At 38.4% G+C, this 144,179-nt stretch overlaps 3 protein-coding genes across 5 annotated transcripts in view; 1 reads left to right on the top strand and 2 right to left on the bottom strand.

Annotated features, from left to right (window-relative positions):
• Nucleotides 1–45,425, bottom strand: part of tab2 (TGF-beta activated kinase 1 (MAP3K7) binding protein 2) — a 46,649-nt gene extending 1,224 nt beyond the window's left edge. Inside the window, exons 1-8 of one of the 3 annotated variants that reach the window (XM_077553437.1) lie at nucleotides 45,323–45,414; nucleotides 45,084–45,196; nucleotides 12,892–13,082; nucleotides 10,129–11,836; nucleotides 6,962–7,122; nucleotides 6,240–6,333; nucleotides 2,134–2,229; nucleotides 1–162 (exon numbers count right to left, since the gene is read on the bottom strand). The exon at nucleotides 1–162 is cut by the window's left edge and continues 1,224 nt beyond it. In XM_077553437.1, coding sequence (XP_077409563.1) covers nucleotides 38–162; nucleotides 2,134–2,229; nucleotides 6,240–6,333; nucleotides 6,962–7,122; nucleotides 10,129–11,836; nucleotides 12,892–12,993 — 2,286 coding nt within the window. In that variant the 5' untranslated portion in view covers nucleotides 12,994–13,082; nucleotides 45,084–45,196; nucleotides 45,323–45,414 and the 3' untranslated portion in view covers nucleotides 1–37. Of the gene's footprint in view, nucleotides 163–2,133; nucleotides 2,230–6,239; nucleotides 6,334–6,961; nucleotides 7,123–10,128; nucleotides 11,837–12,891; nucleotides 13,083–45,083 lie in introns of all 3 variants that reach the window. The other 2 variants (XM_077553435.1, XM_077553438.1) reach the window with 2 other exon arrangements.
• A 29,705-nt stretch (nucleotides 45,426–75,130) lies between these two features.
• cdk19 (cyclin dependent kinase 19) lies at nucleotides 75,131–125,120 on the bottom strand. The gene is made up of 13 exons (XM_077553340.1): nucleotides 124,863–125,120; nucleotides 121,204–121,279; nucleotides 105,514–105,624; nucleotides 104,525–104,665; nucleotides 93,994–94,051; nucleotides 87,881–88,012; nucleotides 87,444–87,587; nucleotides 84,197–84,266; nucleotides 83,929–84,001; nucleotides 83,741–83,838; nucleotides 83,452–83,530; nucleotides 81,318–81,563; nucleotides 75,131–78,570 (listed from the first exon to the last, which is right to left on the bottom strand). Exons 1-13 carry the CDS (start codon nucleotides 124,988–124,990, stop codon nucleotides 78,445–78,447), a joined length of 1,482 nt encoding a protein of 493 aa, XP_077409466.1. The 5' UTR covers nucleotides 124,991–125,120; the 3' UTR covers nucleotides 75,131–78,444.
• A 1,672-nt stretch (nucleotides 125,121–126,792) lies between these two features.
• Nucleotides 126,793–142,207, top strand: amd1 (adenosylmethionine decarboxylase 1). Its single transcript, XM_077552560.1, has 9 exons — nucleotides 126,793–127,117; nucleotides 134,470–134,556; nucleotides 136,526–136,652; nucleotides 136,771–136,873; nucleotides 137,238–137,280; nucleotides 137,507–137,651; nucleotides 138,406–138,498; nucleotides 138,575–138,730; nucleotides 139,343–142,207. Exons 1-9 carry the CDS (start codon nucleotides 127,005–127,007, stop codon nucleotides 139,484–139,486), a joined length of 1,011 nt encoding a protein of 336 aa, XP_077408686.1. The 5' UTR covers nucleotides 126,793–127,004; the 3' UTR covers nucleotides 139,487–142,207.
• The last annotated feature ends 1,972 nt before the right edge of the window (nucleotides 142,208–144,179 follow it).

Raw genomic sequence — 144,179 nt, 5'->3', positions numbered from 1 at the left:
AAAAGCAGGCGTAGGGGCACGTGGCGGCCTCTCTGGCTCAGAAGTCCCGTAGGAGGTCGCACTCTTCACAGCGGTTAAGGGCCGGGTGGTTGAGGAAGGTGCAGCCGGTGCAACTCCACTGCGTGCCCTCGTCTTCCTCCTGCTCCGCCAGACTCTTGTTGCCTGCCATGGAGAGTAAAACAACGCTAAGTGCATCGACTCCAAACAGTGGCGTCAACATTTCACACTGGGCTGGGCAAAATTCAGAATTAAATTTTCAATTCAATGTATGAATTTGAATTTAAATGGACTCCACCCCACAGGATGTTGAATTGAATTTGGATTGCAGGAAGTAGAATTGGATTCAGTTTAATGAGGAGAAATTCACATATCAGTAAGAATGAGACTTAAACACATTAAGTTGAGTTGCATACACTTTTATTTTGCATTATGAATTTCTTTGACTTTAGGGAATTTCAATTCTATATACTGCTATTCAAAATTTAATTGCAATTCTGCTTCCTGTTTGCCACATCAATTCAAATTCACATTCAAATTCAAGAACTGATTTGGAATTTAGCAGTCATTCTCAAGACAATTCAGAATTTTGCCCAGCCCTGATTTCACAAGCCTGCATGCATGACTTGACATTCGACATCAGCGATTGCAAAGAGAAAAAAATTCCACCTTCAAATAAACAAACAAATGAATGAATGAATTAATTAATAAATAAATAAATATGCTTTAAATAAGAAAAATAGCAATATAGAATAATATACATATTCCTAAAATGGATGGATGGATAAAAACATAATAATGGCACGATTAAATATTTTTTCCAAAAAGTCACATTTTCACCTGCAATGCGGTTTGTGCTGCTCATGTGTGGGTCAGTGTGGGGGCAGTAAAAGACAGACATAAAGATATGCTCCACTGGAGACTTTGCTGCTCTCTCAGCTTCTCAGTGTGGCACTAATATCAGTCGTTCTTCACAGAAGATAAAGAATACATGACTATTATGTGGTCTGTCTACATGAGTTGCACTGTTTGTGTTCAGATATCATACGGTTGCTTAAAGCGTAACGTTGATACTAACTGTCTGCCCGTGTACCTATGGAGTTTCCCATTGTAATGTCTATTAACAATAAGGTAGCGGAGACTATATGGTCGTTTGGAATACACAATAAATGTGTCATTCTCTTTGTTTTATGTTGAGCTTGACAGTAAACTTCAGGTCATAATGAAAAAAAGAAACAAATTAAAAGCATTAAAAAAAACTAATTATAATGGTCAAACTGTCTTTTTTTTGTTGTGAAGTGAGGTGCCTTACTTGTGGCCAGGGAAATAAATAAACAAACAAACAAACAAATAAACAAACAAACAAACACACTTAAGAGTCGGGTCACTTGTATCTCAAGTCACCACTGCACCTTCTGCCATCTAGTTGTAAATGTTCTGCTGTCACCATACAACGTTGGATAGATAGATGAACAAAGATCAAGATAAATAAATAAATCATTTTCGGGCTAGTTAAGTGAAATTGGATAATTTTCCGATGATCTCAAAGCAGATTAATTTGCCATAGAACGTAGGTTGAGAATCGCTGGCACCGGAAAGCCCCACAGTTGAGGTTCAGGGTTCAAATCTCGGCGCTACTTGACTTCCTAATATGTAGATTTTGTGCGTTATTTTCATGTTAGCATTGGTGTTCTCCAAATACTCTAGTTTTCTCCCACATTCTAAACTCATGCACATTTGTTCAATTTAAGACTCTAAATTAGGTAAATATAAGACTTTATAGTGGAAGTATGAATAGTTGCTAGTCTATATGAGCCACATCTAAGGTGTGTGTCTTGTTTAACAGCTTGGAAAGGCTCCAGCTCACCTGTGACTCAAGAGAGGACAAGCTAAAGAGGATTTTATACACAAACTGGCCACACTAGGTATGCCTGCACATCCAATAGACTTGATAAAGTTATTGATATTCATTTTTTATTGACACTCTCAGAGAGATATTAATTTAACAAACGTTTACTATTGTCACAGTTTACAATGGTATACTATGATGTATCAAACCATTGCATTGATATATTCTACATATAAATAATAATTTAGAAATTAGGCAAGTAGACCATGCAATCCTTCTAAACTTACCAACTGATAAAGTACTTTTGGGTTTTGGTGGGACAGGACCAACAAATCCAATGTTGTCATAGAAATTATGGATTGCGCTTGGATTGAAGTGTGGTCCTGTAAATAGATAAAGAGAAAGCTTTTCAGTTTTAAACTGCATTTAAGAGTGGATTTGCATTTCTGGTTAAGCGGAGGCCATAAATGTAGTTTCACAATTGATTTTAAATTCCCTCAAATAATTAAATCTGCTCGAATGATGCTGGACTGCAAACTATAATGATTGTTTTAATAAAACAAGTCAATAAATAACTGACTCACCTCAAATAGAATACAGTATGAAGAGACAGACACACTAGCGATGTGTAATTGGCTTACTATAGTTTCAACTAAGCGGTACAAATCAATTGATGTGGGCATGGTTCAGAACATTGTACTCCAATTTGGTTAGCGTTTTCACGATCAAAAACCAAAAGCTTTGTTCACATTATATTTCAGGAATCATCGGGATGTTATGAACACTCACTGAAGCCCTGCAATGAATGTGTTGTGTCTTTTTCATTGTAATATTAAATGATTGTCACTAGATTTTTCATACTATGTTAAATACAAGTAAACACATATTAAAATAAATTTTTCGCCAGACCTGAATTTAGTGCAAAAAAATTTGACTTTGCGAATGTGCAATTTCCTGCACAAAGCAGACTAAACAAAGACAAACAAACAAACAAAGGAATACTAATAATATTTCTTGCAAACACAATACTGCCATTGCCATGACAACCACATATATATTTTCAGAAAGATTTTTTTATATATATAATTTTGGAAAGATTTCTTCAAGCCGTACGTGATCGTGGGGGTCATTGGTGCCAATGTTTGGCTTACTCCTGCATTGTAGTAAGCCCAAACAGACTGTAGAACATTGTTTATTAATTGTAGTTTGGCTAACATTACTAATAGTAATTTGCATAAAAATAATATTCTTGCATGGTATTTACAGATAGATTTGGACTTATTTCCTCTATTTCACACTTGGTCATGCACGTGACATACACAAACGTTCACATACACTGTTTGTTTTGGCTATTCACAAAAATATCGATTTTAGCTTAATAAAGTGTTAATTGATATAGTATTTCTTGTATTTTTCATTGTGTTGTCCTCTCAAGAATTTTGTACTTTGTACTCAAAATTCTGTTTTTGTGACAAAGCACATTTGCCTCAGAATCTTGGAGAAGGGATGAAGCTTAACTACTTATATATGCTGACAGAGCTGACCTAAGACACAATAAATATCCTATAATTTATAAGGTCTCAATTATTGCCAAGCCTGAAGCCTGGAATAACAACAGAATTGTTGTGTGAATGTCACACACGTGTCTCTAGAATGGATCGTTTAATTATGACCTCAGCTAATTAGCATTGTATAGATGGTATAGATGAGAGATTTGTTTGTAATTGTATTTCTATTTTATGTTCTACAGAAACCACACACACATACACACAAGAAAATTAAACAGTCCAAAATGAAAACCTGGTCTAATTATTGCTCACATGGACAAAACTATGTTCAAACCAGAAATACTGCAGCGGTTATGACTCCCTTAAATCAGTCATACCGGCAAATACTTTTCAACATCTCTGTCAAAAAAACAAAACAAAAAACAAGACTTTTTATCCACTTCAGCCGAACACAGCACTGTGAACTACATACACCATGATACTTTGTGCCACTGAGCCAATGGGAGCACAAGACAATAAATTGACAGGCCAAGCCTATTTCTTTTTCACTTGCTGTTATTACAGTAATTTCTGTACTACAAGGCGCAGCTGACTATAAGCCGCGCTAGCTAAATTTGGGGAATGCTCGAGTTTGTTACACATATAAGCCGCACCCGACTGTAAGCCGCAGATGTTTTAATGTTACCGCACCGGGTTCCCGCTACTTTCTTTTCCATAATGAGGGCGCAAATTGCCTCACTCTCGTTCTCTTTCTCGTACTGTATTTGGACTCACTTGGTTTGTTTTGCTCTGCCTGACGCTCTTGCACTTCCTTTATAGTGTGCCCCCTTGTGATCTGATGGATAAGTCGTGCCTTTGTATTAGCCGCAGGGTTGAATTGCAAGTGAAAAAAGTAGAGGCTTATAGTCCAGAAATTACTGTATGTACAAAAACAGAATACTGTGTTTTTTTCCAATACAAGCTTTTTTTTTATAATATTGTGAGCTTTTCAATATCGCCTAACCCCCCCCCCACACACACACACACACACACACACAATATTGTAATAATTATCGCATTGTGAGGTTCATATCGTGATAATATTGTATTGTTATGTATTAATATCGATACCTCCCTAATGTAAAGAGTAGGACTCGACAAAAAAGCAAAGCAATTGAACTCTTTTGACTGCCAAAAACGTTAAATAACGTTTAGTAAAATCCTATGGAGGAGTGCCAAAGACGTTAAAATGCGTTTTTTTTTCCAAAACAGAGGTGAAACTAACCATTTTATATTGTTGATTACTGAAAAACGGAATAAGGTAGAAACAAACTTTTTTTTCTGATGAAAGATGAGAGTCCAATCTTTCATTTGGTAGTATGTGTGTTTCCATAGTCCAAACACATAATTTTCTGTGGACCTTGAAAGATCAGTCAAAAATGCTTAAATCGGCTGGCACCCACGGCATCCCTTTTCTGAAAACGTCTGGCAGTCAAAGAGTTAATTACAGGCTTTCTAACTAATTAATTTAAAGTATAATAATAATAATTATTATTATTTTATTTTTTTATGCATCAGATTTATGACTTTGCTTTGCAAAATCCAGTTCTTTTATAAAAATAAAATAAAAAATAAGATGAGTTGAGTTAAGCCCGTAGTCAGTCAGAAACTCCACATACTTTTCAGAGGTTATTTTCACATCTTCAGCTCTCCAGCTCTCTCCCTGTGATTCCGGCTCAAAACATGCGCTACATACCTGCTGATGTAGCAGCCTTGGTGGCCATCCACCAACCATATACTAATCTATCCATTGTCACAATTCAAAATTGTACGGCACACATCAGTGCACAATCTCACGCTGCAAGGAATACCTCCGCATCATTGGCTGCTATAGGCATAAAAGGGGAAAAACTCATGGTATGGCCCCCGTCCTACCGTGATCTCAACCCTGTTCAGAAACTTTGGCACATCCTCAAGCAAATATCTAAGAGGGTGGGATGCAGATTACAGTATGCTGGTAACCTCTGCTAAAATCCGCTTCGTCCTTAGGTAAACAGATCATTCATTAAAATAAAATTATTAATGCATAATCACTTGGTTCAGTTTTTCGTGTTTTCTGAAAACACCGGAAAAAATGACAAATCTTCTAAAAGTAGTGCCCAGTAAGAAAATTGCATGGAAAAAAAACTGATTCTGAATTGCAATTGAATCTGACAATGAGGTGATGTGTACTGTGGACTCCAGCTATTCGGTTAGGAACCACGGGATAGGAACCAGGCCCGATGGCGAACAGGAAAATGTATGAATAACTGAGGCCCAGTATAATTACAGAGAGATTTTGTATAAGTAGGAATAAACTACCAAGAAGCACCCCTCACCCCAAAAAAATAAAAAATAAAAATAATAATACAAATAAAATATTAAATAAATGAATAAAGGTTGCCCCCCACACCCCCTATTGCTTTTGAAAACTCAAGCCAGGCAATTTTAAATTTTAATATGAATGGCATAAAAAAAAAATACACTAAATCTAACTGCCATATCACAACTTGGAAAATAGTTCACAGTGTTGTGGTATCATTATTGATCAAACTTACTGTATGTATCAACTTTCAAAAGCTCACATCTAACTGTTCATGCAAGTTGTTATCAAAGTGGCTGGCTTCTGTTTTTATTTCTGCCAGCAGCGGGGTGCTCGGAGGGCCAATAAATCCCATGTTACTAAACAGCTACAGGATGCAATTCAGGAAGAACCAGTAGTTAACATTACAATAGTAGCACCTTGTCGGCATTCGCAGGGAGGATATGACAAGCCCCGGGCTCGTGACCTCCAACAGTCTAGGCTTATTTTCAGCGCATCAGATACACTAAGCCTTACACATATGCATTATAAGTGATACACTTACCTCTTTTTTGAAAGAGATCAATTTCCTTGGTGAGGCAGTCAATGTCGATTTGTAGTAATCTGTTTTTGCAACGTAACTGCTTCATTTCCTCAATCTGAGAATGAGACCAGATCAACTAATTAGTCATGAGGCAACTGGACATGTACATTCAAATCAAAAGTTTAGAGAAGGCCATATTGAGGTAAAGTTTATAGCGCATTTTAGGTTAATCCTGAAAAGTTTTGTGTGTAGTGTATGTACAGCGATACCTTGACTTACAACTTTTATTAACTCTGTATCTCACTGAGCGGCGAATACTACGATGAGACAATTAAACATTTATTTGATTTCACCCTCAAAACCAGAGGTGGTAAATCCAGGGCCAGAAAGTAAAAACCCTGCCAGAGTTTGGCTTTAGCCACAGGTGTTTCACAGGCCGATTCAGTAGAAGCACCTGTAGCCGGAGCCAAACTGTGGCAGGGTTTTTAATTTCTGCTGGATTTGGCACCTCTGCTCATAACAGCCCTCTGATAGAAGCCGTAACTACTATCCCATCTGTTTCAATAAAGTCACCCGCATGTATTCCTGGAATAGAAGAAAGGGAGTGGCAAAGGTTGTCAGGGCACAATGGGCCTCATTCACCAACAGTGGGCGTCATCGAAGAACTGACATTCTTTTTCTCAGCCCATCACTGTATCTTTGCCCATTGGTCTTGGTCTGTAAAATCACGGAAATAAGCTTACTGATGGAATTTGGGAGGCAGAGTTTGATCTCTCCAGTCGTCTCCTTGTCAGGTCATTCTCCATCTCATTGACTTCCTCTTTTAGCTTTTCCAGCTTCTTTTTCTTTAGCTCCAGTTCATCCCACAGCCTCTTCATGCGGGCCTTCTGATGGACCAACAATGCTGAGAAAAAGAAGCACAGTACCTTTCATTGACAGATATGTTAACAGCCTGTGCCTCATTTAGTTATGTAACAGAGCCTGGAATGTCTGCAACCTCACGATGTGATAAGGTGTCAAGTGTTACCTTTGAAAGAGTGTGTGATTCAACTGAGCCTACAGACTAACAGAATCAAAGGGGCTTTTTGTGTGGGAAACCATCCGTTTTAATACAAATGACTTCCATGGAGTGACTACATTTGTGGCAACTCTTAACATGGCCATAGTCTGAATTAATATATTGTATACAATTCACAGCTATGTGAGGATTTGAATTTTTATGAGCAACATTTAAATAAGGTTAGAAAAAAACAAGACAGTGATTAGCTGCAATATTTTTGAAGAAAAAGCAAAGAGCATGGTGCTGATGGGGGTCAGCAAAAGAGGCCCATTGTGAAGACCCTCCCATTGGGAGTGACGGCAATGTAAGAATCACAGCTAGTGACTCACATGTAATTTAGTCAAAAGCCCAAATAAGGAAACACTTGTGTGCACCGACACATTTGACTCACTATAGGATCTGCTGTGCTCTGGCGGTCGCAGCAAGAGCAGAATCTACTGGACAAGTCACACTAGTCATCCCACAGGGGCTCCGAATAAGTCACCTTTGCTTTTATCAGACTACTTTCTAAACTGACTGTACATTCACAACAACAAATGATTCTAATAGAGCTTACTTTGTGATAAAATGAGCTTCTTGGCAGGGACAAATGGAAAAACAATTCAGAGTTGTCAGCGGTATTAAAAAAAAAGTATTATGGCTCCAACAACAAGACTTTGATCCTGAAAACTAATGTGCATGTTGTATAAAGGAAAGTTCACTCTTCAGTCACATGCATTTACTAAGTAAGCATTAAAATAAACCATAACAACATCAAATCTTTAAAAAGGGTATGTTTATATGACAATGACCAAGTTTTTTTTTCTCTTTGCATTAAAAAAAAGGTCTATGCACAGACAATAACATTGTAACATGATTTTCTTTTACAATGGCCTATAAAACAGGTTAAAAATGCTTAAGTATCAAACCGCTTGTACTCAGCACAGTACATTACCGCCATTGTTGTTATGTCATGCACATGCTTGGACATGAACACTTACCACACATGTTCACCGTTTGTAACGATGAGATGTAAGCAATAACAGTGTCATTTTCAAAAGCCTAACAAAAAAATTGGCTCTAAATGTGTAAATCATCTAGAGCTGATCAGTTCCTGAATCACCCGGGTTAAAGATGTATCCAAGGATCTTGTTGCTGCGTCTGCCAGGTGAACCAACTTAATGATTGGTTCTCGATCCCGTCAATCTATCTGCCTTAATGACGTCGTGCATGCTCGTTCCTAGCTGCGCATACGCACTTCGAGTGTTTGTAGCATGTAGCCACTAAGCTTCGGATTCAGCCAGTCATCGTTGTAGCTCCACCGATCTCACCTCATATTTTGAAAATGGACATCCGTCTATGAAGTGAGGCTGGCTGCACAGACTGATGAAGATGATGATAAAGATGAGCTTGCACGTTCCCGACATTTGATAGGCGTTTCCCCCGGACGAGCAGGAGAGCTGGTAGGATGGTTTTCCGCGTGCGCATTTAAAAAAAAGTGACAAACGGACGTTTGGCCTCTACTTTGAGAAGATCCTTGAATACACCTTTAATGATTTGAATCTTATAACAATCAAAAGCCCAAGGTCTCGATTACCCTCTTCTATGTGTCCACTGGCTGGCTGAACAAGATGCCATGTTATTCTTTAAACCAGTGGTTCTCAATCATTTTTCAATGATGTACCCCCTAACCAGTGCAAAGCATTTTTGGGTGAAAAAACGAAAAGACTTAAAATAGGGCATTGTAAAAATTTAACAATTAAAATTCAACTTTGGAACTTCATTTCATTAATTTCTTGAACTTTTGGGAAATAAAAAGATGTTACTAAAAAAAGAAAGAAATAATAAAATTAATTATAGATTTGTGCACAAAACATTTTTACCAACAGTTCTCCTTTGGGGTCACAGTTAAGATCTGTTCTCAAAAATAAATAACTACCTTAATTTTAAATAAAGTTTTGAAATGATTTACATCTTATGCTATGCGGCATATGACAGGTTGGGTCGACCATTCTGCTATGGGGAGAGTCCGTTTTTTTTAGGATAATGAAGTTGAATACAATTTATTTTATGAACTTACATTTTACTGATGTATTTGCATAATTTAGTAATTATTTCTAAAGCATTTTTGCATGGATGTGACGTTTTAATTATTCTTTTAAAATCTCCCGTACCTCCTGGAGTGCCTTTACGTACCCCCATTTGAGAAACACTGCTTCAAACTATAAACCATTTGAGACTGAATCAACAGCACCTTTCCACGGTTGCAGCGAAATTTTGCCTAAATTTCTTAACAGTCGAATATAAAAAAATGTTTAAAAAATCAACTGATTACTGTGCTTATACTTTGTTAAACAGCTGCAAAGATAGACCTTTGCCAATAATTTTGTTCCAAGCGTAAGGCCAATTTAATTTTACCTGCTAGTAAAGCTTTGATCAACATGTTCACAATGCCAAAAGACTGATGTTAACCCATTTTTTTGTATTAAACCAAGTTGCAAAATACATCAATTCCTTCATTGTGTACAACGCATGTGCCCATCACGGGGACAGTGAGTGTATCCCTAAAATTTGGCAAACATGGACAAGTCATCAGTCATTTTCTGGGCTGACATAAGACAGCCTGACAACTTACATTCACAGTCACATGAACAATACGGCAATTCAAAGTCTCCAATTTCCCTTGCACATAAAACAATCAAGCAGCGTTCATTGTAATGAAATGCTACAGTTAATGCTGGGTGACTTTTTTTTCTTTAATACAAGACAGCTGAGGCTAAACCTGCTTATTCATCAGTAAGCTGTCTATTCATGCAGTTGATTCCTGTCCTATCCCTTCTACTGTGTGAGTAAAGGCTCACAGTGGCTTACCTTGTGTGTATGCTGCATCATCAGAGCCCATGCTGAGTCTGCGAGGCTCACTTGGTCTCTCGTTGTGTGGTGAAAGGGGGTCTGAGAGATGGAGGGGGTCTGGCTCCGCAAAGTGAGGGTCTGGCGGTAGGCTGAGGAGGTTGCTGGGCTCAAAGGTCGGAGACACAACCCCAGGGGACACTGCTGGGGGCTTATTGGGGGACACAGTGATTTTAAAAGTATATTTTGTGTTGGGTTGAGTCACTACCACACGTGGCGAGGAAGCAGTGTTTCCCACTCCCACTGAGGACCGGGATTTAGGTGGATGGTGGTGGATATAGGCGGGGCCCATGCTCATCTGGCCCCCAATGTTCCTCGCACCTGGCGGCCCCTGCAGTGGAGGGTTAGCTGAGATGTAGACTGTGGGAGGGTTCCTACCCCCACTGTCATCACTGGAGGCATTTGCTGAAATGTAAAACTTGGGTTGCGAACGGGATCCAGCTGAGGCCATGATAGCCTCCTCAGAAGGCGTGGTAGCAGCAGTGGGCGGGCTAGCAGATATGTAAACAGTGGGCTGGCTACGGCTCAGACCTGAGCCTCCAATAGAGAGCGGGTTGCTAGGGACAGTAGAAACCCCAGTTGAGGAAGAGGAGGAGGAGGAAGGGCAGGAGGATGAGGTGGACGAGGAACGTGAGCCACCACCTGTTCGCAGCACAGCCGTTGTTGTGGTGGAGTTGCTCCTCTGAGGAGATTCAAGTTTGATCTCGATCTGATTCTTTCGCGGGCCGGTGGAGATGTTCTGGATGTTGTACTGGCTGATAGCAGACAGCGAGGTGGGCATGACCGAGGAAGAGGAGGACGACGAGGAAGACGAGCAAGAGGACGAGACGCCAGATGAGGACGGCTGATTTCCAGTGGGGAAAATGGAGGGTGCCTGGGAATTTGTGGGCGAGCTGATTGGCATGTAGACATGAGATGTCTGGTGGCCCTGGGTATGATGTTGTGAGGTATGTGAGGAAGAGGATTGTGGAGGGCCGGACCATGACCCTGACAAGGACGAAGGATGAGAGATCTGATAGATTTGCTGCTGAGGCTGAGAGGTGGGGCTATACTGGGCCCTGCCTCCCTGCTGCTGGTTCTGCCGCGTCGTACCACACTGACTTAAATAGGGCCGAATGTAGATAGAGTTACCCTGTGGACTGCTTAGACCTGACTGTGGCCCGCCATGTATGTGTAACGAAGTAGGAGTGTTGCGGCCTGTCTGAATATGTGGAGCTAGCGTCACGGTAATAGGGTTGAAACGTGGTGTTTGCTGGAGACCCATGGTCGTTCCTTTGACACCCAGAGGGTAGAGTCCAAGGTGCTGTGGAGGCTGCGGTTTGCGCGAGGGCTCCATCGCACTAAACACATTGAGACTGGGGGGCCCTTCAACTGGAGCGGACTGCGGCTCCTGCTGAAAGAAGTTACTGTTCGGGCCCTGGCCTGTCTGCAGGGGCCCTTCGCTCAGGCTATGGGCCAGAGTCCGGCTGCCATTCATTCTCAGGCCGTCTCGCACTGGGGCCACATGCACATTCTGAGACTGCAGGCCCAGGTTCAGCTGGGTCATGTGATTACGAAGCCTGGTCAAGTTGGGGTCGTCAGAAAAGGTGATGTTTCCTTCTTCACTATACAAGTAGCCTGGACTGACCTGGGACAAATATTCACAGCACGCGTCTAGATTGTTGTTATTCTGAAAGAGAGACGGACAGGGGAAAAAAACACAAAGGTTAGTTTATTTAATAAGTTATAATTATTAGATAATGTACCCATCCATCCACAATTAATAAGTAGTTATTAGATCCTGGTTGAAATCATTCACTTTTCTTTCAGTCTCGCTACGAAAAGGAGAGACAATCATTTCACATTGTTTTTCCTGTGACAATAAACTAGTCATGGTTGGGGGGGAACAAGCAAATGTCACTCGTGCTGAAAATCTCCAAAGAAATAGTGTCCATTTATACTTGCAGTAAGTTGCAAAAGCAATGTTGAAAACTTTTGACCCCAGGTATTTATTTCGACACCACAAATGTTTAAGCGATCAGCCAGAAAGCTGGAATATGGAAATTCCCTAATGATGGGTGACTTTGACAGATAAAATAAAATCTGAAGCACTGCAACACAGACCATGAAATAATTAAACAGTGCTTTTTTTTTTTTATTGAATTAATGACTTTATTTTCTACATTTAGGTATTCAATTACTATTACAAACAATTAAATACACCATTAAGTTTGGTACTTTTTGTACCAGATTTACTCCCAAATAGCAGGCGCTAAATTTCGTGTTGGCACAAACAGATTGTGGGGATGTTGCAGTGTAGGTTTGCACATAAAATGGGCGCAAATTTTAACGCCCACGCAAACCGATGCGGAAGCTGATCTACTAATCAGGCACACCCAGGATTTTCCAAACAGTCAAAATGGCAGGAAGTTCCAATTACGCCTTATGGATGTTTTGCTAACCTGGGAAGCTGTACCCAATTTCTTGAACGGAAGAAAGTTGCTCTTGTCACTCGGCCGTTGAAAGCGATTTCAGCCCAGCTCAAAACGAACCATGCAATCAAATTTGTTTATTAGGTGTGACATATTCTTCGTGAGTCTATAATCACATGAATCATCAAGCTTTTACTGCAACAATGACATAAGTCATTCACTACTGTCTCTCTTCGAGTAGCTTTGTTAAAATTTACTCTGTATCCTTCCATGAATATTTCTTGCTTGCATGAATGATTGAAAATCTGCTTACCTGCAGAACACACTGGGACACAACACCCTCTGGGACTTCAGGGAACTTCTGGCGCAGGTCATGCAAAACCTGAATGTCAATATGGTGGCTTCTCTGGGCCATTCGTATGTTGCCAGGTCAGGCTGCCTTGTTCTTGTCAGAGGACTTTGGCATTAGTTGTGGCAGCTAATAGCCTTCATCTTGAACAGCTTCTGGTGGGGGACAGGGAGGGAAAAAAGGTGAGCCAGTTTGATACAAACAAAGGAAATGTTAACATTTTCTTACGATCATGAGTTTCGCTAACATTTCAACATGAAAAGAAAGTGCTCAAGGGGCAGGGAAGGAGCAGGTCTGTGGTAAACTGCAAGTACACCCAAATTATGTCAACTAGACATTTGGGGTTATCTGCTTCATTATGCAATTGTCTCAGAGTATACGCTCCATTTATCTCTAAATCCCTCTGAACTTAATAAAAAAGAGACACAGAGGGAGGAGGTCAGCTTTGAGTTCACAATAACAATGGTCTATTAAACTGAAACTATAAACTCCACAGCATTGAATGACACTGTTTCTCTCTACATATACTGTACATATACACATACATTTATATATATATGGTATATAAATATATTTTTCATTTAATGTTATGAGGACATCTACGACATTTTTGAAGTCGTCCTTTGTGAAGTTACAGCCTGGTAGACGATGGATCGTGCAACATGACATCAATCTAAAGCATTCCAGCAATACAACCAAGGAATGGCTGAAGAACAACAAGATTCATGTTCTGGATGTGCCCAGTCAAAATCCTGACTTAAATTCTTTCAAAATACTGTGGCGGGACCTGAAGCGGGCAGTTTATGCTAGATGCTCATCCAACCTCTCTCAACTGGCTGCATTTTGCAAGGAAGAGTGACAAAAATCCCCCAAAGTAGATGTGAAAGACTGATAAATCACTAAAGAAAGTGTTTGGATGAAGTTCTCATTGCAAAAGGAGGTGCAATGTCCGATAAAGTGAGAAGTTCACATATTTTTGCACTCATGAAATCTGAGTTTTTCTAAATCAACAACTTTTGTTCAAGAATGAATGACAATATTATCATTCTTTTTGTTCAAGTCTATTATTTTCATTGTCAGCATTGTAGATTGGGGTATGACTAAACATTTAATAAGGTTATTTTAATATTTTATACAAAAAATCTGACCATGCTTGCAGGGTTCACAAACAGCACTTGAGCAGCACTGTGTGTGTGTGTGTGTGTGTGTGTGTGTGTGCGTGCGTGCGTGCGCGCATGTACATTAGGGCTGCAACTAACGATTATTTTAATAATTGATTTATCTGTGGCGGCACGGTGGCTGACTGATTAGCACGTCCGCCTCTCAGTGCTGAGGACGTGAGATCGAGTCCGGGCTTCGGCCTTCCTGGGTGGAGTTTGCATGTTCCCCCCGTGCTTGCGTGGGTTTTCTTCAGGTACTCCGGTTTCCTCCCACATTCCAAAGACATGTGTGGTAGGTTAGTTGAACACTCCAAATTATCCATAGATGTGATTGTGAGTGTGGATGGTTTTTTGTCTCTGTGTGCCCTGCGATTGGCTGGCAACCAGTTCAGGATGTACCCCGCCTACTGCCCGAAGCCAGCTGGGATAGGCTCCAGCACCCCCGCGACCCTTGTGAGGACAAGCGGTTAAGAAAATTGATGGATGCATTTATCTGTCAATTATTTTCAATTACTGAAAAACATGTTTTCACTGATTTGGTCCTTAACATGTCAGAAAATTGGCAAACATATTGATCATTGTTTTCCAAAATAGGAGCAAATGTTTTATTTTGGATCAACACAAAGAATCAGTCTGCTTTCATGGAGGACACCGAAACTCAGATATTAATTTAATATAGTATCTAAATGATTAACTGATTATCAAAAAATAATTATTGATCTAATCTAATCCAATTCTACACTTACCATATTTCTCTTTAAAATGATAACATGACTATACCTCAAAAATTTACAGCAATTTTAAAGTTGCCAGTTTGATATCACTAGTTTTGAAACAACCACGTTTAAAGTTTCAGTACGTAAATCTTTCAAAGGTCTGGAGCTACCAGTAACTTAGGAAAAATATATTGACCCTGGCCTAAACATTCAGAAACTTCTGAATGACCACTGGAAAGTAATATTCTAATAGCAGGTAAGTAAGTACATCATTTGAGATTTTAAACCATTAAAAGATTTGACCTCTAAACAGGTTTATTTACAGCAATGGGAATGTGGGTTTAAGAATTTTGTGTCAATTAAAAGGGTTAACTCAATCTAGAACAGTGGTGTTAAATTGCGGTCCTCGAGGGCCTGAGCCCTGCATGTTTTAGAGCTTTCCCACGTTCAACACAGTTGATTCATATTTTAGCTCATCAGCAAACTCCGCAGGAGCCTGATAATTATCCTGATTTTTGAATCAGGTGTATTGGAGTAAAGAAACCTCGAAAACATGCAGGACTCAGGCCCTCTTGACACATGTGATCTAGAGCAACAGTTGTGCAAGATGCGGTTGTTGGTGTCTGATGCTGATTACAGGTGAGTGGTGAGATTGTTCAAAAACATCTGCACCTTATTTGCTGTTCAAAGGTTAGGTTTTGGCAACACATTTGAATACGGGTGTGTTTTGGAAGAGGACTTGCTGTCTCTAGCGGTAAAGGTAGAACAATCCTTCAAGCATGCTACACTGGCAACGGCGATAAGGACAAAGCTTCTATTGCTGAAGCTGGTCTTCAGTGTGCCAATGCATTGACCCACAGCCCTACACTCATTTCTTGATGTAGCAGGCCTGCTATGCCCCATCAATGGGCTTATTCATTCCTCCAATGAATTCCTCCAATGAATGCACCTAAAATATCCAATTCAATTACAAGCTAAATAAAATGTGAACAAAGTAATCAACAGGAAGCTTTAGTATGATACAAAAGTCAGTCAAAAACATCACCCACCAAAACATAAACTGAACTAACACTATTCTATTGCCAATTGTCAGTGCTAATCTTATTCAACATTTATATACTCCCCAACAAGTCTTCTTTGGTAATTGTAGTAATAGCAGTACAGTAAAACATGAAACACATCATCTGATGCTACATCATAAACATACAGTATGTGATAAAAGTGACACTGCAAATGTATTGTTCCCTCAAAATAAAGCTATTGCATTGATTGTAGTACTTTTGAATCTTTTTTAAAATCAATTATCCTATTGATTATTCCAGAGGGGGCGGCATGGCTCAGTGGTAGAGTGGTCACCTCCCAACCGTGAGGTTGTGGGTTTGATCCTCAACCCTTGAGACCATGTCAAGGTGCCCTTGAGCAAGACACTGAATACCGATTTGCTCCCAATGGACCTGGCAACGTTCTACATGGCAGAAGCCGACCACTGGTGTATGAATGTGTGTGTGAAGATTTCGGGCACCATATGGTTGTAGATAAAGCGTTGTTTAAAACAAAAAGCAGTCCATCAAATAGTCAACTAATTGATTAATTAGTTAATTAAAAAGGCTTTTTGAAGAGCACCAGTTATGTGTTCATTCTTTCTACATTTAATATTATGAGGATGTCTTCTACATTTTTTGATCCGCTGCACACTCTCATCCTCCTCTTTTTTATAATCAGTTAATTACTTGCATAATTCAAAATGGAGAAAAAAATTACCCCAATATTTTGACATGAACAAATATTCTGAATGTCATACGCAAACATTTATTAAATGCTTTACATTAATGCATGTAGTTATGTTTATTGCTCAAACACAACCTGTGCTACCTTTAACGTAAACATCCACTGTCAAACTAAAGGATCATCTGTGGTAAAAATTAATCGTGTGATTACCGGTAATCTGTGTTAATACATGATTAATGTGATAATTTTTTGTGATTAATCAATGAGTTACCGCTTTAACTTTGACAGCACTACAAAGACAGATGATGCTTCAGCATTATTCCATGAATAAACAAAGCCTATGCTAAATGGTCAGCAATTGCAATTAATATTAGCGCGCTAGCGAGTACCACCTAAGATAAACAAACTCTAACTACCATTTAGTTCACACATACATGATTATGTCTACATTACACATGTAATATTGTCTTAAAAGTCACTTACAGACTATGCTTCAACATTATTCCATGAGTAAAACGGGTAGAGGCTGCTAGCTGTTAGCTACATGAGGTTAATAAGGATTCTAGCTGTTAGCTACATGAGGTCAAAAACTTGCTGTTCCTGTCTTCTTCTGGGCACGTTTAGTGCATGACTGCCTTCTACTAGTTAAGTGATACACACCTAAAACCCAGTGGCAGGTTATATTTTGGAATAATTACAGCCCAAATGCTTTTTGCGTTCAATACTGCATGCATCTGGAAAAAAAAAGTCCATGGATAAAACATGGACACCCCAAACATACAGTAGTTGCAGTGGAGCTTCGAGGCAGAAAATTTAAGTGAACTTATTTTTCAAAAGTTGACTTATTCGATTTGGCCGACTTTTTTCCCCAGCTCTACAGGCAACACATGTGAATACGGCCCGTAAGTGAAAACACCCAAAGGGTCAATATTTTGTTTGTCCACCATAATTTTCCAGCACTGCCCGACGCACTTGCTCATATTTTTAACACATACACAAAGACGGTCAACAAAACTACAAAATACTGCAAAAAATATTAAGCATACACGACCAGATACTGGTTGAGCTGTAGGCTAAGTGTATTTACAATCTTAATCTGGATAAGGTTTGAAGATTTCACTTGACAAACAGACTAGGGATGTCCCAATCTGATCACGTCATCGGAAATCGGGCCCGATAACCGGATAATTTGTCCATTTGCAAATTGCATAATTTAAGAAGCACTCAAGACTCAACTTCATTGCTCCCAAGAGATGTGTAATTTCATAAATGGTGGTCCCTGTCTGCAGACCAGACCGTCTCTAATGGAAAGAATGAAGAACTACAAGCTGTTATCTGTTCTACATAAATGTACAGGAACATGGAGAGAAATTTTACACAGTTTACTAGTCTTAGCAAAACTTTTTTTTATTAATTGATTGCCAAAATGTGTAATACGTTGATTCTAAGTGAATTCCCAATCATATTCAAGTCAAAAGACTAAATCAAATAGACCTCAAGATAAACAGTAAGTGCAAACCTGAAACAGCTGTGCTTTTCATCAAGACTTTCCTGAAACCTTGTCTTGAGGAAAGGCCAAACTGAAATCTTGGTACCACTTTGTGTACTTAAAATAGAAAAATAATTGATCATTTATTTAAAACTACACCATAATTAGGGAAGGGAAGCAGTGATGGATTTAGGACATGCACGGTGCTGCATACTGTACAAGACTGTTCTTTGATTCCACACATCTCCAGAACAGAAAACCACATTTTATGTGCACAACCTAAATTGTTCCAAATTGTGCCTCTCGGTGCACTGAAAACTAGGATCAACTTTGCAAGACAGCCTGCTCAGCTTTTAGTTGCCCGCTTTTGAAAACAGCAGTTGACATTCCCGTGTGTAAATGTGTGTGTGTCGAAAAGCATATAGTGGTGGTGGTGAGGCTGTGTGTGTACAGGAAATAAAAAATTCCGCAGCTTGCGGTTGATAGGAAGCAGGCAAGGGCACAAGTTTCCCAGGTTGACACATCCCACCCCCTGGGCGTTATTTGTCCATTTTCTGGCTTTTTTCTGTTTTTCATCAAAGAAAAAGCATTTGAAAAAAATACACTAGGGACCTGACATTTTACCAGGATTGTTTAAAAATGTAGAAGTTCAAATTAGAGCCATGCTGTAATTTATAATTATTATATTATATATTATTATAATTATTATACCAAACAGGAGGGAGAGATTCACACCGAAATTGTTGTAATAATGCCCGATTTTGGCTCATTGACTCCCATTATAAATCACAGTTTTTGATATGCTGTAAACCTGATGTGTTACAATGCATTTTCCGTGATTACTGATGCAATCGCTTCTTTGACGAGTCATAAACATGAAAATAGAGGAATTTGTGTGTTGAGAGTGTTAACACAAAAATCCACTAGGTGGCGCCAAAGGCTAATAAATGAATACAAAATGCATGCATAATTTTTTTTTATTGTTATGACTTATGGGCTTGTTTGAGCCTCTAACTATGTCATATGAAATATTCAAATTATTATTTTATTTTATATATATATATACAGCATAGTTAGTCTTGCTATTAGCAATAAGTTATCTCACTTCAAAGGAAATGCCTGATTTTGGCAAAATTACAAGAGTTTTGTGCTATTCGGAAAACTGCCATTGTGTGAAAACTGGGCATGCAGAAAAAATTCTATTGTTATGACTTATGGACTTATTCAAGCCTCTAAATATGTCATATGAAATATTCAAATTAGTCTTTTAATTTATATATATATACAGCATAGTTAGTCTTGCTATTAGCATAATACCGCTATTATTGTCCATAGGGGCCATTAAAAAATATATATATATAAAAACTATATATGTATAGATACTGTAGGTCTGATGCCACTGAACATTTTGAGCGGTTGAAAGTGAAAAAAATATTCCTAAATGACTAAGTTATCTCACTTCAAAGGAAATGCCTGATTTTGGCAAAATTACAAGAGTTTTGTGCTATCCAGAAAAATGCCATTGTGAAAAACTGGGCATGCATAAAAAAAATCTATTGTTAGGACTTATGACCTTGTTTGAGCCTCTAACTATGTCATATGAAATATTCAAATTAGTCTTTTATTTTATATATATATACAGCATAGTTAGTCTTGCTATTAGCATAATACTGCTATTATTGTCCATAGGGGGCATTAAAAAAATAAATAAGAATAAAAACTATATATGTATAGATAAGTCTGATGCCACTGAACATTTTGAGCGGTTGAAAGTGAAAAAATATTCATAAATGATTAAGTTACCTCACTTCAAAGGAAATGCCTGATTTTGGCAAAATTACAAGAGTTTTGTGCTATTCAGAAAAATGCCATTGTGAAAAACTGGGCATGCAGAAAAAAATTCTATTGTTATGACTTATGGACTTATTCAAGCCTCTAAATATGTCATTTGAAATATTCAAATTAGACCTTTATTTTACATACATATATACAGCACAGTTAATTTTGCTGTTAGCATAATACTGCTATTATTGTCCATAGAGGGCATTAAAAAAAACTTTGATGATTGTTTCGTTGCAAATATTCTCTCATTTTGGAGTTGATGCCTGCAACTCGTTCCAAAAAAGCTAAGACAGGGCAACAAAAGACTGTGAAAATGGAGAAATGCTCAAAAACACCTGTTAGGAACATTCCACAGGTGAATAGGTTAATTGGAAACAGGTGAGTGTCATGATTGGGGATAAAAGGCGCATCCCCTAGAAGGTACAGTTGTTCACAAGCAAGGAATGCGGTGATGTACACCACTTTGTAGACAACTGCGTGAGCAAATAGTCTAACAGTTTAAAGGATAACATTTCTCCACATAAAAATGCAGGGAATCTAGGGATTTCATTATGTCCAGCCCATACTATCATCAAAAGATTCACACAATCTGGAGAAATCTCTGCATGTACAGTTAGCAGAAAACCAACTTTGAATGTCCCATGACATTGCCCTCATTAAAAACTGGCATCAGTGTGTAAGGATATTGCCATGGAAGACTTCACAGTTAGTTGCTACAGCTACAAATAAAAGTTAAAAGTTCACATTTCAAAATATTTATGGAAATCATGGATGCCATGACCATCCGGGTTGTTATCAGGGCAAAGTTCAAAAGTTATCTGGGCATCGAGGGTGGTTTTCAGCCGATTTAACATACTCAACAAATCAATGGCTCATTCATCCAAGTCATATCTAAGATGCATGTTCATCACATGCACTAAGACAGAACTGATCAACTTTATTTAATACCAGTTACTTAAGAATTTGTAAACACAATTTATTAACAAATATACCATTGTGTAAATGTAATATTTAATAATTTTTCATCACTGAACTTCACCCACACAATACAAAATACATATTTTTATCTCCATTTTATCTACAGTACTTCAGAAGCACCTTTTTATGGAAGGAAGGCATTTTGCCAATTCATAACACCACCATCAAGCACAAAAAACACAGCATCAACAAAAGTGTACAAGTTTCATTATACGTAATGTTTGGTTTACAAAGCCAATATAAGGCAGGTAAGGCAAGGCAGCTTTATTTACTGGATAAAGCATATTTCATTCACAAAGCAACTCAATGTGTTTCACATAGGCAAAGACAACACCTATAAGTATTTACAAACACAACAGCTAATGACATTCAGAAGCAAAGCAGAGAAAATAAAAGCAGATGACCAAATTTACAAAAAGAACACACATTGACAACATTTTAACACACTAACAAAAGCCTTTGAACGTTGAAAAGTAAATAAATAAAAGTAGGCTTCTAAAATTGCTTAAAGTGACAGTGTGTATAATATAGTGTCACCTAGTGGTTAACTAATATAATGCAACAACCTAACTTCGCAAGCCTACCACCAATTACTACATTGGCAAAGTTCTTCTTTAGGTATCCGATCACGCACCAAGATGATGGTGATGGGGGGGGGGGGGGTTGCACAGTGTCCTTTATAGACCGTACTTCATCAAAATGAGGACCGAAGACTGAACTCAAAATAGAATTTTCAACACCAAAAACATTTGTTTTGTATAAAAAATGTGAAGAAAATCTAAATATAAGATTGTGCAAGCAAGCTGAATATCAAACTATGAAACGCAAAACAATGTGTGAAGCAATAACAGGGCAGGAGTGCACGCAGCAGTTTTTCATTTTTTTATTATTGCATTGTCCAAACAATCGGCAACTGACAAGCCCCAACAGCATGTTTAGAAGGAAGACAAATCTTTACAAACTATTGCTGCCTTTCAAACACTGTGAGAAACTATAAGGAGGTAGAATTTACTTACAAAATAACAAAATAAATACAAGTAAAAATAAATACAAAAATAAAAAACGAGATACAAAAATACCATAAATATAAAAATAAATATATAAATAGAATTAAATATCAATCAATGAATAAAAACACGCTGCTCTCATATTTATTTATTTCATGAAGCAGACGCTGGCAGCATGAAATATTGCGATATTACAGCGCACAATTCTCAAATAGATTCGATATGCAGCCGAATCGATTTTCAACTCTTTCACTGCCAGACGTTTTCAGAAACGGGTTGTCCCCAGTGCCAGCCGATTTAAGCATTTTGACTGATCTTTCAAGGTCCACAGAAAATGTTGTGTTTGGACTATGGAAACACACATACTACCAAATGAAAGATTGGACTCTCATCTTTCATCAGAAAAAGTTTTTCTTTTTGTAACGCTCTCCTGCGTGCAAGGAGACGCCAGGATTTGCACAACAGTTGAGTTTCACTTTCGCTTTGGTCCGTTTCGCGTGCAAACGTTACACTTTCTTGACGGCCTTTTTTTCCGAGGAATAAATAGCAAGTAGCAGACTGTACACACTCCTCCGATGAATATGCATTGGACTCGGGGCACTCTTCGTCGTCCGATTGAACGTCCGCCTGAACGTGCTCGGTTGTGCTCCGCGTTTATGACGTGGTCATAGCCGCCGCGTCAGCGCTTGCAACTTCGCCGTCAACCTCGGATTCACCATCATCATCATCGATGATGATCATAGTCGTCATCAATGTGCTCTTTTAGCGTTGGTCGATGCCTTTCGTCTTGTAAGTGTAGAGCTGCTTGCAAACGGGCGCCTTGTCCGTTTCCTCCTCAGCCATCTAGCTCCCCCCCCACGTCTCCTACTGCCGCGTCAATGCTTTCCATCCACGGAGTCACCACCACCATCATCATCGATGATGATCATCGTCGTCATCAATGTGCTCTTTAGCGTTTTTGGTCTTTGAAAAAAACGGCTCGGGCGTGAGCTGCTCGCAACCGGTCGCCATTTTTCCTTTGTCTTCCGTTCTCATCTCCTGCTCGACGCTCTAGCTCCGCCTCTACTGACGCCCACCCGATCTTGTCAAAAGAGAGTCATCGCTAGGGGCCAAAAATAGTCATTAGGCACAACAGACCTAATTGAAACTTTCACCACAGCTCCGGAAGGCTTGCCTGGACCCGTTTAAAATAAAAAAATTAAAAAAAATTGGATGACGTCATTTAACGTCATTGGCAGCCCTCCGTAGGTTTTTACTTGACGTCTTTTAACGTCAGTGGCAGTGAAAGAGTTAAGCATACATTTTTTATGGGAATATTCAACAAAACGTCTTACTTATTAGGGTTAGGATTCACACATTAAGCATGGAAGAATGTTATATTAATGGAACATTAAGCCTTAATATTTTATTTTAGTGCTGTTCAAACAGTTATAAGCCTGAATTTTCAGATAAATGAATACATTTTCATACAAATCTTACAGTGTACATGTAAAAGTTTACTGATTAGTATTTATAAAATTTTAGTTTAAAAAAAAATTCGCAATAATCAATTTATAGATTTGTATCGGGATTAATCGGTATTGAATCGAATCGCGACCTATGAATCGTGATACGAACTAGGCAATTCACACCCCTATTGTGAACACACCCCAAGTGCTTAGATGTGCAGTAGACTCACAGAAGTCTGGTTAGAACCGCGTTAAAAGTAGTGATGTACCAAATATTCGGCAACTGAAAAGCAAAAAAACGCTGCAAGCAAGAGTCTGTTTTAATTAAACAGAGAACGCGGGAGTTAGTGTCCGCCTCGCTTCTCGCTGACTTTTCATGCTCCCGGGGTCATTGCGCACACCGGAGGAGAGGGGCGTCGCTTGATGTACAAAGTGCAATCGCACCCCACCAGAAAATGCTCAACCCTCGTTTGGTGTTTAATGTGCCAACATGTCAGCGGTGTGGGCACATTTCAATTTATATTGTGTTTTGTTAAAATGCCAGTGCTAAATAAATATTTTATAATAATATTAAAATTTAAATTAATTATAATAAATACAACGATAGTAAAAATTGTCATAACTTTTTTTCCGGCGTTTTGGTTTTCGGCCAAGCATTTTTTATTTTCGGTTTCGGCCAAATTTTCATTTCGGTGCATCCCTAGTTAAAAGGAACTCCGACTGTAATGACAAGTTTGCTCTATATGATTTATTTGACTAACATAACTATTAGATTTGTTTTTCAAAAATCATTTCCAGTTTAATACATATTGTAGAAACTTTATTTGTACGTATGCCACCCAACATTGTTGTTTACGTCGCAACGCATTCTGCGTAGTAACACAGAATGGGTCTGAATGGCCACTCACTCTCTGCCAAGCAATGCAAAACGGGTATAAAGAAAGCGAGGTAAGCCTCGTAGCGTTTCTAAAGAAACAACATGCAATCGGGAATCACTCTCCCCCATGGCATGTTCTCGAGAGCTGCTTTTCATGATTACTATTTTCTTTTAATTTATTTTTTTGTATTTGTTTTTGAGCTTCAGCAAAGGTAGGAATAGGTCACCACATGCAGAGTAATGAATCAATTAAAAACCTTGATGCTGCAAGACAAAACATGTACTGTATGTAGTAGAGTATCTGTCTTGTCTTTTTTGCATCAACCATATAAAAACCGGCAGAGTTGCAGACAAAAACATCCATCCAACAAAAAACAACCTTCATCATATTCATAGTCTGGAGATTGGCTCAATGTGTAGGCTTGCACAAAATAATTCTGAGCCCTGGAGGCTCAAATGCACATTATTATTAATAATAATAATAATAATACATTTGATTTGTAATGCACTTTATATTTCAACAATCTCAAAGTGCTACAGAGTAAAAAAGTCTAATAAAAAGCTTTTGCAAAAACAAAAGTTTTAAGAGCCCGTTTAAAATTGTCAGTAGGCTGTGGAGCCCTCAGGCGGTCAGGAAGAGCATTCCACAGCCTCTGAGCCACTGAGAAGAAGGCCCGATCGCCCATAGTGCAGAGTTTGGTTTTGGGGGTTTGAAGGAGGTTTGGGGATGTAGAACGGAGGGTTCGTGAGAAGGTCTTTGGTGTGAGGAGTTCTTTGAGGTATTGTGGGGCATAACCGTGAATGCACTGATGGGTGAGGAGGGAAACCTTGTATTCTATTCTGAGGGACACCGGGAGTCAATGCAGTGATTTCAGGATGAGGGTGATGTGGTCAAATTTGCGCACCCCCATCAAGATCCTGGCAGCACAGTTCTGGATGTTTTGCTGTTTCTGCCCGCGGTTCAACATGGATGCTATTAGGCTACTACTCTCTCTCCCAGCTCATCACATTCTGTCAAGGCTTTCTGGATGACAGGGCAGCTTTGGAACACATTTGTTGCCCAGCAGAGTCAAAATGCTGCCCTGCCTTCCACAGGTGTCAATGCAATTATCTGGGCACTGGGCACGTGAATATACTGTACGTCCCTCTCAATTCGTATTTGATAATATTAGCGTTCTGTCAATAATTAATTCACTAATCAGAATTGTAAGTCAAGTGATCACATGGCTTAGCTTTAGAAGAGTTGTAAGCAGAGAGTCTTCCCATCCTACTATAAACCGCATCAAAGTTGTGTGTTACACCCTTTTGCGTACTGTAAGGTTTAGTTGCACTTTACTGCCATTGCAAATGTTTCATCAAGCTAAACAGCCTATTCCATTTGCCCATCCCATGCCCCAGCACTGTCACATGACCGGGGGCTCATTTTGTCAATACAATCAAACATACTGTAGGAGGTAAGGTTGAAAGCGGAAGTAGGGTTTTTAAAGGGTAGATATGGCAGCCATGGGAGATACTGGCTATAAACATGCCCTTTTAAAACGTTTTTCACAGTTTGTTCAGTAACAAACAGTACATGCAGGAAGACAGGAAGACAGAGATTCTCATTACACTAAGTCAAAATCAAACTAAAATAAAATATTAAAAAAAAAATCTAAATTGACATGTAGTTAAGTTTAACTATATGACTTCAAGTTGAGGGGTACAGGGATTCACGCTGGTGATTTTGTCCAGGTATATTTGAGGCTAGAATGGCAGTGTCATCTCTCAACACTCTCTGCTTGGCAGTTGAACACAATGAGATGGTTTGCACTGGGGCGCTTAGCAATGACATGCCAAGTATGCCCCAGTCAAATCTTCACCCTTTATTGCCTTATGAAAAGCACTTACAGTGTGTCAACATGCTCTTTGAAGAACACAGACTGCAGGACATTAGCAGAACTTCTTTCTTAATCAGTTCACTACAGCACTTGTGTAATCAAGTTGTTCCACACACGCACGCAAGAAGCTTCTATGACTGTTTTTTTTTTTATTAAACAACCAATCAATTTCAACAGAAAATGCAGCATCAGACTGTAAAATAGTACGTCGCTTTCAAAAATGATAGGTCTTGGTTAGTGCACTTTGGCCTTATCATAAATATTATTTTGTTTTTCTTGATATTACATTGTTGAACAGTGTGTTATTGATCGAAACGTAATTAAAAGCTTCGAAAATAAATGTTTCAATTAAGGTCAAAATTTAAATATAGGCTAATCTTCTATTTCGACTCAGCAGTCAACTCACCGCACGTCACTCACTGATAATAATTCTATAAACATAATAAGAATATGTATGGGAAGTTAATTACCACAGTGGCAGAATTGATGCATTGGTTCTATTGCAATGACCTCAATGTGCTTGGCTGAGAAGAAAACAAGCAGCCGGAAATGCTTCCTGCAGCTGCTAGGAGTATCATTCCCCACCTTGAAGCCAACCAAAAGACAAACAGCAGCCAAGTCATGTTACTCCTCTACTGCTGAAATGCCATTTTGCCTTTATCCAGATCCCAAGTCATTCAACTCACACTGTCGGGCTGTATATCAAGATTTGACAACACATTCTATGGGATTTGGCATGCATGAAAATTAGTTTTGGTTGTTGCTGTTCAAGTTAAATAATGTCAATGCTTTTCCGGCTTTTTATTTTATTTTATTTTTTTACATTTTGTTTCACAGGTTGAGGATTGGAAGACAAGTAGGTCAACATTTTCCGCCTTGTGAAATGATCAAAAACCAAACCATGGAATTACGTTTCTCTTTGATGTTGTTTACATCCATGCTCCTCTGGCAGTGCTATAAATGATTATTTGTGAATTATGTAAAAATACGACCGCAAAGCAGTAAGTAGCGTTGCTGTAGTTAGATAAACCTTAGTTCATTAATCAAACAATGGATGTCTAAAAGTCACTCTTTGCTACAGAAAAACTTAAAAACAGAAAAACTCACAAACAGACTCAGTTTGTGAGCTTGGCTCACATGTGAACAGCGTAACTTGCCGGTCATTACTACTGTAAAATCCTGTGTATAATATACACACTTTAGAACCTAAAAGGAAAACATGACCTGGCCAGTGTTTGTTTCCAGTTCAATTTGGGTGTGGGTTGTGGGGGGGAGGAGATTAAATATTCTGTGCACTCTGCAACAAAAATGCTGTTATTCAGAAGCACAAATATATTGTTCAATAATTATTTCCCATATTCTCCAAAATATCGTCTCCGCACATTTCCTTGAAATATTGGAATAGAATTTTAAAGCTATATCACCCACCCCTAGACCAAGGCACGAATGTCAGCGAATTACTACATTTGGAAAGATTTTATTCTGAAGTTGACCTACCCATGGCTGCGTGTTCCGTCATGGATTGCATGAACAATTGACCTTTTGCAAAAACTCCACCCCCCTAATGTGACGCTTCCGGTTTCCGACATCTTTCCGGACACTTACAATGGAAATAAACGGACCAGAGCATCAGTGAGTGTTTGTGGAGTGTTATCTTCCAGATTGAGGCAAAGGGGTCTACAATATGCAGTGGGAGGATATATTCATAATATTAAAACATGCAGAAAAGTGGACTTCACAACTATCGAGTCTAAGGCATAGAGGTCTTAAGCAAAGTGAGATAAACAACAACAGTCTGTAACAACTGTCTCTAACAAAACGGTTGTTTACTCTGAGGTAACACAAAATGCTACGTGAAAGATAAAAACAAAATAAGTTCAAAGTGCCTGCTACAATGCTATGTTCAGTTTGTAAATCGATGAAACAACTTCACAGAGCTTCTCATATAAGATCCAGCATAAACTACCTAGGACTTTGATGTCTAGTTTTATGGATGATTTGACAACAGAGCTAAAAGCTATCTTTTACCTTGTTTGGTTGCTAGTTAGCTATATGGTTTTAACCTAGCACATGTAGCTACTTTACTGGCTCTTACTTTGGCGCAAACATAGGTATGTTTATTTATCTTGGAGACATTTAGCTGGGGGTGAGGCCGTTCACATTGAATCCAGCTTTGTTTTTGGCTTTTGGTAATGGAAAGAATAGGAATCGACGTGACAAACTCTAGGGATACCTTGTGTCCGATTTACACAGTCCATGGGCAAATCGCTTCACCATTTTGCTTGTTGGATGGCCACAGCTTTTTTTGTAGTGTTTTATGGCAACTGATGGAGGTTTTCTGGATTGATTTTACAATGCATTTCAAAGGAGCAGACATGAGCTTGATGGACCTTGGCTGTTTGGGGTTGTGGTTTGGGCGCAGTTAGCGAAAGGTCAATTGTTACTACTTTCTCTCTACACATTAACAATTTTTGGAAACGAGATACTCCACCATCCATCTTCTGCCGCTTATCCGAGGTCGGGCCGTGAGGGGTTGCAGCCCAGACTTCCCTCTCCCCAGCCACTTCAACCAGCTCCTCCAGCGGGATTCCAAGGCATTCCCAAGCCAGCCGAGAGACATACTATCTCCAGCGTGCCCAGAACACCTCTCCAGGGAGGCGTCCAGGAGGCATCCGAACCAGATGCCCCAGCCACCTCAACCTCCTCTCAACGCGGAGGAGCAGCAGCTCTACTTCGAGTCCCTCCTGGATGGCCGAGCTTCTCACCCTATCTTTAAGGGAGAGCCCGGACACCCTGCGGAGGAAACTCATTTTGGTCGCTTGTGTCAACTTTGGCGAGTGTGCGGATTTTTGCCACGAATGTGCGGATTTCGCTGCACCGCACCGTGTCCTAGCACTCCAAACGCGTCCTCGGCGCCGCCCCAAGCACTTATGCGCCCGTCCGTGCAAAGTACATTGACTGCAATGTAGTGTCGTAATGTGCTGGCCGAAACGCCTCTCCCGCTTTTGGTGTGAATGCAGCATTAGTCTGAAACGGATTTACTGTATTCATATTAATATTTCCAATAAAAAATAATGTATCAGTTTTCATACATTCAGTCTTAAGCAGACTTTTTGATATGGTTTGGTTATGAAAATTGAGGTCCCATTCTATTGAGGTGTTGTTATACTGTACATAAAACTGTTTTTGTCAGCAATTTCAGCACATGGAACTGCATCACAGTCTCATACTACAGTGTCCTCTGTGACTTTACTGGCTGTCAAGAGCAAATGGTACATAAAAATCTGATTAAAAAAAAAAAGTAATTGCAACACATTGTAATTTTCAGCCTCTGCTGGGAAGTTGAGGTGGTCCCCTGCGGTGCATGCAGTATATCTGTCATACAAACAAATACACAGCTGGTATTTTTAAGGGCAGTCCTCAACTGTGCTGGAGCCAGTAAATGACAGGAGGGACACAACATTGATTGTGTCCCGACTGGCACCAACAGGTGTGCATAAGATGCCAGAGCTTCAGAACATGAACTGATCCATAGCACACATGCTACCAAAGCAGCACAAAGAGAGATGCACACAGCAAACTTTGAGATATCCCTACAACACCATTGCGCAGTGGCCAGCAACAAGTGGCGCATGGGCCATAACTGGCCCACTGACAATTATATCTGGCCCACCTGATGAAGTTGATGGGGGGAGGGGATGATAATTAGGGATGCCACAATAAATCACTGTATTAAAAGGGCCTCAATTATGAGCCGTTCTACTTAAAATGTAATTTTGTTCAACGCGTTGCGTCACAGTGCTGCTTTCCAGTTCCTTGTGGGTTACGCAGCTTATCGGGTGGCTGTATTTGTAGACAGGCACCCGTAGCTGAGTCACGCAATTAATCATGTGACCACGTCACAAGAAATACATTAATGATTGGCTGAATTCTCCACGTGACCTAAATGCAATCATATTGCAGTAGGGCGCATCCTGCCTCAGAGGCTTGGAGGAGGCTTCTGCAGTTGGATTTGACTAGCGTCGCCATCGTAAGCCACCGCTAACAAATCTTTACATCATAATCAAAACATCTGGTACATAAAATGGATGACTATGAATTACAACTTGCTGGAAATCGCTATGTTTGTTACTAAGGTGTTTTGATAATCATGGAAACTCAGCTTACATGAGGATATGTGATCATCCTGTACAGTTGGGAGGCATATTTACAAACTGTTAGAATTTCAACACCGTTAACTTAATAAATACCCTCAAATTAAAGTTGAAAGTCTGCCGTTAAAGCACATCTTGTTTGTTTCGTTTCAAATCCATTGTGGTAGTGTTTATAGTAAAAAAAAAAGAGAGAATTACTGTATGGATGTTTGTGTCCCATAATTGAAGCAATGAAGAAGCTACTTTAGCATGAGCTAAACTCATTCAGGTAAATTTATCATCAGGTTGATAATTATAATAATACAATATCCATATTGGATATGATTTTCGACACCTTAGTCTATATGCATCATATAAGACTTATTTAATAATTTTATTTAGGAGAGAAATTTATTTATTTATTGAAATTAGATCGGTCTTTTCTAATCTGTGGAGGCAAGGCACCTATTTCACAATTAGACAGAATACTTGCTACCCAGCTGAAGAGCATTTATTTCTTAGGCCTGCCACGATATACCTATCTATACCTATCTATATGATTATAAATAGAAAAACAATATAATAGTAAGGAATACATTAACAATAATAGTAATTACTGTGAACATATACTTTCACTTTTAACCTAACTATAGAGACATAATTGGTCCAAAAACACGCATTTTTAAGCTAATTTACAAGCATGCCAAGCCTCTAGGCGGCAAAATACTGCTTATCTCTTGACGTCACTTCCACAATATGTCACGGACTTCCCACAAGAATTTCTTCTTTTTTTATATTAAAAAAAAAATGTATGTTAACAGACAATCAGGAAGAGTGAGTGCATCATAAAGCTTGCTTGTCTTTTTTTTTTATAACAACTTTATTTATGCAACTTACAATCACAAAAAGCATTGTAATGGAAGATCACACGGGTCCGCTATTTTGACATGTTCTCCTTCCACTGCGTTCAAATCTCTCATGCACAAACGTTTGGCATCCCTCGTGTCTGGAGCACACGCACACCTGAGCTTTTTTTCTTCTTTCTGCTCACATACTATTTATTTATAAGTTCAAAAATACACCTGAAGGAACCAGGAATTGCAGAATAGACTTAACTTGACTTTCTAGTCACTAAAACCTTCCGCTATACATACAGTATAACACAAGTCAATGCAATAAGCATCTCACAAGACGTCTAATGAGTTTCCCCCTGTGAGGGGAGAGATAACTCGAGCAATCCTAACCAAAAATACGAAGAATATAAGAAGCAAATATTGCCTGGCTGGCAGCGGATAACGGACCCAGGAGCGGATATTGGACAGTCGTTCTTTTATACTCCCCCGCCACTAACTACCACAATGCCTTCTGGCATTGAAACAAACGACTTGGACAACTCTGCTCACTCGCCCAGTACTTTGATCTCATCCAACGTGGATGTTTGCATATGACACAGAGCAGGTGAGCAGTACACCCGCCTTAAACAATGGCGAGAGCTGCTTGACTTAAGTGTGTGAGTGGTGTGTGTGTAGAGCGATGACGTAAATATCCGTTTACGACTGTCACACGCAAACGCGGATCCGGAGAAATCCTCAAATCTCCACTTTGGCCGGAGTTTTTTGAAACCTTTATTTTTCATTTGAAGCATGTGTAGATGACAGGGCAAAATGCAGAAAAGTATCTCCCGTTTTCAAAAACCCTGGCTACGTGTAGATAAGGCCTTCATTGCCGACTCCTGCCATAGGGGAAGGTTCAGTTGGTGGTAGGTGGACTCATGCAGAGCAGCTGCAACCCATTAATTAAAACAACAGATTCTCCAATCCTGCTTTGTCATTACCTGGTCACCCAAACCAGTGGTATTTGCTCGTACAAAAAAGTATCAGAAGATAGGGAAATCACTTCTTAAACAGTTATGGTGGTTCTCTACTCGAGTGCTTATACCTCTGGATGCAAAATTGTGCAAAACATTGGCTGAATTAGAGCACTAGCACTGCAAACAACAAACAAAAGGAATTGCAGTAGGGTGGAATCTACTTTCTACCACATCCTGACAATATGTTTTCAGAGTGAGACAGCGAGGGAGCAATGTAAGAGCCTGAGGCCCACACTCTTACTGATAGAAGGCTAGATCAAAGCCTTTTCCCATGGTTAGCGAGCACAACAACCGGGGAGATGAAAGACTATGGGCAGACATGAAGGACAGAGCAGCCTCTCCGTGGCATTTACAAACAGCTCAGAATAAGTCAAGCATTCTGCGATGCATCGAGGAGGAAACATTTGTGAAGGGGTGGGAGACGACACGGTGCCAGAATTTAGCAACAGGATAAGCAGTGCAGCGATAAGCCTGCTGTTTGCTTTGTATCAGAAAAAACGCAAGTGGGATCATGCTTGTAAATACTGATTCTCAGTCCTTACTAATCTTCATATTGATGCAGATCTAATGAAAACCATTTGAGTATTGGCAAAATTGGCAATTCTTCTTAAATCATACATATTTTAAAGGAAAACCTTATTCCATCAACTTCTTCTCAATTTCCACACAGAAGCTAGCGCAGATATAATCAAGCACTTGAGTATTATCAGTAGGGCAGCTGGGCTTAGGAAAAAAAGTCGACCAAGTCGGTTGGGTCAACCACAACAAAAATTGGTCGATGCAAAAATGCATGCGTCAAAGCTATTTTAATAATTTATTGGCGACGGCCTGTCGATTAATCGATGGAATAATTAATTGATAGGCAACTCGATTTTTAAAAAAAGTCATTAGTGACAGCACTAATTATCGGAAATGTTATAAAATCCAATTCCCATCTACATGTCAAGTTCCTGATTTATTTATTTATTTATTATACATCAGTAATAAAAACAAAACAAAACAACGTATTATATTACATTATATTTGTATGCATAACCTTAACTACTACAACTAAAAGCAGCTGGTTAAAATGGAATCTACAGATAAGTGCTAAAAACATCAAGTATTGAACAAGGTTGGACAGTATTTCTCGAGAACAGTAACAGCACAAAGCGCACCCTTACTGTACTTATCTTGCCTCTGTTTGGTCACATTATGAGTAAACTGACCTGTAGGCATATTGCTTTATAGGCGCTTCTATGTCCCAATCTTAAAATAAAGGTGAAGTTGTACATTAACAGTTTACACTGGGACTTCTATCACTTTTGAATTATAGTGCTTATTCAGTGCTAAGCACATGACTCAAAAGACAAAAAAATGACAAAGTTATGAATGTATAAGTGAGACTAAAAATCACTGAACAAGTCTAATCAGCATGGTCTGTTAGGGTCGAAGTTTATTTGGCACCATTTTGTCCTAAGTTTAAACGTTATTTTTCCTAAGGTATGCCATAAAGCATTTGACAAAAGTGTATGTTAAATTGTCAATGCATCCTCATTGCCTATAATATTAGAAGACTATTGCGTTTAACAGACACGCTGTAGACAAACTGGGACGCCAGTCTCCTCTCAACCTCCCCCAAACTATTATGCTGGTTCAGGATGTAGCGTAAGCTCTGGAAACACTCAGGGAGCTATCAGTGCAGCAACTAGTCTTTAGAGTAAAGGGGTGGCGGGGTCAACTAAACTAAACTAAACAACTAACAACTAAACTAGGTCAACTTTCTTGTAATACCATTTTCATCACATCTCAAGTGTATCTTGTAAGGTCTTATCAATTTTCCCATCCAATAAAAGACAGTCACCTGTCTTGGAGAGAGTAGCTCATCCATTATGAAAAACAAAACAAGTTAAGTATGCACATAAACCATTGCACCAACGAAGTACAGTAGTTGCAAACCTAACTGATGCAAGGTATAATTACAGATTTATACGAAAAGCCACAAAGGGAGTAACTAACTGTTTACGTTCATAGTACTTAGGTTACTTTCTTCTAAGTACCTTTTGTTTACAACACAATGCAACAGTATCGTACAACACAGAGGAAGCTGAATGTGAAAATGCAAACTCTGGTGTTTGTAAGAAAGTTCTTATCAGAGGAAGTGTTTGTCAGTGTCTCTCTCTGCACCTTCAAGGAGCATACCAGCTAAAGATAAGAGCTTCACCATATTCCTGTTTGCTGTCACTCAAATTGTTACAGAAGTAAGTAGAGGATGTATGATAAGCAACAATAGGATAAGCAGTGGATTTTTGGATGAAAGAAGGCTGATGGCCTATTGTAGTTTTTAAAATGTTATTATTTGTTTTTGACATTAAAGCAGTATTTCTCAACGTGGGTCAAGGACAAAAAAAGTTGAGCCAATGGGAAATTTGAGCAAACAGCCATCAAGTGACGTGGAAGAAGATGACACTGGGTGGCTTGACATTTCATTTGAATATATAATAAAAACAAATACATTTAAAAAAGAAAAGAAAAGAAAAAACACTTAAGCAACTAAGCAACTAATCTTACACTCGTCTGATCATTACAAACATTAAATGGCATTTTGTGAGATTCATGCAACTCGTACTGGTTTTAAGTGGATGGCTAAAACTTATCGTAGTTCAGTACAACACTCAGAATCCAGGGCAGATAGAATTTGCTCTTTCTGTTGTCAAATAAAACTTGAAAAATGTAGGGCGGGAATCAATGCTCCAATCCTAACACTGCCACTAACAAAGCCACAATGGCAAAAACACTGCTGTCTCTCAAAACACGCCTGTTTAACACACCATGTACTCTGGTTCCAATTAGATAAAGTGCTACATCCAAAGGAAGCCAAAAGAGACGTTTTTTGTGGTGATGGCTTTGCATACATCCCGACATCTTGTATCCCATATTTAAAAGAGGGTTTTCAGTCAATACGGGACATATGGGAGAGCACTGTAAATGCAAACTGAAGCACGTGAAGTGATGGAATTGTAAGAGGCAAACAACTATTACAAAATTAATCACACCGACAATTTTGGGGATAAAAGTCATACTTTGTTTGCTATAACTCGCCCAGAGTGTGTGGCAATTAAATGTACAGACAAAGACTGTGTCTTTTACATACAGTATGTGCCCATCCCACAAAATGCTGCTTTTAAAATGTATTACATGTATATTTAGCTGGCATAACAAGACTAATATAATTAATAATTTCATTGATATGTAGACAAATAAATGGCTCTAGTCTGGATTCAAAACAACAACAATAACAACAACCTCTATGGTGATCTAAAGTAAGGGATGCTCGCAAATTTAAACTGTAGATTAGTGCATTTACTGTTTCTGTTTGTTTCTTCTCAAAACTTTGGTTTAGCCCATCAGCCAAAGAGATTACATTCATATCATAGCAGGTTTACTGGAAAATGTATGCGGGCCCTGTATTCCACACACAAATTATAACCCATACAGGGCTTTAGGGGGTATTTTCATACGGAATTAAAGAAGAAACAGGTTTGATGAATGAAGTTGTTCTTTTAAGATACAGATAGAAAAGTAAAATCGTACCAAATAGAATTTCTCACAGTCAAGTTAAATGCGCTAAGTAATGCTAACTCAGAATTTGAGCTATTTTATCATGTATACAGACAACCGAAACAGTGATCCATGGATCCAGATAGAGGAGATTGCAGTACATAAAGCCACCACTACATCAATATATGACTTTGAGCAAATGCCGTTTACAGCAGTACATCGTAACATCTATTGGTCAAAAACTTACAGAACTGTATTATGACCATTTGTCATAGCAGTACGGCTGGGCAATAAATCAAATTAATTTGATACATCGTCATTTTAAAAATTGAATTGTTGAAAATTTGCTAAATCGTGAAATCTAATTTTGTCTTTTGGATTATTTCAAGTTGTTCTTATGTTCTGTTACATCAAAATATTTTAGTGAGTTATAATTTTGCACAAGTGGCAGAATGCTGGATGGGTAGTTTACAAGACATGTTTACAATAACTACCAACTCCTTAATTGTGGCATTTAAGCACAAACTATGAATGCTAAAATTGTTAAAAACTGATTTAGAATCAGTATACATTATTGTTGTCTGAACATTTTGCACAGGAATTATTTTTGAATAAATTAAACCATTAAATGTTTTCTGGATGCATTCAATTAAAATCGTTTTCACCCTAAATGACTGTAAAAATCGAGATTTTATTTTTTGGCCATATCGCCCAGCCCTACATAGCAGTATGCAGATAGCCTGTTGCCAGGTAAAGGCATCTATGGCAATGGTAGCTGAAATACTGCATAAGTATTTTTTATTCGCCTCCTGTGCATGCACAGTACAGTACAGGCCAAAAGGTTGGACACACCTTCTCATGCAATGCATTTTCTTTATTTTCATGACTATTTACATTGTAGATTGTCACTGAAGGCATCAAAAGGTGAAATAATTGAAAATATGTTTTATATTGTAATTTTTTTTAAATAGTCACTCGTTGCGCTGATGATTTTTTTTGCACACTCTTGGCCTCCCCTCGATGAGCTTCAAGAGTAGTCACCTGAAATGGATTTCCACCAGTTTTGAAGGAATTCCCAGAGGTGAGAATGCAAAGGAATAATCAGAGCAAAGGGTGGCTATTTTGAAGAACCTAGAATCTAAAACATGTTTTCAGTTATTTTACCTTTTTTTTGTTAATAAGTACATAACTCTGCATGTGTTTATTCTTAGTTTTAATGCCTTCAGTGAAAATCTACAATGTAAATAGTAGGGGTGAGCCAAAAAATCGATTCTAATAAGAATCGCAATTCTCATTTAGTACGATTCAGAATTTATTTTAAATGTCCCAAAATCGATTTTATTTAAATTATTTTATACTGTCTTGCCTTTGTCTGTGTGTGCCTTTATTTGGAGCGCTGTTCACGTAGTACCCGGTTTGGCCACTGAAGGGCAGTGTGGTTCCACGCAGTCTAATACATTGTTACGTTGTAGCCACATTAGAGAGTAGAAGGAAAAAGTCACGATCAAGTTAATCCAATAAAAGTTGTTGTTTTATCAATGCTCGTTGTAGTGGACTCAACTGTGCATGTAAATGTGTGTTCTCAGGAAATAAAATAGGTAAGTCAGTGGTAGTGGTACTTCTCTTTTTCCTCCGGATGCAAACTGAGACGTGCACGTGAAGTAGTTCACTCAAACCACAGCAGGAACCTATTCTGCAATTTTGACACAGTACAGTACACATTGAACACAGCGCACACTATCAAATGTCACTGGCTACAAGAGCAATTTAAGTAATTATTTTGCATTGACACTTGGGATGGCTCGATACTACTTTTTACTATCTGATAACAATACCAATAATGAAGCCTCGAGGATTGGTCGATACCGATCCTATACAGATCTGATTTGTTTTGTCATCCAAAAAGTTCATAATTAAATGTGGATCTAATCTGCTTAATACTGACATCTAAAAACGTTTCTTTTTTTTAATGTTCACAGTACAACTATTCTGGTCCCCTAAAGATAGAAAGAAAACACTGAAGTCGTGTGCCAATGCTGCTATGGCTGTATTAAAACAGCATACATGACTACAGTGAGCCGAGATATATTAGGCATGTCCAAACTACAGCCATCCATTTTTTGTGTAGCCCGGGGCATAGAAAATGACAAACATTGGACACAGCACATGTAAAACACTACAATACAAAAAAATTTGGCCTTTAAAATTATATTTTCTTATAAATTTATGGAAAAAAAGAGATATTAAAATAATCGATTCATGGTTTTATGAATCCATTTCAGGCTCAAAAATGAAAATCGATTCAATATTGATTATTAGATTTTTTTTAAACCCAGCCCTAGTCACTATTCACTACTTTCGTATTTACAGAGTTATAGCAAAGTAGCGTTCACTCATAGACGCTTAAATTTCCCCGGATGTTGTAAACATTAAATCCAATGACACATTACGTACCTTTTGTATTTTGCCCACTGTCAAAACCAAGGCTGGCACACGCACAGTGTGCATGTGTTACAGTGAGTGTCAATATGCAACTGGAGACAATACCAGAAGTCCGTACATCTCTTCAACGCCACTTATACGTTCCGGTGTTGGTACTGCGCGACCCCAAAGAATAAGTCCCGTGATTATCCAACGTATCGATTTAAACTTCACACAGGTATGTCCCGACGCTAACACACAAGCTAAACTAAAAGCTTACTGCAAGCATCTCATTCTCTGTTTGTGGCACACCGGTGATGTACACAAATACGACAAGAAGCAGGTAAGAGAATTGAGAACTACTCTAAATTACGTCATTAAACTCACGTGTTCATTTGTAATCTAAAAATAACCTTAAGAAACATGAACACTAGCGATTAAGTGTTAGCTATTGTTTTGAATATCGAAATGAACATCAAATCAAATCAAGAATCGTATCGCTCCTAAACTGAATCAAATCGTATTGAACCATTCTGCTCCAAAATATATTTTTCAATCAAATCACAGCCTGTGTATGTTCGAGATACGATACAATACGATATACTTTTATTTTCCCCGTGGGGAACTTTTTCCTGGACTCCGTCCAGCTGCAGTTTACAGTAAGAGAAAACAACAGAATAGAAAGAGATGAAATTAAAATTAAATAAATAAGAAGTGCAGCAATAAGTAGAAGACTTCACAGAAGTCTTCACAGGAGTATACATGTGTAGAGAAGTACATTGCACACACCCATATACACACACACATATACACACTTCTATATATATATATATACACACACATGGGTATGTACACAACATTGCACCATATATATATATCTTATTGCACTGAGTTAATGTCGGTTGTTAAGCAGTTTGATGGATGTCGGCAGGAATGAGTTCTTGTAGCGGTTCAGCCTGGTTCTGGGGGCCCTGAATCTCCTGCCGGAAGGCAGTAGCTGGAACTCATGATGCAGAATGTGAGTCGGGTCATTAACAATTTTCTGTGCCAGTCCGGTGACGGTCGCTCATAAAGCATCTGTAGGGAAGGATGATTCCTGACCCCCATGATCTTCATGGCAGTCCGCACCAGACCGGCAATCTGTGACTTTGACTGCACAGTCAGGTTGCCGTACCAGGCCGCAATGCCGTATCTGATGATACTTTCCAATGCAGCCCGGTAGAACAACAGCATGATCCTCTGCTCCACTCCATAGACCCTAAGTCTGCGTAGGAAGTAAAGACGCTGTTGGAGTTTGGAGCAGAGACTTCCAACATGTACCCTCCATCTGAGTGTGTTGTCGATGTGGACCCCCAGATACCTGTATGAACCCACCTGGCTGATGTGGTTGCTTTTAATGACGACTGGCCTGTGGTCACCAACAGTTTTTGGATCAAATATCACCTCCTCTGTCTTCCCCACATTGAGCACAAGATGATTCTGGTCACACCACTGGACAAATTTCTCTATTTCTGAGAAATAGTCCAGTGGGCTACCGCCGGCCTGCAGCAAGCTGACGATAGCTGTGTCATCAGAGAACTTATGAGATATGTATCATATCGGCCTCATGCCAAAGTTTACCATCCGTAGTTTATGGTTTTGTTAATATTGTTACACATTGTCTGGACAATGCATCAAGCTAGAGTACTGATTAGCAATGAACACTCTCAGGGGACGTCGCAAGCACATTAACCTCCTTCACACAATTAAAATAAGACAAGCAGCTTGAGCATGATATGCTAACCACATGCACGTTAAACCAGATCTGTTCATTTATTCACCAGTTTCATGCTGTTTACAAACTGTAGCTGCATCATGACGGTAACACAGTCGATTGATTTGATCTGCAGTCTTTACTTTAGTTATTGTGTTCACACCTGACCAAGCACACCAAGGTATAAGCACCCTTAGATATGGTGTGACTAATCTGCACGTTTGATTTGATTAATTGTGATAGCTATCAGTCCTGATGCACATCAAACAAGCAAGTTATTCAGCCAATGACAGATTAAAAAAATTAATAAAAGTCCAGACTGCAAATATTCAGGGATCACTGTATTTGCGCACATTTCCTGGTAACTCAACAATCTCCCAGACAGCAAGTTAGTGATAAGCTCTTATACAAGTTTCTGGTGTGTGTAGAGAGCTTTTGACAGAATACCACTCATTCAGCTTGGTTAAGTGTCAGCCATGTTTGTATATACAACAACAAGTGTGCTTCATTTTTCAACAAGCGTCCTAGCATTTTCACTACAGGGTTTCAGCAGTACTAGTGACGCTGACAAACTTGACACATATTAGCATTAGCCTGACAACATCCGTTCAAATTAATTACCAGCATAGCCTTATGCAAAACTGCTTAATCCTTAATTAAAAACCTGATTTAGCACGTAATTAACAGGCTCTGAGCTGCGTTGCTGAGTCTCTAAACGAGTGACAAACTCACAAGGCCTCCTAGCAAACAATTGCCCAGCTCGAGGCACACATGGTTTCAGTTAAGGCTCTGCACCTATAAACGGTTGGCCATGGAAGTGTATTGGTCAGGAAGTGCAATGTTGACTGCAAGTCACTGCATGCACAAGCAGCTAATGAATGATTATATGTAGTTACAGCTATGACAACAGAGTGGAAGCTGTAGTTGTTTGAAAGGTGACAGAGGAGCACTGTGAGCTCTTTGGAGTTTTTTTTTTTTTGCATTAAGCTTCACTGAACCAAAGCAGCTAAGCAGGGAAGACAAGCAAATCTTGAAGAGGTTGGATAGCAAACAAGAAGCTGAGCTTGTAAAAGAGTCAGGTAGGCTTGTATGTAGAAATGAAACTATGAAAATGTCACCAAAAGTCATGGTTATCAATATATTTATAACTGTTATAGTTTTCAGTTGTTATCAACAACCTACCACCCAACTACAAATATTTGACAAGGGAACCTGTAAATTGAAAACCTTTAAGATTGTGAAGTTTTAACCAAAATATTCAGGTAAAATATGCCTCTATTGTGGAACAAAACTTTTAAGTTTGTACCACCATCAAGCATGATGTCATGCGCATGGTTGGGGAATCCAGGTCCAGAAAGTAAAAAACCCTGCCACAGATTGCCTTTAGCCAGCTGTGCTTTTACTCAGCTGGCAGGTAAACAAGCTCGCCTCCACCTATTGAGTAGAAGCACCTGTGGCTAAACTGTTTCAGGGTTTTTACCTTCTGGACCTGGATTCCCCAACCCTGGTCATGCGCAAGACTTTGACGCACCTAACAAGATTTCAATTCAGCATGCTTGCATTTCTCTCCCTGACATATTAATGATTGATTGCACTTGCACCTTGGAGAATTGTAACCACACATATTTTATATAATACTACAAATCATATTAGAGGTGCAACAATTAATTGACAATTAATTTTCAAATTGATCAAAAAATATTTTTGATCAACAATGCATTGTCCTGATGTTCTGTAGTCCTCCATGAAAGCATTCTAATCTTTGTTTTGAATCAAAATAAAACATTTGATTATACTTAAGCAAACTGTTTTCTGATATGTTACAGTCCCAAATCAGTAACTGAATCATAATTTATGTTTGTCCATTTTTTGCAATGTCAATGTCATGTTTTTGAAAAAAGGGATGGATTTTTTTTGTTTTGTTATCTGATTCATCAATTGGTGGACAAAATATTCGACAGAGAGTAATTTGTGGCATCCAGGGAAGATGTATTTTTGGGATTTAGGCAGAGCTGCCAACAACTGGATTGTCCATATTTTCTTACGCAAATTTCTGAACGCGACTTTGTTACGCCCTGTGTACTGCACGGCGAACTGATTTGCCTAAGCGAGCTGAAAGTATCACTGCGCATGCGTTCAGCATCAGTTTGTCGAGGCCATCGCGACATAACCGCTTGTCCTCACATGGGTCGCGGGGGTGCTGGAGCCTATCCCAGCTGGCTTTGGGCAGTAGGCGGGGTACACCCTGAACTGGTTGCCAGCCAATCTCAGGGCACACAGAGACAAACAATCATCCGCACTCTCAATCACACCTATGGACAATTTGGAGTGATCAATTAACCTGCCATGCATGTCTTTGGAATGTGGGAGGAAACCGGAGTACCCGGAGAAAACCCGCGCAAGCACGGGGAGAACATGCAAACTCCACCCAGGAAGGCCGAAGCCTGGACTCAATCTCATGTCCTCTGCACTGGGAGGTGGATGTGCAAGCATCTTATTTCAGCAGTACACCGGTACATGTACGTTCTGGATACTTAAAAAAATAAAACAAAATGAAAAATCATGGGTCATATTGGCCAAAAAGTTCCGAACAGTTTGCAATTTTTTTCAATCTCACTACAAAATATACTGCAGTGATGTGTTCCCGCGATAATGTTCTTGACAAAGGTTAAAAATATGGAAACTCAAGATAAATTGTTCTGGAAGTGAATTTTGATAGGCTGACAGGCTCTGTATTAGGCCCATCTAGTTTATGGGCCAAGTAAATTATAACTACGCAACTTCCAATTGTGTCGAGTAAACTACTGATGCAAACAAATGTTCTGACGTGATCACATAGTGGGGGAGGGGGGACTCGTGTCCAAGCTGAAGTGTGTCACTTGGCACCATTTTAGCCACATCCAACAATAAACAATAAATCTGGTGAAAATGGTGAAGAACTATTTCGCCACAACTCCTCCACAACTGAGTGCTAGTTCTCAGTCTTTGCACATGTTTTCAGTAATTATCTTCAAACATGCATCCATTTTCTATACCGCTTATCCTGACTTTGGGGAAGAGACAGGGTACACTGTGTACTGGATGCCAGTCATTTGCAGATTTTTATAAATAATACATTTAGAAGCACATCTCTGACTTCATTTTACAGAGCCTTTAAAGTAGCTACGTGTGTAATTTAAACTGTTGCTCCTTAAGGACTGCATTATAGACATGTAATTACAATTCACTTTCCCAAATGTTCTCATTGTGGGACTAATAAAGACTTATTGTAATTCATTTTCATGAGAAAAAAATGTTTAGAAAGCAGAGCAAAATGGAAATTCGACCAGCATCCCAAAACGGACTGTTCAACAACTTAAAACTGAAGAAACCGATTTCCACTTTGCTGAGTGCACACCCTCTACTATTAATTGACAGAGTCACGCATTATCATCAGCGTATCAAAATCTATCTGTCATCATCAATAGACAGTTGAGTGCACTTGAAAAGGTAACACATGCCAGAAAGACAACAAGTGTCAATTGAGAATAGTGCTGGGGGAAGAAATCATTGCTAGGTAGAACACAATATATGGTGTTTCAATACATTAGTGTGTATTCTACATTTTGCAAATGACCCTTGTGTGAGCACTGAATACCCGTTTTGATAGGATAATCTATTCTAAAATATGTTTGTGACAGACAGACCTAAGACCTACAGAGATGCCAACCCCTAAAAGTTTGTCTCAGCCAAAACAATTAACAAGATTAATAGTTGTTTTTATTATATTTGCTTTCGTTAAATAGTTTGTAGAAGTGACGCAATTAATCGGTCATCAAATAAATCAACAACTATTTTGATAATCTATTAATCCTTTAGAGCCATTGTTTAATTTGCAATTGTCCAAATTCCCTGATTTCACTTCACACAAAAAAATCTCTGATTTCTGTAGGCATACTGTTTTTGTCTTTTGTGTTTAATCAAATTGAAACATTTGTAAAAAAAAAAAAAAAAAAAAAAAACACTTTCATTTTGGATCACAATGATCAACATTTACCCCTATTTTCTGACATACATTACAAAGCAAACCATAATCAACAGAAGAATCGTTTCTAAAAATATTTGATAATGACAGTTCCAATTTTGAGCGACAGCTTATTTGTTTTTATTTTAGTTTGCCAATATGATGTATTGGCACTATATTGCTAAATATACAATAATGTACTGTGACTGTTTTATTTACAGAATGACACATTACGAAAAATATCGGATTGATGGTGAATTGTTATAGCCCTATAATGTTTGGCTATATTTGCTCTGCAAGTAGTATAGAAAATGGATGAACGGATTGTTACATGTTACAGAGTTTTTCTAGACTAACTATTTACGACTAAAATGGTAAGAATAAACTTCTTCATAATGCTCTGGTAAAACTTTCTACTCTGTCAAGGTCAGCTTAGTACAAATTGTTCTTGTTTTGGTACTTAATGTGAGATGTTTTGTTGCTGCTCAGTACAGGGACGGTTGTATTTTAGCAACTGGCCCAGGGCCACAAAATCGTGCAAAATTCTTGACTTTTTGTTTCACCGTGTGGCTGTTTTAGTTACACTAATTGATTGGGTTTGATCCGGTTAGATGAATTAAATGAAAAAAGATTCCAGAAGGGAAGGGAAGGCAAGAGACTTATCCTAAAACATAGCATTTAAATCTCATTGCATTGTCTTTCATAATGACGCAGTGGTGAGATTTCACACCTGACATATCATGCAGTAGTGGTCAAGCAACAGGTGAAACACCACGCAACACAACCATAGCGTGCATTTAATACAGCAATGAGTAGAGTAGTAATGAATTACATAGGACTAGCTTGATTTAAAGGCTTGTTAAACAGTGGGTAATGGGGCGTCATCAAATAATTGTTTAACCTTTCCATCCATTTAGACAGTTCGACTGAGCTCAATGGAAAAAATAGCCCAACGTGTCGCATCATTCAGCTCAACGACCTGAAATATTAGTATTAATATATAAAAATATGCAGGACATTCATGACTTTTGAGTTAGATACTCTATCCTGCCTGAGACTGAGAGCCTCCCACTTCAAAAAGTTAGTTGGCTAACGTAGCTAGCCGACTGCTGTAACGTTATACAGAAACTTTTTCCACACCTCTCTCAAGTTTTATCGTTTTTTTTTTTCTTCAAGAAAGTTAGAAAGTTAGTAGCGCTTATCGCTGAAAAGTGGTGAAAGTACTTTTAAACTTGACATAAAGGAATATGATTATTGTTGTTAATAGTACAGGGGTGTGTGCTAACAGGTAAAAAGTTCTTGTGGCCAACTTACTTGACGTTCTCCGTCTCCGCCGCCGCTCCTCGGGCCGCCTTCGACACCCCTGAACGCCGCCGGACCTCCAGAGGGCCGCGGCGCTGGCACAGGAGAAGCCGAGAAAGGTCCAGCTAGTATCGGGCAGACGAAAAAGCGAAGTTGCTCCGAGGCCCCGGGCCTTAATGTGTCCTCGAAATAACGCTCGGGGGAGGGATAGCAAGCCCCAGCCCTCCGCTTTTAGACAGACTCGGGAATACCTTTTTGACAGCTCTTCTTCTTCAGCCCCCCTCCCCTCGACAGCCCTTCACTTTTCTCTTTTTCCTCACTTCCAGTAGATACGAATCAAAATACTGTCACACAATATGGCGGCTGCATAAGCAAGGTACTATCGCGAGAGGGAGACTTTTTTCCCCCTCAACTTTCCAAAAGTTGTGCTCACGGTGGGAGGAGACGACGAGTCTGTGATTGACTTGAACTTTTCACGTATATATATATATATATATATATATATATATATATATATATATATATATATATATTTATAAAAAAAAAAATTCAAAACCGAAGCAATCTATAGCAAACTTTAACTGTTGTGTATTTGGGGCAATATATATAATATATATATATATATATATATATATATATATATATATATATATATATATATATGTTTTTCGTAATAAGGTTGTTGTAAACTACAAACTGTGTCTAACGTACAGACAGATAAGATAAAGCCTTTTAATGGTCTGATTTCTATGTATCTATGTAAATCTGTTTGTTTTTTTAATCTAATTATCAACATCAGACCAATACCATTCACACTTGAGTACTCACCCCATACTGGTACGTTTGATACATAACATTTTAATTACAACAATGACAAATTTTTCCTATTTCCTACGCAGACTTAGGGTCTATGGAGTGGAGCAGAGGATCATGCTGTTGTTCTACCGGGCTGCATTGGAAAGTATCATCAGATACGGCATTGCGGCCTGGTACGGCAACCTGACTGCAGTCAAAGTCACAGATTGCCGGTCTGGTGCGGACTGCCATGAAGATCATGGGGGTCAGGAATCATCCTTCCCTACAGATGCTTTATGAGCGGTCCGTCACCGGACTGGCCCAGAAAATTGTTAATGACCCGACTCACATGCTGCATCATGAGTTCCAGCTACTGCCTTCCGGCAGGAGATTCAGGGCCCCCAGAACCAGGCTGAACCGCTACAAAAACTCACTCCTGCCGACATCCATCAAACTGCATTTTTTTCTTTTTCTTAGAGCTCAGTATTGTTCATTCGATTTGACATCATCATTGCTCTCCTTTTTTTAAAAAAAAAAAACAAATAAAAAAAAATGTTTTTTTCTCTCTTTTTTTTTAAAATATATATACACATATATACACACACACATATATATATATATATATATATATATATATATATATAATTTTTTTTGTATGTGGGTGAGTATGTGTATGTGCGTGTGTGTGTGTGCGTGCGTGCGTGCGAGCGTGTGTGTATTCATCAGTTCACCTAAAGCCCATTAAAAAAAATCCCAAACTAATAATATAATATAATAATAAATTGCCAAATGCAGAAACATCAATGTGAGTTATCACGATGTAGAGCTCAGTATTGTTCATTCGATTTGACATCATCATTGCTCTCCTTTTTTTTTTTTTTTTTTTTTTTTTTTTAAAAACAACAAATCAATTAAAAAAAATTTAATAAATGTTTTTTTTTTTTTTTTAAATACATATACATATATATATATACATATACACACATATATATATATATATATATATATATATATATATATATATATACTTTTTTTTTGTATGTGGGTGAGTATGTGTATGTGCGTGTGTGTGTGTGTGTGTGTGCGTGCGTGCGTGCGAGCGTGTGTGTATTCATCAGTTCACCTAAAGCCCATTAAAAAAAATCCCATACTAATAATATAATATAATAATAAATTGCCAAATGCAGAAACATCAATGTAAGTTATCACGATGTAGTGGCTCTCGCTAACAGACAGAATTAAGTAACCGGAATTAGGTTAAAAAATTCTATATACGTAGACCATGTTTCTATAAATTTTGATATTTGGTTTTTATTTGAGGCAGATATTTTTTCCATTAAAATGTGATTTATGAGGAGGTTAGACCATTGGTCGATATTCAGAGTTTGTTTATTTTTCCAGTTAACAAGAATTGTTTTTTTAGCGATAGTAAGGGCTACAAGTGTAGATTGAAATTGTTTATGTGGTAAGTCAGTTGTTGTTAGGTCACCTAGCAAACACAAGTTTGGAGATAAAGGTATCCTACAGTCCAAAATAGCGGAAAGTTTTTCTAAGACTTTAGTCCAGAAATACATAACCGGAGTACATAACCATAAAGCATGAACATAAGTGTCTGTAGTGTTTTGTAAACATTGGAGACAAGTGTCTGAGTCTGAGAGTCCCATTTTCTTCATCATATATTGAGTAATGTATGTTCTATGAATAATTTTATATTGGATAAGTTGTAAATTTGTGTGTTTTGTCATTTTAAATGCGTTTTCACAAACTTGAATCCAAAAGTCAGATTCCGGTGCTATAGACAAGTCTGTCTCCCATTTCGAGATGGGTAAAGACATTTTATCAGTATATGAAAGTAACTTATATATTTTTGAAAGTTTTTTTGTTGTTGTCGGAGAAAGCTTGTTAATATCTTTAGCTAAAACAGGTGGTTGGAGCGTACCCCGAAGTGTTGGAATTTTTTTCTTTATCATATTTTTAACTTGTAGATAATGTAAAAAAATTCCGTTTTTTATATTGTATTTTTGGAGCAAGGATGTATATGATATAAACATATTATCTGAGAAGAGATGGTGGAGATGTGTAATTCCTTTCTGCTCCCACTCACCTAAATAAAACGATTGGTTGTTAAGTTGAAAGTCGGGGTTATGCCATAGGGGAGAAAGCCCACAGGGCTCCACTTGGGCTTTTGTCAATTCTAGTGCCTTCCACCAGGCAGTCACGGTGGCGGAAATGATTGGGTTTTTAAAACAATTATGTCGCTTAATCGATGTTGTAATAAAGAGTAAATCTCGAAGTCTGAGGTTATTACAATCCTTCTGTTCTAGTTCCAGCCAACAGTTAGTGTCTCTGTTGTGTTGTGCCCATAGAACGATATATTGTAGCTGGTTAGCTATATAGTAGTACATAAAATTTGGTGCCTCTAGACCACCTTTGGATTTACTTTTCTGAAGAGTAGATAGACTAATCTTTGCTTTTTTTTATTCCAGTAAAATTTTGTAACGGCTGAGTCCAACAACTGGAACCATTTAGCCGTAGGTTTAAATGGAATCATTGAGAAAAAATAGTTTATTTTGGGTAAAACTTTCATTTTAATGGTGGCTATTCGTCCTATTAGAGAAATAGGAAGATTATTCCAGCGCTCCAAGTCACTATAAATGTTGTCCAGAAGTGGAGAAAAGTTTAAATGAATTAAATCAGTTAATTTAGGTGAGATTTTTATGCCTAAGTATTTTAAATTACCTATAGGAAATGAGTAGTGTGGGTCTTGGCTTGCAGGGTTCCATGAATTTTCTGTAATAGGTAGAAGTGTTGATTTTGTCCAGTTAATAGAATAATCTGATAACTGTGAGAATTTAGTTATTAAGTTAAATACTTCCCCTAGCGAAGTAGCCGGCTTTTCTAAATAAAGTAAGATGTCATCGGCATATAGATTAATTTTATGTTCTGTTACCCAAGAGTGAATTCCTTGAATCCGTCTTTCCTGGCGTATGGCTAATGCAAGTGGCTCAATAAATATTGCAAATAATAAAGGGGATAGTGGGCATCCCTGTCTTGTGCCTCTCTGTAAAGTAAAGCTCTGAGATATAATCCCATTAGTAGTAACTGTAGCTTTAGGAGAATCATATAATACTGATACCCAGTGGATAAATGATTTCCCAAAGCCAAATTTATTTAAAACAGCAAAGAGGAAGGACCAGTTAACGTTGTCGAAAGCTTTTTCTGCATCCAATGATATAATAACTGCCTTTTTATCATGCCGCTGTGACATGCTAATAAGGTTAAAGAGTCTCCTAATATTATTAGCAGAGTGAAGACCTTTAATAAAGCCTGTTTGGTCGCTATGAATGATTGTCGAGATTACTGTTTCTAGTCTAGATGTGAAAGCCTTAGTGCTAATTTTAATATCAGTGTTAATTAGTGAAATCGGACGGTAACTTGATGGAAGGGTGGGGTCTTTTTCTGGCTTTAATAAAAGTTTAATTGCTGCTGTATTCATGTGTGGGCGTATGTAACCCTTAGTTTTAATTTCTGTTACTACTCTTAAGAATAGTGGAGCAAGCATTAACCAGAAGTGCTTAAAAAATATAGCCGGATAACCATCCGGGCCAGGTGCTTTGCCATTAGGCATACTATCTAGAGCACTGTACAACTCGTTTATAGTAAGTGGCGCATCTAACATGTCTTTATATTCAGTAGTTAACTGAGGTATATTTAAGCTACTGAGGAATGCCTCAATATGCTCAGGGTTAGGCTTGTTAGTTTCTAAGTATAGGTTACGATAATAGTTATAAAAAATTTGATTAATTTCTTCTGGTGATTGTGTGCATTCACCAGTTGTCCCTTTAATAGCCGTTATAAGAGACTTTTCCCGATTACGTTGAAGTTGGTTTGCAAGAAATTTACCTGATTTGTTATTATATTCAAAGTTGTTGTATCTCAATTGTTGCATTATAAACTCTGTCTTTTTAGTTAGCATATCGTCTAACTGTATTTTTGTATTTTGTAAGTCAGTCCATATTTGGTTATTTGGGTTTATTGCGTACTCATCCGTCAGTTGTTTAATTTTATCTTCCAAGTCTTTTTCTGATTTTTGATCCTGTTTCTTTTTATAAGATGAATATGATATAATTTTACCTCTAATTACTGCTTTCCCAGTTTCCCAGAGAAGAGATGGCGATAGGTCTGGAGAGCCATTTATTTCCAAAAAGTCTGCCCACTCTTTTCTTATAATTTTGTCAAACTCTGCGTCGTTTAGCAGTGAGATGTTAAACCGCCATGTCGGTGGTGGTTTAAAGGTATAATCAACTTGTAGGGAAAGGGAGACTGGTGCATGGTCGCTAATAATAATAGGATGTATTTTTGTAACAATTTTATCAGCAATAGAGTTATTTGTAAGAAAATAATCAATTCTTGAAAAAGACCGGTGCACAGCGGAAAAGAAGGTAAATTCCTTCTTATTTGGGTTTTTAAGTCTCCGGCTGTCGACGAGGCCAAAGTCATCCATATATTCCATTATTATTTTAGTAGATTGTAATCGCCTACATGTTGTATTATTAGAACGGTCAATTAATGGATTTAAGACTGTGTTAAAGTCTCCTCCAATAATAATAGTAGAGTTCGCTGCTAAATCAAACAGCTGAGAGAAAAATTCATGGAAAAAGGCCGGATCATCATTATTAGGGGCATATAAATTACCAAGTGTATATATTTTATTAAATATAGTCACTTGAATAATAATGTATCGGCCCTCTGGGTCTGTTATTGTATTATTTAAAGTAAAGAGTAAATTCTTATGTATGAGTATACAGACTCCTCTTTGTCTACTGTTATAAGGGGCAGAGTACGCTTGGCTAAAATTAAGTAATTTTTCTTCAGATTTTTGTAGGTGGGTTTCTTGTAGGAGGCAAATATCTGCTTTTAATTTTAAGAGATGGTCTAAAGTTTTTATTCTTTTTGCTTCTGAGCGAGCGCCACAAACATTCCAGGAAACCAGAACTAATTTATGCATACAAACAATATACTCAGTCCTGTGTATATATATGCATTGGCCATTTGTCAATATTAGCATGTTATAGGATAGAATCAAAGTGGTTAGGTGGTTTATGTAATTTGTGTAAAATATGAGGTGACGAGTAAGTACTGTAAATATAACAGTGAAAAAACGGGTAGGGAGGTAAAAGTAAAGGAAGTTAACGGGGGATTAAACATAAAAATACACCAGTAACTGGTAACCTAAGCGAGATTTTTTGTTTAAATATACTTTAGATATAGTTATGTATTTAATAATATATTTATAATATCGCCTAAACATAATGAGTATTCATATTTTAGGTTTTATAACCACATATACAGTATATGTATACATCTAATAATCAAACAAAGTTTAGTTCCACCAATGCCATTTAGAACAGCCAGGGAAACTGCTTAACAACCGACATTAACTCAGTGCAATAAGATATATGGTGCAATGTTGTGTACATACTCATGTGTGTGTATATATATAGATATATATAGGAGTGTGTGTGTGTGTGTGTGTGTGTGTGTGTGTGTGTGTGTGTGTGTGTGTGTGTGTGTGTGTGTGTGTGTGTGTGTGTGTGTGTGTGTGTATGGATGTGTGCAATGTACTTCTCTACACATGTATACTTCTGTGAAGACTTATTGCTGCACTTCTTATTTATTTAATTTTAATTTTATCTCTTTCTATTTTGTTGTTTTCTCTTTACTGTAAACTGCAGCTGGACGGAGTCCAGGAAAAAGTTCCCCACGGGGAAAATAAAAGTATATCGTATCGTATCGTATCGTATCGTATCGTATCGTATCGTATCGTATCGTATCGTATCGTATCGTATCGGAAATACTCCGCTACATGGGGAATGTCACATGAACACCAAACCTGGAAAACCTGCTTGGCGTCTTAAAGTTTAAAAAATAATAATAATAATAAGTCTCTATGCACCCCCACTAGTCTAAACATGGGATTCTATTGTTTTACTGTACTATAAGTTTTACACTGTACAATTGTTTAGAAAAAAAAAAAACATGATACAGAATTTGTATTGGTATTTTTGGGAGGGCTTGGAACATCCTCTAGTCAATTACTTGCATAAATTAAAATGGAAATAAAATGACCCCAATATTTTAACATGAACAAATATGCTAAATGTGATACGCAAACATTTATTAAATGCTTTATTTTAATGCATGTAATTATGTTTATTGCTAAAACACAACCTGTACTAACTTAAATGCAGCCAACTGCTGTCACGCTAAATGATCATCTATGTTCAAAATTAATAGTGCGATTAATCTGCGTTAATTCCTGATTAATGTGATAATTCTTTGTGATTAATTAATCAGTTAACGCTTTAACTTTGACAGCACTAGTTACAAGTGTGGTCACAGAACAAATTGCTTGTAAGTCAAGGTAGTACCATACATATACTGTATTCTAGCGCACGCACAACAAACAGTCAAGTCGAAACATGTCTGGGAGCAGAGGAGCAGCATACTGTATTAGTTTGGAAACCAACATAACAAGCCATCGGAGTGAATAACTGACTTGTGTTGTAAATTTACCAATCTTATAAGTAACATTTTTAACTTGAACAGCATGCAAATCAGCTTGCAATTGTGATTGGTTAGCTAAGATCCAATCATGAACCAGAAGTGTTGACATCATCCAAATTATGCGTTTTTATTGGTTGAAACACGCAAATATGTGATGACCACTGCAATCATATTTGGGTCCGAAGGGGATAAGCAGCAAAATCCACCCATTTTTATCCGTCTCAGGAGGCGGCCAAAGGGCACAAACAACAGGTGAGCCGTGATTGGTCGCTACCTTAGCCTTTACGTACTGTGATGACATTTTCAGTTGACAGCAAGTGGCAGCACAAGGTGAAATGAGAGCCCTGAGATGGATTTTTTTATTTATTTTTATTTTTTTTTTATTTTTTTATTTTTTTACAGAAGAGCTCAGTATTGTTCATTCGATTTGACATCATCATTGCTCTCCTTTTTTTTTTTTTTTTTTTTTTTTTTTAAAAACAACAAATCAATTAAAAAAAATTTAATAAATGTTTTTTTTTTTTTTTTAAATACATATACATATATATATATACATATACACACATATATATATACTTTTTTTTTGTATGTGGGTGAGTATGTGTATGTGCGTGTGTGTGTGTGTGTGTGTGCGTGCGTGCGTGCGAGCGTGTGTGTATTCATCAGTTCACCTAAAGCCCATTAAAAAAAATCCCATACTAATAATATAATATAATAATAAATTGCCAAATGCAGAAACATCAATGTAAGTTATCACGATGTAGTGGCTCTCGCTAACAGACAGAATTAAGTAACCGGAATTAGGTTAAAAAATTCTATATACGTAGACCATGTTTCTATAAATTTTGATATTTGGTTTTTATTTGAGGCAGATATTTTTTCCATTAAAATGTGATTTATGAGGAGGTTAGACCATTGGTCGATATTCAGAGTTTGTTTATTTTTCCAGTTAACAAGAATTGTTTTTTTAGCGATAGTAAGGGCTACAAGTGTAGATTGAAATTGTTTATGTGGTAAATCAGTTGTTGTTAGGTCACCTAGCAAACACAAGTTTGGAGATAAAGGTATCCTACAGTCCAAAATAGCGGAAAGTTTTTCTAAGACTTTAGTCCAGAAATACATAACCGGAGTACATAACCATAAAGCATGAACATAAGTGTCTGTAGTGTTTTGTAAGCATTGGAGACAAATGTCGGAGTCTGAGAGTCCCATTTTCTTCATCATATATTGAGTAATGTATGTTCTGTGAATAACTTTATATTGGATAAGTTGTAAATTTGTGTGTTTTGTCATTTTAAATGCGTTTTCACAAACTTGAATCCAAAAGTCAGGTTCCGGTGCTATAGACAAGTCTGTCTCCCATTTCGAGATGGGTAAAGACATTTTATCAGTATATGAAAGTAACTTATATATTTTTGAAAGTTTTTTTGTTGTTGTCGGAGAAAGCTTGTTAATATCTTTAGCTAAAACAGGCGGTTGGAGCGTACCCCGAAGTGTTGGAATTTTTTTCTTTATCATATTTTTAACTTGTAGATAATGTAAAAAATTTCCGTTTTTTATATTGTATTTTTGGAGCAAGGATGTATATGATATAAACATATTATCTGAGAAGAGATGGTGGAGATGTGTAATTCCTTTCTGCTCCCACACAGCTAAATGAAACGGTTGGTTGTTAAGTTGAAAGTCGGGGTTATGCCATAGGGGAGAAAGTCCACAGGGCTCCACTTGGGCTTTTGTCAATTCTAGTGCCTTCCACCAGGCTGGATGGATGGATTTTTTTAAATGGTGGATTGATTTTTCTGCTTCATTTATATCGCATAAACACAATATTAATGCGAAACACCTTGTTCAGGCTTGTGGAGAGCGTAGAGCATATTATTGTAGAGGGAAAAAAAGACTTGATGTCTCATTTAAATATATGTTTAGCATTTAATTATACAAACATGATACTGTACACGTAAACACAAAAGCCTAGACATCGGCTATTGTCATATTTTGGTGGCTGTGTGGTGACATCTTGTGTTAGAAAAAGACATTGTAGATGCTGAAAGAGGAACTCAACCCAAAAATATTCTTTACATTTTGCTGTACATGTTCTATGCTCTTTCACCAGTCTATAAAAAAAATTCTGATTAATATTGTGGAATATAGCAGCAAAATCCACTCGTTTTTGTCCATTTCTAGGGGCGGGCATTTTGCCACTTGCTGTCGAGTACAAATGACATCACAGTTTCTCAGGGCTCAGGACCAATCATGGTCAATTGGTCATTACCTGAGCCCTGAGCAATTACAGTAACTGACTGTAATGTAATGTTCACTCAACAGCAAGAGGCAAAATGGCCTCCCCCTGACAAAAAAAGGTGGATTTTCTGCTTAATTCATATTCCACAAATGCAATATTAACCATTATGCCTTTTCAAACTATAGTGGGTGTACATAGCATTTTTTTTGGGGGGGGGGGGGGGGGGTATTTGGTGAACCTTGCCATTCACCTCAACGAGGAGAAAGTTCTTTTGCACAATTTGCCAAATTGGGATGTACTGGATTGTAAATAAAAACCTTACTTTCTACACCACAGCGAAGTGTCAACTACTAATGAGGAAGACTTACTTATTGTCAGATTTTTTAATGGTATCTGCAGCCTTCACGAGTGACCAATACCTTAAAATAAGGCCAGTATTAACCTGATACGATACCCAGTATGGATACTCAGCCATCCCTAAATGCGATAAAGGTTGTTAAAACTGTCAATGTCTCGAAACAGTTATTTAAATAGATATTTTCAAAATTTTAATCTGCCTATGTAGTTGGAATTGTTTTTCTAAATTCTTCTTTTATTTTATTCAATTTTTCTCCATGGCAATTTTAATGACCGTCAGTTCCCGTCAATTCATGGTTTTTACTATTCGCAGTGAGACCCAGTCCATATCAGTACTGTTGATTATCCAGTTTTCTTTCATTATACTTAAATACAACACTTTTTAAAAAATTTTTTTTATTTTTTTTACTGTTGCCATTGCCTTTCTTCACATATTGATTGAAATAAATCATTACGTTTCTACGGCCTTATGAGCATGTGGTGTCCATTTAAACATAAATTTAATTTAATAACACAACATTCCTTATTCCGAGGTGGCAAATCCAGGTCCAGAAAGTAAAAATGCTGCCACAGTTTTTTGATCTTAGCTTGCTCCCATGATGCTTGTTTATCTTTTAGGGCACTAGATAGATAGATAGATAGCATCAGGGGCCAAACTGTGGCAGGGTTTTTACTTTCTGGACGCGGATTTGGCACCTCGGATAAAGGGCTACTTCTGCTGCTGGTCAGTGTCTGTGTTGTCACCCATCCCTCTCCCTCCTCCCACACGTGCAAGTCGACAAAGTTTGTGTTGCGATGTGCAGGGTTTTTCCCCCGGTCCATATTGTGCTCCCCGTTAAAGGACCACCGATTAGGCCTTGTTTTCCCCTTCCCCAACTCCTCCATCGTCATTTTTGCTTTTGCCCATCGAAGAAACTTGGGAACGAACCGTCTTGTTACCTTGTTAGTTTTTCTCGCATTTTCTTGTCCAGTTTATGCCCGTGGAGACAAATTCCTTGTGTGTTTACATAGTTGGTCAATAATCCTAAATCTGATTCTAAATCTAGCTATTCATACTGTTGTACACTGGAAACGAATGACTCCATTTACAGTATATTTCTTTGAACTAATCGGGTCACTTGTCAAACAACAAACTTTTTAACCAGCATGGACACCACCATAGCTACATAATGTGTCCCTTCTCCTCCAATAATTGGTGTTGACCACGTCTCCCGCTCAGCGCCTTCATCCTCACATGGTGAGCGAGACAAGCGCCGCTTGTGATGGCACATTTGTTCCTCAGCGTGGAAACATATGGTGTCTCGAGTGTCGCCACAGTGCTGTGACTCACACACACTCGCACAAATCGCTGCTATCTCGCACACACCGTGACCCTTTGACTCAGTGGTTTGAAGCCTCCAGAGCCAAAATCCCCTTCAGTGTGAACAGCAAGCCGACAGACAGCACAATGTAGACTCTTATCCACAATGACTATTCATTGCTTACACAATGCCTTGATACACTTAGCGCTGGAGCTGCTACCAGCGGGTGTTTGGGGCCCTCAGTGTACTACTATAAATATTTCAGGCTCATGAGTCAGCTTACTTGTATGATGAACATTTTGTATAATTTCCAGTGACTGTAATATTACAGTGTTGATTCAGTTGTGGCAGTTTTTCTTTCTTTCTAATTGTATATTTAATATAGAGTAGAGAGTCAATGGCAAAATTAATCTGTATGCTATTTTATTTATACAACGTAATCTGCTTTGGGATACTTGCTGAACACCAATTTATTCCACTCAGAAATAATTTCTACGATGAGCTATAATAAATAGACTGGCGATGAGACCAGGATGTTTTTTTTTCATGACTATATCGCATCATTATGTAACCTTTATTGATTGTACATGAATATTTTTCACCCAAAACTTTCTCCAACCATTGGAGCATCAGACTGGTCCCAGTGAAGTGCAGTTTTTTAAGTCATTTCCTTAGTAAGTGTCTGACTTCCTGTTCTTGGGACAGAGACATATCAGTCTTAATCTTGTCTTGCCAGCAAAACCGCCAAGTTGAAATGGCAGCCATTTTTCTTCATTGGCCTGTGTGGCAAGGGTCAGCAACCTTTGCTGTCAAAAGAGCCATTTTAGGCCAAATAAATGTAAAAAAAAAAATCTGTCTGGAGCCACAAAATATTGTGATGAAGGTGTGTGTTAGTGTTAGTCAACTGTATTGAGAGCCAAGTTGCTAATTAGAGCTGCACCATACCTTTCGTTTTCTGATTTTTTTGTTGTTGTAATTTTTCATACTTTATTTTCATGAATTTTTGGACTTTTCTGACTTTCCGTAAAATTTCTGACATTTTTGGCAATTTTATGGACATATAGTCATTTTCTTCCTCTCTTCTTCCTTTTTTTGGAAATTTTATGGATTTTTTTTCTTCCTTTTTCCTATCAATTTTCTGATATTTTGGGCAATTTTGTGGCCGTTTCATTGTAGTTTTTGAGATTTTGTCTTTTGTTTTTAGACATTTTATAATTACGTTTCATATCATTTTCTTTTCTGCCTTTCTGTTATGATTTGCATATATCCTGCTTAGGTTTGTTGTTTTGGCTTTGTGTCCTGTCTTGCTTGTTAGGTTTTGTTTGCACCTGTACTCGTCATCCTGTTCACTTGTGTCATCCAATCATCTCCCCCAGCCACTTGTGTCTTGTCCAGGTGTCTCTCATTGTCTCGTCAGTTGGCTTGTATTTAGTTTCCTGGTTTCGTTCAGTCTTTGTTGGATCATTGTCACTGTCACCACTCTTGTGTTTTGTTGTTACTTAGATTTTTGGTTATTTCGGAACTTTGTTGGTTTTGTTTATTTAGAGTTTTACCCAGTACCCCTTAGTGTTTTTGTTAAATAAATTGTGTCCCTGCATTTGGGTCCTCCTCTCCTCCACCCCACCATGACACTTTTTAAAAATACATTTTCTGACTCCTTGGGCAATTCCAAAGACATTTTATGGTAATTTTCTACCTTTCTTTTTTTATGGTTACTTTTTGGACATTTTTAGGTAACTTTTAAAACCTTTTCATTTACTTAAAAATTTAGACTCTAACTTTTTTTGAATATTTAATTATTAGTTTTTTTTACAAACCCAATTCCCAAAAAGTTGAGACACTATACAAATTGTGAATAAAAACTGAATGCAATTATGTGGAAGTGTCAAATTTTAATATTTTATTCAGAATAAAACATAGAGAACAGGTCAAAAGTTTAAACTGAGAAAATTTATCATTTGAAGGGAAAACTATGTTGATTTTAAATTCCATGGTGTCAACAAATCTAAAAAAAAGTTGGGACAAGGCCATTTTCACCCCTGTGAGGCATCCCCTCTTCTTCTTACAACAGTCTGCAAATGTCTGGGGATCGAGGAGACAAGTTTCTCAAGTTTAGAAATAGGAATGCTGTCCCAAAAAAAAGACTTGGAAGATAAAATTAAACAACTGACGGATGAGTACGCAATAAACCCAAATAACCAAATATGGACTGACTTACAAAATACAAAAATACAGTTAGATGATATGCTATCTAAAAAGACAGTTTATAATACAACAATTGAGATACAACAACTTTGAATATGATAACAAATCAGGTAAATTTCTTGCAAACCAACTTCAACGCAATCGGGAAAAATCTCTTATAACGGCTATTAAAGGGACAACTGGTGAATGCACACAATCACCAGAAAAAAATAATCACAGTGCAGTACTACATGTCCCCAGCAGATAGCGCATCCCTGGACGGTTGAGATTAGTATTTGGGTTTTGGTCATTTCTTAATTTTCATTGTTCAATAAAGTGTTCAAGTGTTTTTTTCAATTTATTTATAACTATCATTGCAACCTATACTCAGAAACTAACAAGCCTAACCCTGAGCATATTGAGGCATTCCTCAGTAGCTTAAATATACCTCAGTTAACTACTGAATATAAAGATATGTTAGATGCGCCACTTACTATAAACGAGCTGTACAGTGCTCTAGATAGTACTGTATGCCTAATGGCAGAGCACCTGGCCCGGATGGTTATCCGGCTATATTTTTTAAGCACTTCTTGTTAATGCTTGCTCCACTATTCTTAAGAGTAGTAACAGAAATTAAAACTAAGGGTTACATACGCCCACACATGAATACAGCAGCAAATAACTTTTATTAAAGCCAGAAAAAGACCCCACCCTTCCATCAAATTACCGTCCGATTTCACTAATTAACACTGATATTAAAATTATCACTAAGGCTTTCGCATCTAGACTAGAAACAGTAATCTCGACAGTCATTCATAGCGACCAAACAGGCTTTATTAAAGGTCTTCACTCTGCTAATAATATTAGGAGACTCTTTAACCTTATTAGCATGTCACAGCGGCATGATAAAAAGGCAGTTATTATATCATTGGATGCAGAAAAAGCTTTCGACAAAGTTAACTGGTCCTTCCTCTTTGCTGTTTTAAATAAATTTGGCTTTGGGAAGTCATTTATTTACTGGGTGTCAGTATTATATGATTCTCCTAAAACTACAGTTACTACTAATGGGATTATATCTCAGAGTTTTACTCTACAGAGGCAAATGACAGGGATGCCCACTGTCCCCTTTATTATTTGCAATATTTATTGAGCCGCTTGCATTAGCTATACGCCAGGAAAGAAGGATTCAAGGAATTCACTCTGGGGTAACAGAACACAAAATTAATCTATATGCCAATGATATTTTGCTTTATTTAGAAAAGCCTGCTATTTCGCTAGGGGGAGTATTTAACTTAATAACTAAATTCTCACATTGATCAGATTATTCTATTAACTGGACAAAATCAACACTTCTACCTATTACAGAAAATTCATGGAACCCTGCAAGCCAAGACCCACACTACTCATTTCCTATAGGTAATTTAAAATATTTAGGCATAAAAATCTCACCCAAATTAACTGATTTAATTCATTTAAACTTTACTCCATTTTTGGATAGCATTTATAGTGACTTGGAGCACTGGAATAATCTTCCTATTTCTCTAATAGGACGAATAGCCACCATTAAAATGAAAGTTTTACCCAAAATAAAGAATTTTTTCTCAATGATTCCATTTAAACCTACGGCTAACTGGTTCCAGTTGTTGGACTCAGCCGTTACAAAAATTCACTGGAATAAAAAAAAAGCAAAGATTAGATTAGAATTTTTTTACATTATCTGCAAGTTAAAAAAGTATGATAAAGAAACAAATTCCAACACTTTGGGGTACGCTCCAACCGCCTGTTTTAGCTAAAGATATTACCAAGCTTTCTCCGACAACAACAAAAAAACTCTCAAAAATATATAAGTTACTTTCGTATACTGATAAAATGTCTTACCCATCTCGAAATGGGAGACAGACTTGTCTATAGCTCCGGAATCTTACTTTTGGATTCAAGTTTGTGAAAACGTATTTAAAATGACAAAACACAAATTTACAACTTATCCAATATAAAATTATTCATAGAACATACATTACTCAATATATGATGAAGAAAATCGGACTCTCAGACACCGACATTTGTCTCCAGTGTTTGCAAAACAGACGCTTATTTTCATGCTTTATGGTTAAGCACTCTGGTTATGTATTTCTGGACAAAAGTCTGAGAAGAACTTTCCGCTATCTTGGATTGTAGGATGCCTTCATCTCCAAACTTGTGTTTGCTAGGTGACCTGACAACAACTGACTTACCACGTAAACAATTTAAATCTACACTTGTAGCCCTTACTATCGCAAAAAAGACCAATTCTTGTTAACTGGAAAAATAAACAAACTCTGAATATCGACCAATGGTCTAACCTCCTCATAAATCACATTTTAATGGAAAAAATATCTGCCTCAAATAAAAACCAAATATCTAAATTTATAGAAACATGGTCTACGTATATAGAATATTTTAAACTAAATCTGGTTACTTAATTCTGCCTGTTAGCGAAAGCCACCATATTACGCTAACTTACATTGCTGTTTCTGTATTTGGCAATTTGTAACTAATGGTTGTGTTTTTATAGTCAGGAACCCAGTTGCTGCCAGCAGGATCGAGCAGACTACATCAAACAACACCTTACAGCCACCAACTCCTCAAGATTCACCTCCAATGGGCACTAAGGGATAATATTCGGAATCACTGCATGCCAGTCGGTTAAGTCTATAGGTGCTGTCCCCCCTGGCTAGGCGTGGGCGGCTCTGCCCCTCTGTGGGCTGCTGGGTGGCGGCTGCGTCTTGGCCGTTCCCTGGGTCTCTTGGGGGGAGCTGTGTTGCGGTGCTCTCCCTGGTGTCCTGGGTGGCGCGGTTCGGGGACTGTGGGCCTCCGGGGTGCCCCATGGCTCCCTCTCCCTTCCCCCTTCCTCACCCTTGCTGCCTCTCCCTCTTCGCCTCTCCCCGCCCGTCCTCCGCCTCCCTGTCCCTTCTCCCTCGTCACCCTTCCTCCTCCTCTCCCCCTCTCTCTGCGGCCCTGTCGCCGCCCCTTGCCCTTCTTGTCGTCTCCTTTTTAAAAAAAAATAAAAATTCTGGAGAGCTCAGTTCATTCGGTAATTTTACCGATTTGACATGTCATCATCATTGCTCTCCTTTTTTATTTTTTATTTTTTTATTTTGTATGTGGGTGAGTATATGTATGTGCATGTGCGTGTGTGCATGTGTGCGTGCGTGTGAGTGTGTACTCATTAGTTCACCTAAAACCTATTTAAAAAATCCCATACCGTTCACCAAAACCGAACACTTCAGAATCCAGCCAGAGTCGTGACGCTGTCAGGAGACCCGAGGAAGGACCAAAGAAAAGAAAGGAAAGTGAAATGCAGCACCAACCAGAGACCACCCGGGACCCAACGGGCCACCACCCACCGGGCCACCAACCAGAGTCCTTCACCAACCCCAGAAACATCTAAATTCCAACAAATCAGGGAGACCTCAAGAGACCAAAGGAGAGACTGAGGGAAGGAAGGAAGGATAGTTGAAGCAGAGTGAGATCCACAGACATCAGCCTCCACTGATTCAACGACCAGAGGAAGAAGCAGATTGTGTTTGAATTTCGATAGATGCTGGTGTGGTGGATCTGGCATGCATGAAAACCTCCACCAAAGAGGGGAGCCATCGACCCTGGCCAGGACAGAGCAAGCACAATCCCCCAGGGACCCCTGCTCCCAATTTTAATGCACCACATACACACACTTGTATATACACTGGGTGGGGTCACATTCACGGTGTAGGGGTAGAGTTGGCCAGTCGGCGAGCTGGCGAACTCAGTAACAGGGTTAGCTTTCACTAAGAACGCTGGCGTGACGACCGGGGCCTTTCCCCGCTGGGCCTGGGGTTCGGGGGTGCCGTCCGTTCCCCGGTGCCCCCATCTCCCCTACTGCCCCTGGTGTTCCGTCCCTCCACGCGACTGGAGGTGGGGTGGGCGCGGGTGCCCTCGCCGCTCCGCTGTCCGGCCCTTCTCCGGCACCGATGCCTGGGTACGGGGGGTCCCCGGGATTTGGGGGTTGGGGTCTGCGGGTCTGGCGGCTGGTGGGGGTGTGGTCGGGGAGAGGAGGCTTGTTTCTTTTTTGGGGGGGTGGGGTACGGATGGCTGGGTGGGGGGGGGTTGTCTGGGGGTTTGGGGGCCTTGGGGCGGCTGGGGCTGGGTTGTGGTGGCGGGCGGGGGGGGGGGGTCTGTGGGCCGGTGGGGTGCCTGGCGGGCCTGCCGTGCCCCGTCCTGCTGCGTTGGGTTGGGGGCGCGGGCCGTGTTGGAGTGGGGGGCGCTCCTGGCTCCTGGGTTTGCTCTCCGGCCGGTGGCCCCTGCGGGGCCCGGGGGTTGTCCCTTGGTGCTGCCGTGGCCTGGGGGGCCCTGGGGGGTTGTGCTTGCTCTGTCCTGGCTGGGGTCGACGGCTCCCCTCTTTGGTGGAGGTTTTCATGCATGCCAGATCCACCACACCAGCATCTATCGAAATTCAAACACAATCTGCTTCTTCCTCTGGTCATTGATTCGGTGGAGGCTGATGTCTGTGGCTCTCACTCTGCTTCATCTATCCTTCCTTCCTTTCCTCAGTCTCTCCTTTGGTCTCTCGAGGTCTCCCTAATTTGTTGGAATTTAGATGTTTCTGGGGTTGGTGAAAGACTCTGGTTGGTAACCTGGTGGGTAGTAGGTAATGTCTGGTCGGTGCTGGATTTCACTTTCCTTTCTTTTCTTTGATCCTTCCTCGGGTCTCCTGACAATCTCACGACTCTAGCTGGATTCTGAAGTATTCGGTTTAGGTGAACGGTATGGGATTTTTAATAGGTTTTAGGTGAACTAATGAGTACACACTCACACACACGCACACATGCACACATGCACGCACACACACACACACACACACACACGCACGTGCACATACTCACCCACATACAAAATAAATAAATGAAAAAAGAGAGAGCAATGATGATGACATGTCAAATCGGGAAAATTACCAAATGAACAATACTGAGCTCTCTCAAGACAAAAGGAAAAATAATAATAATAAAAAGGAATGCTGTCCAATTCTTGTCTAACACACGTCTCTCTAACTGTTCAACTGTCTTGGGCTTTCTTTGTTGCACCTTCCCCTCCCCTTTATAATGCACCAAATGTGCTCTATAAGTGAAAGAAGTGGACTGCAGGATGGCCATTTCAATACCCGGCCGGATCCTTTTCCTACGCAGCCATGATGTTGTAATTGGTGCTGCATGTGGTCTGGCATTATCGTGTTGAGAAATGCAAGATCTTCTCTGAAAGTGATGATGCCTGGATGGGAGCATATGTTGTTTGATTATGATTTTTCAGTCTTGACCCTTACACACAGAGCTTCAACCAAAGAATCTCTGAATCTTTGGATGATGTTATGCACTGTAGATGATGATTACTGATGATCAGCCTTTTGGAAAATTTTGGCTGGTAAACACCTTTCTGATATTTCTCCGCTATCTTTCTGCGCAACATTGGAGGAATTGGTGATTCTCTACCCATCTTCGCTTCTGAGAGACACTGCCACTCCGAGAAGCTCTTTTTATACTTCAAATTTGTCAATGGACCTCATTTGCTGTTTTTTTTGCAATTGACTTTTCCAGCCTCTTAATTTCTACCTGTCCAAACTTTTGTTTGGATTTGTTGGCACCATGAAATTTACTATCAACATGATTTTCCCTTAAAATGATACATTTTCTCAGTTTAAACTTTTGACCTGTCATCTATGTTCTATTCTGAACAAATTATCGAAATTTGGCACTTCCACATAATTGCATTCGGTTTTTCTTCACAATTTGCATAGTGTGTCAACTTTTTGGGAATTGGGTTTGTATTTAATCAGTTCATTTAAACAATATTTCAAATAATATATATATTTATGTATGTATTTATTTTTTAGACCCACAGAGAGCCACTGGAGAGAGACTCAAGAGCCACTTGTGGCTCCAGAGCCGCAGGTGCAGACCACTGGCCTATAGGGTGCTTATGGTTGAAATGAGCTCCATGACACACGTGGTTGTGCAAATGTGTAATATAACTAGGAAAAAGAACCTGAGCATAATTTAAGGTGATTGAAGGTGTAAAATCAGCTAGATAGTTATTGTTTGATTTCAAATGTAGATCAGTCATGTAAAAGCCCCAATGAGAAATCCTTTCTACATTGACAACTTGAACCTGTAAAAAAATTAGAATCACTCATCCAATATATAATAATTAATAAATTAATGCGACTCATAGATGAACCTTTGTAGTGCTAAGTGAGTTGTTATAAGTACAATAACATTTTGGAGCATTTTAAGTATGAATACTAATAAATTTGAATATACTTTATTTGCAACTGTTCCCAATAACTTGTACTAACTGTGAGTTTGGAATCTTGCTTAATGACACGTCAACATCGTCACAAGGGCTAAGGATTTAACCTACAACCTTTGAGTTGAGAGATTCTACCACCTGAGCCACCCTGTGCTAAATGCTAATGTGCTGATGTAATAAGGAAAATTGAATAAGCTTGTTTTACACTGTACTTGCTTATATTATTTTATTTCAAATTCTCCATTCTCAGACCCCTATCCGACCACATATACACACAAGCTGCATGTCAACACATAAAGAGAACAAATGTGAGTTTAGTCCCCCTAAAACGAGGAAAAGTGCACAAACCAACAGCAGCTTGAGAAAAATCAGATATCAAAACCTGCTTGGTCACACTCCTCAGATCGACTTTTTGGATTAACACAGCTGGCCACCCACATTCTTGGCATGGAAAGAGGCCCATTTCTCACGGTCTGAGAGCAGCTTGTCATGGGTCAGCCGTTTACATTGAGCTCTGCAGAGGGCATTAAGTCATTATTCGCCTTTTAAACAAACTCTTCTGCCTCTCCACTGACCACTTGGAGTAGAGTTGTGAAGCGTTAACAAGCAAAACTGAGTGTCGTTAAGCATAGGAGAAACCCAAAACCCACTTGAACATTTATGCGACATCCTCAAACAGAAAGTGGAGGAGCATAAAGTCTCGAATATCTGCCAGCTTCGAGATGTTGTCATGGAGGAGTGTAAGAGGATTCCAGGGGCAACCTGTGAAGCTTCATGCCCAAGAGTAAGGAGTCAGACTATTAACAACTCATTTAAAACCCAAATACGTATAAATAAGTTTTTTTTAATATTTTGTCCTTCACGTCCCAAAACGTATTTATACTTTTTTTTTTTACGCTAGAGCATACAGAAGGTTTTGATACAGCTTCTGGCAAGAAGAGATTGCTTAAAGCAATGGTAGTTATTACAAAAAACGGCCAGCAGTTGGCAGCAGAGTATAAGAGAGCAGCCAGGGCCATGTTGCAATAAGCTCTTTTTGACAGGTTTGTGAAAAATGATGAAACCTAGCTATATTCTAAAGCTAATTGTTGCAAAACGGAAACAGATACAAATATACTTTTTTTCTGATGAAAGAAGAGACTCTAATCTTTTTTTGGGTAGGTTTCATGTTTTCATAGCAATATAACACAATATTCTGTGGGCCTTGCAAAATCAGTCAAATCCCAGTAAAAGAGCCGAGACCGAAGGGGGTTGCTTCAGTGAAAATGGCTGCGTTTTAATGGTTGTATTTTGAGTAACTTTTGCAATATGTATGATTTAAAGTGGAAGTCAACCATAAACATTTCTTGACAATAATACGTTATATGTGCCCTCACTAGTCTAAACATGACATTCTTATTAATATTACATTTGTGGAATTTGAGTTATGAAACAAAATCCAGCCATTTTTATCCATCTCAGGGGGCGGCCATTTTGCCACTTGCTGCCTTCTGAAGATGACATCAATGTTGCTCAGGGCTCAGGCAACAACCAATCAGAGCTCACCTGTTTGTTTGTTTTTTAGCTGTGCTGTCATTGGTCTGTCATCAACTGTGATGTCATCTTCAGTCGACAGCAAGTGGCAAAATGGCCGCCCTCTGAGATGGATGAAAACTGCTGGACTTTGCTGCATAGAACATATTATTGTCAATAAAAATTGGGGGATTGACTTCCCCTTTAAAAGTGTATTCAGTCCTCAAAACAAGTTTTTTGTTAACGTAAAAGTGCAGTAACACTGTCCCAAGGCTCTAAATTGGTGTTGAACAGATGACAACATAAACAAAGTAAATAAAGTATCTTTTAGAGTAGCGAGTTTATGAGGCAGCTGGAACATCAAGGCTTGTGGAGTGCAGTAGTGAATAAATGGCTGGAAGCTTACTCAGGATGGAGTGGTGTGATGGCATCACTCCAGACAGCCATTTTAGGCTTAAGGTCAAAGCGACTGGGTGGATGAGCCCAGCCCTTTCCCATCACAACTGAGGCACATGATAACGTTCGATCTCTCAGCTGACCACAACTGAAGAGGAAAACAGTAAGGAGTTTTTCTCTCCAAAACTTGCAAAGGTTACGAAAGGGAACTTTTTGAACACCAGATAACACCCGATGACTTTTGAAGGGGATTCCCTCACATTTCTTTTGGACTGCTGTGGTTTTGTATTGTCCAACCTTATGAGAAAAGAAATTCAACAAATGCGTGCTTTTATTATGAAAATTTTTGCATCTTTTGTTAACAGTTGAGAGTAGTCAGTAAAATGTCATAACAATGTAACTCTAAGATGTTGTTGTTGTTTCCGGAGGCTGTGTAAAAGGCGGGTTACAAATAGTTTCAAGTTTCTGATATTTTCTGGCATCTTCCCTGCTAAATTAACCAAACACGGCAGGACAGGATTTCAAACTCGTCTCTTTTTATTCAACTCTCTTCTCGAAGGAGGCTCGCTCGGTTACACCTCTAGCCTCTCTTTTGTACACGAAACACGTCAGCACGTAAAACTAAAACATTGTACCAAAAGTAATAATTCACAAAACAAATATTAGCCAATTGCAAGTAAATAAAAATACACATTGGCAAACAACGTGTTACAACAAGGTCGAAGATGTTCTGACATAGGAGAGCAGATACTTTTAAATGAAAGTGCAGATTGGTCTCAGACTCCTCCAGTTGCTAGCAGTTGTTTAACTTGAAGCCACTGGGGTCAATTAAAAGTAACTGTGGTAATTACCGAAACCGAGGGCAAAAGCATGAAGGCAAGAGGTACTGATTGGATAGGAGGGTTCCCCCATCTCGGAATGTAATGTATAGTGTTACAGTCCCGTCATCTTACTTAACTGTACGTCTTAATGGATTTGTGAGTTTGTTCCTGATTTATGTTGTGTTTAAAAAAACGGTTGCAGCTAGAGCTTGGACTTGCACCCATTTGCTCTTTGTTCATCATTTAAGCCAGCGGTGTCCAAACTTTTTCTTCCGAGAGGCGCATACAAAAAAAAAAGATATATCAAAGGATGCAAAAGCAACTTTTATTTTATTTATTTATTACTTTGATTTTCAAGCACACCAAACTCAGTTTTTTAAACTGCTACGTGAACAGCTATCTCTAAGGCAATTAATTTAGTATTTATTTATTTTTAAGATTTTGAAGTAACCACCAGAAAATATCAGCCCCAGCAGTCGAATCCCATCTCTACACTCGGAATCAGAAGAGGAACATAACACTGTCATAAGATGACCATTTTTAACTTAATTTGCATAGTTTCATATTTACAAGAGCTAATGCTAAAGCCTTGGGCTAATGCTACATTAGCCTAGCATAAGGATATATTCACTTTTTTCCCCCTTTTTTCTTTTTACATATTGGCATTGAAAAAATATTATGTTTCAATTTAATTATAACTGTTTTAATTTAGTTATAACCATTTAGAATTGAACAAAGTTGCTTTGATTTACTCAGTATAGTTTTGATGTGACAATTCAAATGTTTAAAGGGTGTTGATTCTCCTGCAGGACAGAAGGGGGAGCGTTGTTGACCAAATGTATTGAGACATTGTGACGAATGGGGGCGTAGTCATGTGACTCTGGGAGGTAACGTTTTGGAGGACAAAGGGATATTAGCCACAAGCGGGGGATGGGAACTTTACAGTTGAGAATTCAAGATGGCGCGGGTGGCTGCTATCGTCTCCTGTCGGCGATGTGTGAATAAATGTAGAGAAAATTCCTGAATTCACTGATCTCATGTATGTTTTATTAATCAACGGCATGAACACGCAAATGGTAAGAATCCTTCATTCCAACAGCATCAAGACTGTATGTGGCCAATCCTCTAAAGCTGTCGCCTCAACCTACGGAAAGCTTTTGTAATAACTGAAAGAGGAATAAAATTATTTTGTCCTCTTTGCGTGTTCCAAAAATGAAGATAGATTTAATGTAAGAAAAATACACCTTTGCAAAAATGATTTTTAATCAGTCAGAGATCTCTGGACAGATAACAGCGGCCAACAGATTCATCACTTAAACAGGTGGGATTCAGAGCGTCAAATGTAGCTCTTCCGCGTGCACAACGGTTTCTTATAGTTAAAAAGACCTCCTCTCTTTCATTTGTAGACAAAACATACTCTCTGGTACTTTTCCGTGAGCGATGGCGAAAACAGAGTCAGGTGTGGGTGTTCAAAACAGATTCTGTTCTCAAGGACCAAATGTGTTTTCGCACAAAACGCTGAGAAGGAACTTTTTTAGACTAAATAGTATGTCCCAGCTTAAGGTCAAATTATACCGAAATCAACACCATCTGCTCTGCACAGGACACAAAACATTTCGACAAGGTTAATACTGAAGAATTAAAATGTTAATAACGTGTAACAATGGTTAATATATGAAATGAAGTATTAAAAATGTTACAATATCTATCATAACTTACTTTAAATCTTTTTTTCCCAAAATAACTTTACAATAAGCTTTTTATTGGACTATTTATGAGTGAAGTGCCTTCTAATTAGTAGATTAACACCTTAGCTGTTCACAATGGGTACTCCTGCAAGCCTCTGGCCAATAGTTTTCAGATGAGATTTGGGTTAGAATTTCCCACGCCCTGTCTGCGAATGTGACGTAATGTGTGTGGTGTGTACTTGAAGAACGGTATGTGCAGTTTAATTTTTCATCAGCAGGTGGCAGTAGCGATTCTAAATGAAATATTCTACGTTTAGTAGCTTTAACCTCCTGGATTGTTGTTTTTTTAAAGCGTTTGATAAAGTTTCAAATCCATCTGTGCTCTGTCATACCGGCTAGCTAGCACTAAGCTTAAATCTTACTTGAGTGTCTCTCTTTTTTTTGTCTGTAGTTCAACAATAAACGCCATTCAATACTATTTACTGCCTCATTTTTTTTAAAGCATGTTTCAACACACACAAAAATAAATAGGTTGAGGCAAAACTGTGGAGGTAAATATGGTTCAAAAGTAACTTGTAAAAATTTTTTGTACCTGTAGAAAAAAGTATAAATTTGTATCTGTAAAAGTCGTTGTGTACCTGTAAAAAAAATGTGTACCTGTAAAAAAAAATTGTATCTGTAAAAAAAAAAATTGTGCCTGTAAAAGTCATGATTTGTACCTGTACAAAAAATTGTTTGTACCTGTAGAAAAAAGTGTAAATTTGGATCTGTAAAAGTTTTGATTTGTACCTGTAGAAATGACAATTTGTAGCCAAAGAAGTCGCCACTAGGAGTCACGAGTGTTTTTTCTGCTGCTGTCCAGTCACGTGACTTTTGCACCAAATCTCTCGCTACAGATGGTGCAAAACTGATTCGTACTTGTAGAGCACCGTGTTTTGTACTCGTAAAAGAAGAGGGCGGACTCTGGAGGATTTGGACGGGCTAAAGCTCAACCTCATTGGTTGAGCGAACAACAGTGGGTTGAACTCAAATGACGCCACGTTTTTATCATTAATATGCACAAGTCCGAAAGTCCGAGCAGAGTAGCCACACCAGTTTATGCGTCATTTTGGAAGAAGAGGACGTCCCAGGCGTGAAAATTTCAACATGGTTCAATATACAAACTCCGTGTGGAACAGCTTAAACGTTGGTTGATATTGAAGAGCACTCAAAGTGGGCAGAAAGAAAGAAGTTTTAGTATGAAGGTAAGATTTATTGGACGATCATAGCTCGTAATCCGGTGCTAGCTAGCTCATCTCATGTTGTTAATTGTCACGAAAACTGAACACATTGAAGTCACGATTTTTATTTCAAGATTTGAAGCCTACCAGTGTAAACATACGATCAAGAGCTTGTACCTGTAAAAAAAAATAAAAATAAAAATCTAAAAATACCTCATAAACTGCTGCTTAGTGCTTAGATGTGAAAATTACTATAGAGCTACAGAACCCTATTGAATGTTTTACAAGATAACCTAAACCTATAACCAAAAGTGGACAGTACTCAGCTACTTGTATTTGATTAACATTATATTCAAGTATCTGCACTCTTACTATCATAATAAAATTAAAACACGTTTTCACTGCGGGTGAATCTTTAAGCCGCTTCAGGTATTTTAACCTCAACCCTTTATCCTCTGTATTTAATAATTTTATTTTAAATGTTACAATATCTTGATAAATGTCAGTATTTTTGCCATGTATGCTTTGCAAACAGTAAAAAAAAAAAAGGCTCTTACACTCTTAGTTTACTCATCACTCACAGTACTCAAATATTTGTGCAAGTTTTTTTTCTGCACTTTTAATTTCTACTTGAGGTAGATTTTCCAATGTAACATTACTCTTATTTAAATATTGGCTCTTCTGCTTTTGAAATGCTCGTCTATCTGTATTACTAAGATGTGAGCAGTATCACTGTCACCTAGCTACTTTAACAAAAGTAACTAGGTCAAATGTTAGTTTATTTGTTTTTAATTAAATGATAATCTCATAAATTTCAAAATCTTGCTCAAAAGGTGGAGGCAACTGCTGGAGACACTGCAGAAGCATCAGTGAAAAGGATGACCCACTCCATCAGCAAGCAGCCAAGAGACAGGAGATGACACCTGGGCGGTATTCCATCAAACTGGATTAAGGAAAAGAAAAGGAAAAGTTTTATTTCGCAGATCTTCTGCTGATGTGAATGTAGCAGGCGGAGGTCCCCTCTGAACATGTAGGTCAATTCAAAGTGCTTTACATTAAATCAATAATTAATAACACTATTAATGTGAAATACACATCTAACATGAAACAATTATAACTTATACATTTAGTCTGTCGTATACATTTAGTCTGTCGCCTATTTTATTTATTTATTTTGGCAATGATATTTCCCTCGTCTTATTGATAGCAGCAGTATTGCCTTTTTTGGTGAGTCTTGAATTCCTCATACAGCTTCGTCAATAAGTTTTGTTCTGTTTGTGAGAAGAATACTGCTCTCGTTTTGCTGTCTTTTGACATAATTGATCGCAATTTCGCCTATCGACTCATCAGGGCTTCTTGTCTACCCCGGGAGCGTGTACAAAGCCAGGCTATGCAAGCCTGGCTTACGTTAGCCTTGATTAGATGCGGCTGCAATGGGTTAGTGGAACTACTTGGCGCTTTTTTCGGAGATGGTGTTCACTTCCAGCCTCGCTTTTTTGCATGAGCTTTCTTTAGCTGCGTTGATGGCCGTCTAGAGATGGATCAAGAAGTAGCTTTGATTAACTGCATGCTGGCATCTGTGCAAACAGAATGGTTGGGTCAGCATATTCATACAATAAAAAAATAATCATAGCTTCCTAGCTGGGTCATTATCAAAACACAGCGAACTGACATTATACGTAATCGGTTAAACGTTTAGCTTTATCTTGTTAGCCAGAAAAAAACAAAGATTTTGTCACATCTTAATATCAGAAATAGTGGTAATACTGATAGACACAGACATTGTTCATAAACATTTGCATTATTTTTATTTGGCTTCAGTGTTAAAGGCAAATGTGTATGTTTCCAAGTGTTAAGAATGATCATTTGAATTTCACTGCAAAACTTGTTTTAACAACACATGGGATACAGTATGTACAGTATAAGCTTTTGAAATAAAAACAGCAAATATGTCATCATGAGCTCACATCATATGAAAGGGTGTCTAGTTTAATACATCTCAGTTCAAGTATACAGGTAGTTTTTGAAGACATTAAAGAAGTGCAGGGACAACCTATTGATCGTATGTTTACACTGTCTCAGCTATGACAATACAAATGGCCCAGGTAAAAGGAAATACATTCAGGACAGAAAGTCACAGTCCAAAGGTAGGCTTCAAATCTTGAAATAAAAATCGTGACTTCAATGTGTTCAGTTTTCGTAACAATTAACAACATGAGATGAGCTAGCTAGCACCGGATTATGAGCTATGATCGTACAATAAATCTTACCTTCATACTAAAACTTTTTTCTTTCTGCCCACTTTGAGTGCTCTGCATGTCAACCAACGTTTAAGCTGTTCCACACGGTGTTTGTATATTGAACCATGTTGAAATTTTCACGCCTGGGACGTCCTCTTCTTCCAAAATGACGCGTAAACTGGAGTGGCTACTCTGTTTATTTGGAATTTCGGACTTGTGCATATTAATGATAAAAATGTGGCGTCATTTGAGTTCAACCCACTGTTGTTCGCTCAACCAATGAGGTTGAGCTTTAGCCCGCCCAAATCCTCCAGAGCCCGCCCTCTTCTTCTACGAGTACAAAACACGGTGCTCTACAAGTACGAATCAGTTTTGCACCATCTGTAGCGAGAGATTTGGTGCAAAAGTCACGTGACTGGACAGCAGCAGTAAAACCACTTGTGACTCCTAGTGGCGACTTCTTTGACTACAAGTTGTCATTTCTACAGCTACAAATCACGACTTTTACAGATACAAATTTACACTTTTTTGTACAGGTACAATTTTTTTTTTACAGGTACAATTTTTTTTTTACAGATAGATTTTTTTTTACAGGTACAAATCTCGAATTTTACAGATTCAAATTTATACTTATTTCTACAGGTATTTTTTTTTTAATGCAACAAAAAAAAACTTTTTTTTACAGATACAAGTTACTTTTGCACCATATTTACCTCCATTCAAAACTCTTAACAATAACTTTAATATTGTAGTTGTAGTTCACAGTGGTGTCGAACTGCAATGCATCATAATGAGAGCTGTGTCTGATATTTCTTGCTTTTGTCACTGTTCCAAACTAGGCCATGGCTAAACTAATACTTTAGTTTTACAGATTTTCACCCCAGTTAAAATTCTAATGCAACTATCAGTTGTTTTTTTCATACTGATACCTTGAAGACGAGTGTGCCTAAGAGTGCAACAGAATACATACAGTAAATGGTGCTCTACAATGAACAATAGTCCTTGTAAATTCTTACCACAACCAATATTTGTCAGGCATATTGTTGCAAAAAGTCCAGGTATTCTAAAAGTTGGAAAATTTCCATGGAAATGTATAAAAATAAAATAAAAACCCTGAGATGCACAAACATGGTAAAACTGCATTTTAGTCTAACTTAAGAGGTTTCTGCTAGACAGTGACACTAGCTGAACTTCCCATTCTTGTCCACATATCCACAGGACTACCATCTGAACTCATTATTGATGGTACAAGTGTATGTTGTCACTCATGCTAGTGACATGTACGGTAAGGTTAACTGTGGGGTTGTTGTTAATTTGTTCCTCAATAGCTGCTCTCTCCAAGTCATAAATTTCCTTCAAGTGGGCGCAGTCCAATTCCGGGCTGAGTGACTACTGTGCTAGAACCCCTGAAGCTGATGCCAAGTCCCAACTTGCCTGCACTAGGTTCGCTTGTCAAACCGGCAGGCTCATCGAGACAATGTGGCGTTCGCTTGACTCATCCAACAACATGTCCTGAGAGTGACATACTTTGAGTGTTCATCATCCCAGGAAGACGTTCACTCAGATGAATCTTGTTGTGTAACATCGGACTCCAGCCTTGTGCTAGTCTAGTGAGAGGTACGATCTAAATCTGCATAGAGGTGGGCTTGACTGGGTTTTGGTATTTTCACAGACGCATGCGGCTTTGCACAGTTAAAAATGGGTTTGCACTACCGTGGACATGCCCAACTTTATTCGCCGCCAGTCAAAACAGCTAATTCCCTTTAAAATTGGACTGTGAGAGGCGGTGTTCTTAACATGGCAGATGAAGAAACTGATTTGCTGTCGTCCATGCAGGAGGTCGAAGTGTAGCCGACAGTACAGTACACTGTACAAAAAACACAATTTAGTTAAAAAGGGAACTACCCAACATGTTTGATTATTTAAACCAAAAAGTTGGGTCAAATGAATAACCTACAAAAACAACCCACCTTTTTGGTTTTTTTTGTACAAAAGCCATTTTAGGGGCGGTTGTTTTGAGAGTAATTTGAACGGTTCCTTTTTGACCAAATTTGGCTTATTTTTTGACCCAACTGTTTTTCTAAGTGTATGCTTATAAAGAAATACAAAACAAAGTGAATTACACTTTAAAACACTCACATAGGTTAGCTTTTAAGTGTGCTGGCTTAATGCTAACGCTAAATATCAAATGGCGCTATAACATAATTCAGCGACAGATTGAACACAAACTACAGTTTATCGTATACTGCCCCCAGGTGGCTAAAGTGGGCACACCATAAGGAGCAGATAGGTTCCATTCAGTAGATGCAGAGGGCACATACTGTTGAATTATCCATACGTTAAAACATACAAAAAAACGTACTTGTGACCTATACACAGTTAAGTCATACTTTAGTTGTGGTTGATGTGAAATGCAAGGGATGCAGATGAGAGAATTTTTATTATTATTATTTTTAATCACGATAGAGGATATAAAATAAATATACATGACTTTCTTTTTCATTTAACAGTCATTTGTACAGTGGAGTTTGGACAAATTCACAAAAAGCAGCTCAATAAACGTGTTCTTCTATTAAGTATTCTGTTCCTTTGTGGTGAGCTATTGCTGCTTTATATATAATTGCTATTGGAAAGACAATACATAGCAGAGCTAGCATATGAATATTTAAAACCTGTGTGGGAGAACGTAGAAGGGTGGATAGACACTCCACCCTGCAAACAATTCTGCTGACTCAATTCACTGAGCGTTTACATCTTAGCATGCATGATGGGAAAGTGGGATACTGGCCAGACAACGCCTTTAAATGTCCAACGGCCATAGAACACATCGCAGAGGCAGCACTGCAAATGGAGTGTCCGTCTGTCTGTCTGTACACCGTGGACAACAACAACTTCTCATAATTTCCATTGAAAAAAAGGACAGGCACATGCAAATACTATCAAAAAGGAGGAAAAGGGAGATTTTTATACAAGCGCATACTCCTCGTGTGTATGTGTCCATATATACAGTACATCATTTAGTGTCGAAAGCAAGACATTTGAAAAACACTTGAATTTATCACTAAACATGTGAGAAATACCAGGGCATCAAAAGACGACATTTGCATCAAGAACTGCAGTCCTTTCTAAATATGACCCAGCTAGAATCCACTGCTACATGAGAACAAGAGGGAAATGCATGGCAGGAAGCAAGAAAATACAAAAGGACATTTAAAAGAAAGAAAAAAAAAGATGGGTGACTAACAAAAGGCACCATACACACCTCCCCTGTAAAAAAAAAAAAAAATACATTGTGGAATTCAAGGTGTTAGATCTCGATTCTACTGTATACTGAGGTGGTGTTAACACATTCAGTAACAAATGTAGTAACAAATGTGGCTAATCTGACAGGTCCTTTTCTACAGCTACTGTATTAAGGCAGAGGAAAGTTTACAAAAAAAAGTCTACTATTCATAGACACAATAAATATGATTGTATACGATATCCATATATATCCATATACATACATACATATATATATATTCTTTACAATATTTCATTTAGAGTGCATTTCAAAACAACAACAAAAAAGAGCAGACACGTGTGTACTGTTTTGTACAAATGTAGGACTTACACACAGTTATGAAAACACACACACACACAACCGTGAAAACAAAGCCTCAGCATTAATGAAAAGCTTGAGTCTGGCAATAAGATTTGCATAGGAGTTGTTTGACATACTGTACGTTCTCAGAGGAGGAATCAACATAAAGTGTCTTATCTCTTTATGTTGACCCAAGATGGAAAGCCTTTAAAGGTCTTTTGGTTTCAGTCCTCTCGAATATTAAACGACCAAGCTGTTAGTTTTCTCTATAAAAGTGCAATTAAAAAGATCCAATGTTTGCAGATAAAGATCCGGTACAAAATTGTAATATCAATACATTTTTACACAGATTTAGGGATGCAACTATTAATTTGGAGTTTCTATTGAAACTGTGGTTAAAACATTGGTTTTACACGTCATGCACCTTGAATGTAGAAGCAGTCTAATTCTCTTTTTAGTCACTTGGTGTCAGTGTTTCCTCATATTTTTTTATTACTTGAGGTTCGTTGACTTCACCTGGTCCCCTCAAAATGGTATTACGTCAATGAATTGGGTGCCCTCTTCAACACAACACGCACGAGCAGGAGTACTAGATTCAAACATTAAATTAAGTTTTAAGCGCATATTTAAAACATACATTTAGGGAGTAAAGAAGCTATTCTTGAATGAATATGACACAACCAACTAATCAAGCAGGAGCAGTTCTAAATAATTTATAGTTTTGGAATTTTCAATAAGCATTGTGGAATGTCCCATTTCTGTCAGTTATTTTTTTATGTGCTGACTGTAACAGTGAGGAACTTCAACTTGAAATGCTGCCTGGATGTAACGGCACTAAAACCATGTGATTTCAACCAGCCAATCAGATTCCATTTGCAATGCCAACCTCAAGACCAGCACAAAACAAAGCTTTTTTCGATTACTTCACCTGGAATAACGAACGTTAAATAAATAAATCGCCACATAAACAAAGTTGAGTATTATAATATATTTTTTTAATTATTGGGTTGTATTGTATATAAAATAACTTTATTTTATCTGATGAATAGTTAGCAGACTACTTCCTGGTACCAAGTGCAATATGGGATGCTAGCAACAAAAAAAAACATCTCCCACCAAACAGGACAGCATCATTGTCTGTCACTTATTCTGTTGTGTTAAAGAACACACCCATTTCTTTTTTTAAACGCGATACAGTCCTGGCCAAACCTGTGCGGCGTGCTTGGCCTGAGGGGTAGGGAGTGTTGTTTGGGCCCCCAAGCATTTGTTTCTCTTTTGCAGATCGCTTCGACAGTCAGTGCATTTCTAGTGAGTCAAGGTCAAACATGCATAAAACTCCCACCCTTCCACACACACAGCAATAATAACAATACAAAACAATTTGACATCAGTCAGTGACAGTCTTATGAAGCACACAAGGTTGGGTTGGAGGGGGAGGAGCTTCCCATTAGCTGCCCTGTATGTTTATGCGCACGTTCAAGTTCATGGCGGGATGCAAAAGTGTCCACTGGCAGCCCCAAAACAAGAACATACTCCCAAACTCCTCCAGTTTGTGGCCAAGCGGTTACTGAACGGAGTGGATCAGAATGTACATAAAAAGACTTTGCTTCTGTACATTTGAGCTCCGAATACAGGAACCTGTACAAGAACACGATTATGCGCGTTCAATATTTCCCTGCATTTCTTTCTGTTTGTATAATGTCTTTTTCTTTTCTTTGTACTTAAAAGGACAGGGTAAGATAGTTCGCATTTGATTTTCCAAGGATTTAGATTACACTAAAGGGCTTTCTGTCCTGCATCTTGTCCGCCTCCATATGTGATATTTACACTGACATCAAGCTTGAAAACTAACAAGTCAAATAGAAAAAGGTGCGATATAAGGTCAATATAGGAGCTGCAATCCGACCTTGTAAAGAACGTTGTGTTCATAAGTGCCATACGTTTGGAGTATGTGTGTCGCCTTCACATATATATTACACCAAAATGTGTCACCAGCCCAGAGAGGCAGTATTTGCTTCTTCTTTTTTTTGTTCCTATGGATTTGCCTTTATGTCACTAAACGTCAAAACGCTGGTTGCATCCGATGGTGACATCTGTGGAGGTTAGAGGAGGAGGAGGTCAAACCCTCTGCTGGTCCAGGAATGACTTGGCCTCAGTAACGATGGGTCTGGTGGGAATACTGGGAGCTCTGTTGGGATGACGACGTGTATCCCATGGTGCTCTGCGGCTGATTGGGGCCTTGGATGTTGCTTTGGTAACCAAGACGGGAGGTGGCGTGCTGATGGAGATCAGTGTGAAGAGGAAAACAGCACATGTTCCATGAATTTAATTATGAAACAGTACACCAAAAGAGAAAAAGTTCATCGTTTGCGGCACCACTTTATCACAGCAATTTATTTTAATGGGTTTTATTTTTTAATTTGATTTTTTACAGTAAATCATTCAGTATACGACGGGGTATTAGGGCCTCGTATAGATATATATTTTTTAGAGGGTGGGTGCAATATTCTGAGAAAAAAATTGTAAATTTGCAACTTTATAAAGCGGCAAATTTGAGACTTCATAAAGTGACAAATTTGCAAGAAAAAAAAAAATATATATACTGCAATCACCTGAAGGAGACAGAGAATGTCCCCCAACTATAATATTGCGAATAAATCTGAAATGTATCCCCTAAACAAGAGCCAAGAGCAACCCTGTGTCTATTATGTCAGAATTGAAGCAGAATGTTGAATGGTGCCCTTCGGGGATGGAATCAATGATGGGTAAAAAGTAGGACGACAACAGTGACAGCTATGTCCCACAGTGGCACGCTGTTGGCTATGTCAATCAATAATAACATCTGCTGGTAGCTGATGCTGTAGCATGTGCCAAATGCAGCATTGGATGTATGGAATTGTGCTGCTCATGTTTGACTGAAACAGAAATGTAAGGCAGCTCATATATGACTCTACATACACGTGCACAACCCACAAGCCATTTTGGTGCTGAGATAAGACAGCAAACAAAACTCAACAGGCATCACATGATGTATTTTCAGCTGTGTCTGCAGGACAACTACTGTTGTCTACTTTATAACACATGTGTATGTATTCCTTACAACGCAGATGAGGAGTTCAAATCCATATTTAAGTAAAAAAACGGAATCTCATCTTCTCATCCCTTTCAAAAGAATAGAAATGCCATTAATCAGTTCCAGCCCCTGTACAAAAACTAACATAATTATATGTAATATAATAATTAGCATAATTAAACATTTTGTGCATCATGATTTAATGTTTTCGTTGTGCTGCTCCTTGTGGCCTTAGCCACCAGGAGGCAGTATAATATAGTTGTATTCAATAGTACTTCTTCTACTATTACTGTAAGATTCAGTGACAGTCGTTCACTGATCTGAATATATGACTGGATAGCCGATAGCCCATACACACCCGTGTAAGTCACAGGGCGGCCATCTTGCTCCTCCCATCTCGCGAGTAGACTACTGTATAAACTATACGGTATACATACAGATTAGACATATAAAGCTCGTAGGCAGTTAGTATAGGGCTGCGGGGCGGGGTTGGGGGTTTGTGGCCGTGCGGTCACAATTGCTTAACAAAAAAAATAAATAAAAAATTAACAAGTGGACAGTGTGTGCTGCTTTGAAGACCCCCTTTTTCTTTTATCACTTAGTTCCTCAGACCCCAATATTAGGTTTATCATTTAGCAGAGGCATCTTTTGTTGAATTACAGTTATAATTCTTTAATATATATAAGTTTCCGCCTGTAAACATCTAAGAATGTCATTTATACATTAAGGGAAGTTTTGAAATCTCTGAAGTAATCTTGTTTATGTTTAACAAATTTAAAACATAAATCATGCTGTTTCTACTAAGTACTGTTTTAAATGTTCTCCAATTTTGATACTGTAAATGTATAGGATCGTATGCCGAGAAACGTTTCTTGGGAGGAGCAATATGGCAGCCTCGCGGCTTCAACAGTCTTGGCCTATCGGCTATCCAGTCATATATTCAGATCAGTGCAGTCACTTCTCATCCAGGATAAATAATATATGGCTCTGAATATTGTTATATTATCTGAATATTTGTTGCTTTAACAGTTGTAAAACCGCAATTATCAATGCTAATCGTTAGCATGTTGTGGCATTTACCATTACATGTTAGCATTAAGCTAGTGAGCCGTTCTTATGGCGCTGTTGTTTGGTTGTTTTAAATACATAATACAATATAAATGCATGCAAGCTGCCAATATTAAAAGTGCCACAATATCGTCATTGTCATGTCACGACATTAAAAGAAGCACGTGTTAAAAAAAGGCAAGATTGTATTCCATTTGTGCAGTTTTAGCACCCTCTGGGGGTGAGTTTAATAGTGCCGTTTAGGGCTGTGCAATTAATCGAAATTCAAATACAATTTCAATTATTACACTACACACATAAAAAATCTGCATAATCGTAAAAACATATATATTAATACTAATTTTGAGTTGTTTAAATTTATACATTTGTACATTTTAATTTTATTTTAAAATAACAAATTAAATACATTTTTCATCCTAAAATAACTTATAATAACAACATAATTACAGTGTTTCAAAGAATTTTATTTGTCTTAAAATGTTTTACGTTTAAACATTTTCTTGTTTTGTACCCAAAAAAGAAATGATATAATCGTGATTAATATCTTCTTCATAATTGAGCATCCCTAGTGCACTGTGGTAGTTATTGCATAACATGACAATGACATGTGACAAGTCTATTTATTTGTCACTGCTGTTATGTACATAAACACAATATTTTTCTTTTTTCTTTTCCAATATGAGTCTTTTTTTTCCCACAATATCTTGATTTTTTTTATAGTGTATCATGTGCTCAACCTCCCCACAATATTGTGATATTTGTCGTATCGTGATGTTTGGATATGGTTACATCTCTAAACGCTACACATCATTTGTTTGCCTTATTTTTTCCAAAATTAGGAACTTCCTTTACAACAATAATACATGTCAATATTGTGGACTAACCTGGTACTCTGACTGGAGCACCCCGGTGCCTGAAGAGGTACCAGAGGGTCCAATCCGTTTTTTTTTATTGGGGGGCCCTTGGTCCTGCCCATGCTGTAAACCCCCGCCAGTGTTGGCTCCCGTGGCTCCGGAGGTGCCATTGGTTTGGGTTGAGTTCTGCTGAGATTGGGCTTGTTGGGCTGCTGTTTGTTGCTGGTTCTGAGTCTGAGTCTGGCCTGTTGTCTGCTGGTGCTGTTGAGTCTGGTTCTGCAAGCACACAGGGCAGCAGATAAGCAGTGAGCTGCCGTGTGAAATGCTTTTGGAAACTTATCTGCTATATTCTATATGACTGTGATTGAGTATTTCAACGAGGAGAACAGGAGAATTTTGAACATTAAAAGCAACCAGTAAAAAAAAAACAAAGATGACTATTTTTAACATGATTTTAGTTCCCGTGAAACCTACTACACACAAACCACAATTAAAAATGTCAAATTTGTGACCAAGGCCAGAGTCATGGACACACGTGTATCAGCTGTTGTTTTCCAACTTAACGGAGGAGCTGTGGGTTCCCACAGGCTGCACAGACCAAACAATGCCTCTTTCTTTATCAGGGGTCAACCACAGGCACGTGTGCCACTGCTGGCCAAGCAGTGGCTCAATATATGGCATGCATGCTATAAATCTGTTTTGTATTATTGATTTTGTATAGCGTTTGTACAAGTTGATGTTGACTAGTTTTTGGTGATAGATGCCCCAAAGTTCAAAGGATTTTGGGAGTTTGGACCGGGTAAAAAAATAAATGAATAAATAACCTGAAAAACAACGACAATAAAAAGACAATCTAATTTTGAGACTTATAGACTTCTCCCAGCTGACGTATACTGTAACATACTGATTCATTTTCGGTTTTCAGATTTGTATGCTAGCTGTGTAGCTGTCAAATTGTTTTCTTTATAGATATATATTAATGTATCTGTTAATTTCCTATTCATTCCTATTCTCTACCGTAATGCTGTTGCAAACAGACTTGTGTTAGTTAAACTATACCACCAGAGCACTTATTCTGGTGCTTCACTACTATAGATTCCACATTAGCGTAGCGGTTAGCATTAGCTACTTCTTGTCTTCCTTTAGTCACAACTTAAGTTACAATACTTTTCACAAGTGTATCTTATTTGTCGCCAATAGATGATTAGTGACTTAGAGGAGTGTGTTCGCACCATGGAAGGACAAGGCCATGCTAGCAGGCTATGCTAGCAGTGCGTAGCTGGTGCGGCTCAAGTTAGCAAGCATTGCTCTGGTAGTTCCTGAAAGCAGGGAGGATCGTGACTGTTGGACAAGGATATAGACGCATGTATGGCTGGCAGCTTCTCCAGCTTTGTGGTCAGATACGCTTACAGCCATTTTCACATTGAGGCAGCTACGATGACATCATCAGCAAATGTTAAGCAATTGGTTTGGTGCAATCCCGGGGCCTCTTCGGAAAGTCAAATCTCCTAACGTTATGCTACTTTTCCTCAACCTTTGTTGGATTGCATCAATTTCAATGAGAAATGAAAAGGTGCTACCTTTCAAACATAAGAAAGGACAGCACACCTTCCCTTTTGATTTGAACGTATATTTCTTGGTTTCATTGACTACCCACTTGTGAAAAAAGTTTAATCATTTTTATTAAATGAGTTTTGGGATAAGATAGGAAGGGAAATTTCCTTGGCAAAAACAAGAATCCGAAGAGGCCTACCCTAGATCAAATGCATACAGTGTACCGCATACAACTGCTGGCAAATCACAAGGCACAGATAGAAAAACAAGCATTCAAACTCACATTCACATCCTAAATGTGAGGCAGACATGCTGACCATTATATCATTGTGCCGCCTAAAACGTAAGATGTGACCCAATGTGAATAATCCTTGTAGGCCGTTGTAAATAAGGTTGTTGTACAATGCACAATGAAGTTTTTGTAACACCCCCGGCAGAAACAAGCGTTATGCATTTCATGGCATTGTGAAACAAGGATGGCCTATAACACAGAGATCCCACATTAGACCTGTATCAACCTGCTGCTTTTATATAGTTATTTGCTTCACTACAGGGAATTTATTGTTGTAAAATTTTAAAGTTTTGATTGATGAAACAGACATTGAATGACCTTTTCAGCTTTCTCCTCTGGTTCGTCTTCGTTGAGAAACTCTCTCTTTGGGTATGGGATCTGGCACCCAGCAAACACACTGTAGGTAGAAGATAGAGATAGAGGTCAGTTTTACTTTTGCATAATCAAATACTGTACAGCCAGCTGGATGAAACAGTAAACAGGATGAAAAACAGTAAAGGAATGTAAATGTCATTCCACTTCGTGGACTACATCACAGTGTGGCAGCTTTGTTATTCTCTACATCAAAAAAAAAAAAGTTCTCGTGAAAATTTTTGCTGTGGCTCACTCAGTGGTTGGTAACGGGTCCTCCAGGAAGTAGGCGTCCTGTAGTGCTTGTTCTGATGTGATTCTTTTGGTGGGATCCATGGTGAGTAGTTTCTGGAGCTGAAAGCAGAGGAAGCGCAGGCATGCATGTATTTCTTATATTATTTTATTATTTTATTTATTGATTATATTAATAATAAATGCACTTACCAATATAAAAACTTTGCTATCTGGTTTGACCTTATGTTTCTCCATGTATTTGATCAAGCTGCTGTTTGCATATCTGTTTTAAAAAAAGAAACAGGGAAAAAACTAATCTAAATACAATTTAAAACTGAGTATTTAATTCAATGTGGTTGTTGAAATTGATTTTGCTTCAATTAACTCATTTTAATGGATTGGACAAGCCCCAGATTCAATTTGACCATGTGGTGACCAGGACTTATTAAATAGTCAGAGCCTTGCAGAATTCACTCACGTTGTTCTTCTGAAGTCTTTCTGAAGTGTTGGATATTCAGGCATTTTTCGGATGTCTTCCCAGTCTTTGTCTGCACGATACAAAATCAAAAGGTAAACCAGGCAGCATTAACGACATTGGCCTTATTAAATGTGTTGTGCATTGTTGTGTATAGACATACGACACATTGATTGTTATAATATAGGGCCCGACCAATTAATCGTCCGCCGATTATAATTGGCCCATTATTGGCCTTCAGACAACGGCCAATTGGGTCAAATGGCCGATTATTTTCCCCTTAAAACGTTATAGAAGAAAACCGAAGTTTCCGACGTTGTGAAAGTACCCTGAATGCACCATTTTGCTTGCGTAGCATTAGCAACTAGTAAGTGTGTAGCGTATGTTCTTCTGGTTATTTGCTAAGCGTCCCATAACCCGTGGGCAGTATTTTATTTTTAAATGGCTTGGTCAGAACCAACAAAAAGCCAAAAAATGGTCACAATAACACCTAGGGGTTAAGCTGTTTAATGACACGACGTTAAGAATTACATCCACTGTATATTTAAATACAAAACATGCTTTGTTTTCAAAGCATCGCTAGCCTAGCGCTAATGCTAAAGGCGAAGGGAGGATCCCATTAAAATGCTAACAGGAAGTTAGCATCGGCTTTGGGAGTGTTTTTCCTTCAAATAACAAATATCCACACACAAATCTTGTGGGAACACATACCCATGGGTGATGTGAGGTCACACTACGCGAAGGCACAAATTCTTCCCTGTGTGAAAAATGAGTTATTTTAATAGAATTCAATCACAACTTTCTTCTGTACTCACTTTAAGTGTGTATGCCATGGATGCACGGCACCACACTGCCCCCAAGAGGCTAAAACACACAGGAACAGTCAGAATTTGTTCTTACTGTTTTTTCAGTTGCTATTATTTTAGTTTATTCTATTCTTATTTCACTTTCTTATTGTTTTAATTTGTCACTGTCCTTCCAACTTGTATTTAAATCGGCCTCAAAAAATGCATATTGGTCGGACCCTATTATAAAACATAAATGACTATAGAGTATTGTTTATGCTCTGTCTGGATGTGTTAAAAAAAAAAAGTAAATTTAAATGTTTATAATTACCGCAACATCAATGCAAATTTTGCTAACATGATGTTAGCAGTGGCTAGTGAAAAACAATGTGATTCTTGTTGTTTTACAGTATGTTTCTTTTATTTTCTTTTTTATGTGAACTCAACTTAGAGTGGTAATAAACATAGTAGGCATTGGTTTGCATTGGTTTGTAGGTTTGTAGTTTTGCAAGAAATGGCTTGTATCTAAAAAAAATTCTAAGTTGAGGTACCACTGTTCTTCAAAAAGTATGTTTGAGTAAGTTTAAATCTGTTTAAAATATGACGGCGGGGTAAAATTAGGGATGTTCGATACCACTTTTGATAGATAAAATTTCATTTAACACAATGGCGAAAAATTGTCAACAAAGATCTAGTGATGGTTTACTGATGTGTCAAACTGCCACAGTATAGCGCCAACTACTGCAGAGGAGGACTTAATCATAGTCAGATTTTTTTGCCTTAAGTATTAGTGGCTGGTATCGGCAGCCTCCACAAGTACCCAATACTTTAAAATAAGGCTGGTAAAACTTTAAAAACGGTTAAAATAAATAAATAATTATAATAAAGTTTTTTTTTTAATAAGGTCTCTATATCACAGCATGCATGCAATACATGTTATAAACATTTTTGTAGTGGCGTATACTATAGTCAAATTTTTGCTAGTGTATGAACAATGGAAATGAGATATTTATTGATGATGATTTAGTTTTTTTTCTTTTTCTTTTTTTTTCTTTTTTCTGGGAGATCTCAGTATTGATCATTTGACATGTCATCATCATTGTTCTCCCTTTTTTTTTTTTTTTTTTGTATGTGTGTTTGTGCGTGTGTGTATGCGTGCGTGTGTGTGTGCGTGCGTGCGTGTGTGAGAAAGAAAAAAAAAATAAGAATTCCCATACCGTTCACCTAAACCGAACACTTCAAAATCCAGCCAGAGTCGTGGGGCCGCCAGGAGACCCGAAGGGGGACCAAAGAAAAGAAAGAAAAGCGAAGCCCAGCACCGACCAGACACCACCCACCGGGCCACTAACCTTCCCCAACCCCAGAGACATCTAAACTCCAACAAATCAGGGAAACCTCAAGGGCCCAAAGGAGAAACTGAGGAAAGGTAGAAAGGACAGATGAAGCAGAGTGAGATCCACAGACACCAGCCTCCACCGAATCAATGACCTGAGGGAGAAACAAATTGTGTCTGAGTCTCGATAGATGCTGGTGTGGTGGATCTAGCATGCATGAAAATCTCCACCAAAGAGGGGAGCCGTCGACCCCCGCCAGGACAGAGCAAGCGCAACACCTCAGGGGCCCCCAGGCCGCGGCCGCGCCAAAGGACGACCCCCGGGCCCCGCAGGGGCCACCGGCCGGAGAGCAAACCCCGGAGCAGGAGCGCCCCCCACCCCAACGCGGCCCGCGCCCCCAACCCAACGCAGCAGGACGGGGCACTGCAGGCCCACCAGGCACCCCACCGGCCCACAACCCCCGCTCCCCCCGCCCCGCCACCCCCGCCACCCACCCCAACCCAGCCCCAACCGCCCCCAGGTCCCCAAATCCCCAGACACCCTCCCCACCCCAGCACCCCCCACCCCGGCACAACCCCACCACCACCCCCCCACCAACCAAGCCGCCCCCGCCCCCACCCCCACCAACCGACAGCCCCCCAGCCCCCGACCCCAGACCCCGGGGACACACCGCACCCAGGCATCTGCGCCGAAGAGGGGGCCGAAGAGGGGGCCGGGCAGCGGAGCGGAGAGGGCACCCGCGCCCACCCCACCACGCGGAGGGACGGAACACCAGGGGCAGAAGGGCAGATGGGGGCACCGGAGGACGGGCGGCATCCCCGAACCCCAGGCCCAGCGGGGAGAGGCCCCGGTCGTCACCCCAACGATCTAAGTGAAAAACTAACCCTGTTACTAAGTTCGCCAGCTCGCCGACTGGCGAACTCTACCCCTAAACCGTGAATGTGACCCCATCCAGTGTATATACATAAGTGTGTGTGTGTGGTGCATTAAAATTGGGGGCAGGTGAACCGGAGCAGAGGGAAATGATATCCCCCCCTGCTCCGATCCACCCGCCCCTCAGGCATGTCAATGAGCGATGATGATTGATGATGATTTAGTAACGGAAGAATGTTTTTCCAAATGTGTGCAGACCTGCGGGATAACCCATGACGCTAAATATCCTGTCCAGCTGGTCATGATGAAAGGGGTTACTGGTCTTGATGTCTTCTTGGCGACAATGAAAAATTGGCTCTGATGTTAGCAGCTCTGCGAAGATGCAGCCAATGGCCCAGATATCTATTTTCATACACAAACACAGACAAACGCGAGTTAATCGATCATAATTAGTGATGACACATTTCTGTTATTAAAACTAAACTTCAACGGGGAACTGACTGCATATAATTTAGTGTTTCACGAGTCTTAACAGCTAGAAGAAAAATGACATTTGTATGAGGTGCTAACAGGCTCCGACATACTGTACACGTTACCACGTGTTGAACATAATAGCAGTCGCCTATAGAAACATTCCTTCATGTATAGCACACTACAGATACACCCTCTGTTTTTTCTTCAGCGTGCAGACTCACCGATAGCTTTGGTGTAGTGGCGAGCCCCCAACAGTAGCTCAGGAGCCCTGTACCAAAATGTAACCACCACAGGGTCGAGGTCAGCCAGTGGCTTGAGGGGAGAGTTGAAGAGTCTCGCGAAACCCATGTCAGCTACATAAGGCAGGGCAAGGAGATAGAAATATAGACGTGAGCATATACACTGGCAATTCTATCAAATAATTGAGCATTCAGATACAATTAAAAAATATATATTCATAATATATTTTATAAATATATTATAATAATAATTAATCATAATAATAATAATAATATATATATTTTTTTTTTATTAAATTTTATTGCAAGATATTTTATTTATGAATACACAAAGCACAATGAGAAAAAACACAATTCACTTAACTCATTTGCTCCCAAAAACATATAAATACGTTTGTTTTAAGTGTCCAAAAGAAGTATTTATGCGTTTTTTTAAATGTTTTTTTTTTAATGTTTTTTTTTTTATGTTAGAGCATACAGAAGGCTTTGATGCAGTCTCTCAACTACAAAGAACAGTTGAAGAAATTGTAGTTATTACACAAACGGCCAGCAGATGGCAGCAGAGCTAAAAATATCAACCAGGGGCCATGTTGAAAAAATGCAATAGAACATAATTTTCTGTTGTGAGCCTTGCAAAATCAGTCAAAATCCAGTAAAACAGCCGGGAGTGAAAGGGATTGCTTCTGTGAAAATGGCTGGGAGTGAATGAGTTGATGAACGCCCTATTGATTTTCATTTTTAGATATTATATATTATATTATTATATTTTTAGATAATCTTTCCCACCCCCTAAATCAATGATTTGCATCGCAGAAAAACTGTATTTTCTCGACTCGAGAATCATTAGTACGTGAGATTTTGGGCTATGAGACGAAGTGACGTCAGAACCACATTAGCGATTTTGCCAGATACATTTCAATAAGCAGAGGTGTGAAATCCAGGTCCAGGAAGTAAATACCCTGGCCACAGTTTGGCTTTAGCCACTGGTGCTAGCTAGCTAGCTCCCTAGCAGGTAAACGAGCACCATGGGAGCTAGCTAGGGAGCTATCTAGCTAGCACCTGAGGCTAAAGCCAAACTGTGGCAGGGTTTTTACTTTCTGGACCTGTATTTGCCACTTCTGTCAGTAAGCCTGGCTTGTAAAAAATAAAATAAAATAAAACTGTAACTGTGTCAGGCTGTCAGCATCAAAGTGTGTAGAGTCATTTTTATTATTAGGATCCTGCCAGCCTATATGGGGCACTTGTTTTAGCGGCTAGGTGCTAGCTGCTAACGCTTGGAACAAGCACCGCATCTTAGAATGCCAGTGTAACTAATTCTTTTTTTTTTGCGTCCTTAATTTGATATTGAACATGATTTCAAGAAGAAATTGTGTTGATGTTGATGACAACAGTTTGTGATAGCAATTTCAACTTAAACTGGGCTCCAGCTATCCACCATCAAGTTGGGAAGACCACAACACCATGTGCTGCCACAAACAACTTCAAAATAAAAGCGAACAAAGGCACTGATGTGCTACTGTATTTACAAAGATTTTATTTTGAAGTTAACCTTCTCACCAGCCAACTTGACTGTATACCAAATGTTTTTGGCACAAGGCAGATTCCTCAAGCATTTTTTTTTTTTAAACTGAGCTACTGTGTCACGCACGCAACTCTGTGAAATGATCTCAAATGTGAAACTAATTTTAGTGTTAAATTTAAGTTTAAAGTTAGCTTTACTTATTTAATTTTCCTTTTTTTCAGACATTGGCTGGCAATGAAAGGGCATTCCGTGTGTTGGAACACTCAAAATAAAGTCAGGCGGGTACGCAGCGTGCAGTTTCGAGGAAATTCATTAAAAATACTGTGGAAAGCTGATTCGACATGGTGAAGAGAAATCAAACACAAAGGCAAAAAAGAGCTGTGTGAAGTCTGCAAACTTTGATAAATCAATGTTGTATTATTCAACATGAGGCCCATGTCATTTAATTTGCCTTGGACACGTAAGACATTCATCATGCCATATTTGGTGATTCCCATCCTTTATGAAAAGCTGAATTTTAGATTGTCTTGGCAATAAAAACACTAAAGTTATGACTGTGTTGTCAACATGTTTTATTGTTTATACTTTTTATTATTAACTACAGTTTTTTTTTTTTTGCATTTACATGGTGCACATGATAGGAATCTATGCAGCGTTTCAAGACTTTGTAAATGCGTTTGGAGGAGCATTTGTGATGTCAGCGTGTTTTCATTGGAGTACATCCTAAAAGTGTTTGAAGCATAGAAACGTTCAAAATTCCATAGTAAGGTACGAAATTAATATTTATAATTTCGACTAATGAAGGAGTCAAACCCACCCCATGCTTATTTTGTTTAACTTGTCCAGACAGTGTCAGCACATGCAACAGGACTCCCCCACAAAATTTCAGAGACTTTCAAATATGTGAAGGCATCTACACTTTGCGGACATGTTTTGACGTGTCAAGTCACAAATGACATGACAGCGTTACAATTTTAAAAGTATCGCATGGGCATAGAGCTCAAACAAAGTGATAACTAAAATACATAATTTGAATTAAAAAGTCAGACAATAGCAATGCAATACCAAAAACAGAAGCCCGAGTTAGCGTTTATCCCGGATAAGAAAGGAATTTCAGCCGGATGGGATGTGGCCATGATTAAGTAAAAAGATCAACAGAAAAGGCTCTGCCAACAAAATGAAACAAAAGCGATTTCACGATTTCCTGTGGAGAAAGTTGGATATCCTAAACGATTTTCTGAGCTCAATACAAGCTTAAAACAACCTGTTTTCAAATTAGTTGATTAGGATTAACTGCATTTTAAAAAAAATCAAATCACGATTTTCCGGTTCAAACAGTTTTTTGTTACACCCCTACTGACTAACTACAAATCAGTTGCTTTGAACTTTTTATGTAATATTTACCCCTTATGTGCAATACATTTAAATTGAATTATTATGAAAGTACAGTTTTACTAAATACTCTTGGGAATAAAAACTTGGTCTCATTGTTGATTTACAATTCTGTGCTATTGTGCTTTAACGTTAGTCATGACGGCAGTACTCAGAGAGCTAATGCTACGTTTATATGATAACGATCTGAACAGAAGACGCAAAAGTGGCGTCTCATTTCCCTTTTTATTTCGCCTTTAAACGAGCGTTTATCAGAGAAATTATGCGTGCATATGGTGACGCATGGTGTGTGGAATTCTATTGTGTTTGCATGCCAGGCAGTTAGGTGGTGCTGTGATGTAACTCTGCTAATGTCCGCGCACACGTGTAAAATCTCCGTCTCTCATAAGCACCGCAAAAAACAAAAATGATGGCTTCTAGCAAAAAAAAAAAATTTTTTTTTTTTAATTGTTTGGCCAGATGTCAGATGAGGAAGTTTAGTTACTTCTACAAGCCACTTTTAGTATTTTACTTCAGTTTTCTTCCAGTCAATAGCGTTTTGGGTTTTGTTTAATCTATGACTATAATGTAAACAAAACCCCAAAACAGAGGTGGCAAATCCAGGTCCAGAAAGTCAAACCCTGCCACAGTTTGGCTTTAGCCGCAGGTGCTAGCTATTTAGCTCCCTAGCTAGCCCCCATGGTGCTCATTTACATGCTAGGGAGCTAGTTAGCTAGCATCAGGGGCTAAAGCCAAACTGTGGCAGGATTTTTACTTTCTGGAGCTGGATCCGTCACCTCTTCCCAAAACGGCATTTACTTTGTGACCCTAAGTCTTTTTTAGGTAGTAATTGGTGTAAAAAGCTTGACAAGCAGTAAAAACAAACATAATCAACATTGGAACCTCAGAAAAGGAATACAGTATATATATATAAATATATATATATATATATATACACACACAAATATATATATATATACACACACACAAATATATATATATATATATACACACATATATATATATATATATATATATATATATATATATATATATACACACATATATATATAAGCACAGTTGAGCATTGTTATGTATAAGAGACAGTAATATCTATGTGTGTGTGAGGTATTTGCCCTAATGTACTTTGTCTGACAGGTTAAAACACGGAATTTGTTGAGCGATATAGTGGCTAGAAACATTTCCCCTGCAGTGTCAGCAGCGCAAAGGCTTGTTGTTGTTTCACCCTTTGACTCTCCTGCCATTACGAGCAACCCAAACGAGGTTTGCAAGTGGGTCACATCCAAATCTTTCCAAATGTCCCCATACACACGCCCCCCCTCTAATTTTTATTTTTTGATCTCCAGTCAATCTTTTTCAATTGAAGAGCCCAAATGCTGCGTATGTGGAACCATTTTGATGGAACTGGCATCACTGTAACAGTAAGGTACTCACAGCACCAAAGCATTGACTCAAACAGTGGGTGATATTTTTTAAATGCTGTAAAGGTTGGCATTGGCTGCAGGCATGCTTATATGAATGAATCAATCATGAAATTAAGAAACACTTATTTTGATAATCGATTAATTGTTTAGAACCATTGTTTACCAGCTTCTCAAAATTAAATACGGTGTTCTCTGATTCCTGTAGTCATGAAAGCAGACAGATTATATTTTGTGTCTAATCTAAATAAGACACTTGTAAATTTTGTTTTAATTCGAATAACAATGAGCAACATTTGCCCTATTTTCGGACATGTTACGTACCAATCCAGTTACTGAGTCATAACAAATTCAAGGAAAAAAATAATTTTGTGTATTATAAGCTATTCTAAAATTAATTATTTATTGTCTGTTTTATTGTTTGTTTGTTTTTGTTCAAGCACAAAAAACCCAAATAAGAAACAATTGGTTAATAAACAGTAATCGTTGACAAAACGATTTTGCAATACATTTTATTGCAACATAATTTTTTATCTGATTAATCCATGGAATAATCGAGAGTAATCGAAAACTATTAGATAGTGAGAGTTGTTTCAAGCTTAATGTGTCATCAACTTCCTAAACATCAAAAATTGGGTGTTGTGAAAGTAGAGGGAGTTTGATGGAACGGTGCAGGGTAGGTTTTGGGCTGCTTCTATACACTCTAAAAAGAGAATTAATGAACCAATTTAATATTACAAATCGAACAAAACTTAAAAAAATCACTTTAATTGGTAATACACGATTGCATTACGTTAGTCTTAAGTGAACATATTAAATTAAATTAATTATGAATTTGGATTGGAGTCACTTTGGATTAATTTAATGAATATATTTGGTTTAATGAACTCATAATTAATTAACCCTAATATATTCACTTTGGACTGACTTAATTCGTGTGTTACCAATTCAAGTGATTTTTTTGGTCAACAATTCAATTTGTAATCTTAAATTGGTTCAACAATTCTCTTTTTAGAACGTACTATATTTGGTTCAGTCCGCTGTCTATATTGAAAGTGAACCAATGAATCGCTATCTAAATTGTGGGCAGTGTCCTAGGAGAAAATAAAGGACAAAAAATAAAAAATACAAATCAACAGCATTAGTCCTATGAGGACTGTCGGCCCATCAGGAAAATGCCTGCAATGGCATTTGAGATTATAATATCAGTGTGGCCTTCAACAACTCTTCCGCTTTCTCACATGGACCCTTGGGAAAATGAATTTCCCACCCGTGCTCTAACACCTGCTTATCAACAACTTCTAAACTAGTTTTAAAACCAAGTAGGCAGAAACAAAGGGAGTGTTGTGAAGGTCAAGGTCCTTCCTTATCGCATACTTTTGCCTTTACATTTCACAAGCTCCACTTCAACATACACATAAATGTCTGATGTGCAGCACAGTGATACATAAGGTTAGCACGTCTGCCTGTCAATTGTTCTGGGTTTGAATCCCGGCTTGGGTCATTTTGTTTCCATCTTCAGAAAGAAAGAAAAAAGCAAATAGTGGTTTGATGCCTTGCCTTAAGGCACCTCGGCAGTGGTCCGTAAGCAACAGCTCGTTCCAATTTCTCTATTTCTGCAGCAAGACTTGAGCTAGGACTCTCAAAATCTGCCGCCCATACTAGTAAACTTTACTATAAGTGACAATATGGGCTGTTCAATATTTTAAAAGGGCAAAAATAATAAATAAATGGGTTTTTTTTTCTGAAATTCGCCTTACCAATTTTAACTCTTCCCCGTTCTGGTCCTTCTCCCATTACCAAGATGTTAGCTGGTTTCTGCAGAAGAAACAAATGTAAGCAATGTTTTACAAGCACAAATAAATAAATAAATTTCAATTAAGTAGGGTTTGCGACCATTAAAAGCACTTGAGAATGTCTGCCGAACGTCTTTAAAACAGTTTGTGCACCTTTAACAACCCTGACCAAAAACCTTCGCTACGCAGTTATGGCTTTATTCTTCCGCCTATTTGTTTAGTCATCATTTGCTATGTGTTTATTTTCTTTCAGATTGCTTTGCAGTATTTCTGCGGCCGATATTTGGTCATCATATTTTTTTACAATTTGAAATGTCAGTTGTAGTGAAAATGCGTGACTGAGTGTGTTATTTGGATGTGAAACAGCGCTTGCCTTTTGATGCACCTTTGTTTTGATGGAGATATTTTTCTCTGTGTCCGATTTGAAAGAAGCTTTTTTGTTTATGTCTCTTTCCACTGTTGTACCATCCCATAAACAGGGAAAAATAAATAAATAAATAAATTTAAAAAAAACTAGCTCAAAGAATCCATCCATCTATCCATTTTCTTAACCGCTTTTCCTCACAAGGGTCGCGGGGGTCGCTGGAGCCTATCCCAGCTGGCTTCGGGCAGTAGGCGGGGTACACTCTGAGCTGGTTGCCAACCAATCGCAGTAGCTCAAAGAATATTTATTGCAAATCAGTGAGCCAATCTCATTTTATTTTCACAACAAAGTCTGCTTCTTCCTCATTTTTATGTCTACCGTCCTCAAAGAACAATTGCTCCATATGATGTAACAAACATCCTACAATTTAGTGACGCCAAATGTCCTTTTTTCAGGAGACAATTATTCCTTTCTCTTTACTATTTGTAGAGGAATAACACGGTTGACTAATTTTTCTTTTATTTACGCATTTAAAAAGGTTTTGCACTTTCCTCACTTTTAAACAAAATGGTATTTATTCTGAACACAACTGTATGATTCTACTAAATGTACTGTACTATTAAAAGCCTCCCAGAATAATGTATGTTTCAATTGTTCTTTTTTGTTGTTGTTGTTTGGTTTTTTTTACCAAGGGTTGTGTTTTCAAGCCATGAGAGCACTAATAAACAGTAGGGTAGTTTGAGAAATATATTCACGGCTGACAGGAAGTAAAATGTGATAAGTCCAATATCCTCTTGTACAATCACATCTGCATCTCTGTCCAAAAAGTAGGCCAGCTGAGGAGCTAGTAGATCGCTTATGCAACACAATGATTCAGACGATAACAAAGCTTCCCTCAAATTGGGAGATTGCATGGATCAGCTTTAGCAAAAAACAACAACAACAACAACAAAATGAAAAGGAATTCCTTATTAGTACATGAAAACCTTCTTGTTCTAACGATAAACTCACCAGGACGATAAACTTTGTCGTTAAGGACGAGAAACTATCTTCATTGGGATGAGAGACTTTGGGGTCGTCCCTCACAACTATTTTTGCCCTGTAGAGATCCCTGGACCAAAAACAATCTGAGAACCCTTAGACCACTGGATATGCCTATATTAAGTAAGTATATGAGATGGAATTTGTCAAAACATAAATAAATAAATGAGCCCAGAATCTCTTCAGACAACTTTGTTATCCCCCAGCCAGAAAACAAATAGAATTAAATTTCACTCATAAAAAGCTTTGGTATATAGTATAAAAATATAATGAAATCCAGTCAATTATGGTTGTACTGGATATGGAAAAACTGCAGATAACTAACTGTAAAGTGCTCATGCTGCTGCTAACTCCAGACCATGTATGTGGTCATGTCCAATATGAGTAATAGAGAACTGTGAATCAATCTGCACTCGTCACACTTTTACTAAGCCGTTACACCTTCTGTTGCTGCATTCTCTGTGGAAGGGAGTCTTCCTTACAGGAAGACACAAATATACTGCAGCAATAGATCACCTTCAGGAATCCTCCCTGTGGAAGTGATAGTTGGTACGGCCCAATGAGCGTTTTGCTGTGGTCTGCAGAGCTGCTCAGTTAGCATCTTGACAGCACAAGCTTGAGGCGGTTACATAACCCTCATGGGGGCGTGCGGCTGGGAGGGTAGTGAGCCCCTCCGGTGTAGCTTGTGGTGGGTGGGACATAGGAGGAGGAGGAGGACAAGTGGGGGATGGGAAACATGCAGTGGTGCAATGCAAAGCATGTGGCGGGAGTCAAGCTAGGCTATGTAGGGGAAGCAATGCATGCGAAACACCAGGGTAAGCATAATGTTATGGAGCAGCAGGAGTGCTTGTTGGCCGTCCACTTCATTGACTGCAATACTTCTACTTATACTAAAGTGAGAATGACCGGAACTCAGCAACATCATCGAAAAATAAACAATGCGCCCTTGTTTGATTTATTTTTACTCACAAAGAGCCTGTCACCTGCTCACAGTTGATAATCTGGCCAACAAAGACAAACACAACAACAAAATTGTGAGAATTACGATAGCCCTGCAGCAACAATGGCAGGAACCCCTGGAAATGAACCAGCCTTAAATAATAATACTGCACTACAATGTTATCAAATCAGATAGGTTGGGTTCTAACAATGGAGCATTTCATCCAGCTGTGGTAGAAATTCAGACAAAAAGGACAAAAGTGAACAAACAAACACTTTTGTAACGTTCGCTGCAAAAACAGCATGCTTCAAAATCAGTCAAGTTCTTATTTTATTAAGACCAAAATAGTTTTTTATCTGTCCCTCAAACGTTTGGAGGTCAAAATTAACTTAGAACAATGTATTTTTACTAGTGTTGTTCCAATACTGTTTTTTAGCCCCCGATACCGATTCCGATACCCAACTTTGCAGTATCGGCCGATGCCGATACCATACCGATACACAATTCTTTTTTTTTGCAACATGAAAAAGCTGTCTTGCCATTGGTTAAGAACATTCAAGGACCAATAGGATGTCTTAGCTCGGCATGCAGTGAACATATCACACATCAGTGAATGTCGTGCATGAGCAAGACACAATATGCTGCATCCAAAGTCCTATATTAGCGTCAGAATTAATGGTATCGGCATGCTACTTGTTAGTACTCACTGATACCGATACCACTGTTTTAATGCAGTATCAAGGCCAATGCCGATACCAGTATCAGTATCGGAACAACACAAATTTTTACACGGCATTGTACAGCATACCAAATTAAACATATTCGGAATATCAAATATTTTATCAGCGTGTATTTATTTCCACATTTATTTTTTTTTATTTTTGTATCTCTATCTCTCTCTCTCTCTCTCTCTCTCTCTCTATATGTATATATATATATATATATATATATATACAGTATATACATCTTTTGTCATTTTTATTTATATTTATTTTTCATATTTAATTATATTTTTATATCAGTTTTTATTTTTCATTTATTTTGGCCGTTTTGGTCCTCCATATATAGCTGCCTATCAATAGTGGTGAATGAGTTGGGGGGGGAAAAAGTCTAAACAATGAGAATGTTTTTCATTTCTTATTAAAATCCCTGTATTATACCACCCCCCTTCATTTAGGATCTTTAAACTAACTAAATAAATAAATAAATAGTATTATTCATGGGATTTTAGAGCATATTTGTAAATAAGTAAATAAATATTGATCATTGGTAATTTTATAATTAGAAATGCTGTACATCATAATATTTGTACTCAAAGTGTACCTGTGGGGGGTCAGAAGGAGAAATCTATATGGTTTAAGAAGAAAAACTGCATCCAAACACGTTTTTGTTACACTGGTTTTATTGAAGTAAGCTTGTAATAGCTCTTGGAACGTATTTATTGAGACTCCATGACAGCTATTGCTCGCAGAGAAGCCGTGACGTCACCTCGTGTATGTAAGTATTCTCCCAAGCAATCTGGCATCTCACTCAAAAGTAACTATTGGGTGACATCCTGTCAATGAGGTGACGTCACATCCGCCCCAAACATGGCGAGGAATGTTAAAACGAACGAGCCAAATTATTTTGGCAAATACAAGACTAGACACAAAAATGGGAACACCAAGTATTTATCAAACTTTACAATATATGCTCCATTTTCCCATCAATACCTCGAAACTTCAAAGAAGTGAATCATTCGTCATTTCACAAACTCTCTTAGCATATAACGTAATTCTTCTGTGACTTTGTTGTCAAGTCTTCTGCGGGTAAGACCATACGATCCATAACTAGCCTATCAGTCACTGATAATAGAATTATTGGGTGTAATACATGTAACTCAATATACACAGGACCTCTGATTGGTTATCATGTCACTAAGCCAAGACATTTACATTCACAGACTAATGACCTGATATGGTTTGTTCTCTCCGATTGTTCACACTTAACTGTGTAGACCCAGATTACATGCAGTGGGTTTAATATGATACTCCTTTCAGCTCATTTAGCAGAAATGATTCAACAAGAAAGCCACTACGTTGCTCGCTGCAGGTACAGTACAAGCCGAGTGGTCAAAGGGGTCATTTTAGAGCTCTGTACAACTTACTGTATATAAAAAATAGACCGATATGTTTTTTTCAGGGCCGATGCCGATTATTATTAGTCAAGGAGGCCAATAGCCAATATTTGCCTTCAGAGTAAAAAAAATTAAATGAAATACAAACTCCAACTCTAAACTTTGTTGAAATGTATATTTATTGAATATATATATTAATATATATATATTATATATATATAATATATAATATATATATATATATTAATACATATTTATTGAATCATTTTCTGAATTTTAAGTGGCCCAACATACTAAAAATGACATTTGTAGAGCCTTTCTAGATATGCAAATGAACCGTTTACAAACTGTTTAAAAAAAGTAACATTTCTCTTTATCAAGACTGATGAATAAAGATACTTATTTTTTACAAGAAAAAATCTGCCCTATGCCAAGGTCCATATTGTGAAAATATCATATGAATGATTGCCTAGTAACTGCTTTATAAAAATAAAATAAAAAAGGTCATCTTACGACAGTTTGCTAATGTTTTTGTTCTGAATGTAGAGATTGGATTTGTCTGCAGTTCAGTGCAGGAGCTGATATATTCTGGTGAATTAGGGTCTGGACCAACCCAAAATATTGTCAAATCCTGAACTATTTGCCTTGGAGAAAGCTGTTCAGGGAGCAGTTTTTCCAAAACAACAGTGGAATATATAAACATTATGCAATTGCTTGACTCACTGATTTTGGTGTGATTGAAAAATTGACGTTTTGTTTTTTTTTCTCCTCAAAGTGGCCCCTGTATTCTTCCATTTTAATATAAGTGGCCCTCAGACAAAAAAGTTTGGACACCCCTGTCTTAAACAGTTAACTTAAACAAGTAAATAGCTCCCTGTAGTTTTCTACAGTAAATAAAAAGTTTTCCACTATCTTAGCTTAAATTTCAAATAAAAACAGAAGGTGAGTCAGCATCATCTCTTAAAAAGTTAACTGAAAATTTACAGCAAGTACATAGTTCCCTGAAGTTAACACAGATTTAAAGTGCTTTATTATCAACTGTCAGATTTTTTTTTTTAAAGGACGCCGATATTAGTCAAAATGCTGAGTATCGGCGCCGATAATCTGCCCGTCTGATAATCAATCTATCTCGTATGTGCAGTAACAAGGCGAAATGTCTTCTCCGAAAACCAGAACAGACCAGTTGGATTCACTGAAATTCAATGAATTGACCTGGATGAATGGCAATACTCACAGGCACGAGTTCTGTCTTGGCTTGTGGCGATGGTGAAAAAAAAAATTAGGCAGGAAAAAACTAGTCGAATGCTTCTGCCGTGTGACAGCGCACTACTCTTGATACTCTACTATAATGGTCCTCATTGAAATGTTATCAAAATGGATTGAATACTTTTTGATGTGGTGGTTTAGTATTTGAAAACAAACACTCTCCCACCAAGGCCCCTATGTCAAAAGCATTCATCGATTACATGATATGTAAATTGTGGTTGTTTATGAGCATTCTTACATGACTAAATCAAATTTAATCAAACCGATTTTTGCTATACTTAGGACGGGAGGCACAGTTGGTGCACCTCCATGAATCAAAGGAAAACCCATAAATCAATGAAATACCTTGAAATTGATGAGATTAAAATATTGTCTTAGTTGATGTAGGTGATATTTTTTTTTGATACAACAATACTGCCATTCTTTTTTTTAATGCATTTAAGGAAGTAATGAGTGGGAGTACACGGCAGCAACAGTTGGGCAAATTGAATGGAAAAAATAAACCACAAACGATAGCAGGATCCAGTAGCACAATAACCTTTATTTTTATTTTTATTTTTTTCTTAAAAACAAATGAAATTAAAGAAATAAGAACTAGCAAACGTGAAATGGATACTAGTCATACATTGTTTTTTTTCTAATGTTTATATGTTCAGTCAATCAATACTTATATATAAAGCCTATTTCCGAATTTACCCACAATGAAGGAATTGGGATTTGGGGGGCTACAAGCACTATGTTGTGGTCTCGGTTTGTGTAAAACAATTCCCCTGCCGCCCCTGCGACCCCACCCCCAAAGAAAAATGTACTCTTTTTTTTGTGTGTGACTGGAGTAAAAATAGCATTAACCCACAAAATAATGAGGTAATTTTGCAATAGATTAAGTTATGGAAACAAACGGAAATCCGGAATAGAATGAATCCGCAATAACCGAACTGTGACATAGCGAGGGACCATTGTGTGGCCAATGTTTTGAAAAACACTGCACTTTGAGATGGACAAATGAAGAAAGCTCAATCAACGATCAATTTCCTGGTGTACTGTACAAGTAATGAAAAAGCAACCCTGAGATTAACTTGTGCAACAGAGCAGCTGACATAAAAGTGCACTTACTTTCTGACGTCACATTCTGGGAATGATGTGCTTAACACTACATCTGAAAAGGACTCAATCACTGAACACATGACATTAAAACTGCTTTTAGCAATTTCAATACATGGCAGTAGTCCACCGCCACTACATTGTATTAAAAAGCAAAGCGTCTTCCACAATTGATCAACTAAAAGTGACAAAGAGACAGTCATGTGACGTCTGCATGCGTTCTGATCCTGGCATATCGACATAATGTGACGTCCAGCTGTCACATGACCTAGGATTGCTGAGGATTACGTAAGAGCAGACACCAGCAGCGGAAGCCTGTGAATAAGTAGACGCTGATAAGGTTATGGCCTTGAATTGCTGACCTCCACTACCCGACTGAGACGTGTACATAGAGACATAAGCTATTTACGTTCCACCAGCTTCAGCTTGAATTGCATGACATTACCGTATTTTTTAAATAGTTTCCCTTCATCAAATAAGAAATAATTTTAATCTATTTGACTTTTGGCCACACCTGATGAGTAAACCCTTGGCAGTTGCCCACATTGCCCATAGCAAAAACCGCGTTCCACCAGCATTAGCGCAAATTGCAAAAAGTTGTCAGTATGACATTATAGTATTTTGAATTAGTATTAGTTTCACTTCATTAAATAAAAAAAACATTTTTTATTCTGTTTGACTTTTAGCCACACCTGATGAGTAAACTGTGATCTAAAGTTCTAACAAATAAAGAAATGAGAAATAATTGTTATTCTATTTGACTTTTGGCCACACCTGATGAGTAAACTGTGGTCTAAATTTCTGACAAATCAGGTGGAAATCCCGTCTTTTTCTTTCATTATTTTTCTTGTACAATTAATACCTTTTTCCCTAATTCCCTCTTCCAATTTGAGTCTCCGGAGCAAGTTGAGGTGACGATGAGGACGCCCCAGTACCTACTACACCAGAGGTGGGCAATCTCAGTCCTCGAGGGCCGGAGTCCTGCAGGTTTTGGAGGTTTCTCACTTCCAACACAAGATGATTCCAATCAACAGGATCGTTATCAGGCTTATGCAGAGCTTGCTGATGAGCTGATCATATATCAGCTGTGTCGGAGAAGGGCAACATGCGAAACCTGCAGAACTCCGGCCCTCCATGCCTACCTCTGTACTATACACTAATTCGATATAGAAATGTGCGTTAGTCCAGCGAGTAAACTAGCATGTTTTGTTCAGATTTTTTTTTCTTTTTTTTTGGGGAGGGCGCACGGGCGCCCTCACATATACTGTATAAGTATAACGCTGATAAGGTTATGGCCTTGAATTGCTCCCCTACTGAGAAGTGGACATAGAGAATAATCAATAATATATAATTTCTATTCTATTTGACATTTAGCCACACCTGATGAATAAACTGTGATCTAAATTTCTGACAATTTAGGTGGAAATTTGTTGTTGTTGTTTTTAGGGCGCCCATGCACCCTCACATAAATTGCGTCGGTTGGGCGGTTGTCCACAAATCCCATAGCAAAAAGCGGCTCTGTGTTTGTTCCACCAGTTTCGGCTCGAATTGCAAAAAAAAGTTGTCAGCATGACATTACAGTATTTTGAATTAGTTTTACTTCATTAAATAATAAATATTTTTTATTCTATTTTACATTTGGACACACCTAATGAGTAAACTGTGATCTACATTTCCAACAATTCAGGAAATAGGATTTTTTTTAAATTCTATTTGACTTTTAGCCACACCTCATGAGTAAACTGTTATCTATATTTCTAATATTTCAGGTGGAAATCCTGTTATTCTAATCCAAAGCAGAGGTGGCAAACCCAGGTCCAGAAAGTAAAAATCCTGCCACAGTTTGGCTTTAGCCTCAGGTGCTAGTTAGCTAGCTCCCATGGTGCTCATTTACCTGCTAGGGAGCAAGCTATCTAGCATCCATGGTGCTTGTTTACCTGCTAAGGAGCTAGCTAGCTAGCTAGCTAGAAAGCGCTAGAGGCTAAAGCCAAACTGTGGCAGGGTTGTTACTTTCTGGACCTGGATTTGCCACCTCTGATCCAAAGAAAGTCTGGATGGTGCTCATATTCCTGAAAAACAAAAAAACAAAACTGTGGGAAACCCACAAACCATCACACAGGCGTCAGTGTGCTGTAGCTAGATAGAGATACTGATGAGCCAGACAATACTCTTGACTAGAAACATTTCTGGTCTAAGTAGGGTGACTAGATTTAGAAAATTAACTGAAAATCAAATACACAATAATTCTCACCAGGAATTATTTATAACAAATGTAATCACTAATCAATCTGGTGACTACTTGAGCTAATGCAAAAATGCTTTATTGGTTGACAGTTCAACAGCACTAAACAAAGCAATGCACTCACCATTATCCAACTTTTGCTCAGTCGCGGCAGCTATTAAAATCTGGCTGTGCCAATCGCCTGGCATTAGCCCCACATTGTAACGTTGGAAATATGCCGTCAGAAAAGCTCAGCTTGCGTCAGGTCTGACTGGCGACCGCAGCATTAGGGAATTAGAACTACATTTACCATGATGCTTAGACACAGTAGCTGGGAAGGGTTCTAGTTCTAATATCACAAAAATGCGCCTGCTCGGGAATGAGAATGCAAACGTGAATGTGAAACAAAAGTAGAAGGAATTTAACAGTTAAATTCCCTTTTAATATGTTTATCGTATAAATCGCTATGACAACTTTGTGATTGACATACACATGGCCCAAACAATTGGCTTTCTGATAAACTAAAAAAAATAAAAAACAGGGCACCGATTTTTTTTTTAAGGTCCTCTTCACATTTATTAAAAAAAAAAAATCTCTATTACAATAAACAATATCACATTTAAGATAAATGTTTTGGTCTTATAGGTTAGGCTTACGCTAAAATAAAGGCAAATAAACCATGAATTAATATGAAAGCGTTTCTCTCTCAATCTACCTCAATTACAGTTGTTAACTTACTAAACATTTTGACTTGTATTTTAATAAACATTCACTACAACATTACAACATTCTACCGAACAAGCTTTGGCGTAATAGTTAAGTATGTCAGATAATGCAAACAAATCTGTGGGTTTGTCACTTCAACTTTTCACTTTTCATCAAACAACACTATGAAAAATGTGGACTGCACTTCTTAAGCACTCAGCTTATCTAGACACTATCTAAATAAGTAAATGAAATATAAAAAATAAATCCTACCAATGGACCGAAATTAAGCCATTTTTTGTTTTTTCAAAATTGCAGCTTTTTCGATTCTTTGTTGTATTTTACTACATTGCGATGCCAATTTGAATTAGATCAATTGTTCAGCCCCGCTCTATACTGTCACTCCCTTCTTCTTTTGACTATGGCAGAAAGGTGAACTTGACCATGAACCGGTCGCCAGTCAATCACAGGGACAGACAACCACTCTCACATACATTCACACCATCAGCAAGTGGGAACGCAATCAATGCGGCCTGTTCAATAGACGCACAACCCCGACCTGGCTGTGTCTTTTTCTCAATCTCAGTGGGCTTCAGTCTAATGCCCAAATATGGTCACTAATGGCAACTAAAAAACTAAGAAAACAACTCAAATCGAGGTATTAGAAGAGCAGAGCAATAGACGCTGTATTCAAGCCATGGGAAAGTGGAGCAGTGGAGCTAAAATAATGTAGCAACTCACCAGATCCCTGTGGAGGACCCAGTTGGCGTGGAGGTAATGGATCCCATCCAGAATCTGATACAGGAGAGACTTGACCATCCCTCGGGGCAGCTGCATGGGCTTTTTGTTGGCCTTGGAGGCACGATGGAACTTGATAATATGCTAGAAGAAAGACAAAACATTTCACCCAATGGAATTTCTTCTCCGCAAAAGGCCACCTTGTATTCATTCGACTAATCCACCAAAATCATATCAAGAAGTCATGCATATCAGGCAATGCTTTTTTTTTTGGTGGTCCAACTGATTTACTGTATTTAAAAATAAATAAATAAATAAACTGCTCTGGCCAAAATGTTGGTAATCATAGAGGAGCACAACGGTCCAATGATTTGTTCTTAGCCATTCTTGGGAATGTTAAGGTGTGTATTCTATATGACATTATCATGTTGGAGGGTCCATCACTTGACAGTTTCCAGAACATTTCAATCCAGAATGTTTGTTAGTCTTGACATTTGATTTAACCCTCCAGATTATGACCCACTTCTGGATGTAGCAAAGTAGCCCCAGAGCATACACTAACCACCTCATGCCAGTTTTGTTGTTTGGTTTTAAAAATACATTGATTCTATTGGATCACAAAATTATAATGCAATGCCTGATTTATGATTTTCAATAATCCATTCTTAATTAGTGTTTTATTCATTATTACTTTTTACACTTTTGATAGAAAGGGTCACGTCATCCAACCAATTACATATGAAAATCTAATTCAGTCCTGTGGCCTGTTTTTTCATTGCGTATTTTGGAACATTGATGATTTTTGTTTGTTTGTTAGACAACATTATGTATACAGTATATGCACCAGACTGCTGTAGAATTATTTGGGATAGTCCAAGTAGCCCTCCAAATGACTTGTCAGGTTTTTGCTAGCCTAAAGTCTGTATGACTTTTGTTTTTGAAAATCCCGCGGGACAGAGATCATGCAACATGGACATAGAAGAAAAACTCACCCAAAGGTCATGTTCGGCATAGTCTAACAGGAGCGAGACCTTTCTATCACTGTGGGACAGGAACACTTTCTGCAGGGCAATCACGTTTGGATGTTTCAATTCTCGCAACAGCTGGAGAATACAAAAAGAAAAATGTCTGACAATCAAGCCACTGTGAAAACAACACAATACTATCAATACTTAAAAAAAAAACACAATACTAAAACTAATCTTTTAATTATTTTAGACAAATTTCTCTTAAATGTTTTTAAAGTTTTTGGTCATGTGCTTTAACGTTGTCAATGTATGCTCTTAATAATTTTTGTGAGCTACTTTTGTTTTCTCTGCTTCGTTTCTGAATGTTGTTAACTGTTGTTTGTTGATCTTGTGGGTGTTGTGTCTTTGCTTATGCAAAGCACATTGAGTTGTTTGTTTATGAAATGTGCTACACAAATAAAATTGCCTTGCCTTCTCCAGAAGAAGCAAATGTTGAAAGTAGGGCCCGGCCGGCATTTTTTGAGGCCAATGCCGATACAGATTTTTGCCAGAAAAAAATATCGTTCCGTTCCGTTCCGTCTTCAATTCCGCTTATCCGGGGTCAGGTCGCGGGGGCAGCAGCTTTAGCAGGGAAGCCCAGATTTCCCTCTCCCCAGCCACTTCACCCAGCTCCTCCGACGGGATCCCAAGGCGTTCCCAGGCCAGCCGAGAGACCTAGTCTCTCCAGCGTGTCGTGGGTCGTCCCCGGGGCCTCCCGCCGATAGGACATGCCCGGAACACCTCCCCAGGGAGGCGTCCAGGAGGCATCCGAACCAGATGCCCGAGCCACCTCAACTGGTTCCTCTCAACGTGTAGGAGTAGCGGCTCAACGCTGAGCCCCTCCCGGATGACCGAGCTTCTCACCCTATCTCTAAGGGAGAGCCCGGCTACCCTGCGCAGGAAACAAATTTCGGCCGCTTGTATCCGGGATCTTGTTCTTTCAGTCACGACCATAGGTGAGGGCAGGAACGTAGATCGACCGGTAAATCGAGAGCTTTGCCTTTTGGCTCAGCTCCTTCTTCACCACAACGGACCGATACAGCGTCCGTATCACTGCAGACGCTGCATCGATCCACCTGTCGATCTCCCGCTCTAACCTACCCTCACTCATGAACAAGACCCCAAGATACTTGAACTCCTCCACTTCCCATCCCGACCCGGAGAGGGCACTCCACCCTTTTCCGATTGAGGACCATGGTCTCGGATTTGGAGGTGCTGATCCTCAGCCCAACCGCTTCACACTCGGCTGCGAATAAAATATCGATTATCGATTAATCTGCCGATTATTTAAAAATATATATTTAATGCATAAAATATATTTTGAGGGGCCTCTTGGGGCAGTGTAGTGCCGTGCATCCATGTTGTACACACTTAAAGTGAATACAGAAAAAAGTTGCGATTAAATTCTATTAAAATAACTAATTTTTCACACATTGGGAAGAATTTGAGCCTTTGCGAAGTGTTATCTTACCTGTGGGTATGTGTTCCCACAGCATTTGTGTGTGAATATTTGTTATTTGAAGGAAAAACACTCATGAAGTTGGTGCTAACATGCTGTTAGCATTTGAATGGGATCCTCCCTTCAATTTTAGCATTAGCGCTAGGCTAGCTATGTTTTAAAAACGAAGCATGTTTTGTATTTAAATATACAGTGGATGTTATTCTTTTTGGCGTGTGTTTAATTTTACAGTTAACTCCAACTGAGGTGTCATTAAACAGCTTATAGGACGCTTAGGGACAACAGAATAACCAGAATCACATACGCTAAAGACTTGCTAGTTGCTAATGCTACGCAAACAAAATGGTGCATTCAGGGTACTTTCACAGCGTCGGAAACTTTGGTTTTCTTCGATAACGCTCTTAAAGGGAAAAATAATCGTCCATTTGGCTGAAGTTTGAAGGGCAATCATCAGCCGATTATAATCGGCAGCCGATTAATCGGTCGGGCCCTAGTTGAAAGCACTTGTAACAATTCTATAGCAAAAAAGACCCTCTAAATTCTAATTCCCCTGAGGTTGTACAATTTGGGATTCAACCACAATTTTATGCTTTTACACAGGTGGGCATATAAAAACCTTTGTTACCAATCATATTATTTGTCATCAATTTTCCTCCTGTGACCACATCCAGCGAGATTTAGTTACAGTCCCATGGATCTTAAGTTACTGAATATGTGCAACTATAGACACAGGAAAATCAAAGTACTTTGAGATGGTCTAATAGCATTTACCTTTAACCTGTTTGGCTATGATTTTCTTTTCAATATCTCTCTGGTCCATGTTTAGTGTGGTACACACAATGTCACCAAACACACACGCACAGTGACTAGTTGTCAGCCTTTTTGGTTAATTTTCACAATAGGTTTATCAATTACTACTTTTGTCAAGATTCAAGTTATTGTGTTCATGGTGGGTTTTTCTTTCATTAACAGAGGGGTGCTAACAATTTTGTCCATGTGTGTAAAAGTTGCACGTTGTCCTCAGTTCAGACCTCAGTTAAACAATTCCAAATGATTCATTTTTGGCCATGTCTTTTTTTTTTTTTTTTGGGCAAACACTTCATCTAGTAACATCACAAGTCATGCCAGTACATCACAAATGTCCTCAGGGTACCTCACAAGACCATATTTTGGAAAGCCAACGAAACTCATGTTATTTGCTTTTGCTTTTCCCCATTTTCTGCAAAAGAAGGACTTGCCTCAACAAGAGATGTTTCGAAAAGAACAACAAAAGGAGCAAAAACAACAGACTTTGCAACAAAACTTGAAAAATTCCTGCTTCAGGTGCATGCCATTATTTTGCACTGAGTTTGCAGAGCAAACATTTATTGAAACAAACTATCTTTAACAGAGTTTGATATGTCCCTGTTGAAAATGGAAATATATTAATTTGCATTCTTATTAGTACTTAGGAAAACAGACAATGCCTTCAAAATTAGAGCAATAAGTGCATGTATACACTGTAGGGTTGTAACAATATCCAAACGGCACGATACCATATTATCATGATAGAAATCTCACAAGACAATCATTATCATGATACTGTGGGGACGTATCATGATAAAACTCACAAAACTGTATAAATTCAATTCAATTAAATCTTGGAGTTTTCTGCTAAATCCATGCTAGTAGGTTAGCCGCAGTTCGCCATCTTGAATTGTAAACAATTCACATTCCAAACACATTTACTGTATATTCGGTTTATTTTCTTTTAACTCATCCACTCCCAGCCATGTTCACTGAAGCAACCCTCCTTACTCCCAGCTGTTTTACTGGATTTTGACTGATTTTGCAAAGTACACAGAAGATTTAGTTGTATTGCTATAAAAACATGGAACCCACCAAAAGTCCAAATTAGGGTCTCTTCTTAATTTAGGAAAAAAAGTATATTTCTATCTGTTTCTATCCAAGTTTCATCATTATTCACAAATCTAACAGTGGCGGAAAGAGCTTGCTGCAACATGGCACTGGTTGATCTCTTACACTCTGCTGCCACCTGCTGGCCATTTGTGTAATAACTACCATTGCTTTAAGTGACCTCTTCATGTCAGAAGCTGCAGGAAAAAAACACACATAAAAAAAAAAGTATTAATACGTCTTTGGGAGCGTGATAATATTTAGAATAGAACGTAGTTATACGTTTTTGGGGGCAAATGAGTTAAAGAATGAAAGAAACTCTTAAAAGTTCAAACAAGGATTGTAGGTGTAAATGTGAGCATGAATGACTGATTTTCTATGTGACTTGCGATTGACTGAGCCTCGCCCAAATTCAGCTGGGATAGTCTCCAGCTTACTTCACGATAGAAAATGGCTAGATGGATGGATTTAAATAATTAGCTACATTCTAATGGAGTGCAACCTGTGTATATTACCATAGCGGAGACATGTGATTTGATTTTCCCCTTTCGTCAAGAAAAGGCTGCATCTTTCAACCCGTTTCTGAGAAAAGATTTTGACAGGCAGAAAAAACACAGTGTCTCAATCTTCAATTGATTTTCACGGCCAACATCTTTTGGAACAGATTATCTAGTTAAAGGATCTGAAGGCGCCACTGAATTTAATTTTATGGCCGCATCCGGTTAGCTGGCAACCTTGGCAGACATTTTGTTGGAACTAGAATAGAAAAGATGTGGTCATCAACTTGTTATTGGGATCAAAACAATCATCCCGGCAGCAGCAGGCATCCATCTTGGCCTAAGAGACCACTCCAGTTCTGACATTGGAGTTGATGCAGACATGTCAAACTTGTCTGACTCAAAAGTTTTACCAATTTCTTTGAGAGGGTCTGTCAATAACCTACCGCGCCCTGAACAGAGTATTTGCTATGAGGAAAAACTAGAAATTCAGCTTCAAAATGAGCACAAGCTTCTCACAAAAAAGCTGATAGAAAAGTTCATATGCCACTTCAAGTATTACAACAAAAGTCACCAAGCAAGAAAAAAAAGAAAGCATGGTCCAGGATTTTGAGATGTAGACTACAACATGGATGTAAATTGTCATCCTGACAGACATTTCATACTCATTCCAAATACGATAAGTAAATAAGTTTATATTTCTATACTAAACTTACCTTAACGTTTGAAAAGTATAAACAATGCCTCATTCACTAATGTGCTTACGCAGCAATTTGTGCGCAAAACGCTCGTACGCATGAAATGGGTGATTCATCAATATCTTCGTACTTGAATTTGAACGTATCCTGCGAACAAATTTAGAACATCCTCAGACCATGCGTGCACACCTTCTAAAAAAACCATAAAAAAGCACATCTTTTACCCAATACACCCAACGTACCCTATTTGGAAATATATACAAACTAGGGATTGACCAACAATTATTAGCATCGATATTGGGCATTTTGACGAATATCGGTATCGGCCGTTTTTTTTTTTAATCTGACGGCCGATATAAGGTAAATCAACAGTTTCAAGCTCAGGGAATTTTCATTTAACTTTATAAAAGAGGCTACTGACCCTGGGAACCTTCTTAACCATTTGTTTTTGTTCAACATTAAAACAAAAAAAAATTGAAAGTTTAAGATTTCAGATATTTTTAGATTTTGGGAAATAATATTTACTGTAGAAAACTACAGAGAGCTATGGCATTTACTTGCTTAAGTTTACAATTAACGTTTTAAGACGTACTAATAACCTTGGGAGCTCCCTGAACTTTTTGTTAGAAATTTAAAAGGATGTCAATTGTCTAAAATGAAAAACATTTTTTTTTATATATTTCGAAAAGTATGAAAAATTGTTCAATGAACATGCTTTAAGACATTACAACAGTCAAGATTGGCAATTGTATTTTAAAAAGTGTTGATGCCAATAAGAACCCCACCCCCACTTTTTAAAAATTTTTTTTACTGAGAATGAATATCGGCTTCAAATATCAGTTATCAGCCTCCTTGAATACTATTAATTTGCATCCGTATCTGCCCTGAAAAAATTCATATCTGTCTATCTCTAAGACAACCACTAATCATTTTTACAGTAAGAATTTAAATCGATAATTTGCTAATGAGTTGACTGAGGGACTAAACAAACATGAAAAGGACATTTGTCACGTTTAGCCTGGTTCCGCTCGAGTGCTTGTATGTGATTATGTATTGGATCTGAATGTATCTGCCGTCGCGCTGTCTGTGTCGGCGGCTGTCGCTCAAGAGCAGTGCAGCCGCGCAAGTACGCTGAACTCGAAAATCCATGGAGCCGCTCACATGAATCCAGTGCATCAGCTTTTCTATCATTCCAGTAACCCTACACATGCACGTTACAAATCTCAATTGCAAATGCTGCTTTTCCATGCTACATTTGCAAACAAACTTAACTGGACCCTCTCGTAGAAATTTGCATATTGTGGATGTTAAAAATACAGAGGTGGGCATTTCGTCAATCCATAAAGTGACGGATGGCTGTTTCGCTGAAGAATGACAAAAACACTGACGGACACCCACTTCGCTGACGCATCACACAGTACTTCCACTTCTTTCCTGGGAATGCCGCCGTGCCACTCTTTCTCCTGCAGGAAAGAAGTAAATATAAACCTACCAGGTCTGCTAACTTCCTTGCACACAATTCTCCAAGCCTTCTCTCTTTTGGCTCAGTCAATATACTGATCGTGTTGTAGAGCTTGGTTTATGATAATATTTTCCTCCTGTTGTAAATTTCTTGTTATTGCTACATTTAATGAGGAAAGGAATAATAAATAAAAAAAAATGTCATAGACAATAATGGTGACACATTGTAATTTAGCATGACAGAAGCGTGGTTAAAATAATGCTGAAGGACTGTCGATTGACGAACTGCACCCATGAAATTTACTGTCGGTCCGAAAACAGCTGTAAGTTAGCAATGATGGAAGCCAGGTTAAAATAGCGTTGACGGATTGACGATTACAATTTGGTTCGGCTTGAAATATTGACAGTGTCCCAACTGTTGACAAATTCCGAATGGCGGACGCTCAAATTTCATTGACGCGCCCACCTCTGTTTAAGTGACAGTGTGTAATAGTTGACCACTAGATGTCGCTATATCATAGAATGCAGCCCAAGCCTATGGATTTCGAAGCACGCACACTACGGTGGCTCAGAGAGACCACACGTCGCAAACCTACTAGCAATTCTTATTTTGTGTGCGCAAACGAGCATCTCGGCGAATGACAACGACTTGGCAGCCGGCGTGAACCGCGGCGAAAGATGCCGAAAGACCGAGCGAGCCGGATTTAGCTGGAGTTATTCAGAGCCATAGGCTGGAGTGGCTAGATAAGAAGAAAGGCTAGTGGGACAAGCTAGTTAAAGCTTGACTGTTATTAGGGGTGTGCCAAAAAATCAATTCTCATAAGAATCGCGATTTTCATTTAGTATGATTCAGAGACGATTTTAAATGTCCCAAAATCGATTTTATTTAAATTATTTTATACTGTCTTCCCTTTGTTTGTGTGTGCCTTTATTGGGAGCACTGTTCATGTTGTACCTGAGTTGGCCACTTACGGGCAGTGTGATTCCACGCGGTTTGATACACTGTTAAGTTGTAGCCACAGAGAGTAGAAGGAAAAAGTCACAATCAAGTTAATCCAATAAAAGTTGTTGTTTTCAGCGTGGAGCCGTTCTTTTGAGTGATAAAAGTGCCGCGAGTAGCGCACAAGTTAGCATTAGCGAGTCAGACTGGAGTACATCATTACAATTCCTTGAACATCTATAAATTGAAGCAAAAATCATTGCCAATCAAATCATTTTGAAGCAAAAATCGTTCTTAATCGAAAATAGATTCTAAATTGAATCGCACACCCAAAAATCGGAATCGAATCAAATCGTGAGACATTCAAAGATTCCCACCGCTAACTGTTATGTTCCTCCAATTGTAAAATGGGCATCTTAGCAATGATTATGAATCAGCACAGAACATCTGATTCACTCAAGGCATCTGAAACCAACAAAACACTTACTTGTATCCCAGCTGTGAAGACAGGACATTTATTATCATTTTTTTGCTTTAGGAACTTTGACTGTAAAAACAAAAAAATAGAACCAAGTCCTGGAATATCACAACTAAGTCACAATCACTCAATTGTAACCCAGACTGGGCCCCTAGTCTCCGGTGGGAAAGTGTTCCATGGACAGACACGTCCTGTAACTTGCTTGTCTGCGCTGTTGGGCATTGACAATGTCAGCCATTGCTTAATGTGTACACAGGTGGAGGGTGTGCATTGGGCAGAATGGCATATACTGTATAGCAACAATCAATCAATCAAATTATGTCTCTATTATTATAGAATGGGCTGACAAACCCACTCCGAAACAGAGAATAGGAACATGTCAAGAAGAAAATGGGTTGTTAGTCCTCCTTTTCAGTAAAATAGGTCATGTTTAAAAGAAAAAAAAAGGCTCACAGGAAAAGCACTCACTGGAGGTGTTCCAAATATTCGCACCAAAGGCACATTCCTGCTAGCCAATCTTTAAAGGGGCTCACCAAGGGAAAGTGAATTTAATGATAAAGTGCAGACTTTTTTTGTTCAACAGATGCAAATCAAAGTGCCTAACAGAAAACCAGAGTAAAAGTCGGATCTCATTAAAACCAATGTATCATATGTTTAAAGAAACTGAAAAAAAAACAACTGTAGTTAGCAAACATTTTTAGAGAGATTAGAACAAACTTTAAACAATCTACATACAGATTGACAGATTAGAACACTATGACCTGAAAAGATGACCACTCACTGTAGCCTTTTGAGCAGAAGATTACACATGAAAAAAAGTTCAGGTTTTTTTCGACATGATATCTTTATTTCAAGAATAATAATCAACATCTATCAAAAATAACCAATTCATTTGTCATATATATGCCACAAAAACAAATTCCTAAAGAAGACTAGTTCTTGCTGACAAACATGAACATGTCAACATGAACGCAGTTCATAGTAATAATGTAGAAATGTTATTAGAAAAACACTAGAGCCCATAAATACCCCACTCCCGAGAGAACAGAAGAGATTTCTAACATGCAGATGGCAGGCAACAGGTCGAAAAAATCCCCTTTCATGCGGATGTCTGCTGGCCACACTGTAGCTGAGCAACATCAACGCCAAGCTTTTCCCTCCAGGATGAATTTAAGTGGCAGCCACTGGCTCAGCTGACCACTTAGTGTCAGTGACAGACTATAGGCTGCAGATTTATTACCATTTAATAATAGATCAGAATTAGATAAGACGGCACAGTTGCAACCTACGCAAGGCCACACTCTGTAAGCTACCAAAAAACTTCTACGTTTAAAGAACATAGCAGGTAATAATAGCTGAAGGACTCATTAGCCCCCTGGAAACCTTATGTTTGATCTTACACAGTCCACCTAAACTGCAAATACACTTTACAGCTTTTTTTTAAAAAAAATGTTTTACAACTGTTTGTACAGGGAAGTGCACGTTTAGAAACAACAGTTGAAAACTCGACATAACATTATTTTCTTGATCTAGTGCATTCTGGGTTTTGGGTCCGTCAATGTCTTTACTGTGTAATAGGGCTGGGCGATATGGACGATTACGATTTTAATAGATTTTAATCTAATAAACCCAACAAATTTAATTATTATTAAAATAATTTATTCAAAAATAATTCCTGTGCAAAATGTTCAGACAACAATAATGTTTACTGATTCTAGATCAGTATTAACATAAACTTAACATTCATAGTTTGTGCTTAAATGCCACAATTAAGTTGGTAGCTATTGTACTAAACATGTCTTGTAAACCACCCATCCAGCATTCTGACACTTGTGCAAAACTTGTGCAAAACTCACAAAAACATCTGGATGTAACAGAACATAAGAACAACAGCTTTAAATAATCGTGAAGACAACATTCGATTTCACGATTTAGCTAATTTTCAACGTATCGAATTAATTCGATTTATTGCCCAGCCCTACTGTGTAATATTCCAACAAATGATTATTACTGAAGTAGCACGGAGAATTGCTGCAAAAACCTGTGGAAAAACGCTGCCAGTAACAAAAACATGCAAAAAAACGGCAAACAAGAAAGTGAATGAATAACCAAAACCATTATATATGATGAAATTAAACCATATCTAGGTCACTTCCATTTATTCAAAGATTTTTTAACATATATTCATTCACTTGATCTTGAATAGACACTACTCGATTTATTAAACATAAATGTTTTGGTCAATTGGTTTAGGCTTACGCTAAAATAAAGGCATACTATGAATTCATATAAAAGACAGTATCTGCTTCAGACTTGCAGTCTTTTACGTGTTACAACTTCAACTGTGGCGGAAATATAAGTCAGTAAGTAACAAATTACATTACAACAATAATGTGTAAAAACAAACTAAAGCCTGTAGACCAAACGAAATTTATAAAACCACCCAGAAAAACACACATTATTGAAGGTTCCATTCATTCACATTCTCAGTTGGGCAAGACGCAAACCAGGAACTACAAATAATCAAACACTTTGTTCAAATATTTTTACAGTTATGAAGGCAGAGCTAACAACAGCAGGTGAAAAAATTGTCAATGGATGGCTAAATTTCCCACAAGTTCAAACAAACATAAGACAAAGGTAAATGTAAGCCAGATGATGCAGAAAATGGAGCACTATTTATCTATCTGACAATATAAAAAGGTCAGAAGTGAATGAAGACCTGAAAACATCATTTGTTAGTATAGCCTCCTCTCTTTATTGTGGCACACAGAGCTTTCTTTTACCATCAGAAGATAGAATGTTGAAATAGCGCCAACTACTGTTGAGGAGGACTTACTCAGATTTTTTTCCCACTTACTGTAAGTATCGTGGCTGGTATCGACAGCCTCCACGAGTACCCTAAAATGAGCCCCATACCTGATATCAGTACTCGCCCATCCCTATTTATAAACCATGACACTGATGACTGATGCAAAAATATCAGTTCTTCCTTTATTAGATTTTTGCCATACATTTGTAGAGAACCGTCCCCATTTTACATCATAATTTACACTCAGCTCAACACCAAAAATAGTAACAGAAAGCAGGTTATACTTTTCTAGACAACTAACAAACATTGAATGTTGTAACATCACAGTGACGCATGTGGGACCTCTCACGGCTTAGTGCAAAAATACTTAAATTAAGCCCTAATAATAATACATTTTATTTCAAGCGACTCGAGAAAGTCAAGAAAACTGATCAATAAAGCAAGTGTTTAAGATCACAGAGCGATCGGAGAGCGAGAGTGAAACAAGCGGCAAAGTTTGCTCCAAATCCTGCAGGAGAAATGACAAGTGCCCGCTCGGTATTCTAAAATCAACATCTATTAAAGTGACCATCAGTGACCAAAGGCCTGACAGCCTACGGTAATTCTTTGTAGTTTTCCTACCATGTGCAGACAGCCAGTGGCTGTCAAATACTGCAGTCAAATCAATTACAGAGATACAAAGATAACTTTGTTTTTGTGAGAATGTTTTGATTATGTTTATTTATACAGATAGACAAAACTATTTGTACTGTTGTATTAAAGCAAAAAAAGCATACAGTGGTCACTGAACTACCTAAACTATTACTGACAATTAACTATTGAAAATGATCCAACAATTTATTCAAAACAAAGAGTAATAAGAAAACTGGTCTTGGCAAAACTGACGGTACTCATCCAATGTTGGCCACAAAGCTTTTGGGACTATCAATACTATCAAGGCATTCTGCAGCAAAATGTGCTGCCCAATATCAGGAAGCTTAGATCTCAGTTGCAGTCGCAGGTCAGGATGACCCAAAACACACGGCTAAAAATAAAACAAGGAGTGGACCGAAATATTTGTCAACAGGTGCAGAAGTCTCGCGAGTTACAAAAATATCTTGACTGCCTCAAAATGCTGTGCAACTAAATATTAAGTAAGGCTATCATCATTTGTGGCCACTTTCATTAGTTACTTTTTGTAATTATTCTCTCAACCATTCTCAACCTTGAAGCAAATTGTTTTTCAGTTGATAAACAGTGTAGCAAGAATATGTCATAGTCTTTTGGGATTTGCTGAGAAACACTGTTGTGAGAAAATCCGCACGTTATCTTACTCCCTGCAAAGCTGCATTAAAAACATGGACAAAACATGCTTTGCAGGTGCACCTGGAGTAATAACGGTTTAAATGTAAAAAGTAAATTAATAAACATGCCAACTCTCACCACTTCAAGCAAGACTGTTAATGGAAATTGAATTGAAAGTGTGAATCAAAGTCAAGTGATTCTGTCGTTGACACTTTCATAATGAATGTCTCATCCTTTGGCATTAACAGCATATTCAGCAACTCACCTAAGCATTTTTTGGCAGAGACGCGAGTGAGGAAGCCAGTTAAGTTACTAACACGCGCCAACAAAGAGCAAGTTAAACAAGCCTTTCCATCCACACAGTAACAGAAAAAGAGGCAGAGGAGTTCAACGGGTATGCAAGCAAAGTGCATTCTGAAATCAATGGCAGGTAAAAAATAAATAAATGTGGACAACTTTATTCAAAAGTAAATGGTGGGATGATGAGAATATACAGTATGTACAGTAGTATATATTATATACTGTATATCAGTGCCTGGACCTGTACCCCAAATCTGCATTTGCATATTCATTTACCATTTAACCAGCAAATGCAGAATTAATTTGAATGGGTTACTAATTGTACTTTCGCAGAAAAAGAGTTTAAAAAAATATATAAATCCTATTTGATCATAATGGTAAATGGTAAACGGAGCGCTTTACACCATTTGTTGTCCAATGCGCTTTACCAAGCGCATTTATCATAGTCACTTTTTTTCAAAACATATCAGAGACTCATATCAATCTACAAAATTGTTTTCTTTTTTAATTTAAAATAACTTACTTCAACATACAGGATTCCTTGCTGTACACTGTCCAACAGCAGAACGATGGTGCCCCGGTGTATTTGTGCGTATTTAAATGAGGTAACATATATTTAGGGAAAAATTGCCCACTTCTGTGTAAATGAGCCTCAAGGATAAGCAATATTTAATTCACTAACACCAACGCTAATTGCTACTCACATTACTATGAGTGACGCAAATAACGTTTAAAGAAAGTCAATATCACAGAGCGATCATAAAGTTACACTAAAGTAAACAACTACAAAACCCATAGCTCATGTTTGTAGTCGTTATCAGAATATGTTGGGATTCATATCGGTGTATTGCTAAAAGATTCCACGCCCGCATTGAAAATATGAGGAACGTAGGGCTAGGCGATGTGGCCAAAAATTTTTATCTCGATTTTGTACAGTCATTCAGGACGATTACGATTTTAAACGATAAACCCAACAAACATTAATTTAAAGGTTTCATTTATTCAAAAATAATCCCTGTGCAAAATGTTCAGACAACAATAATGTATACTGATTTAAAATCAGTTATAACATAAACTTAACCTTCAGAGTTTGTGCTTAAATGCCACAATTAAGTAGTTGGTAGCTATTGTAAACATGTTTTGTAAGCCACTCATCCAGCATTTTTGCCACTTGTGCAAAATTACAACTCATAAAAACATTTGGATGTAACCCAACATAAAAACAACAGTTTTTAATAATCCTGAAGACAAAATTCAATTTCACGATTTAGCTAATTTTCAACGATTCGATTTTTAAAATGACGATGTATCGAATTAATTTGATTTATTGCCCAGCCCTAGAGGAACGTCATACTTTCTGGAGAAAAGCATTGTAGCACACCTCTTATTCATATAATCTATCACTCAGGGGGGTTGGGTTACACCTGGCCGGCTGACTTGAATTTTAATGGCACCAACTTTGTGGAAAGCAGTTTAAAGATAGCCATGCACAAAGTCAATGTGTGCTTAGATGAGTTTGGTGTGGAAGAACCCCATCAAACATAAGATAAACTACAACATGATTGTGAGTCAGCGGCATGCCTAATGAATACAGAATCACATGAGCAATTATTGTGAGTTTCAGTGATTTCACAAATATTTCATATTCAAAGAATGATGACTTAAAATGTTAATGTGTGTCTAAAGGTCATGCAAAAATGCCTTCTGAGTTCAGTTACAGACAGTGTGTTTGCACAATATTACAAGATGTGTGTGCGAAGTGTCACTGGCACTGCACATAGGCTAACTCCATGTGAACACCTCCAAGTGGAAACTATAGACTGTTACATAACAAGCTAATGGAATGTCGGGGGGTGGGGGGTTGGGGCATGTTTCACTCTGCAGCACTTGGATGGACTTGACAGTGTCACGCTGACATGCTTTCAGCCAGCCCCTCTACCCGCATCATCACCTCCACAAACACTTTTGCCTCAACTTCTAATTTCTATTACTTTGACTAGCCAATTTGTTGACTCCATTTTATTGTTTTAGTCAATAAACTGAAAATTGAAATTTTCAAAGGCAATGTTTGCAAAAATGCCTAATATTTTGCAGATTTAAATGTCAACAAGTCTGTTTTAATTTCTCAATTCAAGCACAAATTTGGGTTACGTCGCCACCGTAGGAACGAGAACGTAGCCTATAGTTTGAAATTTTCGTAGCACTTTTTTTGTGTGGTTTTATCCTAATTTTCACGATATTATCTGTAGTAGCAACACTTGAATCACAGTCCCTTTTGTGTAACTTGAATGTCAATGGTTTCAAATCTGTACCCAATGATATCCAATTAACAAGCCCTGTAATTCAGCCTTACAAACTTCCGCTTGAAACTGTGACAATATGTAAACACGGATGTCCCAAATTTATGCCAAAATATTCACAATTAAACTACAGTTATTCTGTATCGGGGCCCCCAATGCTCATTGTTTGATTTCCAAGTTGAATACTGGAAAACTTTAAATGGCTTTGCTCATCATTATTTCAGCTTTTACACTAAAATAGCGTATCGTCTTTATCATCAGTCGTTAGGGCTCTCCACAATCTCTATTGTACTAAGAATAAACCCGAAAATTTGGGTTTTTCACCAAAAATTCAGTCAGTGAAAATTTTCAGCAGAAAAAGGACCAAAAGAACATTTTCAGTTTTCGGGTTATCAAGCATAGCCAACATTTTCCAAGAAGAAGCAACTTTCCCCTGTGATGATATGTTTGGCATAGTATTCACACCAGATGCACTTCCTGATGGAACCCACCCATTTTGATCCCGGCTTGGGACCGGCAATTCCTGGGAATTAGCATATGGCGTAAAGGATCTTGCCTAGGTTAGCGTCCTCTCATCTGGCTGCCACCAATATTTTTAACTCGTAAGATTCACTTCAACTTCAGTGCACAAAACTGTCCAAAATGACCAGCCAGCTTCAGCTTTTCAGCCCATCCAAATCCTGCCATGATTCATGTTAGTTGCGTTTGGTTAGATTTTAGTTGTCATGTTTCCCTTGTGTCATTTTGTCTGCCTCGTCAAGTTTTATTGTGTCCACCTGTGCTTGTCATCCTTGTCCCATGTGTCATCCATTCAGCTCCCTCAGCCATATATGTGTGTCTTGTCCAGGTGTCGCTTGTCGTCTCATTAGTATGTGTATTAATTAGTTCCCTGTGTTTGTTTGCTCCCTTGGTCCTAGCCCTGTAAATCCTAGTGTTTGCTTTGTTCTTTAGGACTTTTGATAATTAAGCATTTTTGTTTTTTTCTACTATCTGGTTTGCTTTTTCATTTTTTGTTAAATGAAATTACTTTTGAGCACCTCTGGCTCCTGGCCCTGCTCCCTTGCATTTGGGTCCACAATTGCAGCCAAAACATGATAAATCCAATGTTTATTTAACCCAATCTGATATGTCAAAAATAATAAATCCAACCTTGGGTCAAAGTAACAGCAATCTACTAAAGAAAAAAACACACAGCTACCCAACAAGTGGGTTAGGAAAACAACTTGGCTGTTTTTTTTAAGTGTGTAGCCACTGATGTAAGAACTTGAGTGATTTTGATTATTAGCAAGAAAGCTACGGAAAATGGCAAGATATCAGCTCTTAATTTAGACATATGACCTATTTTGGTTGTCATCATTATATTTGTCCAAAAAATGTGTACCTTTAGTTGTATCAGACATTTAAAATGATGAAAGGAACTACAGAAGCAAGGGTGGCCTAATCATTGTTCCATGACTATGGATGGATGGATGAACATCATGCAAAATTGTTATATTATGTTTTTGGTTGTTTTGTTTTTTTGCCACAGCAAAAGTCAAAATGTAACTTACAGCGATTTCCCTGCACGCAGACATTGAAATTCCAGTGCCTTCTATCTGTTTCAGTGCATATTCCTTCTCGTCTATCCTGTAGGGAAAAAAGAAATAAGGGAAAATATTACTTTCGTATTTAGTTTCAAAATAAGACCTCTGATTCATTTTGGTAAAAAATAAAAAATAAAAAAACATTTACTGTGTAATTTTAATCTTATGTCGTATATATTAACACATCCATTTTCAATACAGAAACCTGATCAGGGTTGCGCACTGCTGAAGCTTATCCCAGCTGACTTTGGGCGAAAGGTGGACCACACCCTGAACTGGTCGCCAGTCACTCACAGGACATATACAGAAGGACGACCATTCGCACCGTCACTGAGTGGGAACTGAACCCACCCTGCGTGCATTGAAGTCATTCGAATGCACCGCTACACTATCAGTGGCCCAAAGGAAACAAAATCGGACAAAAATAATGGTGTATTTAAAATGATGCAAATATGCAAGACTAAACAGCAAATAAAGCGCGTACAAGATCAAATGACAACTCCATTCAGTGAGCAGCTCACACAGATCAAACAAATCCTCATGGCGCTTGGTTCAAACCTATTCCAGCCTAATTTGCACTGGAGATAATGATAGATTTGCTGAAGCTCTTTAAGTCATGCATCTTTAAGACTAACTTAACTGCTCATAGCATTTCATATGTTTCGTATGTTCATATATTAATAACACCTGAAATTGTCGCTTTTTTATATAAAGGAGCACACACTTAAACAATAAATAATACTACCTCATCGAAGAACGCAGAATTATGAGAACAAATCTGTGATTATGATGTCAACCCGTATTACGATTGGCACTGTTTTTGAACTTATTATACTTAATAAGTTTAAAAAAAAAAAAAAAAGATAAAATTGGAAATATTTTTAGTTGGGTTTGTTCCGTCATCTACAAGAAGTGTTCTAAGGAAATGTTAAATTAAAAACTTAATATTAATACTTGACATAAAATGTGATTTTTTTTTCTCCAAATGCATATTTGGTTATAGTGGCTTTACTGTAGTACAAAAGTGGCTCCAATTATTAGACATAAATTCCTTGTGTGTTTTGAACGTACTTGGCCAATGACAATGATTCTGAATTAACAGATATTACCTGATGGGGAAAGCAGAAAGTCACAACAACCTGATTAGTTTTTGGTAGGTCCTGAGTGAGAGAGAAGCTCTTGCTCTCATAAGATTGCTTTCAGATGTTATTCTCATAATACTTTTCTTATTTTATGATGCTTCTGTTTCTTTCTTTTTTTTTTAACTCAACTTTTTTCTTATGAATAACTTTCAGTGTAGTAATTGTACTTGTGTCCCTATTAGTGTGAACAACTATCTGATACCATTATATGAGTGTTTACAATCATTTAAAGGGGAAGTCAACCCAAAAATTTGCTTTACAATAATTGTACGTGCAGACCGTCTTAACACGGCATTCTGATTCTTTGTGTAATATGAGTTAGGCAGCAAAATCCAGCTGTTTTTATCCATCACGCAGGGCGGCCATTTTGCCACTTGCTGTCGACTGAAAATGACATCACAGTTGCTCAGGGCTTAGGTAACAACCAATCACAGCTCAGCTTTTATTTCAAGCGACTCGAGAAACCTGAGCAACTGTGATGTCATTTTCAGCCGACAGCATGTAGTAAAATGGCCCCTCTTGAGATGGATTAAAAAAAAGGTTGGATTTTGCTTCTTAGCTCATATTCCACAAACGCGATACTTATCAGACTACTGTATTTAAACAAGTGGGGCTGCATAGAACATGTTATTGTATAGAATGTTTTGTGCTTGACTCTCTAGCAGTAATTTCATATCACTTGTTCACATTTTATTACATCCAGCCAAGGGTTTAAAAATTAGTATGAGAATTTAATCACTAAAAAATGGGACAGCAAAAAGGGTCAATGTACTGTATCAGAGCATTGATGATCTATTTAGCACATTGGGGGGGCTTTAACCCAATTCATTGAAATCTAAAAGATAAACATTAACAAATACATTGCGTACACTTGAATATGTTTCATTTAGGCATATGCCCAACTCTGCTAATATATTATTAGAATTGAGCACAGCCATCTGTATTGGTTACAGTGGAACCTCGGAGTTTGAACGTCTCAAAACTCGTACAATTCGGACTTCAACCAAAAAATCGGAGTAAAAAATGCCTCGGAGTTTGAACTCATTTTCGGAGTCCGAAAACCCAAGCAAAGCAAGCTAAGCCGAACATACCTTGAAAATGGGTAGCCGAGTGAAGCCGAGCAAAGCTGAGCTATGCCGAATGCTCACGTTGCGGTAGTTGAGACGATGCACTGCTCATTTCCAGTCAGATCGTGAATACTCCCGGAGGTGCTCCATACTTGCGAGTGTATTTAGATTTTTCCACAACAATTTTCTTCGCCATGGGCCCAAAGAAAGACAACAGTGCCAGTGGCAGCAAAGAAAAACGTATAGTGCTACGAACCACAGTGGAATTAGGAAGGAGATTATCGCGTCGTGCCAGTATTTACTTGTGTAAATACTGGCACGAGGACCCCCCTTAGCTGTTCAACAATGTGTCTGACATTTAACAACGCACACAAGGACCACTTAGTAGTCTAACAATATGCCTAATGCAAAATACACAAACTCAGCACTAAACTAAAGCAAGCATTAACATAGCATTTATCATCCACTGATGCAATCACACCACAACAGGTATGGTAAGGTATTTTTATTGTTTAAATACTGTACTGTAAATGTAAAAAACATAAATAGAAATTAAAATAGAAAATTTCTGTTTTTGGAGTTTGGGAACGTGTTAATTGCATTTACATTATTTCGTATGGGGAAAAATGTTTCGGAGGTTGAACAATTCGGACTTTGAACACTTCGCAGGAACGTTTTATGTTCAAACTCCAAAGTACCACTGTATATCCGTAAAACAAATAGAGACAGAATCTAAACAAGTCTACGTATGAACTTTCACGTCTTACATAGTAAAGTTTGACATTGTCATGAGCCATGGCCGTGTAACAAAAATTGCACCGCAAAGTATATTCACCAAACGTGCTGTTAAATTTGTGTGTACATTAGTACGTTTGTGATCATTCCCGGAACGCAGTTGATTTCACAAACCTTGCACTAGCATTGTCACATGTTTGAGCGTGACAACATGAAAGGACAACAAGCCTAGTCTCATATCCAACTACGAGTATGAAAAAAGTTTGATCGTGCAGCGTTGGGAATGGGAGAGAGGCATTGACCGCGAAAGGAAGCCTCAACTGCTGCTATCGCGAAACGTGAAGACGACACCCGTGCCGCTCATGTGCGTTCCCATACGATGAATAGAAAGCACAGTAGCACGGGACATATGAAAAATAAGATGACCCGCTGCTATGTTGTGCAGGACTATGTTGAAGGGGAGAGGAGACCAGCAGGCAAGGGGAGGAGGAGGGAGGGGGGGGGGGGGGGGTGGTGAGTGAGCACGTTACATGAAAACAAAAACACAGACACGGGCTATCACTTTGGGAGGGGATTCAAATCTAACGCGCCGTTCGTAAACACATGCAAGTGTTGCTTCAGAAAATGCATCCAGCGGTCACTTCCATATCAATATAAACAATAACGTCAATGGTCATCTTACCCGTCTTTGCGCTTAGCTTTATAAACGTGCCCGTAGGTGCCTCGACCCACTTTGCAACCTTCATATTCGAACAGATCTTCTACTTTCTCTCTCTCGGCGGCCAGCTTTGTTTTGAAGTCGTAATCCATTCTAACCCATAAATACGTCGTAATTTACAATAAAATAAAATATTAATTATTACATGCATTAATTAAATAATCGGGTCGGTTTATTCCCCCACCATTTCCTTGTTTGGGATTTTGGTCTGCTCCGCTTAATGTTCACTGGCTCGTTGACGTTTCTAATTGGCGCACAATGCTTGCTGGGTAATGTAGTTTTAGTGAGCAGACGCAGCTGTTCGTCACTACATGAGAAGAGACATTTAAAAACTACAACCCGCATTTCCCGCCGCTTTGCGTACTCCTGTACGCTTTTAAGAATCCAGGGATTGGTTGTTTGCATTACGTAGGGTATACTTACGCCGTTGTTCAATAGTAATAGTACAGAACCTTGGCCACACAGGAATTAACACATATTTTTACTAAAAACTGTGGTGATGGAACAATATTAAAATATATTGGTTAATATAACCGTTTTATATATATATAACCTTATTTTATTTTACGTTCTATTTTAAAACATGGAATATATCACAAGGTGACATTCAAGTCAAAGCACACATTGAAAAATGTGATGATATATATTTGAATGATAGTGACTGTGCCAGATAAATTCCAATAATCCCTGTGCTTTGTTGGCATTTACAAATATACAGGGTGTTCATAAAAACAAGCCCTGATTTCATGATGTTAAGAAACCACAGGTGTCAAACTCAAGGTCGGCGGACCACATCCGGTCCGCCACATAATTTTATGTGGCTAGCGAAAGCAAACCATGTGTGTCATCTTCCATGATCCTTGCTAAAATCTATATCAGAATTTCAAATTAGGCTAAATACTAATGTTGAGATTTTGCAATATTATTGCAATATTATACCCTTTTTTACAGTAACTTGAACAATATTTGAACAAACTATTATTCTTGACTTCTGATTTCAAAACTAGTAATCTATTATAATATGTTTTGTATATGTAATAATACAATGAGAAGTTTAAAAACATTTTTGGGTTTCACCATCCATCAAATCAGGCTTTTGATATTTTATTTTATCTTTAAAATTACGACCCTTAAAACCTTTGTGGACTCTTCTTCGAGGATTTTTTTTTCAAGTGTAAAGCACTTTGAGTTGTTTCTTTACATGAATGACAAGGTGCTATTTAAATAAAGTTGACTTGACTTTACTTGGTGGTCAAATGGTTGTATCCACAACCACAACTAGCTGATGGTAGTGGTGACTACCTTTTTCAGCAAGATGATGCTCGAACATTTGCTGAACCATATTGATGGGTTGTTCTGGCTAAGACAATCGGGTGTTTTGCAAGTGGCCTACAAAATCTCCAGACCCAATTGCTTATGACTTGTTTCTTAGAGTAAAGTTACATACCACTTCCAGCTACCCTGGGAGAGCTGAAAATGCGTGCCACTGAAGTGGTACGCATGATCACTTCAGACATGCTGCAGAATGGACAGAGCTAGACCTTTGCATCATATTAAACCAGCTGAAACTGTATAAAATCGTACTTCTATGGTTACTTAATGTTAAAGAATATTTACAATTAAGTTACATCTGTTTGAACTCAGGGAATGTTTTTGTGGACACTCTGAAGTACAAGCATGAGCTATTAAAGGTGGTGCTTAAAAAAAATGAGTATGTCATCACGTGACGTCGTGTTGTCAAGGAGAACTCTGCCATTGCTGTAATGGACAGCCCTTTGGACCAATCACCATCTTTCCAACCAGAGTCCTGCAATTTCATTGGTCATACAAGATAATGACGTATTCCTTGTTGTCTATAAAAATCCACCTCACAGTCAGCACACAGAGCTGTACACAGTATGGCCGGCGATATTAGCTAGCACTCGCTAACGGTATTCTCTGCAAAAGGGAAGACGGTAACAAGAAAAATCATCATTTGGATTGTTTAACGGACTGTACACCACTAAGTTATAATCTGATTGATTGCGTATTAATCAAGACAAAACGTTATAACCGACGTTTATTATTCTTTTTTTCTTTTCTTTTTTTTTGCGTGTCTGTTGTCCCATGATGGAAGATAACAGTGCACATTTCTTCGAAGGGACCGAGAAGCTGTTAGAGTTGTGGTTCTCCCGGCAGGATGAGACCAAGGGAACCGGGGACCTGCGAACCATCCCAAGGTTGGTTTCATTGTGGAACTTCTTCTGTATCAGGTGGCCGTGCACTTTAGGACGTAACTGACCACCTGATTGCCTTTAATCTCGTTTCATTCCTGATAATTTCTTCATGATTGTGTATTTATTCAAATCGAACAGCTCTTCATTCATTCATTCCAAAAGAGGAGATACCAAAGGCGGTCACCGGAGCTCACGCAGTTAAAAATGGCCACCCCCTCCTGGCTCATTCATTTGCTTAGTAGATGTACGGTGACTTAACAAAATTGGATATTGACCAAGTGCGTATGTATTTACGGTCAATTCTGTTGAATAACCAGGTTCCATTCAAATGGTAAACACTGTCACTGCTATGTAGCTAACACTTATTTATTTTTTTAGTAGGGGGGGATTGGCAGGAATCCTTTTTGTGGTTTGATCTTTACAAAGCGAAAACATCGTTCTGCCACTGAAAAATTATATAAATTAGCATTGCTGTCGGGTTTTACTCTGAAGGTCACCATTACAGGGTCGAAATGCGAATTGTATGTGGGCGCAAGCGTTTAAACAGGCCCAGTGTGGGACGCGAACGTGATTTGAATTATATATGGTGTAAAGTAGCGAAACCATTTACATTGTGTTTTTATTATGGTTTCGCTGATTTGAATTATATATGGTGTAAAGTAGCGAAACCATTTACATTGTGTTTATATTATGGTTTCGCTGAGGAAGGGCTCATGTTTTTTTCTGCGTGACTGTACAACTACATGGATCCACTTTTGCTGTCAAGCATGTGCTCGGTCGTCACCACGACCACCGCGTGTTCCTTTGCTAGCAACCTGACACGCATGACGCTTAAATTACGAATTGCATTTACGAGTCTGTCAGTGGTTCATGTAATCGTCTTTATGGCACTTTGAATGTCGTGAGGTGGTTAAACGTTGTATTCTTCAAGTTAGGGCCATAGAGTATTCACCAGAAGTTATAGGAAGGGACCAACTTCCCCAACGGACCACAAGCCTGAAAATGTTCCAGTCACGTTTACAGCCATGCATTTCCCCCCTCCCCTCCGTCCCCTCCCAGTGCACTCGATTGGCTCGCTGGTGTTTGTGCAACCTGCTTGCCATAGACGTAACCTTTGAGTACTATAGGCGGCATAGCAGACATACATATTTTTGAACCTGCCAAAAAAAATGACTTGACTATGCTAAATAAATCATCACCAAAAAGGATGTCATTAGGAAATTTGCACTGGCAATTTCATCCGCTGTTTTTATGCCTTTGTGGAGACAGTTTTTAAAACATAGCATTGATGGCATATTGGGTGCATTTGTAGGCTGTCACATGCCAAAGCAGTAGGTGGTACTGTAACTTCTAAGTACTAAACAGAGGCATGAATGAAGTAATTGACGGAAAACCACCAACAATAAAACAGGTGGTCCTCGATTCAAGATTAATCAAAACCTGACGTTTTGATTGCGAATGACCTGCAATGATATAGTAATAAAAGATGTAATGTAAACCGATTTTAATCGGCCCCTTTTCAATCGTAAAATAGGTTTTGATTTAACTGGACTAAGTCAAATTGCTGCATTTTTAAATTTACCATCCTTGAATAATATCACACTCATATTTAAATGTCTTTTATAAGAGATCCACATCAGACATAACTTTGACGTTGGTGATTTTTTTTGTTTCTTTGACTTTAATTAACTTGAATAGTTTGGACCAAGGTGCATGAGTTGCATGTTAATGCTAAACATAACAAAAACTACGGCCGTAACAAATCAAATCGTAATCTCACTAACTCAAAGTCTAATCGTTCTAGAAAATCCGCTGTTCTTGAATCATATCATACCGCATGTATCAATGTCTTATATTTGCGAGCTGCACACCCCTAGTATCTGTGTAATAAGTCATCACACGGCACAAGAGAGCAACCTAAGTAATGCCAAACTTGATGTTTTTCATGTGATTGTTTTATATTTATGAAAGAGAATGTTATTAATACAAATCTTTGTGTAATTGTGACTTTCTGTCACTGTTTTGTGTGAAAATATGACATCACGATGTTCCGTTACTACACACAAGTATTTCCTCTTAATTATGCATTACATATACAGTAATTAATGTAAATAAATGTATTTATTTATTTTCTTTCTTTCCCTTGTCAATCTAAGCAATAAAATATTTAGAGTTTTTCCAAGTCCAAACCAGACTGCTTTTATATGTGTATATAAAATCAGACATGTATCCAATGCAGCTGCAGTCTCATTTTGCGCTAATTCAACCTAGATGTTGTCAAAAAGTGTCAAACGTCAGACAGGCACAAAAAACAATGTTGTATGAAGAAGCTGGAAATATGCCAGATTTACATACCTAAACACTCTCATAAAAAAAAAGGAACAAAAAAACTAGGGATGGACGATAATGCTATTTTCAACCGATACGATAAACCAGTAATTTAGAAAGTGCCGATGTCGATAACCGAGAAGTAAGTCGATAATTATTTGCAAAATTAGCTTGAATACAAATATACTTAATAGTCTTTCAATAAGTCTAACATGTTAAATACATTGTGTAAAGCTATGGCTGGGCGATATAGCCCTAAAAATAAAATCCTTATTTTTGCAGTCATTCAGGATGATTACGATTTTAGTCTAATAAATCCAGCAAACATTTATTTAACGGTTTCATTTATTAAAAAATGATTCCTGTGCAAAATGTTCAGACAACAATAATGTATACTGATTCTAAATCAGTTTTAACAGACTTAGCATTCATAGTTTGTGCTAAAATGCCACAATTAAGTAGTTGGTAGCTATTGTAAACATATTTCGTAAGCCACCCATCCAGCATTCTGCCACTTGTGCAAAATTACAATTCACAAAAATATTTGGATGTAAAAGAACAGAACAACAGCTTTTAATATTCCAAAAGACAAAATTTGATTTCACGATTAGATTTTTAAAATGACAATGTATCAAATTAATTTGATTTATTGCCCAGCCCTATGTAAAGCACCATGAAGCTGAATTTTATTGATATCTCTGCTTCACAGACAACCAGTAACTCATTTTGAGTTTGCCCAAAAAAAACAAAAAAACAGTCATGTTTAAATATGCAACAAAAAACTGCAATGGTAATATTTTGGGGAGACACAGTAAAAAAAAGCCCACACTGGTGACTACCATGTCTCCATGATGCATCTTCTGTGAACACGAGGTTGCACACATTATGACATCACAAATATGCGACACAACCTTAGCAGAGGGGAAGAGTTGAGGAGTTGGGCACAACTTGAGCCATAAACACAACAGATGGACCAACGTGGCATGTCTATTACTATCGGCGGATTTCTTTATTATCTGTTTGACGTCAAATTGGTCAATATTTGCCGATAATTATCGAATTATCGGCCACAGATATTATCGGGCATCCCAAAAAAAAAAAAAAAACTAATTTGAATTTGTACCCTACAGTGGGAACGTGGCCTAAATCACACACACGTGATGTTTACGTTTTAGGGTGTGTAGCTTACTGAGTGATGTCAGGTGTAACTTTTTGTCCCGTTCAAGAAACTGTTGAAAGTGCATATGTGACTGTTGTGCTCCATTTTTTTTCACCCACTTTACTTGAATAGTATCTGAAGCTCGCTTGTAATGAGGGCTGGGGCACGGTGGCTGACTGGTTAGCACGTCCGCCTCCCAGTGCAGAGGACGTGAGATCGAGTTCGGGCTTCGACCTTCCTGGGTGGAGTTTGCATGTACTCCCCGTGCTTGCGTGGGTTTTCTCCGGGTGCTCCGGTTTCCTCCCATATTCCAAAGACATGCTTGGCAGGTTAATTGAACATTCAGAATTGTCTATTGTTCATCATCACTCATAATAACCCAGAGTAAATTTGACTCTTATTAGAGTGGAACTAAATATTTACATTTGGAACAAACTCACAACCTTCAGCTTGGGAGACAGCCAATCTACACCCTGAGCCACGCAGCTCCTGCTTTCTGTTAGTATATCACCAGTGTCAGCTGCAGATGATTCCATGGACTCTTCGGAACTCCAAGAGAGAAAAAACAATGTATTTGGTCTCCTACAGATAAGCAAACAGTAGGAGGGGCATAGCTCAGGTGGTAGTATGGCAGTCTCCCAATCTTAAATTTGTGAGTTCGTTCCTCAACCCTTGACTGACTTTTATTTTTTATTTTTCAATTCTTTATTTTACTCTCTTCCTAGTGTAAATCTTAGCCTACTGGTACTCTAGAACTGAGTCTATTTGGTCCCACTCTAAATGGAGTAAAATTTAGTCTAAATAGAGTCAAATTAACTTTCCACAACCTGTCATCCTATCACAAAGGTTGTTCTTTATCAAGCATCTTATGAATGAGGATCAGTGTTAATTTACAGCCAGAGGGACGATTAAAGGCTTGCTGTGCTACTGTGGATCAGGCTGGCTGGATGTTAGCCAACTTCCAAATAAGTCCACAAGGGCATCTGATAAATGTCAATTGTGAGAGTGCTCTCACCTTAATACCCCCCCCCCCACACACACACACACACACACACACACATTCTCAAAGTCTATTACGCTTTTGCTGATTTGATCAACCAGTTTTTGAGGGGATGATTACATCTTTGTAAGCACGTTCTTCTCTCTTTTTAAACTTACTTGTTTATTCGCTCAGAGATTTTAAAAAGGCATGCTTTGTCTTGTTAACTGCAGTATTTGGCATCATTTGCGCTCCTTTCCGGGAGTCCAAACCGGGGGAAATGTGATCCCGACGAAGCACCACAAATAGACTATGGTGTACATTTCACACTCAAGTGGGAGTTGACATTGGTCTCCAATGGCGCTGTCTCACTGGTCTGAGGCTATGCTGTCATTTTGTATAGCGACCATGAATGTAGGTTTGGGTTTTTTTTTTTGCACATGAGATATTTTGGCTTATAATTCAGTCTCCAAGGCCTATTAAAAAAAAATTGTAGTGTATAGAATGATCCAACGTGTAAAGATCCTGTGAAAAAGTTATACTAAAGGCAAATAAAAATCTGGTGAACAGCACGCTGTGAGGCTGTTTGTATTTGTTACAAAATATAAATACTAACAATGCAGCATGAACCGCCATGCTATGCATCTTATTTTAGGCAAATTCCAAAACACTATTGGTCACGCTATTGTTACCTTTTACAGGTGGCAAATGCATAGTATCTCAAATCTCTTATTATGCCATGTGTCAGTGTGCACAGATTGAGGCAAAGAAACAGGTGGTGGTGATAGTTTTGAAGTTTTACTTAGTTTCTGTTTTGGTTTTAATAATCATATAAAGGCTATGGTTATCAGAAAAAATATGTCAATTGTTTATTTTGTACTCATTTTGTAATTCTGCGTTAATTGTACGAGCTAATATTAGGCTGGGAATCTACCTGGTTTTCCATAAAAAAAATCATCATGTTCAATTACATAGCAACTGTTGCTATGCTAGAGTACATGACCTCTAAATACCGGCTTCTGATTGTTTTTTTGCCATTCGTTCATTAGTATAATAGGCACACAGCATACAGGTGTGTTGTATCTACCTATTCCTATCCGAGGTAGTACTGTGAGGAGTAATAATGATATAATGAGTAGTGCTGCCCTACAAAAGTATTGTTAACGGCAAGGTCAGTTACTTTGTTTTTGTTTTATATTGAAAACATTTGGGCTTCTGATCAAAAGATGACAGAAGTTCAGAATTCCAGCTCCAACTCAGGACACACAGTACCTTTGTTTGAACCTACCCACTTTTCAAGTGAGCAAACGTATGGAAGAAACATGACTGATTGTGATGTGCCTCTTAGATTGATAGCTTTAACACTGCTTATTATTAAAGATACAAAATTTAAATTCTGGTATAATTTCTGTGTAATAAATTATGAGACCACTGTTGCTGTTTGTGTACAAGTGCTAAGTGGTTAGAGTACATGAAGGTAAAACCAACCAGTAAACAAATGGCCGATTCCTGAAGAGCCATAAGTTAGGTTTCCATCAAATTGTTTCGAATCTTTTAAACGAATTTACTGAAAATGCTCAAAACGGACATGCAATTTATGCCCGTTTCCATCTGTTCTTCTTTTGTGAATATTGAGAGGGGACTCACCATAGAAATGTGATCCACCAGTAACAGAACAGGAAGCGACTGCGCCGTGCAATGACATCGTATGAGTTTGCTTTTGTAATTCTTGATAAACCGTAGCCTTTCTTTGCTGTTTTCCATCTAAAATGCTATTAATATTTGCTTCTGTAATTAATTCCAACAAGATTTCTGTTTCATCGTCCCCCCAAACATACCTTACTTTATCGTCCACCATTGCTTTGTGACTACAAATGTACGTGTGACACAATATCCGGTCAAAACGTGCACTGTGTATCCGGTCTTGTCATTATTTTTTCCCAAATCATGTTTCCATAGCCAAAATTTGCATTTTCCTTTTTCTGATACACTTCAACTTTTGCGTATTTAGGGCCTGTTTTCGAATTTTCGAAAAAATGGGTGGATGGAAACCCCAGTATAATCTGCCAATTTAATCGGCCGGGCCGTACAAAGAACTTCATCAGGGGAGAACAGTGGAAGGTCTAAGACTGGCCAAGTCAATCACCAGATCTTAACCCAACAGAGTATGCCTTTTACATCCTGAGGAGGAGACTAAAGGAAGAGCCCACCAGAAACAAAACAACAAGAACTGAAAGAGGCTGGGGTAAAAGCCTGGAAAAACATTTCAGTCGAAGAACAAGTCAATAAAAACATGAATTGGCCTTGCTGTTCCATTATTTTTGGAGGGGACTGCATCATTGGAAAGCCATGATAATTCTCCTCTTGATTATACTGAAACCTTGTTTTTGAGATAAGGGTCACTGTGACTCATTTTGCTATGCTGAGTCACAAATTTGTCTTGTTGAGCAATATAATGTGACGTAACACACATTGTTGTAAATCCACATCTGTTACAGGGAATGACGCAATTTATTAGTTCTGCAGCAATTTGTGAAAATCTAAAAAATGCCACACGCTAGTACTTGTGTTAGGGCATAGGTATTAAAAATCTTAACATTGGATATAAGGTAGAAGGTGTTTCTGTTCAAACATGCTTTTTTTTTTAAGTGACCATGTGTTCACATTTGTGGCTACCCCAGCCACTGATGCTCAACTTTACTTTGGTGAGCTAAGCAAGTGTTCAAATAACCCTTATCTGTATGAGCTTGTAATTTTGCCTTGCTCTTCAGCAAGTATCCTACTCCTTCCTTCACTCCCCTCAGGATAGTGTTGAAGATACCTCATCTTGCAATCCTTGGAATGTAAAACCATTGCTAAACTTTGCCAATGCTTGTGTTTCCTTTTCAGGTTTGAGTGGGACAAACTTTTGGAGAATGTGCACTGTTTGATCATAAGTGTGACAAAGACCGACAAGCAGGAAGCTTATATACTCAGGTGAGATGTGGAGCAGTACGTCTGCAGCGTTTGGCTATGATTAGAAGGCTTTCCGGGATTAGATTGGTCACCTTAAAGTCACTTGACATTGCCGCTGCTTGCTGTCACTTCCAGGTGACGATATTTATCTTCCTTATGAAACGCAAAACAACTTTGTTATAAGTTAACAAAAAAAGTTGAAATGCAGACCTCCACTGTGACTTAAACATTTGTCTTCTGTGGAATTAATGAGGGAGAAATATCGCTTACAGCAGCCACACAAAATAAAAGCACATTAAAGTCAAGTTAAACAGCAACTGTGAAACCTCATATAGGCTAAAATACTAGGGCTGGGTATTAATTTTAATTTCCTCAATAAAGAGTTCAGTTGGATTTGATTTTGATGTTTCCCTATTTGATTCACTTCAATCTGATATTGATTAATTATGGAACATCAGTTCTTCTTAAATATCAAGGACATGATGAAAACTCCGCAAACATTAAATTCCAAATTAAAAAAATTACGTAGGTAACTGTTAAATGATTTAGTTTATTAATGAAAGTGACATGTTATCACATAAGTGTTACACAAACATTGACATCAACAAGGATGAGATTAAATTATTTTCATATTTCAAATTCAATAATTGTAAATAAATATACATTTAAAAGATTCCGATATGTCTTAAAGTGCAATAATTCAGGTCTTTCATAAATGTAAAAAAAATACTTTTAAATTGTATTGTATATGAACAGTAAATTTCAAGAAAACCATAAGATACAAAAAAAAATGTGGGCTTTAAAAAAACTTTTGGGGGAATTGATGGGAAAAAGAGATATTAAAAGAATTGGTTCATAGTTTTATTAATCAATATCAGACTCTAAAAGGAAAACCTATTAATATCGATTGACCGGTTTTTGATTGTTTGTTATTCACCCAGCCCTATAAAATAAGTAAAAGTAACAAAAACATGGCTACAAAGACCTGGATGTAATGTCAGGGTGTGCACAATACAGCTGAAACCAGTGGCTTACAAATATTATATACGCTAAAAAGTCACATACACTACTCAAAAAAAGTTAGGAATATTTGGCTTTCAGATTAAATTTATGGAAAATGCCAAAAGTTCACACTACAGTGATATCATGAAAGTAGGACATTTAAGTAGAAGGATGCACTGGTGATTTCCTCATCTCAAACAATTGATTGACTACAACACCACAACGAAAAATTTCAACATCTCAATAACTCGTCATGTGCCCTTGAGCATCAATTACAGCTTGACGACGACGTCTCATGCTGTTACTGTGGAATGGTATCCCACTCTTCTTGAAGGGCAGCCCTCAGGTCATTGAGGTTCTGGGGTGCAGAGTTTCCAGCCTCTACATGGCGACTCAGCTCATCCCACGGCTTTTCAATAGGATTCAGGTCTGGAGAAAGTGCAGACCATTTTATTTGAGGTCCACCCGTCTCCAACAGCTGTTCCCTGATGACGCCACCTCCATGAGCTGGGGCTTTGTCGCTTGTGAATTTTGCTGTTAACCTCCTCGTTAGAGAACAGCAACTTGTGCAAAAAGTAGTGAAGCGTTTAACAGTTGGACACGTGCATTCAAGCTTAGAGAAGGTCACATTAAGTTCACCTGTCAAACTTTCAATGCATTTGAGGCTTGTCCTGAAATTTCACCTGAAAGCCAAATACCCTAACTTTTAATTAGTTTGTTTAACTTCTTGTATGCCTCAAGTTGCCAGATTCATCTGTTCGATTACGTGCAAGTATAAATATAATGAGGAAGTCCAGCCATCATATCGAGCTGGGTTCTTTGTCACAGTGATAATTGTGCTTAGGTATTAAATGTGCTTATCAACCCAAGACCTAAAGCAAAATACTGAAAGATACTAAGCTAAAGCTAGTAAGAGAGTGTGTTGTTATTCAAAGTGAAACGAGTACCGTACACACATGGACCTCTTGTCTTTTTTTTTTCCTTTCAGTGAGAGTAGCATGTTTGTCTCCAAGAGACGTTTCATTTTGAAAACATGTGGAACCACCCTCTTACTGCAAGCACTGGTGCCTCTGCTGGAACTCGCCAGGGAGTACTGCGGTTTCGATGCCATCAAGGTGAGCCGCATTCGCTCAGCGATGGCCCTCGTTAAAAATCATTTCATTTCTTTCTGATTTGAAACTGGTCAGTGTTGTTGATAACCAATCACATGCCCAATGTTACCTTGTGTCGCAGAATTTCTTCTACTCCCGCAAGAATTTTATGAAGCCAACCCATCAAGAGTTCCCTCATCGAAACTTCCAAGAGGAAGTAGACTTTCTCAGCCAGATTTTCCCAAGTATGTCACCAAAAATGTTATTTATTTGTAAGTTCAATGGCAACAACAATCTTGCTTCTCAGGCACGTGCCATAGATGTGCACCATATTTGTCACCCTTGTCATGCCCAGTTCTGTCACAAAAGTTTCTCGGAAATATTTTAAGCAAACAAACAAAAAGCCATTCAAATTGTTTATTTATGACAAAGGTACAAACTCCCTGTTTGTCCAAGGCTTTATCCACTTGGCACCAGCAGATGAAGATACGCTGGAGCATGTTAAATGAATTCTATTTTAATTATTAATATGTAGTACTGCGAGTGTTTGTTTGCGTCATACGGTCACAAAAAGAAAAATATTCCTTGTCTTGTCTTGACTTCCTCCAGATGGTGCAGCCTACTGTATGGGACGTTTGAACTCTGACTGCTGGTAAGAACGCATTATTTACACATCGTTAGCATAATAGCGTAGCTAACTAAGCCATATGTAAAAACAATTCTGGAAACGAGAGCTAAAATTTTAGCTGGTAGGCTACATTGCTATCTTGTCTTGATTTTGTAACAGTGTCAGTTATGCTATTAGGCTAATCACATGGTACAACTATATGATGGAGTTTATCGAATAGAATCCTCACTCACAATTTGTTGTTGACCAGGTATCTGTTTACTCTGGACTTGCCAGAGTACTGGGAGAACAAGTATGCGGATCAGACACTGGAAGTTCTGATGAGTGACCTTGATCCAGCTATTATGGACCAGTTCTATATGAAAGATGGTGTTTCTGCAAGTGAAGTCACTCGTGTAAGAAAAGTTTTGAAACTAGAACGCATTTATTGCCAAGCGGGATTGTTCAGCTTCATTCAATTCAAGCTATAAACACAGCAGTGTAATTAGCCTGTCTATGGTGCTTTGCTTTGTAGTAGCATTAAGCTAGCATTAGCTAACGTTTACAAGACGAAGTTGAAATATACAATTTATATGTAATATTCCATATTTCTATGGAATACATGTTAGAAGAACTTTTCGCTATCTGTCAGCAAAGACATTAGTATTTGTTTACCCACTATATACGCAAACTAACTTGGGGGCGGGTGATCCTCTGTTTACGACTTTTTTATTATTTTTTTTTTTTTTTAACATGCGTCTGAATCCACTTTGGGCAATACCCACAATCTTGTAATGTACTAAAACTCATGATTACACTAAATATTTGTATGGAAAAAATTGTAGGTCATAAATGTAAAATAATCATTTGAAAAATGGTTAAATATGCCTCCTTGTTGACAATGTATTCTTATGGTACTGTTAATAAGTTTGTGTTGCGCAACTATGCTTTTCTCCATGCTTCCATTGGAAAGTTTGGTTATAAAAATAATTTTCAAAATCATTTAAAAAAAACAACTTTCCATCCCGGAAGCAATGTGTTGTCGCTCATTCGTCATGTTACACTCAAGTCTCTTAAGAGAGCTTTTGCATGATGGTCACATTTAAAATGTCTCACAAAACAATGTGGTTATATTTTGCCGCGTTTTTTTTTTGTTTTTCCGTGTTCCAGATGAGTGGAATTTGTGACCTGATACCAGGTTCTGTGATCGATGCCACAATGTTCAACCCATGTGGATACTCAATGAACGGAATGAAGACTGATGTGAGTGCTGCTTGGCGTTTCTATTGTGTGACTGGTCTTGTGTTACTGTAACCTGGATCCTCATTACCTCCTGCAGGGAACCTACTGGACCATTCACATCACCCCAGAGCCAGATTTCTCCTACGTTAGCTTTGAGACAAACCTCTCCCAGACTTCGTACGATGACCTTGTCCGGAAGGTGGTGGATGTGTTCAAGCCAGGAAAATTTGTGACAACGCTGTTTGTCAATCAGGCATGTATTTAACGCACTGCAGTGGTGTCCAAATTAGGGCGTGAGGGCACATTTGTGGGCCTTGAATACGGGGCCATTATTGTGCCAAAACAATTTTTGCAAATGTGCATTTCAATCCACAAATATGTAAAAGGAATTTGTGTCCGTAGCCAAAGTCACAAATGTGTAACAAGAATCTGCAAATGTGTGACTGAAGTCTCAAACTGCAGAACTGTGACAAAAGTCATATGTAAGAATACAGCCATCAAGACGCCCGCTGTTAGAAATATATACGCATTTAACTATGCGTTTACGTGTACAAATCAGTGTATGCATTTGCAGATTTATGTCACATTTGGGACTCAGTCACATATTTGCAGATTCGAATTGTGCATTAGTGACTTCACACATTTGTAGATTCTCGTTACGCATTTGTGACTGTTACGGATACAAATTATTTTTACATATTTGTGAATCGAAATATGCATTTGTAAATACTTTTGGCCCCATATTTGAATCATTTGCTGTTTCTGTGTGTGTCCCTCAAAGGAAAAAGTTTGGACACCTCTGCACCATGGCTTTAGCCAAATGTTTTCTACTCGTTCTAACTTGAACCCTGTCCTCTTACTGCAGAGCTCCAAATGTCGCAGTGTCTTCTCTTCTACCCAAAAACTAGACGGGTTTAAGCGTCTCGACCGCCAGCTGGCTCAATTCAACGATTACAATTTTGTGTTCACAAGCTACTCCAAGAACTGCCAGAAGAATCAGAAGAGCTGAGGGTGGGAGATGAAGAAGAAGAGGCGTAAAAAAGGTGGCCACTTGGGGTTCCATCCTGGTGGCCACCTTCCAGTAGAAAGCTTGTCGTCCTCCTCCCTTGCCCCTCCCGCCCTCGTCTGCTGTCATGAACCCCCCGGCGGCAAGGACGACAAGTGCAGTTTAACCTCCAGTTTGAGTTGTTTGCATTGTTGTATCTGTGACTTGGACCTCTTGCATGAAAGCTCTTTTCTCTGTTTCGATATGCTAGCGCACACTTACTGTGATCTTGAAGTGCATGTAGAGGAATTAAACGCGCTCCATTTGAGGCTTTCCACCTGTGACCAGTCCAAAGGCCCCTACCTGCATGTCTCCTCCCTCATCCCACACAGACAGGGCTTCCGGCCGCACTAAGTCCACACCCCTGACATGCTCAGATTAGTCTTTCTGAATGCAGTCATGCATACAACCCACAATTTGCTATGTTATGCGATCATTGGCGAGGATCATTCATAAAGGAGTGCACTTTAGTCATTTTTTTACCCATGGTATGAAAATGAAAGCTGGCCTTTTGTCTCTGAATGTGAAAGTTGTGATAAGCCTTGACTCTTTTCAGTCGCCATCTGAAATTGCATACTTTCATACCTGGCATTTTACTTCAATCTTGACGTTTTAAAACTATGGAACTACTATTCTCACAATTCTGACTTTTAAGTGAGAATTCTGACTTAAGTGAAAATTTTGACTTAAATCTCAGAATTCCGATTTAAAAGTGAGAATTCTGACTTTATTCTCAGAATTTGGACTTCCTGAGCAGCCCCCCCCCCACACACACACACACACACACACACCACCACCACCCACCCCTCCCCCCAATTCTTAGCTCTACGTCAGACAGAATTCGGACTTTATTCTCAGAATTGTCACTTTTAAATCGGAATTCTGAGGTTAAAGTCTCAATTTTCACTTTTAAATCTGACGTATTGTGACATAGAGCTATGAATTGGGGTGGGGGAAGGTTCAGAAAGTCAGAATTCTGAGATTAAAGTGATAAATAAGATTTCTGAGAATAAAGTGAGACCACTGCCAACTTTTTTTCTCCCTTTTTTTTTTCTTCTCCCCCCTCTTCACTGGCCCTAATCCTCTTTAAAAGAGCTTTAAACTAATGGCCAGTGAAGAGAATCTGAATAATTCAAGACCTTCCAGTAGCGCACTTTACAACACCCCACTTTTTTTCTTCTTTTTTTTTTTTTACACCATGCTGTATCTATAGGAACCCTCTAGCGTCCCATCATATTCATCGTTTCACATTCACATGGAAAAGGAATGTATTCCAGGCCATGCAAAGTACGCTGAAGCCATCTCGTCCGCTTCATCTTTCGAATGTACACGTCTCTAGAGAAAAGCCTGGTCCACTTTTGAGTGCCGAATGTATGACTTCAGGCGTGCACATAGTGACGCCGCCCCCACTTTGCCGCGCAAAGCTCACAATGCCCTCTGCCGACTGTCTATTGTCCCGCTCCCAGCAGGTCTCCTTTTGCCAGCCAGCTAGACCAGTCAATTGGCCCTAGAATTAGACGGGAGGTGAGCTGGCGAGGGCATAATGAATCAGAAAGTTTCTGCTTGCCCAGCAAAGCATTTTCCCTCTTGACAATATCCATCCCCTCTGTCTCTTTCCGCCCCATACAAAAATGTGTAAGCGTACAATCGAGGCCCATCAGTCTGAGCATGCCAGGGTCATCCCGGATCATTCCACGTCCAACCACTGCACCATCTGCCGTTTTATGTCATTACTAGTGCCCAGACATTTTTTTTTTTTTGCTGTAAATTGGGCTTCCTCACTATTCTCTTGTTTGCATTAATGCCCCCTTCTTTTTTCTTTTCTTTTTATTATTATTAAACTTTTGCGTTCTCGGATGGTGCTGTGGTGCATGTAACTAGTGCGGTGTCGTGAAGCCTCGTCTGTGTTTGCCCTCGTTTTGCCAGCTGAACCATATTTAAAGCGGTTTGCTTCTCATCCAAGTCTTCCTTTAGCTTGAGCTCTTTCTCACCACCTGTTGCAGAGCCTTACTGAGAAATAAGAGGAGACGCTACCATGAAAGATCTGGCACTTGGAATAGTTTGCCTCTAGTTTGTCTAACATGGCCTTTTAGAGTGGTTTCATTATTTCCTCGAGGACCAACGTCTGCACTACTTGACCACCTCAGCCTGGCAGCCCTTCTCCTCAGCCCCATGAGGTGTATACCACATGCAAACCAGCACTGTTTAATGTTCACTTTGAGTAAATACAGTGGATCATTGCTTTTGTTTTTGGCTACCACTTTGAGTAAATACAGTGGATCATTGCTTTTGTTTTTGGCTACCACTTTGAGTAAATACAGTGGATCATTGCTTTTGTTTTTGGCTACCAGTAACTCACTTGTTTCTTTGCTGAGGACCAATTTTCTTTATTTCTGCCAGTGTTTGTCTCACTAGGTTTGAGGCAGTTTGTTCAGTCACAGTGATTCCACACATGTGCCACCTAAACACACTAGAACCTTGGACTTACCTTTGTGAATCTTCCAGTTAAAAACTCCAAGGAAAGTTCTTGAAAAGCCTCCGCTTGTGGAGTGTGAGTGCTGTTACAGAATGTGTCAGGATCGATAGAGAAACTTTGCTGTTCTAATTCTCTTGCTCTTTGGATAGTCAAGATGTGCTAAAATCTGTGTTATGAGCTTAATGCTAAAATAAAATTACTCTTCTGTCCATTGTGTTTTTTTTCTTACAATACAGTACTACCTTCTATAAGCATTAGCATTTTGCAGATGAAACTACACTAGAATCGATAGGCCTACTGGGAATTACTCAGGTCGTAAACAAAGGTTGTTTTCCTTAAATAAATTAACCTATAAGCAGCAAAAGTCAATAGTTGTAATGGCGTACATAATCAAATTAATATAGTCAAGGTCTTTGCATTACTAATAGTGCGCTGACTTTTAAGGACCACCTTGAAACGTGACTATAAAAGCTGTACATTTTTTAAACATACTAATTAAAAAAATATTCATTGGTATAGTTACATGAACTTTGACCTTAGCCCAAAGCAAGCATTCTTTCGCTCTCGCTGAGTCACGTGGCACATTCATAAGCGCATGCTGCCACCTGGTGGAGACCATGAGTGTTCAAGGGCTATGTGCCATTTATACCGGGAGTGTGTCAAATTGGTTGGTTCCCGGTGAATGTATATACAATTTTGAACTGCTTTCATGTAATAAAGAAAATCAGATGTCGTTTGTTTTACACTAAACGTAAATCAAAAAGTACTTTCAAACTTACCCATCCTTGTGAAGCAATTTTGTTCCCACACTATTTCTCTACTTCGCTGCCCTATGCAGTGATTTTTATTTATATATTTTTTTGTTTTAATGGAATATAGTTTCATACTCATTGTAGCTGCCCTTGGCATCAATAGTCAAGACAAGGTAGAACGTTTCATACGGGGACTTAATTTAAAATCAAATCAACTTTATTTGTGTAGCACATTTAAATCCACAGGGGAAACAAAGTTCTACACATAAAAACAGCAAAATAAGACAAGATGATATATATAAAAGAAAAAAAACATACTTAAAAATCACATAACACATAAAATGAAATAATATAAACAAATTCATGCCAGTTTGCTGTTTTTAAATATCATACCAGACAAGTTACTATGTGTTAAAGGCCAGAGAAAAGGAGTGTGCTTTTAGACATGATTTAAAGACCAGGAGCAAAAACACTTAGCGGTAATTGATTCCACAGCTTGGGAGCAGCAGTCACGAATGCTCTGTCACCTTTAAGCTTTTGCCTTGTTTTAGGAATTGCTAGAAGCAACTAGTCATCTGATCTTAAGGATGGGGTTGGGCAGTAAGGGTGAAGCAGCTCTGATAAATAGGGAGGCGCGAGATTATTCAAACATTTAAAAACAAATAACAAAAGCTTAAAATGTATTCGGTAGTGCACAGGGAGCCAAAGAAGTGATGCTAAAATAGGGGTAATGTGCTCACGCCTATGGGTCTGAGTAAGCATACAAGCAGCACAGTTTTGTATGAGCTGCAGACGGGCAAGAGCAGTCTGACTGATGCCTGCATGCAAAGAATTACAATAATCAAGACGAGTTGTAATAAAAGCATGAATTAACTTTTCCAAGTCCGGTCTTGATAAAATTGGTTTCACCTTGGCTATCTGGCGGAGCTGATAAAAACTTTTCTGTTTCTCAAATTTAAAATTAGAATCAAACTTGACACCCAAATTCGTGACAGTCCCTGAGATAAGGTACTAGTGGACCAAGGTCCACACTCGCAGAGGAAGAGCTACTTGGTCCAAACAACGTCACTTCAGTCTTTTCTTCATTCAAACTAAAGAATTTTAAAAGGAAGCCAGGATTTAATATAATTTAGTCAGTCAGTGAGTTGTTGTATTGTACTATTTTGGGCCAACGGAAATTAGATCTGACAATCATCAGTATAAAAATGAAATAAAATACCATGTTTTCTAAAAACAGAACCATGGGGTTAATAAATAAAAGAGGGCCAAGAATTTACCCCCGTGGAACCCCATGTGGAAGAGGAGCTTGAGAAGACACAAAATTTTTCATTTTTACGCAAAAGCTCCTATCTTTTAAGTACGTCCAGAACCATTCAAGGGCGACACCTTTAATGCCCACACAGTGCTCAAGACGAGAAATTAAAATGTC

The sequence above is a fragment of the Vanacampus margaritifer genome, chromosome 19 (assembly GCF_051991255.1).
Source record: "Vanacampus margaritifer isolate UIUO_Vmar chromosome 19, RoL_Vmar_1.0, whole genome shotgun sequence".
In the NCBI taxonomy this organism is placed as follows: domain Eukaryota; kingdom Metazoa; phylum Chordata; class Actinopteri; order Syngnathiformes; family Syngnathidae; genus Vanacampus; species Vanacampus margaritifer.
Note: the sequence above shows the minus strand (reverse complement) of the source record. Positions and strands in the feature narration are given on the sequence as shown.

Coding starts and splice junctions, on each gene's coding strand:
- cdk19 (XM_077553340.1), bottom strand. CDS start 124,990: ATGGATTACGACTTCAAAACAAAGCTGGCCGCCGAGAGAGAGAAAGTA. Junction 84,002..84,196: donor AAAGACTTCAGAAGAACAAC/GTGAGTGAATTC, acceptor TTTTTAAAACAG/ATATGCAAACAGCAGCTTGA. Junction 83,839..83,928: donor ATAGCAAAGTTTTTATATTG/GTAAGTGCATTT, acceptor CTCTGCTTTCAG/CTCCAGAAACTACTCACCAT.
- amd1 (XM_077552560.1), top strand. CDS start 127,005: ATGATGGAAGATAACAGTGCACATTTCTTCGAAGGGACCGAGAAGCTG. Junction 136,653..136,770: donor GCGGTTTCGATGCCATCAAG/GTGAGCCGCATT, acceptor CTTGTGTCGCAG/AATTTCTTCTACTCCCGCAA. Junction 138,731..139,342: donor CAACGCTGTTTGTCAATCAG/GCATGTATTTAA, acceptor CTCTTACTGCAG/AGCTCCAAATGTCGCAGTGT.